Source organism: Rhinatrema bivittatum, chromosome 13, assembly GCF_901001135.1.
Source record: "Rhinatrema bivittatum chromosome 13, aRhiBiv1.1, whole genome shotgun sequence".
NCBI classification, from domain to species: Eukaryota; Metazoa; Chordata; class Amphibia; order Gymnophiona; family Rhinatrematidae; genus Rhinatrema; species Rhinatrema bivittatum.
This window is the reverse complement of record NC_042627.1, coordinates 54,375,509-54,519,687: the sequence shown is the minus strand read 5'-3', so window position 1 is coordinate 54,519,687 and position 144,179 is coordinate 54,375,509. Positions and strand designations below refer to the sequence as shown.

The 144,179-nt window shown below is 43.0% G+C and overlaps 1 protein-coding gene across 9 annotated transcripts; it reads left to right on the top strand.

Annotated features, from left to right (window-relative positions):
• Positions 1–58,105: 58,105 nt before the first annotated feature.
• On the top strand, positions 58,106–135,586 carry TNFAIP8L3 (TNF alpha induced protein 8 like 3). 9 transcript variants are annotated; one of them, XM_029574874.1, is made up of 5 exons: positions 59,047–59,178; positions 128,879–129,014; positions 129,098–129,200; positions 129,415–132,637; positions 132,978–135,586. In XM_029574874.1, exons 4-5 carry the CDS (start codon positions 132,436–132,438, stop codon positions 133,538–133,540), a joined length of 765 nt encoding a protein of 254 aa, XP_029430734.1. In that variant the 5' UTR covers positions 59,047–59,178; positions 128,879–129,014; positions 129,098–129,200; positions 129,415–132,435; the 3' UTR covers positions 133,541–135,586. The 9 variants fall into 9 exon arrangements, with proteins under 9 accessions (XP_029430736.1, XP_029430735.1, XP_029430738.1 ...); XM_029574873.1 differs by having other exon boundaries at positions 129,098–132,637; XM_029574876.1 differs by lacking the exons at positions 128,879–129,014; positions 129,098–129,200; positions 129,415–132,637 and adding an exon at positions 58,106–58,420 and having other exon boundaries at positions 59,010–59,178.
• The last annotated feature ends 8,593 nt before the right edge of the window (positions 135,587–144,179 follow it).

The following is a 144,179-nucleotide window of genomic DNA, read 5'->3' as shown; positions in this document are numbered from 1 at the left end:
TTAGTTAACCATGTTGGAGATTAGTTAACCATGGTATAGTTGGAGATTAGGGGTGGCTTGGAGGTTTTTAACTATTTTGTTGACTACCCCACCATGGTTTTTAACAAAATAGTTAAAAACTAAAGATGTTTTTAACTATTTTGTTGACTACCCCACCATGGATTTTGCTTCATGTTTACAAGCCTGAGGAAAGTATATGATCATCTTAAGCGGAAATTGGAATTTTGGTTTCATGTTTGAAGAAAGTATGTGATCACGTTTAAAGTGTTTTTAAATTTTTGGACACTATTTTCCTTTTTTTTACTAATATATAGAGGGGTGAGATGACTGAATTTAACTGATTTGGTGTGAGTATTAGGCATATATAGATGCCAGAGGTCACATTTCTCAGAAATTATTATGATTACACCTACTATTAATTGTTTATATTTTTGTTGGATTACGAGTTATTTTATTTTTATTTCTGATCTGATTTTTTTTCTTTACTGTTTTGGTTAGAGGTAATGCATATTTTTGTGTCAATATTTTTATATTCTTCCTCTGAATTCCTGCTATCTCCAGCTGTACTCTTTAATCTCAATACTCTTTACTATCATGGCCCTCAATTGTATTCCAGAATCCACAGTTCTCATCTCCTTTTTCAGTCCATTTTGTTCTTGGATATATTTAGATTTAACGTCAAACACTATTTGCCATACACTCTCCCCTCTGTCCTTCTCTAAGATTTCACAGCTGTATTTTTTCTGTAGCTGTTTATCTATGTTTCCTAGATTACTTTGTAAAAAAACTTTGGCTAATACAAATAGAGTATTTCTCTTGAAGTTATTTAAGATCACCTTTTCCTTATTATAAGAATTTTTATGATCTCATGACCTTCTGCAGGTAGCCACAGCAACTGTGAGCAAGAAGAATGATTTATGCAAATTCTTGCATATAAGATAAATTTGTAGAAAACTTACAATAACCCAGTGATCAAGCCACTAGTAATTTTCTAAAGTCAGCTATAACATTTACCAAAATAAAAAAATTCAGATATTTAAACCAAAGTTTGTTTAAGGGAGCAAGTCTTGGTAGATTAACTACAGCAAGATTGGCCAACTCTGGTCCTTGAGGGATGCAGATAAAAGATGTATTTTAAAAAATAAGTAGATCTGTCCCTTCAAGTGGATTTCAGATGTTCATTTTTTCCAACAGGTAAATTATGGTTATGCAAGAAAGGGAAAGAGACTCTGATACTAATTTAATGTGTCTCAACTTACAGATATAGTTCTTACACTGGGCTATTTTTTACCCCATTAACATCCCTAAACCTCATGGTATCTACAATTGATAAGCCAACTGGCCACTAGACCAGTGGTGGGCAAACTATGGCCCACCTATCAATTGGTCACTCTCCATTATGTGCAGCCCATTGATGCTCCGACCTGCCTGCCCAACGTCATCATCAAAGGCCAAGTTATTGCCTTGGGAGGGTGGAACATCGGTGTGTTTTAATGCTGTGCTGGCGGGGTTCCCACCCCCGCCAGAGAGGAAAGAGCCCATTCATCAGCGCTGGTGGGAAGAGACTTAAAGTGATGCAGGTAGTGGCGCCCACCGGAGCTCAGGCCGGTGGAGCTGAAAGAGAAAAAAAGAGACGTGGAAGCAGCGCCCACTGGAATCCAGTCTGACGAGGCAAAAAAAAAAGAAGAGAGATGCGCCAGTGGTGCCCACCAGAGGAGACGAAGAGAGATCGGGTGGTGGGCTGCCGCCACTTCAACCCAGGCCAGCAGCACAGAAGAATGAACAGAGGCACAATTGTGTGTTTGGGAGCCTGCTTGTGTGTGTGTGTGTGTGTGTGTGTGTGCCTGTGAAAGAGAGAGAAAGATTGGGAGCCTGCTTGTGTGTGTGTGTGTGTATGTGTGTGTGTGCCTGTGAAAGAGAGAAAGATTGGGAGCCTGCTTGTGTGTGTGTGTGTGTGTGTGTGTGTGTGTGTGTGCCTGTGAAAGAGAGAAAGATTGGGAGCCTGCATGTGTGTGTGTGTGTGTGCCTGTGAAAGAGAGAGAAAGATTGGGAGCCTGCTTGTGTGTGTGTGTGTGTGTGTGTGTGTGTGCCTGTGAAAGAGAGAAAGATTGGGAGCCTGCTTGTGTGTGTGTGTGTGTGTGTGCCTGTGAAAGAGAGAAAGATTGGGAGCCTGCTTGTGTGTGTGTGTGTGTGTGTGCCTGTGAAAGAGAGAAAGATTGGGAACCTGCTTGTGTGGGTGTGTGTGTGCCTGTGAAAGAGAGAACGATTGGGAGCCTGCTTGTGTGTGTGTGTGTGTATGTGCCTGTGAAAGAGAGAAAGATTGGGAGCCTCTGTGTGTGTGTGTGTGTGTGTGTGTGTGTGTGTGTGCCTGTGAAAGAGAGAAAGATTGGGAGCGTGTGTGTGTGTGTGTGTGTGCCTGTGAAAGAGAGAGAAAGATTGGGAGCCTGCTTGTGTGTGTGTGTGTGCCTGTGAAAGAGAGAAAGATTGGGAACCTGCTTGTGTGTGTGTGTGTGTGTGTGTGTGTGTGCCTATGAAAGAGAGAGAAAGATTGGGAGCCTGCTTGTGTGTGTGCCTGTGAAAGAGAGAAAGATTGGGAGCCTCCGTGTGTGTGTGTGTGTGTGTGTGTGCCTGTGAAAGAGAGAAAGATTGGGAGCCTGCTTGTGTGTGTGTGTGTGTGTGCCTGTGAAAGAGAGAGAAAGATTGGGAGCCTGCTTGTGTGTGTGTGTGTGCCTGTGAAAGAGAGAAAGATTGGGAACCTGCTTGTGTGTGTGTGTGTGTGCCTGTGAAAGAGAGAAAGATTGGGAACCTGCTTGTGTGGGTGTGTGTGTGTGTGTGCCTGTGAAAGAGAGAAAGATTGGGAACCTGCTTGTGTGTGTGTGTGTGCCTGTCAAAGAGAGAAAGAGTGGGAGCCTGATTGTGTGTGTATGTGTGTGTCTGTGAAAAAGAGAAAGATTGGGAGCCTCTGTGTGTTTGTGTGTGTGTGTGCCTGTGAAAGAGAGAAAGATTGGGAGCCTCTGTGTGTGTGAGTGTGTGTGTGTGTGTGTGTGCCTGTGAAAGAGAGAGAAAGATTGGGAGCCTTCTTGTGTGTGTGTGTGTGTGTGCCTGTGAAAGAGAGAAAGATTGGGAACCTGCTTGTGTGTGTGTATGTGTGTGTGTGTATGAGTGTGTGTGCCTATGAAAGAGAGAAAGATTGGGAACCTGCTTGTGTGTGTGTGTGTGCCTGTCAAAGAGAGAAAGAGTGGGAGCCTGATTGTGTGTGTGTGTGTGTGTCTGTGAAAGAGAGAAAGATTGGGAGCCTCTGTGTGTGTGTGTGTGTGCCTGTGAAAGAGAGAAAGATTGGGAGCCTGTGTGTGTGTGTGTGTGTGTGTGTGCCTGTGAAAGAGAGAAAGATTGGGAGCCTGCTTGTGTGTGTGTGTGTGTGTGCCTGTGAAAGAGAGAAAGATTGGGAGCCTGCTTGTGTGTGTGTGTGTGTGTGTGCCTGTGAAAGAGAGAAAGATTGGGAGCCTGCTTGTGTGTGTGTGTGTGCCTGTGAAAGAGAGAAAGATTGGGAGCCTCTATGTGTGTGTGTGTGTGTGTGTGTGTGCCTGTGAAAGAGAGAGAAAGATTGGGAGCCTGCTTGTGTGTGTGTGTGTGTGTGCCTGTGAAAGAGAGAAAGATTGGGAGCCTGCGTGTGTGTGTGTGTGTGTGTGTGTGCCTGTGAAAGAGAGAGAAAGATTGGGAGCCTGCTTGTGTGTGTGTGTGTGTGTGTGCCTGTGAAAGAGAGAGAAAGATTGGGAGCCTGCTTGTGTGTGTGTGTGTGTGCCTGTGAAAGAGAGAAAGATTGGGAGCCTGCTTGTGTGTGTGTGTGTGTGTGTGCCTGTGAAAGAGAGAAAGATTGGGAGCCTCTGTGTGTGTGTGTGTGTGCCTGTGAAAGAGAGAAAGATTGGGAGCGTGTGTGTGTGTGTGTGTGTCTGTCTGTCTGTGAAAGAGAAAGATTGGGAGCGTGTGTGTGTGTGTCTGTCTGTCTGTCTGTCTGTCTGTGAAAGAGAGAGAGATTGGGAGCCTACTCCTAGACTCAGCCTCTGGTCATATGAACCCAGCACTGGGGCTGGGCTGCTACCACCTGCAGCTGTGTGGTTGTCTGCACTGGCTGCCACTGCTTGCTATCTCCTACAGCCTGCAGAATTGCCTGTGTCGCCTTCCCTTCCCTGCTACTGTCATCCTCGCAGCTCCATCTTTCTTCCAGCTAGTAAGAGTTGCACTGTGGGATACAGGAAGGGAGTGACTGAGGGGTGAGTGGGAATGAAGGGTGAGTGACTGAGAGGGAAGGCTAATGAAGATAGAGAAAAGTTTGAGTGGAAGTGAGGGGGTGAATGATAGAGGGAAGATAAGGGAATTGAGGGTGAGTGATAAAGGGAAGGAAAGAGGGTGAGGGGGTTGAGTGACTGAGAGGAAAGGAGGGTGAATGACTGAATGTGAGGGAGAGGGAAGGGAAAAGGGAGTGAGAAGAAGAGAGGGTAGAAGGGTGAATGAGTGTATGTGTGTGAATGAACATGTCTTTATATGCGAGAGAAAGGAGGACATTTGTGTGTTCCCTCCTCCGCTTCCCCCTACTAATCCAAGCCTACAATCTCAGGGGGACTGGAAATGAAAGCTTTCCAGGCATGGAGAGGGGGACATTTTTTTTTAGCCTTATTAGTTTTAATTATTGGATGTTTGATATGTCTTGCTGTTTTAAAATATTTGATTGATTTTGGGGAAATGTTTCAAGTTTAAAGATTTGTCTTATTCTTCTTAATTATTAGATGTTGTTCTATTTGTTATCTGTTTTGAAATATGCTTTTCATTAGTATGGCGTCCTCACTGTTATGTTTCATTTATATTTCTTGAGTTTGTTTTATGATGAATGGTGGTATTTCTGTTTTTGATTTTTTGCACTGCATATGAGTCTGGCTTTCGGTGCTTTCCAGTCCGGTGTTTTGTTTGCACATTACTATTTATACTTATGGCCTGCATTTGTGACTGAGGTTAGGTGGTCTGTTAGCTGGGAAAATGCCTTTTACCTGTTGGGGTGAAGGTTTTTCTGATGTTGGTAGAGCCTGGGGATCCATGATTGAAGGGGCTCCTTAGGTGCTCAAAATGATGATGGCGCTTAAGCCTTTTGGATACTGAAATGCCGGCAGCAAGTGGTGGAGATTTGATTGCTGTGTGAAGGACCTGCTACACCCCGCCCGTCCCCACCCTCCGGCCCTCATCACTCGATAACTTGTAATGGTGGCCCCAGCATATAAACATTTTGCTCACCCTTGCACGAGACTGTGATTGTTGATTGAGGATTACAAAACAACAAACCATCTACAATTTTAGTTTAAAAAAAGAATATTTATTTGCATACATTGACTCTAACAAGCTAATTTGCATGGTTTTGGAGACCTTTGTGAGGATCTCAATGACTGGAGTTGCCCATCTCTGAAGTAAAGTTAAATTAGATGCTGTATTTTTAGGGATTCATCTTTTGGGATGCTGCTAACAAATATGTATCCCATTTGCATCTATTCAGAATCACACTTTTAATTATAATGCTGTGCCGTAATGCTATGAATTTTAATGTTATACCTAGCACAGTGTCTATGTCATCAAAGACATTTCTAAACATTTTGACAAAACATAATATATTCATTCCTTGCAAGCAGGTAATTAGGCAAAGTCAACTATATCCGGATGATAGAAAAGAAACAGAGGAAGGGTTCTAGATAGATTCTAGAAATGCACTTCACCAACGTGTTTTTCAAGACATTTTTAACATGGCTTTTTCTGCTACACGTATAGGACAGTAAAAGCAACTATCTTGGCTCCTTTTTGAGCGAACCTGACAGTAAAGTAAAATTTAATGCTTCAAATACCCTGTACCCAAAAGTAAAGTAACTTATTCAAATAACAAAATATCAAAAAGATCCATTTTATATACCAAAGAGATTAGCACAGAGAAAAGGGGTTACAAAATCTGAATCCACTGCGCAGCCTGTAATTGCCAAAAAATGCAGAAGTGCTGAACGATTTAATCATAATCTTTTCAGAGTTTTTTTATCACGCTGAAAAGAACATATTTAGAAACTGCAGATGAGGCATTTTATATTATGTGCTTGCTCATTTGTTGTTCTCAGAGAAAGAACAGTAGCTGGTGCACTGTGTGCTGAGGAATATATTTACCGTGCTAAAAACACAAAAAATTAATCTCAATATCATGATCAAGCAATAATATATTCCCAGCCATTATTCACACTAGCTTACAGAAGAAAGTGGCTCAGTAAGGTGATAAATGCACAGGGCTCTTTCAACAGAAGGCAGACTCAGGAGCAAGGGGTCATGAGGGTGAAAGGGGGTAGACGCAGGAATAATCTGCGGACGTATTTTCTTCACAGAAAGGGTGGTGGACGCTTGGAAGCACCTCTTTGTGGAAGCGGCAGAGTCAAAAAAATGTAAGAAAGCAGGCGACAAGCCCAGAGGATTTCCGAGGCAGGGGAAAGGATAGTAAGTCTGAGAATGAAACGAGGATGGGCCGACTGGATAAGCCTTACGGTCTTTATCTGCTGCCAGGTCCTATGTTTCTCGGTTTGTTTCAGTAAAAGCAGACCCAGACAGCTCTAATTCTCTATACATTGCATTTATAAGTGAGATAATTTAAAATGTTGAGGGGGGGGGAGGGCAGGAAAAAAAAAAAGCAATGAAGAAACCTAGGGCTTCCAGCTGCTTCCATTTTTTTTCCAGTCCGGTCTGATCCACTCCTGGTTTCACCCACATTGTGTGCACGGGCTTATTATACAGTAGTGTTTTTCTTAGGGAAATCAGAACAACGAGCCTGTGCACAGAATGGGGGTGAGACCAGGGCTGGATGAAAAGGAAGACGGTGAGCTACGCTAATAAACAAGTGCACCATCACCCACCTGCACCTGCAAACTCTTATCTTTGTTACAAGCCCTGACCATCTAACGTTCAGCTCCCTTGTACAGTACTGAGCAGCTTGCTCTGGCCGTTCGCGACCCAGGAAAACTAGGATGCACTCTCTTGCTCCCACCTGCTTGCCACCCAGAAGTTTGGAAGATTATTTTGTTCTCTGGACTGGGCCCCTTTTCTCATGAACCTGGAACAGCAGGTTCTGCATACTTTGGATGCCAATGTACTAAAGTGCAGTCAAGAAACAAGAGGACATTACAGCACATGAAAACCATTCGGCCACTTCAGTCTGCCTCTCCTCATCTCCTGCTCCCATTTATAGTCCCTTCATCCCCCTCGGAGATCTTCTGATACTGCCCTCTTCCCTACCACCTCCTCAGGCAGGTGTGTTCTAGGCATCCACCATCCATTCTGTAAAGAAATATTTCCTTAGACCTACTCCAGAGTTTGCCCCCTTTCACTCTCAGTTCCATGACCCCCCTCATTCCAGATCTTCCTTTCCATTGAAAATGATTTGCCTCCTGGTCAGTATTTTAATGTCTCTATCATAATTGGATAAGTTCTTGGAGGAGAAGTCCATTAATGGCTATTAATCAAGTTTACTTAGAGAATAGGCACTGCTATTAATTGCATCAGTAGCATGGGATCTTCTTCGTGTTTGGGTAATTGCCAGGTTCTAGTGGCCTGGTTTGGCCTCTGTTGGAGACAGGATGCTGGGCTTGATGGACCCTTGGTCTGACCCAGCATGGCAATTTCTTATGTTCTTATGTTTCTTCCAGGATATGCATGTTTAGATCTTTAAGTCTTTCCCCTTATGCATTATGATAAAGACTCTTGGTCATTTAAGTAGCTTGCCCTCTGGAGAGAATCTGCTCAGTTTATATCCTATTGAAGGTGCAATCTCCAGAATATTACACAGTACTTCAAATGAGGTCTCACCAGGGACCTATACAAAGCCAATACCACTTTCTTTTTCCTGCTGGTTACTCTTCTCCCTATGCACCCAAGCATCCCTCTGGCTTTTGCATTACATTATCTGCCTATTTAGCCACCTTAAGTTCATCAGATATGATCACTCTCAGATCCTGCTCTTGTTTTGTGCACTAAAGAACTCCCCCCCCCTCCATACTGTACTGTATTTGCAACCCAAATGCATAACCCTGAACTTATTAGTATTAAATCTTAGCTGCCAGATCTGTATCATAAGAACATAAGAACTGCTATACTGGATCAGACAAAACATTAATCAAGCCCAGCATTCTGTTTCCATTGGCCAATCCAGGTCACAAGTACCTGGCAGGATCCCAAATAGTAGATAGAACCCATGCTACTAACACCCAGTGATAAGTAGTGTCTTTCCCCAAGTCTACCTGATTAATAACAGTTTATAGACTTTTCTTCCCAGAACCTGTCCAACCCTTTTTAAAATCCATCTAAGCTAACTGCATTTACCATATCCTCATGCAATGAGTTCCAGAGCATAGTTGTGCATTGAATGAAAACATATTTTATCTGATTTGTTTTAAATGTGCTACATACTAACTTCATGGAATGTCCCCAAGTCTTTGTATTTTTTAGAGTACACAACCAATTCACATTTATCCTTTCTTCTCCACTCATGATTTTATAGACCTCTATCATATTCCTTCTCAGCCATCTCTTCTCCAAGCTGAAAAACGCTAACTGATTTAGCCTTTCCTCATAGAAGAACTATTCCATCCCATTTATCATTTTGGTCGCCCTTCTCTGTATCTTTTCCAGTTCAACTATATCTTTTTTGAGCTGTGGTAACCAGATTGGAACATAATACCAGCCCTGGATTTGTCAATAGGCACCCATTATGTTTGTGCCTAGGGTGGCAAACATTTAGGGGCACAGATCTCTGCTCAGTGTGATCAAAATAGTGATGGAAAGGTCTAACCAAATACAATGACTTCAAACAATAACCCACTTCCTCAATCACAATACTCTTATGACGCTACTGTGGATTTAGACCATCATACTAGGCATCATTGTGTGGTGTAAACAGCCAATATCACCCTGCCTTATATATAATCATTGGTCAGTCCATAATTTTAACTTCATATTTTTTCTTTTTTATGCTTCTCACCCATGGTAATAAAACTTTGCTGGCAATCAATGAACTATTTTCTTCTTAAAATTGGCGTTATAGACACATCGCAATGTAATATATAACACTTATCTCTTTCCACATGCTTTCTTCTTTTTGTGTTACTTCCACTGCTGTAAACCAACTATGATCATTCTGCCCAAATTCTCATCAGCATTATGAACATTCACACAATGCTCTGTAATGCCCCACACCGTACTGTGTTTCGGACTCCGACATGTCCTTCATCAAGGGCTACTCATCTGCGTTCTTTAAGCGGCATGGTGAACACGCTGAGAAATGCCATGCCGCTTAAACAACGCAGATGAGTAGCCCTTGATGGGCCATTAATATGGGCTAATTAACACACGTTAACAGCTCCTCGTCTCTGCTTCATCAAGAAGTTATATTTACTTTGCAAAATTTGAGATATGTGCTGCTGGTGAGAATATTGCCTGATTGTTTACTAACTAGCTGTGAAGAATACTCTCTGTGAAAATAATGAACCCTGACATATGAGTATGAGGTATACATTACTGGCCTAGCACAAGTCTTCATCATAATTTCTTTCCTTATTAAAAGTCTTGCTAGAATCCTGGAGCCTTTAAGACTGGCACTGGAATGCTGGAAGTCCATCTGCTATTGTGCCTTGTATAGTTTACAAAACTAAAAATTGCTATCAGTCACTAATGAGTGCAACAACAAAAAATATTAAGTATGCTATAGTAATTAGGTATTACAAGTCATGTCAATGGCAGAATAAGAACGGTTGGCACTTGACCACATCTCCTGTCTCATTGCCTTCCTCTCATGAGGACTCCAGTTGGCTTTCCTTTCTCGTTTGTGTCCTGGCTGCTGTGTGTTCCTTCTGTCTCTTCATGCACTTCTTTATCAGGATATTTAGTATTTTATACAATGCTTAATAGCACATTTTATTTGACATTTAAGAGATTATTATGTGTCATACACTGACCCTTGATTACAAGAGTGGGGGTTTTTTCTGCCATCATCACACAATCAGAGAAATGCTTTCGCAAACAGGACTCAATGTTACCATGTTCAGAAACTAGCTTTGACGGTGCGCAAGTTTCAAAGCTGCCTCTTAACTACTACATGCTGGAACAGGTTTTCTTCCAAGCACCAAGTGTCAGACTCCCAGGACTACTGGTTGTCTTGTGCGGTCACAAGACAGAAGTCTCCAGGTGAGGAAAGGTTCCAGCTATGCGGATTCTCTCAACTGTGACTGATGATGGAAGGCTCGCCCTGCTGGGGCAAAAACTACTCCTTGGGCAAAGGAACAGTAACTTTGAAACAGCCGTGCAGATGCACATGTATATACGTATGTCGTCTTGCGCCAAAGGACACGGCCATATTATAATATATGCACATATAAGTGTGCATGGTATAAAATAGGCTGTATGTGTGCACAATTTTATATGGACGTGCGCACATGCACGCAAATGCCACCTCTACCGTGTAAGTAGACATGCATGGCGACACAATTACCAGTTTCCCCAGTTAATTCCCAGTTAGCCCAAGTAAAGTATAGGACTTCCTAACCCCCCCTACTTAACTAGCCTCCCTTTTACCCTGTTAGTCCCTACCATTAAATCCTCACTGACTAGTCTATTTTTTTTTTTGCTCTTGGACTTACACGCCATCCATAGCAGAAGTGAAGTTACGCAGTAGTGGACCCCGGCTCACGCTTGTGAGTACGGAAATACTTTTGTGCAAATTTCTTTGAGAAATCTAGGCTCGCCCATGCCCCGTCCAGATCACGCCCACACCCTGCCCTTTTTTTGGAAAAAAAAAAAGATTTGTGTGCATACCAGGAGTTGTGCATATACTCATGAGCTTTTTAAAATCCTATATTGCTATACTTCGGTATATAAAAGACCAGAAAATAAAATAAATAAATAAATAAATAAAATCCACGTGGCGTGCTCCAACCCGGCTTCTGCACGTATCTCTCGGTTTTCGCCTGTGTAGGGCTTTTAAAATTCACCCCTAAGCCTGCAGGGCCTTCTCATTGGTTTGCACGTACAAGAAATATTTTTTTAGGGGGGTTGATAGGGGAAAGAAAATGAACGAATTCAGCTCAGCTTTCATTAAAGTTATATCATGTGCCCTGGTGAAAAGAGAACAGGGAATGCATATTAACCCGATAATTGATAAGTGACAGAAAGAACATAATTCAAAGAGCCTTATCTAACATATGCATTCCAGGATGGATGCTGAGCCAGCACAGTCTCTGCCCTTAATTACATATGCCCTCCCAGCCATTGTAGAACATACTGAGGAAAAAAATACCAGAGGCCTCAAAATGAATTAAGGCTCTGAAGAAAGAAGAAGAAGCTATGGTGAACTATGGCCTAGTTTTGCAAAGCAACATATGAACTATGGCCTAGTAACACACACATTAGCAGAATCCAGGTGAAACGTCAACAAGTGAAGTCACAGGATGAGCATAAGATAAGAAGATGACAGGTCTGAGAAAGGGTATCTGTGAAGATAACAGATCTGAAAAAGGGTATCTGTGAAGAAAGTTTGTGCATATGAAGTAAGATAAGATTAAACGGGAACAAAGAGTAGCTGCACTTAGCAGCAAGGTTAACTGAAATCTTGTGGTTTTGGAACAAATAGTAGTTATCAATTAGCTTACAGAAAATGTATATAAAAAGAGCTTGCAAAAAGAGAAAATTAAGCAAATGTTCCAGACCATAGATGTGCTATGTACATGTTGTAAGTATACCTTTGCTTCCTGCGTATACCATTGCTTATACTCAGTATAATAAATATATTATTGTGTGATTTAAGACTTAGTCAGAGTTGTCATTACAAACAATTGGTGGAGAATGCGGGCATTTGTCACATGTTTGCGGAAGCAACTCTGATTATTTCTTGGGAAGAGTAGAAGATTTACGTTCTCTTGGTTTGATTCGCTAGGGCTCAGATTGATCAGCTGCAGCCCAATCGGTAATTAAAAGCCAAGAGTCCTGTGTAAATCGTGGTGATAGTTTTGAGAAAAGGCGCCTGAGGTTTTAACGCTGCAGCAATTGTTGTTTTTCTTGTATTTACTGTGTGGGTTGATATTAGCGTGTATATATTTTGTGTTCTTATTTGTTTTGGTTACTATATACAGTTATATGTGCGTAGACTAAGTAAACGACAGTTTAAAATGGTTAAAACACACACCCAACCCCTAAAAGGGTCCCAGAAGGACAATTAGGAAAACCTAGCACGGTACGTACATTATATGTTAACAGTGATGATACATGTACGGCTGTCCAGCATGTAATTAATTTATTTCCATTTGAAAAAGACCTTATTAAGAAAACAAATGACAAATGGGGTAAATACTCTGCTAAAGATTCCTTTCTTTCCTGGCCCATGGAAGGATCTTTGAAACTTAGTCATTTATTGCCATTGTTAACATTCCTACAAGATAATAAAAAGAAAAATAGTCTAGAGAAACACCTGCATGTCTGGAATTTATTTTCAGTGACAGGTGACTTATATACAGCTGATAAAGAAATAAAAAAGAAAAATAAGGTTATAGATGAAATAGGATCAAAATCCCTAAATCCGCCCCCATATGTGACTACATGTCCTCTGCTGGAAGACAGTGATCACGAAATTTTAATGCCTATACCAGCAGGCTATGGTCCGTTGAAAGGTCCTGTACAAAAGCCTAAACCCTTATATCCGGACTTAGAACAAGCAGCTAAATTTGAACGGGAAGCTGCTGAGCTTTTCCCTGGAACAGATAACTTTAAAATTAAGGGATTAGTGCACCTGACACCTGCCGATGGCAAGGACTGTCAGCAATTACGGGTTAATGTGTTATCAGAAACCCCACAGAGTCGGTCAACAGAAACGGCTCAAGGGTCATCCTTGACACCAGAGATGATTAAAGAAAGGATTAAAACGAATGAGGAAGGTTCATATGGGGCTCCATGGTGGACCACTGTTAAGACAGGATTAAGCAATGCAAATATAAACACTCCTTGCCACCCGGAAGGGCCAGTAACTGAAGCACAGCTTTCAGAAATAAGGGAATTAATCAACAAATATTGTACGGAGTCAGAAGATTTGGAATTTATCCAAAAAGGTCTAGACATATGGTTAAAATGTATACAAGATTTAAACGCGCCACCTTCTAAGGGAGTAAGAAACAAGAAAGATAATGTGGAATTGAAAGAATTTCCTATCTTCCTAAGAGATAATGGGCAACAGCCACCCATTGCAGCTTATAAACCATATACACCAGTAGATATTAGTACGATTATACAAAAATTGCCTAGTATACATAAAGGAGCAAGGCTCTGGCTCGAGGCAATAGATACTAATACGGCCGGAACACATTTAGCCATAGGGGATTTTAAGGCGCTATGTGCAGCTTGCGGCATTAGTTTACCACAACTCTCAGCAGTAAGCGCACGTCCAAGACTTATAACCCATATTGCTGATGGACTCCCTTTTCAAGGACAGGATAGGATAGATTTGGTAAATGCTTTAAATGTCCTGTATCCTACCAGCATAGATTTTACGGCCATCACTGCAACCAAATGGGATGGCTTAACTGATTTTGCAATGCACTTGACAAAATGTATGGACATGTATAAGGCACAAACCGGGCAGGATGCTGATATACAGCCAAACATCCCTGTATTTTACATTTATTCTATGCTACTTTGCCTGCAAATATGCAGACTAATTTGAATAATGTTGTGGCACTTTCAACAAAAACATGGCCAGAGGTGAGAAACACTTTAATGCATTTCGCCTCAGTGCATTGCAAAATGATAAGAACTTCTAATAAGAGCAACAGAAAATGGCTAGCAAATTAATGACATTACAGATAGCGGACTTAGAAGAGAAAAAGAATATGAAAACACAAAGAAATCAGGATACAGTAAACCTACAAGGCAGTGATATACAGGATTGTTATGTGATACAGGGTCCTCCGCGTACCCCGTATGCAGGAATATATCAGGGAGCATATCCCTCCTATATCCCCCGAGGTCGAGGGATGAGAAGGGGAAGGGGAGGAAGAGGTTTTGCACAAGGGATAATGAATAGACCGTCCCCTGATAGAAGAGCTCATGTGCAGTGCTGGAATTGCCAGTCATTTGGACACTATGCAACTGAATGCAGGCGATCAGGAGTCCCTGATCACACACAACAAACATTACAGACACCGCCGCCGCTTAACCAAACATTGCAGACACCACCGTTATCTGCACCAGATCAGTTACAGGCTGGCCAACAGCCCTCACAATTCCCTGTGTGGGGCCAAGGTAATTATTGACAGACTTCGGGGAATGAAGGAATAATGCAGGGTGATACTGTGTTTTTACAGAATTCAGAGCCGTTTATTCAACTATTAGTAGGTCCTCAGCAGGTTCCAATGCAATTTTTGATTGATACAGGCGCTACATCATCTGTTATTTGTGTTAAACCAAGCGCTGTAAAAAGATCCATTGAAACAAACACCACTATTGGCTTTGATGGCAAGCCCAGTAAAAAACATTTAACTGAATTAACCCCAGTAGTAATTAACACTACACAAGGTAAAAGAGAAGCTTCAGTTAAATTCTTAATTGCTGAACATTGCCCTGTAAATTTACTAGGACGAGACTTACTTACTCAATTTGGATTAACTCTCACCTTTAAAATCCCAACATCTAAGAGCCTCCTTTCCTTACTCACTTCAATAGGAAGTGAGGAGGAGAATGAAATCCCAGATGAATGGAAATGGGATCAACTACCTTTAGATTTATGGAGCACAGAGGAAGCTCCTTATGGTAGAGCAAAAACAGCTCCAGCTTATCGAATTAAAACAGTACCATTTGAGCTGGGACCAAATGTGAGCCCTTATCCAGTAAAAGAAAAATTAATGGAACCTACTATGAAACATATTGCTAGATTGTTAAAACATGGTATTATTGAAGAATCACAGTCACCCTATAATACTCCTTTGTTCCCTGTGCCAAAAGGAGAAAATGATGTCAGAATTGTTCATGATTTACGTGCATTGAATGATATAGTGATTCCACAATATCCAGTTTGTGCTAATCCTCTGACATTATTACAAACACAGCCCATATATAAGTTCAACTCTGTCATTGATTTATCTAATGCATTCTTTGCAATTCCTCTACATACTGCTTCTCGTGATCTAACATCTTTTGTATTAGGCACAAAGGCTTATCGATGGGCACGGATGCCCCAAGGTTTTACAGATAGCCCGACTGTATTTTCAAAACAATTGAACAAGGATCTAGAGCAGTTCAGAAGTATTTTACCTAAATCAGTATCTTTATTTACATATGTTGATGACATATTGCTTTCTGCTGAAACTAAAATAGAATGTTGTGAATGGACATTTAAATTATTACAAAGGCTTGGTGAGGCAGGATATAAATGTAATCAACAGAAATGTGTATTAGCTAAGACTCAAGTAAATTTTCTAGGTCAAATAATATCCTCAGCTACTAAACACATAACAAAGGACCTATTGTTAGAACTACAGAAACAGGAGTTTCCCCAGAATTTAAAGCAATTACGAGGTTTATTGGGAACTTTTAATTACTGTCGACAATGGATACCAAGTTATTCAGCGCGCATTTCTCCTCTACTGAGGCATTTACAGGTACCGGCTGGTACTGGGTCTTATGCGCAAATAAAATTGACTGAAGATGACGAAATGGTAATACAAGATGTATTACAGACTTTACTACAGGCTGAACCCTTAGGTACTGTAGACCCTAGGCTGAAAGTGCATATATGGGTCCGAGACATGGGAAACACATGGGCTGCTTTTGTAAATCAAGAAGATACACCGAAACAAGCAGTGGCATTTCTATCTGGATCCTATAGTCCAGTGGAAATGGCTCTACCTGAAATTCCAAAGTTATTAACTGCTATTGTCGCCGCTATTGGTAAATGGCGAGCTATGATGCCATATAGCTCGTTAATTTTACACTGTGCTCATTCAATACATCATTTGCTAACGACTAGTCAGGCTGCATTGACAGCAACCAGATTTGGTAAATATCAAACAATATTGACTGGCCAAGATATAGTAACAGCACCTCTCACGAAAGCTCAGAATAAGTTACTAGATTGTTTTTTTCCTAGTAATGTACAGAGACAAATTGAAAGAAAAGACATCCCGGACCTTTTACTGACCCAGTTTGATCCCCTTGACAAGGGACTAATATGGTTTACAGATGGGGCACAGAAAGACCAGCAAGCAGCGTTTGCAGCATTAAGTGTTACACCCAGTTTAGATATTATTACCAAAATACAGTATCAAACAGGGAAAGGTGTAACAGCACAAGAAGCTGAACTCCTTGCTGTAATAGCAGCTTTGAAATCTTCAGGAATAAGAGAGCACTGCACGATCTATACTGATAGTTCATATGTAGTTAGTTCTCTACAATACCATTTATTGAAATGGAAAAGAAGGGGAATGATTACTGCCACGGGTCAGCCCTTACAACATATCAACAACTGGAAACAAATACTGAATTTATTATCGAAAAGGGAAGGGGTTGGTTCTAAAACTGCTATAGTATGGACGCCAGCACATACTGGACATATGAGCTTTGAGGCACAAGGAAATGACCTAGCAGATAAAGCTGCTACAGAAGTGCTTACTGTGAAACTAATGACTATGCAAACACGGTTTAGCTCAGAATTAATGCATACTCCATATCCCATGCCACTTGACATACTCCATGAACAACCTAGTGGTGAGGAATTACAGAAATGGGTGACAATTGGATGTTATAAAAAAGGGAAAGAATGGCTCCACCCTAATGGAAAAAAATGTTTGACAACATCAGAAGTGTTGCGATACTTCTTGGCATGGCATGCAACCATGCATCTGTCTGCCACTGCACTATTAGCAGGCATACAAAGTAACCATTGGAACCAGAATCTTTATGCTCTAGCTGTACAGATAATTCATAACTGTTTAGTCTGTTCTACTCATATAGCTCGTCGAGGCCCAGCTGTGAGTCCTGGGAACTTGCCTATCCCCCAGGGACCAGGTTTGGAATGGCACATTGATTACACTGATATGATTGAAGCAGTTAAAGGAAAACGGTATGTATTGGTATGGGTGGATAGCTTTTCACATTGGATAGAAGCTTTCCCATGTACAAAAGAAACAGCTCATGTAGTTATTGATACCTTTTTACATAGAATTTTACCAGCCCATGGATGTCCGATCAAAATTGTATCTGATAATGGGACACACTTTAATAATCAAATTATGAATGAATTACAAGAGATCTGTAATATTATCCATCGACGTGTGTCAGTCTATAAGCCAACCTCGAATGGTTTGGTAGAACGATATAACGGAATATTGAAAACCAAATTGAGGGTATTACTAGCAGCATTAAATAAAAACAAAACAAACAAATTATATACCTGGTTGGATGTATTACCATTGGCCTTAATGAATATACGGAATACGCCAGGTACAATCCATGAGATTACTCCATTTCAATTACAGACAGGACGGATTATGAATCCGGTGAGAATAAGACAAACTGATACTCAAGTAGAGTATTGGAAAAAAGTTCAGCCCCTAGTAGCCATGGCAGCAGATCTAATACAGACTGAATCGAAAAAGGTTCCTAAACAATCTTTTTGCGCTTCCTTTTCAGTAGGTGATCAAGTACTACGAAAGAATTACACCCACAAGACTTGGAAGGATCCGATATACGTTGGACCTTTCACTATCACAGACCTCAGCCATACTGCTGCTAAACTATCTGAACATTCCACTTGGGTACATTTGTCGGATATACGGACATTTAATCCGATACTATAATTGGACTGTTGCATTATCTTTTCTCTCTGAAATAGACTGACGACTGAAGGAAAAGAAAATGTTATGTTTACTAACCTGTTTATATGTACTAACGTATACATGGCCACTTGTTATTTCTTTCCCTCTCCAACAGGCCCCTGTTTCAGGTTTAACAAATTTGTGGGTACAGACAATACAAGAATTAGTAAAGACTCTTCCAGCAGATGTTGCTGATTGTATCGTCTGTACTCCACATCAAAAAGCCCATTCACATGTCCCAGCCATTTCCTTTCCAGTTCCATTACACCATATTTTAGGATTTAAAGATAATGGACCACACAATATGACCATAGATCCATTAGCAGGACAAACATGGACACAATATTTGGGTAATGCCAAACCTCCCCCACTTACAGCCGATTTACCAAAAAATGGTTTTCTTTGCCTTAGTAATGTTACTTCCCCGAACCCTATTCCTTGCAACTATACTTACTCCACATACAATACAACATGGATTATTCGTAAGGGAACCATCTTACCCAGCACCCCTTTCACTGACATTGTAATAAGCTGTAATTGCACATTTTCACAAATTACTGCATCTCCTCCACCAGGTTGCCTCCCATGTATAGCAAATCTGTCCAAGATTGTACATGTAGCCACCGACACCCAATATATACGCACTTTCAATTCCACATACACTGTCTGTCCACGTCTGTGTGACCTCTTCAACATAGCAGACAATAACTGTTCATCTGAAAATGACTTATCTTTGGTTCCTTGTAGTGTATTAGGAAAATATAAATCTCCTTTTGTTTATGGCCCTTATGACAATAGCAATGATACCGTAATACAAAACTTTGCAAATCTTTATGTTGGACATTATTGGTTGTGTGATGGAATAGTTTTCCTCAAACTCCCTACATACTATGAATTTTGTGTGTTAGTTACATTTAACTATTTTTCTCGAATTATTCCATTAAATCACCCTATGCATACCCGCTCCCAAAGGAGTGTTCCCTCAGCTGTCCCTGAAGATCAAGCAATCCAACTCTCATTGGATTATATTAACTCCACCTACCCTTTAACTAAAACTAGATTAGACGCATTAAGCTATACCTCATGGTTACCATTTGCCCAACCTGCAGTTGCAGCTGAATTGGGAATGGCCATTCGGCGACTACAATCTGTTCTCCATGTAGTCACGCATGAATTAGAAATCGCCCTTAAAGCCCTTCAAGACACGGTAGATGAATTAACTACGGTTTCTACATATAATCGACACGGTCTGGACTATATATTGGCTGCCCAAGGCGGATTGTGTACGGTACTTAATAGCTCTGAATGTTGTACAGTAGTGGTTAATCGCTCTCATATAGTTTACAACGCAATGCAAAAGATACAAGAACTGGCTAGACTTCAAGTTAGCGATTTTGAGGGAGGAATCTCAGTAACTTGGTGGGATTCCATAACCTCCTGGTTTTCTAACTTATCTAGTCATTTGAAGGGGATAGTAGGGGTTTTTCTTGGATTACTAGTTTTAGGTATAATGTTATGTTTTTGTATTCCATGTATTTGTTCAGTATTACAATATTGTCGACCAAAGATGCCAACACCAAAACCAGTAACCAATATGATAGCGTATAGCAATATAAACTTGAGAACTACTAGAATGGTCCAAACCACAATCAGTACAGATGATAGCTGGGAAACGGAAAGTGAGAGCAGTTAAAAAAGGGAGGTCCTAGGGAGGTGTCCACAGATACAAAGAAGAAAACCCTAGTCTCTATGCTGTTCCCCTGTGTGAAGAATGAAGATACCTAATGTGAGCCAGAGTCAATCTGGCTCAAGGGAGGATTGTAGAACATACTGAGGAAAAAAATACCAGAGGCCTCAAAATGAATTAAGGCTCTGAAGAAAGAAGAAGAAGCTATGGTGAACTATGGCCTAGTTTTGCAAAGCAACATATGAACTATGGCCTAGTAACACACACATTAGCAGAATCCAGGTGAAACGTCAACAAGTGAAGTCACAGGATGAGCATAAGATAAGAAGATGACAGGTCTGAGAAAGGGTATCTGTGAAGATAACAGATCTGAAAAAGGGTATCTGTGAAGAAAGTTTGTGCATATGAAGTAAGATAAGATTAAACGGGAACAAAGAGTAGCTGCACTTAGCAGCAAGGTTAACTGAAATCTTGTGGTTTTGGAACAAATAGTAGTTATCAATTAGCTTACAGAAAATGTATATAAAAAGAGCTTGCAAAAAGAAAAAATTAAGCAAATGTTCCAGACCATAGATGTGCTATGTACATGTTGTAAGTATACCTTTGCTTCCTGCGTATACCATTGCTTATACTCAGTATAATAAATATATTATTGTGTGATTTAAGACTTAGTCAGAGTTGTCATTACAAACACCATTCATTGGAGAATTCCTTCTTCCCATCATTATTCTGAATTTTAGAGCTAAGCTGGCTAGATGCAAGGAGGCTGATATTCCAAAACGGCCAAATTGAACTTTAGGACCCTAAGTTAGATGCCTAAGGGGGTCATTCTCTAAAGGGATCGCACGCGATACCTAAATCGGAGTGGGTTCTGGGTGGCGTCGGCACTGGAAGGGGAGGAGTCGGGGCGGCACCGGGGCCGACGCCGCGAAGACATCACTGATGGCGAAAGGTAAGGACCCTTATCGCCGCCAGTTTTGCATCGAATAACTATTTTATTTATTTATTTAGAGATTTTTTTTATATACTGCGGCATGTTACAAACATCACCTCGGTTTTTTATGGTGTAGTTATTCAGTATGAAAGCCGGCAGCTAGCGCACCACAGTGGTGCGATGGCTGCCGGCTTTCACAGGCCCGCTCCCCGCCCCCCGGTACAGTGAGATTCACAACTCTGCGAGAATAGTGAATCCAAGCCTAAGTTAGGTGTGTATTTGAACTTAGGAACCTACATTGCCCTTGTGATCTATTATGTATTGGAAAGAGCAAACACCTGTTGAAGACCCGGATGATCGAACATCGATCCAATATTAAGAACTCCTGAGTTGATGAACCACATTGCATTTCCTGTGAACACCGGTTTGAGGACCTATCCTTCTGTGCGATTGACCACATACCTGAACACTGGCATGGTGGTGATTGCGAACTACAGCTGTTAAAATCTGAACAACGTTGGATCTACAGACCTGGCACTGTCTCAACGCAAATCTTGACTGTTTTTTTAGGATGAAGAATCTCTAGTAATACTGTTGTGTTTTCCTATTGATTTTGATTATACCAGCTGATACATAATTTGCATTTTAGTGACATCATCATGTGACATCATACCTTTGGGCATTTAATGAGAAGTTTCTTGTCAGCCTCGTTTCCTCTTCCCGATGAAGAAGACAGTCGAGACGCTGTGACCAGCGGTAGCCTCCGGTGTTTAAGATAAGTGATTTTTCCTTTTTTCTATTAAATGCACTTTTGTCTGATGTTTTTAGGCAAGGACTCTTGTTATAGCAATTTCATATGCCCCTGAGGAAGCGTCTATTGCGATACACCGGCCGTGTAGGGCTGCGGTTATCATCTTACAAAGAGACTGCTGGCTATACTTCTCTTATGGATTAGAGTTGATTTTTATGAAAAGACTAAAAAATGTACGATAAAAAATATTTTTGAGATAATAAAAGTTTTTCCTTTTGAAAGTGATGGTGAATGATTAGAAGACCGGTTGGGTTCTTTTTTAGAAATCACAAAGTCAGGCTTGCTGACACTGTCACTTAGGCTATTTTATATATATATATATTTTTTTTGGTTTCCCTCATTGTTTCCGGTAATAGAAATCTCCCATTATTATAGTGCTACCTATATCTTCTCCTTCCAGCCTTTCTCCTTGTCCTTCCTTTCCTTACCTTCTCTTCCCTCCTTCAGATCTGCTTCTATTCCTCCGCACAAACTCCTGGCATTTCTTCCTAGCAGCAATGCAGGGTCAAGGCTTCTCCTGCCGTTCCTCCCCAGCTCTTTACCCCCTTGACTTTTTCTCCCCTTCCCCTTCTGTTCTTTCCTTCACTCTCATTCTTTCCCCTTGTGCTCTCTCTTTCTCTCTATCACCTTCTCTCTCTGCCCTCTCTCTCTCTCTCCACTGCAGGAATTGCTATACAAAATATAGAAAAATCTTGCCAGCAGAATAGCACAGGTGGCCATGGGGGGGGGGGGGGGGTGCGGGGTGGAGGGCATCAGTGGCATTGCTGGGGAAGCAAAGGATAGCAAGTACCTTCCTCAAAAAATGTATCTTGCCTTCCCCCTTTCCATTCCATAATCACCTCCTGAGATCTCAGGACCATATAGGTTAGAACAAGGGGTCGTCTGCGGTTCACATAGGCCAGAAGGAGGAGGAAGAAGCAGCAGCAGGAGAATTGGTCCATGCACCACAGGAAGGAGGGGAAGCACCAGTGGCAGCTGAATTTTTCCAGGGTCAGCCTTAGCATCAGAGGTGGGAGAATTAGTGGCAGGTGGGACTGGGCCTGTTGCAGAAAGGGGTATGGTCTCTCCTGGGAAGGTGGAAGAGTGCTGGGGTCCATCTTGGGGAGAGGCGGATGGGAAGGGGGAGAGTGCTGGGGTCTATCCTGCCAAACCCGTGTCCACTCCTCAAGCTTTTTAGATCACATCTCATTCTGTCTACTGCTCCAAGTGCATTCACTGAAGTTCAGTAAAAAGGCTAACTTACCTTTCTAACCCCTCCACAATATTGCTTACAAAGATGATAACCAGCCCCAGGACCCATGCCTGAGGCCCTGAGGCTCTCCACCAATCATCCTTCTCCCCTCAGAGTAAATTCCATTTACTTCTACCATTGGTTGTCTATCCCTTAACCAGTTTCTAATACAACCTTGGGGCCAAGCCCCAGTCTGCTCAGTTTATTTATGATCCTCCTGTGCAGCACGGTATCAAAAGTGTTGCTAAAATCCAAGTTCGCCATATCCCTTGTTGTGTTCCGCAGCCGTGGAATGCCACGACCGCGGCCCCCTACCTTGCCCGCGATGGCGACCCGCCGCAGCAGCTCCTAGAAAAACCCCGAAATCGGTGCCCGTCGCTCCGGCATGGGTCCCCGGGCTGGCTGCCGGGTGGGAAGCCGTCCCCGCTCCTCCCTCGCGGTGGCCGGCAGCCTTTTCTCCGTGGAGGAAATCCAAGATGGCCGCCGCCATCTTTAGGCACAAGGCCGCGCCTCCTCCCTAGATTTAAAGAGGCCAGGCCCCTTAACTACTTACAGCTGTTCCTAATGAGCCAGAGTAGAGGAGGTATAAAGGGAGGCTTCCTCTGCTCATTCCTTGACTTGGCAACGTTCCTCGTAGTCAGGTCTGCTTGCTTCGGGAGTTCTTGTACTTTGGATCCTTGTTCCTGTTTCGTCTTGGTGTTCCTGGTTCCTGACTTCGGATTGGCTAACGGTGATTCCTGGTGTGTGACTTCGGACTGGCTAGCGGTGATTCCTGGTGTGTGACTTCGGACTGGCAAGCGGTGATTCCTGGTGTGTGACTTCAGACTGACAAGCGGCAATCCCTTGGTATAAGACCTCGGACTGGTAAGCGACGACCCTCTGGCATTTGACCTCAGACTTCTTCTGGACCATCGTCTCCAAGGGCCCACCTAAGTCCCAGTGGCCCGGGTCCCTACGGGCTCCTCCTGGGGGTACCACAGACTTCCAGTGGTGAAGACTCCATTCCTCTCCTTGACGTCACAGCTCTTCATCTGCTTCCACAGTCGCCTCAGTCTCCAGTGCCGAGGGTCAGCTGGTCGCATCTTCTGTCCTGCCTCACCACCTGATGGGAGAACCTACAGATCTTCCTCCTAAGGTATACCATCCTCCCGTCGGCCCAAGGGTTCACAAGCCTGAGCATAACATCCCTGAGCTAATTCTCTGGTCATCCAATCAAAGAAATTGGTCAGATGTATGCGACACAATCTCCCTTTGGTAAAACCATGCTGCCTTGGATCCTACATCTCTCTGGATTCAAGATTCTTCACTATTCTTTCCTTTAATTTAGTTCCCATTAATTTATCCACCACTGAGGTAAGGCTTGTCAAAATTTCCCAGTTATTTTCTATTTCCACTCTTATGAAGAAGCACAACATCTGCCATTCTTCAAAGATCGATTGAACAAATCCTTCAGTGGAAAAGCCCGAATCTCTCATCTCCCTTAATATCTTGGGATGTATCCCATCTGGCCCCATAGCTTTGTCTAATTTTAGTTTTGGTAGTTCCATGCAAATATTTTGTTCTATAAATTGGGAAAAAAAACTACACCACGATCGGAAGTACCCTGGTCCTTCACCAATCCCTTCATCAGTGAACACTGAAGAAAAGTATTTGTTGAGTACGTCTGCTTTTTCCTGGTCATCTTCCACACATTCCTCCTTTTCTCCTCTTAGTTTTATAATCCCACTTTTGCATTTCTTTCTTTCGCTGGCATACCTGAAGAAAGTTTTGTAACCTTTCTCTGTAATCTTACTTATTGTTTTTCCACTTGCACTTTTGTCATCCTATCTTCCCTGCTTTTCTCAGCTGTTCCAGATATTCTTTTCTGTCCTCTGCCTGTTGAGATCCCTCGTATGTTTTTAAATGATCATTTTATGGTCTTAAGTTTTCAGTCTCCTCTTTTGAAAATCTTACTGGTCTTCTATTCCTCTTACTTTTATGTATTTTCCTAATATAAAGATTTGAATTTCTTTACTATATTTTTCCTTTCTTTCACAAGGCAGGAATGTCCCCAGTGACTCCTACGCCACCAGAGGTAATCTTAGAAATGGTACCAGCAGACCAAGGCCAGAGCCGTCGTAAGTTTATTTGGTACAAAATGGCACCGATCAGGCCCAGACCCAGGCTGGCACCATTTTGTATGGAAGGAATTAATAATGGTCTGTTGGTGCCATTTCTAAGCCTAGCGCCGGTGAGGCAGGAGCCACTGGGGATCACTAAAATAGGATTTGTTTGACAGTGGCTGGTCTGGAAGTACATTGCAAATCCAAATAGGAAAAGTCTTTCCCTATTACTCACTCCTAGAAGTAAGGACATAAGAAGATAAGAGATGCTGTAGTGACTCAGAGCAAAGGTCCATCAAGCCCAGCATCTGACAGTGGCCAATCCAGGTGGCCAGTACCTGGCAGGATCCCAAAGAACAGACCCAAACCTTCTTACTCATAACCAGGGGCAAGCAGTGGCTTCCCCAAGTTGGACTTGGGTGGAGACACCCAATCTGGCTACTAATTTTTTGTGGATGAACCTGGCCTTCAGAAATGTATCCAGAAACATCAGAAATACTACAGGCCTTGACCTTATTTTCTGGCAGCAAACTGCATTGTTTAACTGTGCGTTGATTGGAAAAAAAAAACATTCTGAAGTTTCCTTTAAATCTGCTACTTGTTAGTTTCGGGGGGGGGGGGGGGGTGCAATATTCAGCAGCTGAGGGGCTTGGCTTGTTAGCCAGATAAACTCATCCAGCAAAATAACAAGGAACAGTATATTCAGCAGTGCAGTCATGCCACTGAATACACCCAGCTATCTGAAAATTAGCCGGATATGTTTATCTGGATAACTTTAGCACAGGTCAGCGGCACGATCAGAGTTCGGCTCCCTCTGTTCCTCCCCGGAACGCCCCTGACTTATACGTCTCTAAATATGCCAGTTTTGCCATTTAGACAGATAATTTTCCACTTATCCATCTAAATGGCTTTTGAATATTGACTTCATGGAGTTTTCCCTAGTCCTAGTACTATTTGAAAGAGCAAATATTAATAATTGTTTCTGAGTAACCTGTTCGACAACACTCATAATTTTATTAACTTCTATCATATTGCATCAGTCAGACACATTTCGTTATTTCCCATCTGGCAGAAACTATAATAAAAGGGTTTTAGGGAAAAAGCGTAGGAAAAGGTGATAAAAAAAGAAATAATGAATTTAGGATATTCTGCCAATAGACTTTCTAGCTATATACAAGCTTAAACCATTGTCATATGATGCATATGATCCTGCTACCCTGGTTTCAAAATTGATATGAAAAATGTCCTGACAAATGTATTTTGTTATAACAAAAAAATTAGAATCTATTGTCATCCATACTTAACATGCTGAAGAACAGAGCACCTGAAATTGCTTTGACAATGATGAAAACATATTTTACTGATCCTCACGTCCCTTCCCATTATTACAGCTAAAGTACAAAAGACCAGATGGCCGTTCACAATATTTAAAATTAGATTGGACTGCTTTATTCAAAATGAAATTGATTGCTGCTATTAAAAAAAAATTTTGCATGAAAAACGTTCCCAGAGTGTCACACACACTGTATCGCATCGTTCATATACAACATTAGCAGCATGCAATCATCTTCCACTGTCGCATCTGTAGCCATCCGGTGCTGCGCTGCGGTGCCAGAGGAATAACTGTACATCCAAGAATGCTTGCTTGCATTTCTTTGTTTGTTTGGGGGTTTTTTGCCAATATGAACGTAACAGCATAAAAAAGCTCCATGTTGAGGCAGACCAATGGTCCATCGAGCCCAGCATCCTATCTCCGACAGTGGCCAGTCTGGGTCACTGGGAAGTAGAGATGTGAATCGTGTGATCGATCGTCTTAACGATCGATTTCGGCTGGGGGGGGGGGAGGGAATCGGATCGTCGCGGTTTTTTTGGTTTTGTAAATATCGTGTAAATCGTAAATCGGGGGAGGGCGGGAAAACCGGCACACTAAAACATCCCTAAAACCCACCCCGACCCTTTAAAATAAATCCCCCACCCTCCCGAACCCCCCCAAAATGCCTTAGATTACCTGGGGTCCAGAGCGGGGGTCCCGGTGTGATCTTTTACTCTCGGGCCTGCGGTGCGTTGTAGAAATGGCGCCGGCGCTACCTTTGCCCTGTCATATGACAGGTCAAAGGTAGCGCCGGCGCCATTTTGTTTTTTGTCCCCCGACGTCAGGAGCGTAGGAGATCGCTCCCGGACCCCCGCTGGACCCCCAGGGGCTTTTGGCCAGCTTGGGGGGGCCTCCTGACCCCCACAAGACTTGCCAAAAGTCCAGCGGGGGTCCGGGAACGACCTCCTGCAGTCGAATCGTTTTGCCGTATGGCCGGCGCCATTTTGTACGGCAAAACGATTCGACTGCAGGAGGTCGTTCCCGGACCCCCGCTGGACTTTTGGCAAGTCTTGTGGGGGTCAGGAGCCCCCCCCCAAGCTGTCCAAAGGTCCCTGGGGGTCCAGCGGGGGTCCGGGAGCGATCTCCTACGCTCCTGATGTCGGGGGACAAAAAACAAAATGGCGCCGGCGCGCTACCTTTGACCTGTCATATGACAGGGCAAAGGTAGCGCCGGCGCCATTTCTACAATGCACCGTAGGCCCGAGAGTAAAAGATCACACCGGGACCCCCGCTCTGGACCCCAGGTAATTTAAGGCATTTTGGGGGGGGTTCGGGAGGGTGGGGGATTTATTTTAAAGGGTCGGGGTGGGTTTTAGGGTTGTTTTAGTGTGCCGGTTTTTCCGCCCTCCCCCTTCCCCTCCCCCTTCCCCCGATTTACGATTTTTTACGATAAATCAGGGGAATTCCTATTGTATCGCGCTTCTAATGATTTTTGACAATTTAAAATATATCGGACGATATTTTAAATCGTCAAAAAACGATTCACATCCCTACTGGGAAGAGCTCAGCAGATCCCCATTGCTTCCTCCCAGAAATATGAAGCGAAGGCTCCCAGATCTATCTGACCAGTCATTTTTGATGGACCTGTCCTCCTGAAACTTGCCCAGAGCTTGTTTAAACTCAGCTATGCTCCTAGCCTTGATTACATTCTCCAGCAACACAGTCCATAGCCCGGCTGTTCACTGCCTGAAAAAATACTCTCTTTAAATTTGCTTGATATTTGCTTGTTACTTTCATGCAATGTCCTCTATTCCTAGTATTGTTTAACAGAGGAAAAAATGTTTCTTATTAACTTGTTCTACACTATTCATGATTTTATAAACCTCTATTACATCCCCTCCAAGCTGAAAAGCCCTAACCTGCTAAGCCTTTTCTGGTACAGGAGCCATTCCATCCCATTTTATCATTTTTGATGCCGACGCTACACTTTTTCTAATACCGCCATATCTTTCCTGAGATGTGGTGACCAGAACAGTGCGCAGTACTCAAGATACAGAGATGCCATGATTCTATAAGAGGCAGTTTATAGTCTATGTTTTGTTTTCTATTCCTTCAGAGATTATTCCTAATCTTTTATTTGGCTGTTGAACACATTGAGCTGAGGATTTCAATGTGTCTTCCACGAGGAGTCCGAGATCATTTTACTGAGTGGAGGCTCCTATATCTGGAACTCAGCATTATGTACTCATGGTTGGAATTATTTTTCCCTACGTGCATCACTTTGCAATTATCCACATTAAATTCAATCTGTTATTGAGATGTCCAGTCTCCCGGGCTAGCAAGGTCCTCCTGCAATTCCGTACAAGCCACTTGTGGTTTAACAACTTTGGATAATTTTGTATCATCTGCAAATTTGATCACCTCACTTGTTGCTCCCTTTTCTAGATCATTTATTTAAATGTCAAGCAGCACAGGTCCCAGTACAGATCCCTGGGGCACTCCACTATTCACCTCTCACCACTGGGAAAACTAACCATTCAACACTCTGTTTCCTATCTTTTAACCAGTTACCAACTCACAGTATGACATTGCCTCCTATCCCATGACTTGTGAGGGCAGAGATAGGTAACTCTGGTCCTGGAGTACCATGGTCTGGTTTTCAGGATATCCACAATGAATATGCATGAGGTATATTTGCATGCCCTGCCTCCATATTCGAATGACTGTTGGTGTAGTCTTCATTTCAGAAACAAGGAATGCAAATATACCTCATGCATATTCATTGTGAATATCCAGACCTGTTGGTAATATTCATAGAAACATAGAAATGATGGCAGAAGAACACCAAATGACCCATCCAGTCTGCCCAGCAAGCTTTTACTCTTATTTTTCTCATACTTATCTGTTACTCTTGGCTCTTATTGGTAACTTTTTGGTTCTAATTTCCTTCCCCCTTGCCATTGATGCAGAGAGTAGTGCTGGAGCTGCATCAAAGTAAAGTATCCAGCTTAATTGGTTATAAGCAAGCTACTCCCACTCCTATTTGTAATAAGCAAGCTACTCCCACTCCTATTTGTTTACCCAGCCTGTGCAATTCAGTCCTTGTTGGTTGTTATCTGAATATAAATCCTCTTTTCTTCATCCCCCCCGCCATTGAAGCAGTGAGCTGCGCTGGATATGTATTCCAAGTGAAGTATCAGGCTTAATGGCTTAATTGGTTTGGGGTAGTAACCACCGCAACAAGCAAACTACTCCCCCGCTTATTTGTGAATACAAATCCTTTTTAACTGTGTGTAAGTTTAGGGGTAGATTTTCAGACGAGCGCGAACAGCCTACTTTTGTTTGCGCTCCAGGCGCAAACAAAAGTACGCTGGATTTTAGTAGATACGCGCGTAGTCGCGCGTATCTACTAAAATCCTGGATCGGCGCGCGCAAGGCTATCGATTTCGTATAGCCTGCGCGCGCCGAGCCGCGCAGCCTACCCCCGTTCCCTCCTAGGCCGCTCCGAAATCGGAGCGGCCTAGAAGGGAACTTTCCTTTGCCCTCCCCTCACCTTACCCTCCCTTCCCCTACCTAACCCACCCACCCGGCCCTGTCTACACCCCCCCCTTACCTTTGTCGGGGGATTTACGCCTCCCAGAGGGAGACGTAAATCCCCGCGCGCCAGCGGGCCTGCTGCGCGCCGGGCGCGACCTGGGGGCGGGTACGGAGGGCGCGGCCACGCCCCCGGGCCGTAGCCACGCCCCCGTACCCGCCCCCAAAACGCTGCCGACACGCCCCCGGAACGCCGCGACGACCGGGCCCGCCCCCCGACACGCCCCCGACACGCCCCCCTCCGAGAACCCCGGGACTTACGCGAGTCCCGGGGCTCTGCGCGCGCCGGGAGGCCTATGTAAAATAGGCTTCCCGGCGCGCAGGGCCCTACTCGCCTAAATCCGCCCGGTTTTGGGCGGATTTAGGCGAGCAGGGCTCTGAAAATCTACCCCTTATTGAATAAGGGTATTAATCACCAGGTTGTAGCCATCATTCCCACAAGCCACCCCCATGCCTCTTCTCCTCATTCACATCCTCTAGATTTTATGGATCCACAATGTTTATCCCATGCCCCTTTGAAATCCTTCACAGTTTTGGTGTTCACCACTTCCTCCGGAAGGGCGTTCCAGGCGTCCACCACCCTCTCTGTGAAGAAATACTTCCAGGACTGAAGTAGCCAACCCCTGTTGTAGCATCGCACATGTTAGCCATACATACATAAATAATACTAATTTTCAATGCAGACTTATGTGTGTAAATCCACAGAAAATTATCCTGCCAAACCACCCTGCACACAGGTACACCTACAATTTAGTGCATGGAAATTTGGGATAAAAATTTGCGCACACACACACGCACACATTTAAATTTTCAACTCCTCCCCAGCTCTGCTCCTAGGAACTCGTGAACAGGACATATGCATGCAAGCTAGCTCACATTGGGGAGGCATTTGATTTAAAAAAAGCCCATTTTCTGCAGGTAAAACACCTATATCTGCAGAAATGTTTTGAAAGTTCCTCTCCCTGTTTCTGGAATGAATCCAAGTATTTAGTAACCAGCTTGAACTTCTCCACAAACTGAGTGATTGCATCGTGAGGATACGATGCACAGGAACTACGGCAAACTCTAGATTAAGCACAGTTTAGCATAAAAGCTTTCCACATGAAGCTAGGCTGCTGTGAAACACAGGAAAATATTTCTTCATGGAAAGGCTGGTGGATGCAGAAAGAGGCCTCCGAAGGGAAGTGATTGAGCCAATGAAAGTAACCGAATTCAAGAGAGCATGGCACAGAGGATTTTTATTGACAAACAAGTGAAAGGAAAGCAGAAATGTACAGAATTCTCTGGCATAGCACCAAGAATGATATTGAGCAGACTAGAGGGTGTCTTATGGGGCTTACCTTATGTAATATTCTGTGTTCCTGTTTCTCCTTTTCTATTTTATAGTATTGTAAGCGGTGCCAGTTTTAGATCATGATGGACGTGTGATATATATTTCCAGGCTTGTTAACAAATATCTACAATGCGCATTATACAACAAGGCATACTGTTTAGTATTAATTATTATGGGGTCCTACAGAAACCAATCTCTCAGCACTGTGTTAGTATGTTGCAAGCCAACTAATAGGAGTAAATCCTACTTCTCCAGGGCTGGTGATTCGCATTTTGATGTCCAGTTCAAAAACATACAAGATGTCCCCTCCTCTTTCCCATTACCCCACTCTCGCCTCCCAGGGTCCAGTTTCTCATCTGCAAGCTGAAGGCACTGCAAAGGCTTTGATGCTCTATGAACAATAGGGGGTACATTTTAAAACATAGCGCGCGCGTACTTTTGTTCGCGCACCAGGCGCGAACAAAAGTACGCCGGATTTTATAAGATACACACATAGCCACGCGTATCTTATAAAATCCGGGGTCGGCGCACGCAAGGGGGTGCACATTTGTGCAACTTGCGCGGGCCGAGCCCTGCGTGCGCTGCCCGTTCCCGCCGAGGCCGCTCCGAAATCGGAACGGCCTCGGAGGGAACTTTCCTTCCGCTTCCCCCCACCTTCCCCCACCTTCCCCTCCCTAACCCACCCCCCCGGCCCTATCTAAAAACCTCCCCCACCTTTGTCGCAGAAGTTACGCCTGCTCGAAGCAGGCGTAACATTGCGTGTGCCAGGCCAGCTGCCCGGCGCCATGTTCCGGTCCAGGGGCTAGTCTGGAGGCCGCGGCCACGCCCCCGGAACGCCCCAGGCCGAAACCACGCCCGCGGCACCATCCCCGGATGACGTGCCAATCGCATCACGCCCCCCGACACGCCCACCACAAGAAAGCCACGTGACTTATGCGCGCCGGAAGCCTATGCAATATAGGCTTCCGGCGCGAGCAGGGCCGTTTTAGAAGGGTTACGCGTAACCCTTTTAAAATCCGGCCCTAGGTGTCCCTCTCTGTTCCATTCCTGGGACTGGAGGGATACAGACCCAATCTCTTTTTGGAACCACAGAATACAAGACCCTAGGATGCCTCCTATGGCTATCATCAAGTACATACTCCAGTCCATATATCCCTCCTGCCCTGGCAGCACCGATGCAGTTCCCAGCCATCCCATTTTCTATTCCTTGTGGGCCTTCTCAATTCTTTCCTGGCACCAGTACTCTCCCTGTCTCTCTCTCCTTCTGCCCCATGGTACATCCCTCCCTTGGGGTCCAGTCATCGTCTGCCACAGACCAGGAGCTTCTGCAGCCACCCTTGAGGTTCTTCTCACTGTGTTCTGCGTGTGTGTGTGCCCAAGATGAGGTATCCTTCTAGTGCAACCCTCTCTCACCTCTCAACTGAGGCTCAGCAGGTAGAGGGGGAGGGGGGGAAGAAAAACCAACATCACCTTTAACAGCAACCTCTTCACTTTTACAAGGGTTCTTCAAGATGGAATTTTGGATGCAAATGCCTTCACTTTTGTGTGCTTGCTGTTTCTGAGCATTCGGTAACAATAAAAAGGTAAAGGAATTGCAAAAGATGAGTTTTTACTGAGACGATCAGATAATAAAAAGTAATCTTCACATTAGAATAAACATGCATGGATTAATGCATAATAATATAATGCTAGCAATGGATTACTTTAACTTGCAATCCTATAATGCTACTGAGCTCACTTCTGTGGTTCAGTAGCTAAATACCGACTCAATTTAGTTTGGTGTGTATGTACACAAGCTTGGCTAATGCAGTCCTACTGTCTCCACCTGGAATTACTTTCTGGGAGGCTGAAACGTCAAACAGCAGGGGGGGTGGGGGGCAGCTTGCTTGCTTCTCAGAAACGCCAGGAGACCCTTTTTTCAAACAAATAATAATATTACAGTCCCTACACAGTCTTTGATTCACAACTTGATTAGCTCTGGGCAAGACTTCTACTGCAGTCCATTGCTTGTCTGCTATGCAACAACTGTAAGTCGCTCTTGCAAGTACAGGTTTAACTATTTTACATTGCAATGGAACACATTATGCATTGCATCCCATAATTTTCTTACATAGAGCAATGCAAGGTAATATCAATAAAGAATTGATCAAGTTTCAAACTATATTTTAGAAACAGATTCATGTTACTTCAATGAAAACGCAGCAATGAAAAGTAATGCGTTACCTATGCCCTTATGTCACTGGTGAAGCAACTTTTAATCTACAGTACAGCATGTAGATGAGCAGCTCATCTTTTTCTCAAGCAAATAATATTAGGGAACCTCCTCAGTCTTTTCATTCTGAAGTCGATAAATTGTGGGAAGGGCTTCCACTACAGTCCTCTGCTTGTCTTATTTGCAGGCGGGCAAGAGACATTTTGTGGAAGTCTTAATGAATTTTTGTCTTTCTTCCCACGACTTTTTTTTTATTTTATTGTTTTTCACTATTTGCTTTGTAATCAATTGCTGTTTCATGACGTATTATTGCTGTCATTAAATATTTTTGATTATATATATTACTTGTAATCCGCTGAGATTTGTGGATCAGCGGAATATACATTGTTTAAATAAATAAATATCTGCAGTGTTGCCTTTTCAGATAACGATGTTGCTGTTTGAGTTCTTGGAGTTAGTGCCATTTTGGCATAGCAGATATGCTATATGGATTGTTGATGACATTTTTGCAGGGTTTTGTGTTATTCCACATAGTGCCTAGTAATGAAGGGAGTTTGTGTCACTGCTACTTAGATGGCAATAGAATTTGAATTTTTGTTCTGTGGTGAACAGTAAGAGGAAACATCCTCCTTCAGCCCAGTCAGTCATTTTGGAGGTTACCTTCATCCAATGCATCATGAATTACTTTGAATTTATAAATTTGGCATTTTTTTTTTGTGCAGTCTACCATGTATATCCATAAAGAGACATCACTGCACATTGTAAATAAGTTACCTCTGTAAATATTTTTTACGCCGCTATCCTTTCTCCTTCCTCCCCCAGTTCTACAACCTTGTTTTATTGTAACTTTTGCTTCCTCCGCACTTGTTAAAAGAACAGTTTTTACACCCCCTGTTATCTGTAAACCGGCATGATATGATCTTATCATGAATGCCGGTATAGAAAAACCTTAAATAAATAAAATAAAAATAAATGTATTTTTCTCCAGGCATTCTGAATGCTTTGGGTTCATTCCTTTATATCATTTAATTTTAGAAGGAATTTTTTGGTTCATGTTTATTTATTAAAAAGAATTTGTTAGAGGAGTCTGTGTAAAGCGATTAGTGGGATATTATTTTAATTATTAATTTCTAATATGTTAAGAATGCATTCTAATGTTTTATTAAGTTATTTTATTTTCAATTATGTCTCTGTGGGGTTGTGTTTTTGTGAATTATGTATTTATATTTAATTCTTGTTTAACTTGCTTAGAATCTTATTTATTTATTTATTTATTATTTTTATTATACCGAGTTTCATGATAAGAATCACATCAACCCGGTTTACAATTAACATGTGTGTGGAGGCAGGGAGTAACATAGTGATAAACATTTCCCAATTCAACATTAAATATAGTGTGAAACTTAAAAAATATTAAAACAATAATTAGGACGTGAGAAAGTTACAAAAAACAGGGAATAATAACTAGGACCAGAAAGGGGGAGGGAATTAAAAAAGAGAATATTTACATTTCAGCCAACTGTATAATAAGCCAACTGTATAATAAGCCAACTTATGTAATAGGTGTGTAATATTTTTTAAATAAATATGTAAATAAAAATCATATATGATACATTTATCAGACACTGTGACAGGGATCTGTACTTGGACAGGTGCTTTTTAATATATTTAGAGATGATCTGGAAAGGGGTACAAGTGGATGAAACAAAATTATGCAGAGTAGTTAAATCTCTAGCAGATTGGATAAATTGCAGGAGGACCTTGTTAGACTGGAAGATTGGGTTTCCAAATGGCAGATGAAATTTAATGTGGGCAAGTGCAAGGTGTTGCATATAGGGAAAAATAACTGACTTGGATTGGCCACTGTTGGAAACAGGATGCTAGGCTTGATGGACCCTTGGTCTGACCAGTACGGCAATTCTTATGTTCTTATGTAAGATTTCAGAAACATTTCTTATTAATTTATCTATAAATATATGTATGAAGCAAAGTTTAACTTTGAAAAGTATGATTTCCAGTTCTGTGTTTTTACAGGATTGTTCTGAAAGGGAGTGGGGGGGGGGGGGGGTCATATCAAAATCTCAGCAGGGTGGGAGCTAAGTCCTGAAAGTTAACTGGGGGGTTGCAAGACTGAAGATTCGCCCAGGGTGTTTAATACCCTTGCAAGACCCTTAATACTATGCATTTGCCAGATCGCAGAGGATAAAAGGGAGAAGATTCTTCACACCACACTTAACATGGGCCTACCTGGGCCAGAAGAAGGCAGAGGCATGCTTGCATCAGCCCCAGTAGTAATTTTCTAAAAAAAAAAAAAAAAAGGTTTCCAGGTAGAGTCCTCGGGTAGCCTCTGTTTTCCACTTTTTCCCCTTTGGGGAAAGTATAAAAAGGTTCCTGCCATGGCAGAAGGTCACTAGAAATTGGCCCACATAGGCCAGAAAAAGGCCCGCCAAAATGAGGAGGCAGTTTGTAGCTGCCCTCCTATCAACCAGCACGTAGGAGGAAGGTTGCAGCAGCGGGGAGGGAGCAGAGTGCAGGGAGTCAGCGAGGCACGAGAGAGTGGTGGTCATTTGTGGCCTAGAGGTAAAAGCAATGGCTGAGAGTTAGGGCCCAAATTCCACTTCTCCCACTCGTGCTTCTTGTGCCCTTGAGCAAATCGCTTAACCCTCCATTGCCTCAGGTACGAACTTGGGCCCTGAATTTTCCCTTAGATGCAGAATGGGGAAAAAAAACCCCTTACTAAATTGTGGCCTTAGATCGTAAGCCCTCTAGGGCAGGGAACTACTGACAGTGCCTGAATGTGACTCTCCTTGGATTTGAGAAGGAAAGTAATTACATCTAGAATTAAAAAATGGAAGAAGTAAAAAGAGGGGATCACGCGCAAATATTTGCCCAGGGCCCCTTAAGTAGCTAAAGCAGCCCTGCTGCTAGATTTTTAACTAAAGGCTGTAGCTTTGCATAAGCATGGTAAAATTAAAATATACGATTACAGTCCAATGATTTATTTAACTGGGAAAATAATAAGATCAGGACTGCCAAGTCTCGCTCGTCTGTGAGAAGACATCTGCAATTTAAATCCATTTTCTAGCATTAAAACTCCCACAGATGAGCTGATACTGCCGAGATGAGCACAATGACTGAAGCGTATTCCTTTCATCTGTGCATCCTTTCACTTCAGCATCCAAAACCAATGCAGCACAGGAAAAAAACAGCTTTATCCACCCAATGGCACTAAGTGCTATCCATCCCATATGACTTCTCACAGCATTCCTATAACTTTTGCTTACTGTTCAAACTCTTCTCTGCCAGCAACTGCTGAAAGTGTACGAGACCTAGAAATCAGAGCGTGAGGAGGAACCAGCGGTGGTGGCGGCAGCAGCCAGTGGCCTTGTAACTGGAGTCCAGGGGGACAAGGCACTTGTCTTGCTGGCACTATCGGGGAGCTTCTACCTCCCTTGAAAGGATGGGCTGAAGAGATAACTGGGCATTTGTGCAGAAAAAAAACCTGTAGACTTGCCAGGGATTGCTTCCAGAGAGAGGACTCTGTAGGTTTTTGATGTAAACTTCAGCCAGGGATTATTGTCAGAGAGATTACCATTAATGTTGTGGACTCTCAGAGAGAGAGAGAGAGAGAGAATTCTTGAGTGGTGTAGAGAGCAGCCAATGTGATCACACCTGTGATGATAACTTTGGTACAGAGACTTTGCTCAGAACCTGTCTGGAACTGTGGGTACAGTGGGACATTTCCTTGTGATAGCCAGAAAGTCTAGTTATTTAATTTTAACTTTTTATTTATATTCTGCCTTTCGCGGCTGATCGGCCACTTCAGATCAGATTACATTCAGACACTGTAGGTAATTCCCTGCCCCAAAGGGCTTACAATCTTACGAGTAAATTTTCAAAGGGGTTGAGTGCTAAAAGCGGATTGTATGTACATACATTCAACATATGCAGAGATAAGCAATTTTCAAAATAGGCCGAGTATGCAAGTTTGCGTGGGAAAATATGAACAAAGTGTAGAGAACCTTATGAGTTCCTACTAAGAGGAATGTCCCCTTGTCATAGGAGAAATAGGAGTAGTATTATTGTGGGAAACTGAAATGGTGGAGTACACATAAAATCCAGTGCCACCATTTTAGGGTGTGGATTTTGAGTTAGCCCTTTCAGGAGGCAGGATGTCACTATGCCTTGTGCTTCTAGGGATGAAGCCAGGGTTCGGACTAGGGAAAGGGTGCCTTTTATCCTCTGTGAATAAAGTCCCATTTTGCCCTTTTGCTTTTGGATGAAGGAAGTTTTATCCATCCTTCCTTCTTCCCTTTTTTTTTGGGTTGCAGGTTTTGAACCTATTTTTCTTTTATCATCTGCCTGAGTTTCCTAGGATCCAGGAACTCAGGGAGGAACATCAGAAGGAGTTTGGAGTTTCTCACAGAGAGATCCAGTGGACTGTTAGAAGCCCTGCAGGGGAATGAATCTCCATTCAATCCTGGGGAAGAAGGAGATGTATGGAATACAGAGGAAACAGTGGCACCCGTCCGTTCTTAACGATGACCTTATCATCAGGATACTGAAGAAAGGAGTATAGAGCTACCCACTAGGTACCATCAAGGGAAGTAAGGAGCAAGAACTTTGTGCTGAACAGCTGGACTAAAGGTACGAAACAGTATAGGACTTTAATGCAATCTGAATTGGGAGATATCATTCTATCCACTCTTCTGGGAGGAAGCTTTATAACTACCCCAGGATCAGGAATATGAAAATCAATTTACGTCAATCACCAAATAAATTAATTGGAAGCTTAAAGTCACAGATTTTTTAAAAGAACTAAAGCTGTAAATTGACTGTAAAGATTAATAACTTGTAACTGAATATTTTCATCAACTTTTCATCTTTAATCAGTAAAAGTTAAGTTGAAACTAAATCAGCTTCCAGCATGGTTATTACTGTTGCATATAAGAGACTTTAATACAGAATTAATTAAATGTGAACAATGCTCGGGGTTTCCAGAGATGCTCGAGTTGGCCCGGTGATGAAGGGCTTTCCAGCTGGAAGCTGAGACCCTTGTGCTGGTTAAGCTGGCCCCTGCCCGGCAGGAGAACTGGTGAAAGCAGAGAGAAGGTGAGGACTGGGCCTGCAGTTACGTCAGCCACCTGATAACTCCAGGTTGGCCATCATTACCATGGGCATATCTGAGAACTTTTCAGTTGCGGTTACCCTGAGAGTGCTGTTGATTAACATAGGGTGCGGGGGAAGGAACGGAATAATATGTACCAGCTTTCTCTCTTCCACCGCCCCCCCCCCAACTCTCCACCAACTAAACCACACTTTATTTTCTCCCACCCATCACCATCACCTGTTCCCCCCACTTCCCCTTTGCTTCTCCCTGACCTCAGCACTCTCTTTGCTCCCTCCCCCTATAAGTCTCAGCTCCATGACTTATGCATCCTCCATTTATAGGAGGGATGGAGGCAATGGTTTGTGATTCTAACTTTAGGAACATCTTCTATAGGTGGTAGCAAGGACATACATAGGTTTCCTCAGAAACTTAGGCTTCTGCACAGCTGCCCTTTACAACATAGTGCCTAATTAGTGATAATGGCTCTGAGGTAGCCCCAGTGGCTGGGTAGTATGTAATAGAATGTGCCTTGGATTCCAATCCATCACAAGGCAAAAGATCCTTGTTGAAAGGGTGGCATAGAGATTCCCTGGTTTTGATATTTCGAGTAGGTTCTTCTATAGTTAGCCTGTACATGCAGTTAAAATAGTGCTTCATGACAGGCCATGACCAAGGGGGTTGTACTGTGTCCACCTTACCACTGGATGGATGCCTATGACCTCTAGAAGAAAGAAGCTTTATGTGCATGTGGAATACTTTCAGCTCTTGGCTGAGACAGGGCATTGATGAGTGACAGCGTATAGTGGAGCCTGTGATGGAAGCAGCAAATGGACAGACTACATTGTCATTTCCCTGGTGGGCATTTAGAGAACTCCTCCTCCTGCCTGACACACAGCTACCGCAACCAGTCCCTTTCCAGGCAGCGCAGCTCACAGGCCTTCTTCTTTCTTTTTTTTTTAAACTTTATGTTTAAACACGGCACTATATATATGACAGGTTCATCGCATGACAAAATGCATCTGACTGCCCTAGCCACAATCCCCCATGCCGATCTTATGCGGAATCAAACACTTGTGGCCTCCCCCCACCATGTCTAAATATGGAGAGCCCACATCTTGGTGTATGTCCATCTGGTTCAGGGCCTTTGTCTTGAGTTCCTCATTCTGTACAGAGGAGACGTAGAAATAAAATGCTTTCATTTAAACGTCGTGGGTTTTGTGGCCTTCTCAATGGCAGGTTTCCATTTATTTAAATTTCACTCATGTCGAATCAGGCAGAGACAATATCAATGAACAACAATAGACTCTACCAAAGTAAACCGACAGACTGTGTGATGCTCAGGATGACCATCGTAATAGGCACTCATGGTTTAAGAACATTCAATTGCCTTTTGTATAATCATTGTTCCATGCTCGTGTTAAATATTATTAATTTGTTTCATTTTTTTTTTTATTTTTAATGCAAATAAAATACTCATCTTCTAGGCTAGAGTTTATAATCCAAAACCCCAACACGGGTCTGTGGTTTCGAGGTAAGATCTGCATCAGGGGAACCAGCAGTTAAATAAAGCCACATATCACAGTCCATTCAATTTTTAAAATAGACATCTTTTAGATATCTTCCACTTGCATATATCCTAAGGAAATGGTCTAAAATGCTTTCCAGAGAATGTATGAATGTCCTGAAATAGCCTCTGCTGAAGTACCTTTGTCAAGTACTATTATTGTGTCAAAGCTGAATTAGCCCCTATACTAAAACTTGTCATCGTTGAAGATAAGCTGAAGTAGTTGAAACTGAAATACCCTTTTCAAGTGCTATCATTATTTTGAAGCTAAATTAGCTTTCCTAAAAGAATTCTGCTGCTATTGAAGAAAATGGAAGAAAGGTTTAAGTGAAGTTGAGCACTATGAAACTCATTGTTGATGTGAAGTGCATCATGTGTTGAATCACTGCTAGAAAACAAATCAGACCGGTTGGAAATACCTGTGATGGAAGAGTCTCTTTGATTTGGGTATCCTAAAGTGGAGCGCCACACAGGGACTACTAATCAGAGTAATTCCCCGGTCTGAAGCAACCACCCGTGGTCCAGTTCAAGAGCTAGAGACCTAAAAGAAACAAACTGAACTGCTCTGGCCCTTCTTCCCCACCTTCCCCGGACAACAGCCTACAAAAGGAATTAAGAGAGGAGTCTGGGAGAGGAGGAGAGAAAAGTAATGAACAGGAAGAAAGAGTGAAAGTGGAGAGGTCCAGAGATAAAATGTGGTAGGAGAGAAGTAGGGAGGGAGGGTAGGAGATAGGAGATGCATAAGAAGCAGAGATATTGGGGATGTGGAGCTAGAAGAATATGACAGAAGATGAAGATCACAAGATGCTTCTAGTGTGCCTATTTCCCCTTCCTGTTGCACTACAATAGACTTTACTTGAACTGTTTTTTCCTTCATTTCCCCACAACTAAGGATGCGTCCTTGCCTCTCGCCTCTGATCCTGCGCTGTGTTGTCATTTGGGCTTTTAATGCCATCATATTCATATTCTAAGTGCCTTCTGGGCATGAATAAGACCAAAGCTTGCAGGTGCCAATTCATATTAATGGCAAAAAAAAAAAGCTGATTTGTTTAAAGATGCAGATACTTGTGATTTTCTTTTTTAATTTTTTATTTCTAGATACTTATGTTTTTCTAACACTGGGGTCCCCTACAATTGGTGTTTGTTATTTATATTCTGCTTTTTGGCACTTCAAAGTGGATTACATTCAGGTACTACAGGTGATTCAGTGTCCCCAGAGACCTTATAATCTAAGGTTCTGTCTGAAGCAATGGAGGGTGAAGTGACCTACCCAAGATCACAAGGAATGGTAGTAGGATCTGAACCCTGGTTTGCAGCCCACTGCTCTAACCACTAGGCTACTCCTCACATTCATGAAGGAGATGCTGGTAGCCGGGGAGTGTGAACAGAAGCATCAGTGGAGATGTAGCAAAGGAAAGAGTGGCCATATCAGAGAGTAGCACAAGCAAGAGCAGTACCCTTTTAGCTATCACTTCCTCCCCTATCTCAATACATCAAAGCCACATTACCTACAAAGAACCATATCTCCTGACACAGGCCATAGCTAGAGCAGCTGGCAAGAGTGATCCTCGGTTCACCCCAGCAAAGGAGACCCTAGTATGAATTTCTGTGACACACTATCTCACACAGCCCATCAAGGGCATAGTCACAGATGCGCTGGCATATAGGGCACACAAGTCAGCAGTCTGGCCAAACCTAGCCAAGGTGGCTCAGCACTATCTTCCCTACTCACCAACCAGTGTTCATAGTGAACATGTCTTCTCAGTGACAGGGAACACTGTGAGCCCTCATTTCTCAAGGCTAGCACCAGAGTGGATGGAAAAGCTGATCTTTTTGAAAATTAATCTGCCTTTGCTTGGGTTTCCAAGCTGCCATGCTCCAGGTGTACCACCCTAAGGGACTTGTTATTACCACATGCCTACCTGCCATGCCCCATATAGAAAGAATGATTTTTAAAAGATGCTGTTTCCAAAATCACCATCTTATAATGTGATTACAATGTTCATTTATGATAATATACTGGCATTATTTTAATCATTTTGGGCAATCCTCATTTTTATATACCAACATTTTGGGCAATCCTCATTTTTATATACCAACATTTGATCTCACACCGGTTTACATTCAGGTACTGTAGGTATTTCTCTATCCCCAGAGGGCTTACAATCTAAGTTTGTACCTGAGGCAATGGAGAGTAAAGTGACTTGCCCAAGGTCACAAGGAGTGACAGCAGGACTTGAACGCTGGTCTCCTGATTCATAGTCCACTGCTCTAACCACTAGACTATTCCTCCTCCCTCGAATGTTGCTTACTCAAATCAATCTTTTGTCATCTATGACTATGAAATTGTATTTATAATTTAGTATTTGTACTTACACTTTTTTTCAGTTTGTAATTACATTTTACTTTATAAAATGTAAAATTGACTTTGTAGTTTGCAAAGTGTTCATAATTTAATTTGAAAAAATAAAACAAGTGAGATATATGGAGATACCAATAGAAACAATTTGAAGACTGGGTTATGTTTAGGGTTACCAACTGGCTCCAGATTTTCAGGACAGGTTGATCCAGTCCTGGTTTTACCCCATTGTATGCTGGGATTTATTCTGATTTCCCTATTGCAATCCTTAAGAAAAGTAAGTCTATAAGTGCCTGCATGCAGGGGAGTAAAACCAGGATTGGATCAACCTGTCCTAAAGATCTGGAGCTAGTTGGCAACCCTAGTTATGTTTATTTGGCCCTGTGTGCCACAGAAACAATTGGAGAGTATAATGTGTGGAGAGTGTATTGTAGTTAATGTGATTTTCCCCTCTGGGAAGTCCTACAGAGTGCAAAAGAGCAGGGAAGGTTCCAGCTAGTATAAAATCTGTTGGTCGAGAGGGGGTTCTGAATCTCTTGACAGATAGACTAGTTCTGCCCTAGAGGCTGGGTTTTGAAAAGGAAATATAACCCTGCCCAGAGTCACTATGTGAAGAGAAAGCAGCAGCTGGAACCTTCTCCAGGGGTTTCAAGGGAAAAAGAGGAGAGAGCTTGGCAGAAATACTCCAACAGTGTCTCAGGGAGCCTGTGTAAAGCTTCTGAAAATTGTATTTAAGAGTTAAAAGTACTGGAAAGGAAAGGAACTGTGAAGGGACCAGCTGGGATCAGAAAAGAAAACCCTCTGCCCGGTTGGATGCTGGAAACAGGGTTGAAAGTCTCCCGGTTCCTCCTGCAATGAGAGAAAGTGAGTAATTTGCAGCCATCCGAGATCTAAAGTGAGTACATTGAGACTTGTTGGGATTGAGAAGTGAATTTAAACAGTATGGCCTAGTACAGGCTGAAGAGTGGTGTATATGGACTGTAACATAAGTTGTGAGGAAATCTGGGAGGCTGAGAGAAACGACTTACTGGATTTGCTGTGAAGCTGAAAGCTGTCCTCTTTTCTGCAGTAACTGAAGATACTTGAGCAAACTATCCTTTCTTTTTGGAGCACAGTTTTGGATGTGGACGGTGGAGTTTTGAAGTGCACGTGTGTGTGTGCGTCCTGCACCCAGTTTGGCCGTGCAGTTCAGCTGCCTCCAGCCCATGACCCAACTAAAGTTTGTTTCCTCATTTTGGGAGAGTTTCCCCCAAGCAAAGAAGGTGATCCCCAACGGACAGGGGAGTTACATTTAGAATGTAAGGGATTATACTTGTGCAATATATATTGAATTGTACATTTTTATCACAATAACTAGATAGAGAAGCAAAACAAATCCAAAAATCCATGTCATAATTTGAATTTGCACCACATGCATCAACATGAATCTTGCAGAAGCCGGTAAACCAGTTGTTTTACGTGAAGGATGATATTTTCAACATGGAGGGGGTCTTGGAAGATAGTAACAGAAGTGAAGAACCTTTCTTGAAAACAATTGCATAGTTTAGGTATCCAGTATATCTGTAGTTTCCTAGCAACCTAATTTCATCTGGTCTCTTAGGTTACATATACAGTAGCATAGTTTTACTCCTACACACAGTTTCAAGTCACAGCACCCAAAAGCATTTCAGAGAGGTGACTCCCAAATCAGACATCTGCACAGGAAGGCTGGGTGAAGCATGGTTCAGTGCCACATGGCACCTCCAGCTGGACAACAATATTTTTAACTCTGAATCCCAGCTAATAACTTAACTCCCTTAGGTCTTTATGGTCAGAGGGAAAGGCAAACAGTAAATCCTTAAAACTGGATGGAAAGGCTGAACAGAAGCTGCATGAGAGAAACCAAGCTTTGGTTTTACAGTTATTTTATTATACTGGTTGAAATTCAAAATCTGTTTGAAGCTCAAATGGAATGTGTTAAATAAGGGTCAGAATGTATTTCAAAAGTGATTCACTATGTCAATAAAAGCTTCCCCAGGAGTTACAGTTGTTTTCTAGCAATGTAAAATTAAAACAAGTTCTACCCTCGATTTGATGAAATTGTTATGCTTTCTATGTGGGTTGTTTAACTTTTGGGCACATTTCAAACCTAAAAATATTTGGTTACCTGTCAAACATTCAGAAGTCGCTATTCAGTGCTTCTTAGCCGGATAAGTATGAACTTATCCAGTTAAGTGGCAACGGCTGAATATCCAGTCCCATTCAGTGGCCACCTCTTGGCTTAAGTAGTTAGCTGGAAAAGAGATGAGCAAGAACTGGGCGTTTCAGGGAGGAGTTACTTAGCTGCTTAACTTAGCTGGATAAGTGCCAATATTCGGACTTATCCAGTTAAGTTAACCAGATTAAGTTAAACCTTCTCAATAGCAAATCTACAGTTAGCCGACTTATCCAGCTAATTATTGAATTTTTCGGGGATATTCAGCAGCATAGCTGGATAACACTTACAAATGTTGATCTTTCTCAGAGTTTTACACGGGCAGAGAGTCTGAATTAGCCAGTCTGGCTGAGCAAGTTGGGGTTTCTAGAGGCATTAAACTCTTCTCTCAGTCAATAATCAGTCAAATATTTAGAAGCACATTAGGGAAAAATTCTACATAGTGAAACATTCAATATGTTCACAGCTTCATATCCCCAGTGCAGAAAATTCTGTTCAGCCGGCAACAAATCAGAGATTTAGACAATCAAAAAAGGAACTCTGTAAATTTACCTGAAATTTGTCCTGAAAAACGAATGGAAAAATTATATTCTTTCAATAATAAAACCAGCACAATTAAAGCATAATTTATAAAAACAATAGCTTTATATGAAACAGTGGGATTAGCCCATCTGTGAACTGGGCCTGGATGCACGACGAAGCTAGCGTAGCACACTCAGGACCAGGGAGCAAGAAAAGATGGCGACTGCTGCTACTATGGCAACCCCTGTCAGCCAACAGAGGTCACCAAGCTTTCTAGCCCTCACGCTCAAGTCTACAGCCCCCCGAGAAGGGGCAAGAAAGGAAGGAGAAAATGCAGAAAAGCATATCGACTGCTCCTCCCCCTCTCCATGGACAGCACATGATAACACGTCGAAAGAAAAATAAACGGTTAAAGCCCGAATTTGCGTTATTATACAAACAATGTTTATAATTATTTTGTACCAATCGCATTTTCTTGGTAGTAACTCTGGGAAAAAAAATGTCTTGCCTGAACCCTTGAGCACGCAGCTTGTGGAATCCTGCAGGTGACAATGTGATGGAGTGCGAATCAGCGAAAGCAGGAATCAAACCCCGCTTTACCCTCCATCGCCTCGGATACAGACTTAGGTGGCTCATTCACTAAGCATTTTTCCCGTAGACACAGAATGGGAGAAAACCTTCAGGGGGCAGATATTCAAAGCCGGCCGTGTAAGTAAGTTAAGGGCCTGATTCTCTAAGGCTTTTCTCTCGTTCTGTGTCTATGGGAAAAATGCTTAGTGAATCAGGCCCTTAGCCATTAGAACTTTTATCCGGCTAAATTACGATGTATATTCAGCCACACGGCAAAGCCGCTGAATATACACATAAATATACACACTTAGCTGGATACGTCTACCTGGCTAAGTTTAGACCTGCTCTATGATGTGTCTAAACTTACACGGATACTTATCCGGCTACTTCTGAATGTCAGTAGTTAGCTGTAGAAGTTATTCAGCTAACTTGGTCCGCCCCGATCCACCCTGAACACCTTACTTTTTGTGCATGTAAATTTTAGCTGCATAAAGGGCTTAGGGCCTGATTCAATAAGGCTCTTTTCCCATTCTGTGTCTATGGGAAAAGTGCTTAGTGAATGAGGCCTTTATACGGCTAAGCGGCAGCCGCGGATGATTGGCACATATCTAGCATTCGCAGCTTAGCCGCATACATCCCACTTATCTGGCTAAATACCGCTGAATGTCCCTGGGAATAGGGAAATACCAACAGTACCTGAATGAAAGTGATGAAAGACAGAATATAAATAAATAAGGCTGTGCTGGGCCAAAAAAACTAATAAAGGCAAAAAAAAAAAAAAAGAAGAATTTCTAACCAGGTGTTTTTAAGCAAACAACACGCTCATGTTGCTTCTGCTAAGAACATTGGGGCCGATGTAATAAACCTTGCACTCAAATTAAAGTTAAACTTTAGCATAGGTTTTATTTATTTGTTTTGATGCAACTTCTTCTCCTTCTTTTTCCCCATTTCTTCCTTTCTATCTGTTCATTGTAAACCGATGTGATGTACATACGAACGTCGGTATACAAAAGCTTTAAATAGATAAATAAATTTAGAGTGCGCATTCAAAACAGGAGTGCCTGTGGAATGTAGGAAACTAATGGGATGCAAATCAAACCGGAGTTTAAAAAGCGTGCTAAATGATAAAAGTGCGATAAAATGTGAGTTACCCCGAAGCATCCACTCTAGTGCATGAAAGTGCCTTAAAGCGAGAGTAAGGAGTTAAGAGCTTGAAGTTTGAATATATACAGAGCGATGCCGGTAACTGAGTGTTAGAACACTGCGCTTTATTTCAGAGCACAGTTTTAATGCTCATTTTAACGCACAGGCCAAACGCACATTTTAACTTGGGAAGTGGAGGGAGGCATCACTGACAGGCCATTATCTGGGTAACTGACGGCAGCCACCACTTAGCCGAATAAATACTTATTTATCCTGCTATCTGGCAGCGGGGAGCTGGCTAGGACACTTACATCTAGCTGAGCAAAGTGTAAACTCCCTGAGGTGTGCATCTATAGTTAAACCATATGCCAAAGTCAGGACGCACAGCGCCTGTGAACTGTTAAGCTGTAGGTGCCCGCCTCGAAAGCTTACGCTGAAAATTAAATTCCTGGTGGAGTATACTCGCATTTGTGGTGACCCAAGTTATTCTATTGCTGTGCCCAGTCTGGTAGAAGCAGTTAGTTACTACCACACTGGGCACAGCAATAGTATAACATTGCCATCAAAAAGGTGAGTTAAGTGTTATTCCTGCTCTGACCCAGGAGTTAAATTTCTAGCATTAAGAAAATGGGCTTTAAGCTATCTGCCCTTTAACGCACCGCCTAGCATTGCGGGGGAATAGCTAATGCCTTCCTTTACATGGGATTTTTATGCACCTGTGCTAATATTAGTGCTGGTTTTTACTCTTCTTCTAGCACACATTTTTAGGAGTTAAATATCAGAGTTATCCAAATTAACTTACTCCAGAAAAAGTATGCTAAAACAGGAGTATAAACCTGCACTAATGTTAGCATGCCTTATTACGTTCGTCCCATTGTGACTGGTAAGAATTTAAACTAACAACTGCAGCTATAATTGGTTTTAGTAAAGAAATAGGCCATTAATTTTTTTCTCTTGAAACAGGTAGTCTAATGAACCTCAGCCTGCCACTGCTGGAGAGGTCGCTGAGTAATTAGGATAGCCAAGAGAAAGAAATATGTTACTGCTAAGAATGCCAGAATAAATAATATAAGCTGAATAAAATTTAAATAACAAGGTTGATGAGGTTTTAAATACAAAAGTCATTAACTTTCTGAGCTCTCTTTTCAATGTTTGCAATAAATTGATCAATGAATCAGTTTATTTCTCACCTGCCTTTCTGTTACAATCCTCACAGCGAGATAGCAACAATAATAAAATAATAAAAATGCATTACATTCATTATTTAACTAATAAAACAGACAAACCAAATTAAAATGAAAAAGCTTAAGTAGATCACAATGAAAATCACAAAATAAAAGCAAAAAATGTATTAGAAATAATACAGATAACTAACAAAACAATGTGTCGGCGTGGGTATTTATCTTCAGGCGATATTAGATGTATAAACTCAAAAAGGATAACTATCTCCCCTGATCTTTACCAAAAAAAATTTGTTAATGTCCATTAAAGTATATTCACTTATTTATGATGACCTTTCGTACGATGATGCCAGATATGAAGGTCATCATAAATAAGTGAATATACTTTAATGGACATTTAAAAAATGTTTGGTAAAGATCAGGGGAGATAGTTATCCTTTTTGAGTTTAGAAATAATGCATACATACTGAATGGAAAAGAAACAAACAAAATCTTTTGAAAATAGGTCCTCCTGTGTTTAGAATTCTCCAAATAAACTGGGAGATGCTGCGATAGTGCTCTAACACGCACTAAACAGCACTATCGAGGAGATAGTGCATGATATATGAAATATTTTACATATTGCCACCCTGGCACCCTCCCCTATTACAATGACCTTCTTTGCATGTGATTTGCATGCATGAATAATGAATAATGCAAATGCATGCAAAGCAGGCAATTTGATGCGAATATTTTATCGTGGCCAACCGAGAAGATGCTCAGCCGCAATAAAATAACACCAATTTGAAACAAGGTAAATGTGAGGTGCGGGACCCAGAACCCTAACGTGGGTCCCAAGGCTTCCACCTCACATTGAAAGAGCCAGCCGAAATAAAGTCCCACAGCAAAATGGGGAAGTTCAGCGGACATTTTACTTCTGGGGAGTCGGGGCCACCTTAGGTGGCGGCCCTGGGTTGAGCCGGGGATCAGCACTTACCCCTGCTCATCTTCCCCATTTTGCTGTGTAACTTTATGTTTTTTGGTCAGTGGCCCTTTAAGATGATGACGGTCCCTTGAGGTTGTGGCCGCCATCGTGTTAAAGGGCCACTTGCTGTGTTCTTTTGACTCACGTGTTTTGGCCATGAGACAAAAGAATGCACCACATAGCCGCAATGTTTTTTGGAGGGAGAGGCTCCATTATTGCGGCGACCACCCCCTCCCCCACAATAATGGGTCCCCTCCCGCGAAAATACATCATGGCTTAGTGGCTCTATGCCAAAATTTCTATGTATGTTTGTTCTATTTCTTAATTTTGCATACATTTATTACTTGACATTTGTGATCGGGGCAGCTCTCTGACCACTCCATGAGACTTCTCGGACTGGTTGGAGATGGGCCTATGAACTCTTGAGGCCGATGCTGGAAGGAGAAGGTCCAATCTGTGAACAGACAGCTGACAGGTGATCCAATCTGTGAACAGTCAGCTGACAGGTGATCAGGCCAGATGGAGCGAAATCCAAAGTACAAGCAGGAGTCGAGACAGGCGGCAGGCATGGTGAGGACCGGTAGCAGGCTGAGATCAAGTCAGGCAAGGCAAGAATCCAGGATTCAGGGCGCACAGGAATAGGACATGTTGCTCAGGTGTCACCCAACAGACTAATAAAGTTTATATGCCTGAGCAGTGATACCATCATCAGGGCGAGCCATAGGAAGTCCAGGGTGCTGGGCCTATAAAACCAGGAAATGAAGAGAGACTAAGCCAAGCAGGAAGCAGACAAGGCGCCAATGCCAGAGACTATGCTAGAATGCTGTCATGTGCCAGAAGTCAACGCTGGAGATATGTTACAACATTTTTCTGTGCAACAATTTGAGTGTATCGTAACTCTTGTCAGAACTCTAGCCATTGAATTATTTGGATAAATTTCCTAACATTGGCAGCTTGCACTTCCGTGTCCGTCCCCCTCCCCCTCCCCCTCCCCCTTTTCTCTCAGGAAACACTCAACATATTACACAGACTCCGTTTTGGTGAAAACAAGGCCGCAGCATTTATTAACCTCATTAACATAAATTAACATATTTATATTTCCGGCACCCGAGCCGTCGGTGCGTTCACCCATCCTATAATCCGGGCGTCAAAAAACAGGCGTCCGCCGTGTTAAGCCAGTCCGCCACCATCTTTTTGGCTCCCCGCCGTGCCATAGCCACGGGGCCATTCCTCCAGGCTGCCCACGCCCAACACACGCACTTTTCCTTTCCCGAGGAATTCCGGTCCGTCCCGACCTTGTCCTCGAAGTCTCCATCCACCTCCTGGCTCGGGTACCCCCACCACCAGCCTGGGACAGTGCCCAACTTGTCCCAGGCCCCCCCCATTGCTGCGGCCCACACAAACCTCACACCAACACCCGCTCTAACGCTTCCTAAATGGAGTTATTAAAATGTCGGATAGGTGTATCTGATCTGCCCGATATAAGCCTGAGCACGGCTCGTCTGCCCATTCGTGCCTAATTTGATGAATGCCGTTTTGCTGAGCCCATAACCCGACCTGTCTATTAATTTTCTTTCTGCCCCTGCCCCATAACTTGCTGCCCTGCCATTTTATCCTCGGTATGATGTCCGACCAAATGAGGGTAGTTCCCGGTGTCATCTCTTTAATTGTAGCTAAATCCCTCTTTATCATTGCAATTAGCTGTTTGGCTGTATGCGCCCCCAGATCGTTGCCCCCTAGGTGAATGACTATCGCGTCTGGTTGTCGCAACACGCTCAATTTGTGCCGCAGATCTGCCAACAGTTGTTCCCACTTCATTCCTGACCTTCCCATCCATTTCAGGCTGACACCACTCGGAACCAGGCCCAAGTGTATGCCGTACGTTCTCTCCTGCGCCCGCTTGGCTGCCCATCTCACGAAGGAATGTCCTACTAGCCATGCTACCTTCCTTTGGCTCCATGCATCTGCGGGTGAAATTGACAGAGTTAGTTCACTGATTGTGCGGAATCTGGCCTCACATATCTCCTAGCCACCGCGGATTGCCAACGACCAATCTGCCGGATGGTTTCCATTGGCAGCCCCGCTTGCGCTGCGCTAGTCGCTACCCCGATTCGGAACAAATGTGTTCCATATTCCTTTGGATCCAGGCCTATGTTTTCCAATACCGCGCGTAACACCGTTGCAAACTGATACTTGGTCAGCGGCACTCCATCTCTATGGACCAGCAAATGGTCCCCACCCTTAGGCCTTGCGCGCAAATAATTCTTTATGTTCCTTACCGGGCAGGTTACCTGTGACCCCGCCTTTACCAGTTGTATGTCCACCCCTTTTGCCTTCTGATCCGTCTTAGATTTGTGTATCCGGAGTTTGATAAACCGGTCGTGCACCTGCACGTTGCTATATAGTAAGCCGTTATTGCCCACATCTTTCTTGGATGGTGCCACCAACTCGCTAACCCTTAGGGCGGCAAAGAATGCTGTACAGAAAGCCGCCCTAAACAATGCTGCCTCGAATGGTTCCGTACATACTTGCTGAACCGCATACCACATTTTTACCAACACTTCATGCGTTATCAGCCTTCTTTTATCTCCTTGCCATGTCACCTCCCTCGCCCAACCTGCTAATAGCTTCTTCACTATGAAAAAACTGAGCGGGTCCCCTAAGCCCTGTGCCTTCGTAAAGAAGGCGAAACCCGCCACGTGGTTTATTGTGGCTCCTCTGGACAAACCTGACTCCTTTGCCCATGATATAAATCTGTTTTGCCTTCACTACCCCTACTGTGCCGCCTTGCCCTTGAAGAAACTCTTGCACCCTAGCGTAACCCCTGCAGTAAGCTCTCCAAGTCGCTGGGGCCACTGACGCCCTCAACAATCCCTGCTCGACCTTGCTCCAATTTTCCATAAGTGGTCCGGTATTGGGACTCCCTCTGCCTCTGCCTCCAGCACCTGTTGGCGAAAAAGATCCCACTTGGGTACGTGCTTCGCCCTTAATGTCATATTCAAACGCAAACTTTGCAACACCACTTCCCTAAGCAAATCTGCCACACGCGCGCAGCGGGCGGCCTGCCTGTTCAATACCGTCACTACTGCCATGTTGTCGCACCAGAAAATTATACGTTTGTTGTGCAACTTGTGCGCCCACACCGTGATTGCTACCAGTATGGGGAAAAGTTCCAGGAAAGTTATGTTTTTTACTAAACCCCCATCCCTCCATCCCTGCGGCCATGGGGCCGCGCACCAGGCGCCCTGCCAATATGCCCCGAAACCCCATCCTCCTGACGCGTCCGTGAATTTACCCAAGTCCTGGTTTGAAACAGGCTCTTCCTGCCACATTGATATGGCATTAAAACTGCCCAAAAATCAAAGCCACATTAAAACTTCGGCCCTTATTGGTTGCGTTATTCTAATGTGGTGGTGCGGGCGCCTTAATCCCTTTGTCGCGTCTGCCAACCGTGTCAGAAAAGCCCTCCCCATAGGTATTACTCGAGACGCAAAATTTAGACTTCCGATTATTGATTGCATCATGGTCAGTGTGACCTTCCTTGATGCCAATGTCTGTCGTAGCATGTTCCGTAGCTTGCGCACTTTCTCTATTGATAATGTTGATGTCATGGCCTGCGTATCTATTTCTATGCCCAAGAATGACAAGGTGGTTGCTGGACCTTCCGTTTTCTCCTGCGCCAACGGGACCCCGAAATCTTGGGCCATCTCCTGAAATGTTGTGAGTATTTGCGCACAAGTGTTCCTATTGGCCGGTCCCACGAACAAAAAGTCGTCCAAGTAATGGACCACATTGCTGTTCCCTGCCCTTTTTTGGAGTGCCCAATGCAGGAATGTGCTAAACATTTCAAAATATGCGCAAGATACTGAACACCCCATCGGCATACATTTGTCAAAATAATATCTACCATTAAAGTGGAAACCTAGGAGCGGGAAGCTATCGGGATGAATGGGCAGCAGCCTGAATGCGGATTTTATGTCCTCCTTGGCCATTAACGCCCCTTGCCCGCATTGCCTTACCAAAGCAATGGCTGCGTCGAAAGATGCGTATTGCACCTTACAGGCGTCCTCTGGCAGGTGATCGTTAACGGAATCGCCCGGAGGGTATGACAGGTTCTGGATTAACCTAAATTCCCCTTGTTCCTTCTTCTTAGGCACTACTGCCAAGGGTGAGAAAATCATCTCCCGGAAAGGCGGGTCCACAAATGGACCCGCCATTCGGCCCATCTCGATTTCTTTCATGACCTTCCGCTGCACGATATCCGCATATCTCCCTGCCGAAGCGGCATTTCCTAAGCTTGCGCTCCTGATGTGTCCCTGAAAAGGTATCTTGAAGCCGTAACGAAAACCCTCCCTAAGCCTGGCAGCATCCTCCCGCTTAGGGTACGCTACTAGCCATTCTTCCATATTTGTCAATTCCACCGGCGAAAACGCCTTACCGAAAACCTTATTGTTTTCCTCCTCCGCTGACATTCCCCGCCGGCCATTGACCCTTCCTGGTGCATTTGCTCGCCGGGTGTGGTGCAGCGCAGAGGGAACATATGTGTTTAAATATGCATTCATGAAAAGTGCATCCCGCCTTGTTGAATCTCCAACACACCTTGCTATTTCCGCTTTCCCCCCAGGAATTACTCCCCGGTGTTGCCATCCCATTGCCTGTCTTTCCGCTTGCGGGCGCTCCTCCTATATCGAGGACCTTACTGGCCATCTGCCGCAACCATAGGCCTACGTCCTGTGTTCCCCATGACATGTTCCTGTTGTCCTCCATTTTGTCCCTAAACTGCTCGTCGTAGTTTAGCCAACACCAACCTTGATGCTCCTTGTAGGCCTCAAGTATTGTGTCTGCGTAACTAAGCATGGGTGCATATTGGGACGGGTCCTCCCTTCCTATAACGCTAATCATTCTTAAATAGGCTCTCGCCCAATTAATAATATTCTTAGCCACTTTCACTTCTCCCCCTTTTTTCTCGTCCTTTTTTCCCCTCTTCTTTCTCTCAGATGCACCGTTCCTGCCCTCTAAAATAGAGAATATATCTATATACTCCCTTTTCCTTATTTTGCTTCGCAGCGACCTCGGGACACTTTCCCATAAGTCAGCTAACGGAGGTAGCACCATTGCTGCTGTCGTGCCCGTGGACACCTGCTTAACCCTCGCTGCGGACCGTTCCTCCGCTTCACTCTCATCGGAGTCCTCCTCTGGCGAACCAGTAGAGGATTTGCTCTCCGACCTCGTGCTCTTATTACCCTTTCCTTTCGTTGCTCCATCCATGTCCGGCTCTCCGCCGCCTGCTCTAGCGGCTGCATCTGGCTCCGCCGTTGATTTAGATGTCTCCGGTGCCCGCATCTCGCTGTCTTCGTCTGAGCTTTCGACACCTTCCGCGGTGTCCCTTGCTCTCGCCGCTTTGTCCCTGCCATTGTCCTTCCCCGCGATCCGTTTTCCGGGTTGCTGCCCTTTCTTGGTTGTCCTCCCTCGCCTTTGGAGGGGCCCTGCTGGTTTTTTCGCTCCGGTGTCACTGTCCTGTGGGGCCATCGTTCCCCCAACTGCCGGGCCATACCATGGCAGTGGCACCTGCCACCATGGGGGATACATGTGCTGCTGCCATTGCGTCGCGCCGTATTGGTTTCCGCTCTGCCCGCCTTGTGCCGATGAATCCGAGAGTGGGCCTGATGCTCCGATCCCTGGCATGGCCCCTGCGCTCATCGCTGGCCACATGGGCCAACCCCACTGTGGTAAGCCGCCTCGCCCCATCTCCCACTGCGATGTGGGTCCTTGGTGGTGGCTGGTTTGTCCTGTCGGGGTTGCCCTTGGCTGCTGCCGCCTGCCTCCATTCTTCTTTTCTTGTGCCTTCTGCGCTTTCACCGTGGATCCTGCTCCCTTCCGACTCTTGTCCTGTTGTCTCGGGTTCTTCCTGGCTCCCCCTCTGCCCTTCCCTTCACCAAGGGCAGAGTCCGCCTGCGTGTCACGTGGCTCCGTGCCCCTCCGCTGCCTTGCTCCCCCCCGTGCTCCTGCTGCTCCTCTGCCCGGCATGCTCGCAATCCAGTAACACAGTGAGAAGTTCAGTTTTCTTTATTATTATTAAAATTCTTTTTACTCACTATTTGAAGTTCCAAAGGGGGGGGGGGGGAGCGCTGGCAGAGTCCTTGTGCTGCTGCTGAATCAAGTCTCCGGTCCTTGTGCTGGCTGCCAGAGGTCCCTCTCGGCTCCCAGGTCCCTCTCCGCCTTCCGAAGACTGGCTCCCGCTGCTGTGGGCTGGCAGCTCCTCCACTCTCCTTCCCTGTCTCCCACATGGCCGCCGAGCCGAGCCTCCTGCTCCCTTTGTAAACTTGCACAAACGCTGGCTCCTGTTGTCTGGAATCTCCGGCTGCTCCCCTGCCCCCTCTCCAAGTGGCCTCCGAGTTGCTGTAGCACACGCAGGGGTAGTGTTCACCGACAGCCGCCATGGGTCTCAGGATCTCCCGCGGGCATCCGGCAAGCCCGCCCAAAATTCCCCTTCCTCTCGCCGCCGTGTTTTTTTTTTTTTTGCTTCTACGGATTGGCCGCGTACCGGGTCCGCGATCCGGCGATCTGAAGGCCCGGCGGTGCGAGGAGAATAAGAAGCGAAGATTGAGAGTGCTGGCCAGGTAAAAAGGCCGGGCCCAGCGCTCGCTGCCGCTTTAAAGGCCTCAGCCTCGCGATATCCGCGAGGCTGACGTCACCGCGTGATGACGCGGTGGCCTCGCCGTGCCGCGCACGTCATCTCGCCCCCCGGCCCCGGACAGCCTTCTCTGCTGCTGCGCGCCGATCCGGGACGTAAGTGGGACCGGGGAAAGAAGGGGGGCCCCTCCCCTCGGCAAGTGCCATGTTAAGGGGGGGGCCCTCCCCACATGCCGCAATTCGGCCCCGTCTTTTCTTTTTCAAATTCTTTTTGTGATTCCTGGAGAGGAAATGATGTGCAATTGTTTAACATTTGCAAAAAGCAGGACAAGGTACTGCCATTCTTCATAGTACAATGTTCTATCACTCAGCTGGAAGTGAACATTAGCTATTTTATGGTGTGATGCACCCTTAGGCCAATTTTTTTTTTAAAGTGTATTGTAATTAGGAGCATGGGTCTTCCTCCAGGTGCAGCAACACCAGTTCCCCTACAATGTTGTGTCCACATCCACCTGACATGTCAAATAACTCAACTTAAAAAGCCATTTCTTTTCTGAAAGGTTTATAACTCTGTATGTCCTCAGGTTGGCATTTCAACTTGCTTCTTTAAATCACAGTCACCTCATACTTTACTGTTCAGGTCTTAGATTTTTCAGTGTTTTATTGGTGCTGTATAATAAGGTTTCCTTTGTCTTTTCTTGTTTTTATGTTTTAGAATAGTAGTTCAAAGCCTGTTGCTGTTAAATTGTAAAGTTGTAAAGCCTGTTGCTGTTAAATGTTTTACTGTTTTTTAAACTGTTACATGTAAAGCCTGTTGCTAATTTATTGTTTCACTGTAAACCGAGGTGATGTATGTCTATACGTACCGTGGTATAAAAGAATCTATAAATAAATAAATAAATAAATAAAATAGTTCATGTTTTAAGAAGCGTCATTCTGCCTTCAGCATGCGTTTTGGGAATGTGGTTTAAATAAGTGTGTTTTTTAAATTCTTATCTGGTTTAATTACAATAAATGCATTATGCTTCTCTATATGATTGTGTCTGAGCTTAGCACCTTGTAGCAGTATTTCAGGAAGTTGTATATGGGTGACATGTTTAAGACTGCGGGGATGCGGTGTCCCACAGTTAGGTGCGAGCACACTCTGCGGCATGCTGGAATCTGCACTTTACTCCCCAGGTACAGTGGCCTGCGATATAGAGCCTGCAAACGTGCCTCTACTTCTCCGCGTCATGAGTAGCATAAAGGTCTCATTGGAGTCATTTGCTCGAACCACGCGAAAATATCCAAGTGGCCCCAGGAAACTGTTTTATCCTCCGCCCTATGTGTTCTGAGTTTGATATCATAATCCAAGCAGGCCCAGCCTCCATATTGACAGTGAACTTTCTCCTGATACTAATGAGGTATGGGCCCCGGTCTGGACACCGCTCGCTAGCACTGTGGAGGATGCGAAAGGCTGCTGTCCAAGTTTGGATATTTCTAAATATTTTTGGCTTTTTGATCATCGACCTGATCCTTACCTTTTGATGTGCTGGGTTGATAGTTGCACTCTGGTTGTATATTCTTCTCCTCATCAGACTTTTTTTTTCTATCCTGCAGGGGACACCACCTGCCAAAGATGTTGCCACACATATGGGATCAGTGATTCTAAGCAGTTTTGGGTTTTTTTTAGGCTCTCCCCACTGGATACTGGGGACCTTACGTTCTCTGCCTCATCTGCTGTGGTGCCCTAATCTACTTTGTCACCCCCCCCCCCCCCCTTTTCGGCTTGGATTTTTTCTTTTTTAGTGCCTTAACTGCCTCCATGAATCTTAGAAAAGAATCCTTGCCATCGCTATCAGAAGAGGACTGGCCGCAGAAAGTATCGGCCCAGCCTGCGGGTGGACCCCCATCTGGGTGGCTGCACGCTCTGGGGGTCTGATGACAATGGGATTGAAGAGCAATCAGCGTCACATTCCTGTGCAGAAAGGTAACGTCGGCAGACCCATGCAGTACCTTTTTCCAATGCCTGTCTGTGGGTGTCAGCCGGCAGCTCCCCCAGGTCATTGTTTTTACTGGTTCTGCAGCCAGGGGACTTTTTTTGGAATCTTTTCTGGGCACTCTATTTTTGGCTGCCTTTCCATATACTCTTCTGCCAGTTGGCTGGGGAGGCGTGGCTCTTTGGGGTTTGAAGGTTCTTGTTACCCCTCCCTGTTGTGGCCCTCCTGTTTCTGTTGTACGGGTTCTCCCCAGGATTCAGAGCAGTGTTCGGCGGTTTAACTTGGCATGGAGCATTATTGTGGGTCAAAAGTTTTCTTCTCCTTTTTGTCGATTTATCTGAACAAATATGTATATGCATTATTAACATATACACACACAGGAAGGGGATGGAGAAGCAGCCTGGAAAGGTGGTGGCTTTTTCTGTTTTTTATTAACTATCTGGCCTCTGCAGCAGCATAAGAAGCTGTGAATATTGTCAAAGTTAGCCTGGTTGCCGCAGCCGGCTGCTGAAGCCGGGGAAAGCTAAAGGAATCCCATTATTTATGTATGACTTTATTTGGTCCTACCAGGGCCACACTGCTGAGGCAAGCAGGCTCTTTTTTTTTCTGATTGTTTGTTTGTTTATTCTTGAGACCACGTGGGGTCAGGAAAGCTCAGGCGGCGGAGTAGAAAACCCCGGCTGAGTTGAGCTGCAGAGGCAGCTGCTGCTGAAAAGAATAGGAGCCCGCTCTTACCCCCCCCCCCCCCCCACCCGATGATGTCCCACGAGCCTGCAGCAGATACAGAAATGCTGCCAAGTTAGGGATCTTGCCTCGAGATTGGGGCGACGTTTTCGACCCTAACGCGACAGGGAGCTTATTCCGGAGAATCTGGAGGCTTTCCAGCCCGTCTCCAGTTTCCACCGGGCTCTAGCAGAGTCCCGCCCCTTAGGGCTTCCTGATGACGCTCTCCATTGCCGGCGACCAATCGCAGGCGGGGGAAGGAGAACGGGAAGGCAGCCGGAGTCGCGGGAAGGGAGGGGGACGTTTCTCTGCCCTCCGTCTTATTGAAGCTTCTGCGTGAGGGGGGCCAGGTGAGCTCGGAGACCAGAGACGGGCGGCGGACCGACCCTGCACGGAGCCAGTGAGTGTGCAGGAGAGCGGGGAGGAGGGAGGGAGGTGGCTGGCGCGGGCTGACAGCAAGTGCAAGAACTTTTATGTGAAGATGCCGTAGCAGCCTTTTAGCTAGCCCGGGGGTGGGAAGGAGCCCGCAGCAGCATAACAGGTATTTGTACCAGAGAAAGCAGGAGTGACCGAGCCTGTGTGTGTGTGTGGGGTGGAGGGAGTCTTCCCCCCCCCCCCCCGGTCAATTTACACCAATCTTTGGGCAATCAGAATTCAAAATTTCCTAGCCTATACTGGTGGTGCCGCTGCCGCCGCAAAGCAACATGATTCTGGCTACTTTGTGCCCATTCTGACGTGAATTCATGGTGAATTCTTTACCTAAGAGTTGGCAGCGCTGCCGGTACAGCTCTTGTAGCTGAAGGACCATGCCAGAGGCAGGGACGGGACGAAGGAAACCCCCGGCGGCTCTGTGAGTCCGGCAGAGAGCAGCCCGGGGACGGCGAGGCTGGCTGAATCGGGAGCTGGGGGCTGAAGGGATGTGCCCTTTTTGTTTTGCAGGACGGAGCTGGACCTCCTCTGCGAGCAGCCGGCACGAGACCAGCTGCAGCGGGGCAGCCGCGCGCCCTTCTCTTGCCCAGCACGTGCCCCAGCGGACTGTCCTCCTCCTCCCCACCCACAGCCATGGACTCGGACTCCGGAGAGCTGAGTGAGGGAGAGCCCTTGCCAGGTAATAAAGAAAGACAAGGGGGAGAAGGGAGGGGAACAGGAAAAGAAACTTTCCATGGGACTCCGAGGAGAAAGGGAGCTTTTCTCTGCCAGTTGTCTCAGCTTTCTGCACATTCAGCTCCTTTATGGGAGGGGTTGTTTGGTTTGTTTTTTTTTTTGGGGGGGGGGGGGGGGCTGTTGGTAGTCTGAATAAGTGAGCTGATTTGAAACTATCAAATCAGCTACAAAAAATAATCCTAATTGAAGGTAAAACAGAGCGCAGGTCATTTGAGTTAGCAATTTTAGCATGTGATGAGTGTTTTTCTTTTAGAAGAAGTGGCCATGTGTGAGATGTGGTGATCTCTCCCCCATAGTCAAAATATTTTAGTAGGTGGAGGACCCTTACAGCTATTACTATTAACAGGTTTGGATTATTGTAACTTTTTATTCTGGTCTGACTCAGCACTTAATCCACGCCAACTCGCACAAAATGCTGCTGCTTGTTTATTCTCTAGTACCAAAGTTCATGATCATATTTCTCCAGTGCTTTACAGTCTGCATTGGTTACCAATTAAATGGCACATTCAATACAAAATTTTAGTCATTTTATACATAATCTCATTTATAATAATAAAAGCTGCTGCATTTATATATCCCGTCACGTAATCTCAATCCCAAAATCAGTTACTCCTTCAGGTGCCTTCCCCTAGACTAGCAGTCACTGGAGAGTGTTCATTTTCAACTGCAGGTCCCATTGCATGGAACACCATCCCTCTTCCCCCTAAGGCTACTCTCCGATCCCAAAGAATTTAAAAAAGCATTGAAATTTTATCTTTTTAGACAAACTTTTAGAAATATGTGCGAATCCCAACCTTAAACTGACACTTATTTTGTTGTTCGTTCTATATGATGTATCTTTTTACTTTAATACATTAAAAGGGTCAAATAGTTTTATATTTTTATGCTTTTTAATCTTGTTTTATTCTTTGGTTATTTATGAATGTACTCTTGTAAACCGCCCTGAACTTTTGGAGGGTGTGATCTATAAATACTCATTTTTTAATTTATTTAAATGTATGTACCATGGCAAACATGAAAAGGCTTTCTAGATGTAGACTATGCGTATTATTTGCTCATCGATACAGTATGAGAAAAACCCATGACAGGAGGACATAAGCCATGTCTTATGCTATGCTTTTAAAGTAGTACATAGAATAGAGAGAGAATTAACTTTCTTGCTAGGATATGTATTTATAATGAGATCAAATAAAACCTGTGTTATGGAACAGTCTCCATGGGAATGCTAAAACAGGACCTTGCAACCAAGTAGTGCATGGCTAAATGCATTTCCCATATTTAAATCATGGTGTGTGTATGCTCCTAGCATTTCAGGATCTTTTTTATCAGATCTTGAAAATATTGTACAATCTGAAAAGAAAATCTTGATGTCTGTTAGGGTCTAAAAGGTACTGTAAACTTTCCCCCAAGACGAGCTAGCTTCTGAGTGATAAATAGTAAGACCTGACTAAACCCCTCTGTAGACCTCCATACTAGAGGCACTGGTTGATGTTCTCTGATGGTAGGAACATCTCTACAGTAATTAACTCTTCAGTCTAACACTAGGTTTACCTGCCTTATCTTTGTGTTTTGAGAAGTTAAGTCTTCCCAGCAAGGACGGTTTGTGCATGTGTTTGGATAAGGAAGCAAGGGAGAGACCATTACACGCATCTGCTATAGATTCTGATCTAATTAGAAAGATATCAATGAAGGCTTAAGAAGTGCCTTAAATATTTATTTCCTTTTACAATAGGCTCCTGCTTTTTACTAGCTGAGGGCAGGATTAAACCAGTCTGTCTCGTGTTTGGCTTTTTTCTTTATTGTATTTGAAAATCTCATGCCTATGCACAGGTTTGCTTTCCTATGCAGAAAAAAAATACTCCAGTTACATGAGTAGAGAATACAGTTAGTGCTGATAAATGCCATTTTGATTCACGTAAAAATATCCTATCACGAAAGGATGCTGGTGTTTTGCCTACACATGTATTGAAGGATAAATTAATGTACTGGCCGTGTTAGTCTGTTTGAATGTGCCAAAATAAGTTAATCAAAAACAATTATATAAGGTGAATCCAATAAAAAGGTATCTTTTTATTGTTTTTGTGTGTTAACCTTTTATTTCTCTACATTTATCTAAGAAAGGTCTGTTTGATTTCTGCCCTCAAAGTATGGTATGAATGGAGAATGTGTGGTCTGCCAGGGATAATCAGAAGCCTGGAACTCATTTTCCTGTGTTCGTTTACAGCACTGTGATGTGCTCTTCACTGAAATAAGCATCAAGCGGTATTGAGTGCACTGGAGTGCAGTGACAGTATAATGACAAAGCTGTACGACTAGTTTGGGTGGACACCAAAACAAGGTCAATTGGCCTGGCTGAATACTACTCCTGTGCCCTGGCTAAAAGCATAAGCTGGCATCCACAGCACCGGATTGAGGGAAGGCTTGCCTGGGTGGGGAGGGACATTAGGAAAACAGCACGTGTAGATTTTCTGCAAAAAACAATCAATGTTTGCCCACCCGTGAAGCGGGTGCAAAGCCTGTGCGTACCTGTTGATCCGTCGACCTTTGTAAGCGGTTTTCAGAGGGAAGCTACCTGCAGAATTTCCTTTTGAGTATTAGCCGCAAGGTCTGCGGTTCAAAAGTAACTACGGACTTTGCTGCAAAGCAAGCTATTCAGAATCGTCCTCCTGAATGGGTTGTCAGATGGGTTTCATTTATTACTATGCTTTTAGTTCAATGCATCGAAAGGGTTTTGGTTTTTTTTTTTTTTTCTGTTGATATCTTTGGGAAAATTAATATACAATTACATACTAGGAGTGCTGTATATATGAGACTTTCCAAGGATGCAGCTTCCTAAAAAGTGCGCCAGTAGCCCTGCTGCTCAGTTCACATTTGGAGAAATCTATGAATTCCAAAAAGGTCTGTGGATTTTAGAGACCTCTTGGTTTTTATATACTTTTGTGACCTCTCCAGAAAAATATCCAACATGCAGAATGATGATGATGAAGTTCTGAGACGTAATTTGAAAGGACTTAGGAAAGTCACATTAGGCTGGTGAGCCTGAGGACCCTGCCCCTTCTGACATGCAGCTGTATGGTGACTGTTTTCAGAGCTATCAGTGGTAGGATAAGGGGGAGGAAGGCTTCGGCAGACGGCAGGACACACAATTACAAGTCCTCACCTCAGAACAATGGAGACAATATTTGTTTTGATATTTATTTAGTTATGATTTTTATATACAGACATTCATTTCAAAAAGAGATATCACATCGGTTTACTTTACAGTAAGGTACAATAGGTAATTCACTATCCCCTAAAAGGGTTTACAATCTAAAATTTTTGTACCTGAGGCTAAGAGATTACAAAAATATCTCTCTCTATCTCTCTCTCTGTCTTTGTGTGTCTCTCTCTCTGCTTAGGGTGGCAATCTGCAGGGGGGAAGCAAAAACACCCTTGCAGACCTCTGCCTCCTGCCACAGGATGCTGCTACCTCTACTCGTGCCCTCCCCCCCCCCCCCCCTCACGTTTCCTCTGACTAAAAAGCATTGGGCCAGATGTGGGCCTTGCTGTTATCAAAACATAATGCTGTTCCCCCTTCTACCCCAAAAGTGCAGAGATTGTGAACCAACACAGCCCCTTCACAGCAGCACTACCTCTTTCTGCTCCTTCCCCAGGTTCTATTTCATCATGAGTACTGTAAACACAGGCCGGCACCATATGCAAGCATATAGGATGGTGTCTGGATAATGTTACAGATAGGTGTGCAGGGTATCTTCAGGAAGAAGAGGAAAAACCACTGGGGAGGAAAGAGAATAAAATGGTTAAAAAAAAATTAAATGAAAAGCAAAAAAAGAAATAATGAGAACTTATCCAAACACAATAAAATGTGAAAAGCTATTTTATTTTTGAAAAGAAAATGTGTAATAACTGAAAGATTTTCACTAAACATTTTTTTTGGGGTGTGTATAACTGCATGTAATTGTAGGCAGATGTGCCTCAGTCACTCCAGCCACAGAATCTCAAAATCAGTGCCACGCATTTTTTCAGATCTTGGCTACAGAATCTACCAATATGCTACTGCTGGGAAGCGTGGGCTGTGGCTCTGACGGAGCTTTTTGCAAGCTGATCTCGTCACTAGGACTGCGTGGGAGCAGACTCCCGATCCCTTGTAGCTGGTTGCACCTGGCACAGAGGTGCTGCACGTGGGACTAGGGAGGGGGCGCGGCTGCCTGTCACTATTGTGGCAGCTCTTGCCAGTCAGTGAACGACACTGAATTTCATAAAGCCGCCCGGGAGGCACAGCAAAGAAGGGGCATTGAAAAGTGGCTTTTGCATGTGTAACTTCAGCCCACTATTGACATTTGGGGAAGTTATGGTCATTTTTGGGTGATTTGTGTTTAGAGGTAAAGAAGTTGCTTTGTTGCAGTTAAGATTTCTTATTTTTCTAGAAGCTTGATAAAACTTTGTAATTGTCCAAATCGCTCTTATAAGCAGTAATGGGAGCTGTGTGGCTGCAGTGGAGCAGGACTTCTGCCAGCCTGGAGCAAATAAATATATTAATGTCTGGGGGCTCTGGGAAGCAAACATAAGGCATTTTTGTATTTGGATGTTTTTGGATACGTGTATATGTACATTGGAGAGCATTAATCAAGGGACTATAGTGGCAAATCCTCCCACCAACTACAATCCCTTTTTTTTTTTTTTTTAAGATATATCCAAATATCTGTATTTGTTATAAATATCTTATGAATATCTTCACTTATGACAGTTGCTGTTTAGGAAGCCCCTAATTTTACCTGCGATTTGGCCTCTGGAGGTCAAAATGAATGTAGCTGAATTGAGTCCTTTGTAGTTGATTTTGAAGGAAAGTTAATCACTTGTGTAATACTTTACAAAAATTCAATGTATTTAGCCCATTAACACTCTTTCTGGACAAATATGGCATTCTACAATGCAAAAGCTTGTGTTTGTGCCCCAGTGAAGTTTTTCATTGCCTACATTTCCTAAATCTGTTTCCATGGAAGGGATTCTGGTGGCTTGTGTCGAGAAGAATCCTCCTGTTGCGACCGTCGCTGCCTGACGTCTCTACTACGCCCACCTTACCTCTTTGGCGACTCCCTCTTTCCCTGTTGGAAGTTTGGCTGCCGCGGCGTCATCATGCCGTTCTCCTCCGGCGTCCCTGGACCGGCCGGACGCCGCAGTCCGCCATGTTTCCCAGCAGCCTAAGGGCACGCGCGCGCGGCGCAGCCCCAACTCAAGTACCAGCAGTGGCACGAACCTCAGGGGCATCCCCCTGAGGTGACGTCATCCTCACCGGATATTTAAGGTCTCTGAAATCGCTAACTAATCGAGTTAGCAAGGACTAGGTTACGTAAGGGTTTCCTTGCTACTCTGCCTCCTCGGACTTACCAGGGGTACCCGCTCCTCAGGGGCCTCCTTTTCTCTTTTGCCTTTCAGGTCGCAGTCTGGAACCGGTACTCGCTCCTCGAGGGCCCACGTTCTCTGACCTGCTTCTGAATACCACTTCTGCCACACAGTCATCGCTGCCTACAACACCAGTGAGTTACCATCTTTCTCTCAGAGCTTTCCCTGAACCAGGTACTCGCTCCACGAGGACCTCCTTCATTCCAGCTCCTGGGCTGCTTCTAAGAGACTATTGTGTGAGTGTTACCATCAAGGTTCTGTTCCTGAACGTTGCATACCCTGCCTACTCCCTATATTCAGTTTCTCTACAGCTCAGTTATCCAGGATCGCTGTTCCCGTATCTGAGGGTCTACAGCCCAGCCCGGTGCTTCCAGCTCACTACTGCCACCTCTGGTGGTTTCATATACTGTCTAATAAAAGAACATGTGTGTCTGTCTCCATACTCTGAGCCTGACTGGTGGTCCCTCTCGGGATCTTCCCCTGGGGGCATGGTCATCTGCCACCGGCCCAAGGATCCACTCACAACTACCTCAAACACAAACACCTCCATAACTCTGTACTTTTTACCAAGATACAGTTTCTAAATTGCAAAGTCAAGATATTTTATTTGAAGACGGTACTATCTGGTTACACAGTGGCGAGAGTAAAATCTCCACCCGTACCCTGCTGTTGGCTGATTCTGCTCTTATTAACGATAACCTCATGTCACAAAACAAAATTGAGATACTAAATATTTCCAGGAGAAGAAATCAACATTTTATGCCTTTTCCAAGGTCTGCTCTTATTTCTCCAGTTGAAATAGGAAACACAGGAGCCAGCTTTTCAAAATGACTAGGGACATTAAACTCAATACAAATTACCCCTTGGAAACTGTGAAAGAGTTTGCTCGATACTAGCGTTGCTCAAGCACCCACAGACTGGGCACCTATGTCAGGAAATACATCACAGAAATGTTAAAATTTCCTCCTGATGCAATACCACCCACTTCTACGGTATATGACTTGACTTCTTTCAAGCAGATGAGGTGGAAGAAGCCCAGGAAAGGTTGATTTTATTGGGCAGTTTAGATGTCTCTTCTGTCCAGAAACAAACTTGAAGGAGCTACTGATTTTTGTCCCAGAACGGAAGAAGAGTTGGACATTTGAGGTTATATTCTCTTTTATTACCAGAATAAGCGCAAGGGTTTTCTGAATCTTCATTGGAAAGTTCTCATTGAAGACAGATGTTTTTCTAAAATTTCTGCAAAGTGAATTGTCCAATATCAAGGCCTACATTTTATTTTCTTCAATCCAGTAGAATTGGAGAGGCTTCTAAAGGATTGAGTTGTGAGGTCTGCTATGACATCTTCCATGTGAATTGTTTCTTGTAGGGTACACTATTTTTGTCTGTATTATGAAGTTCTACTTGGTGCCTTGATGGAGACAGTTATCTGTTTCTCTTATTCACATTTTTAAATCTTGACTCCTCACCCTGTTTATTGACTGGAGTTGCTAGGTGTCGTCGTCGATTTTTTTTCCCTGATCTTTTTAGTGATTATGCAACAAATCCTTGCAAATTCATTTTGTTTGGCAATAAAAACGTTAAACTATATAAATAAAATAATAAATTTGATACACTGACATCTTCATTTGTAGTGCAAGGTTATCTAGCCAACTGTCAGATGTATTCTTTTACATCCTTGCATCTGTTAATTTAGAAAAATGTATCCAATGGCGGCAGCAGTACAACGAACTAGAAAGTGAAGGTAGCAGTATAGGAAACATTATCACCTCACTTTTCTATAGTGAATGAAAAAATATCAATATCATTAATGAAAGGAAAAACTGTGGTATTATGTGACAGCCGGAGAAGGACTAGCTGCAGGAAAATGTATATCAGAAGCATTAAAGGCATGTGACTTCATCAAACAGTGGTTTAAAAAAAGTGCGAGGTGCCAAATTTATGACCAGCTGGATTTGCTAGTGGAGAGCTAAGGATATTCGGAGGACTTGAAGTAGTGCTAGGGTTTTGATGTTTTTCTTTGTTCCTCTGCCTTTTTAAACTTTTGGGCTCTGTAATTGTGATCCAAATGAATAAACACTGTGGTCTTATAGATCTGCCAGCATTGTAACTACATTCTCAATATAGGCCAGTGGTAGTCACTTCCAGACCATAAGAGCAGCAAACGGGGTTAGCTTTTCAGGATATCCCTACTGTAATGTAATGTCCAGTTTACTCACACCTCTTTGTGGGCAAACCCATGCTCAACGTGTTATGGGCCTAATAACGTAAACATAATATAAATCATAAATACAAGATTTATGATTTATATCACGTTCAGAAAAAAATTAAAAACTTGGCTGTTCGCCCAAGCCTACCCCTAAAAAAAAAAAAAAAAAAAAAAAAAAAAAGCCTCTGGGTCACCCACACAGTCTCTTACCTCACAGATGCGTCCATTACCGCAACTCAAAGGAACTGTTGCCCAACCAATTGCACTATCTTATAATTTGCTTAACTTCATATTCTTTATGTAAATTTGTAAATATGCTTAATTTTGCACATATACTAGATAAAATCGTACATAATTCTTATCCTGTAAGCACCCCCTCCTCCTTTTGCCCTTTCCTCCAGTTAGAATTTGTTTAACTTAACTTTTAAAATTTGTTAGAATTTGTTTAACCTATTTTCTCTCTAACAGCCTAGTTCTACATTCCCTGTTATAATGTAACTTTTGTTGTTGTTTGCTCTGTTAACTGGTCCCCCTTGTTTACTGTAAACCAGTACGATAAGACCTGGTCTTGAGCATCGGTATATGAAAAGAATTTAAATAAATAAATAAGATCATAAAGAGTACAATAAAAATCTCTCCACAGCCCAACCCACTAGGGAGCAGAGAACAAACTAGAACAATGAATCACTTCCTCCCAACCCATAATAATCATCATAAGAATACAAAAACAATATATATTCCTACTGCAGTCTGACTTTCCCCCCATTCTCGCTAGGGAGCTGGAACGTGCTGCATTATGGACCAAACAACATCAATAACGTACACATCACCAAACCAAACAATAATAAAATTGCATTCCCATCCAGACCCATGAAAATAAACTGAACAGTCTTTTCCACAAGACTAACATGAACCAGGTCAAACTCTCACGCCTACACATTAAAATAAACTTATCCCCCCTCTCTAAACACTCCTGAATAGCCAATAGACTAAGAGAAAATAGAAGCATAAAAACAGTAAGGTTAAACAAACCCTTCTGCTACAATCCTTAATGAATATGCATGAGATGCATTTGCATAGATAGAAGATTTGCTTGCACACTACTCATGCATATTGTTAGGGATATCCTGAAAACCCAGCCAGTTTGTAGTACTCAAGATCCATCAGTTACTCCTGCTTTAGGCAGGTAGAAGTTAGCCATGTTTGCTGTCATAGTCTATGCTCTCCTTCTTGATCTGCCAAATCAGGATCATCCTGTTTATGGCTTCTGTAACAAACTGTGTCAGAGAAGGGAGAAGGAAGGCAAGGGAAAATGCGAGCAATGAAGAAAACAATTTTTTCGTTGAACTACATGTATAAGGGAAAAGACAGGAAAATGTACCCAATTTTATTTGGAACTATTTATTAACTAAAGTACTGTTACATTCTTGATGACAGAAAATAAATATATATTGCATGTATAAATGCTCTGTACAATTACATGTCTGATTCTTTCAGTTAATTACCATGCTTGCAATCAAGGTTACACAATTGCTGCTAAGTTGTTTAGTAGAACTTGTGGTAGTTTTGGAAGGATGAGGATGGGCTGGGCTGGAAAGTTTAGGATCCTTCCACCGAAAAAGGGGAGCTACATTTCCACGGGTATTGAATATGTTGTGTTGTGGTTTCAAGCCAGAATTTGCATACTGATGCAATGGACATTTTTGAAGTGGAAGACTTAAGACACTTTCCAGTTTCTTGCAGTAATCAGGATATAGTAATAACACCTAAATCAGATCTGTGATTTTTTTTTTTTTAAATTTAGAAACTTTTAGCTTAAACATGTTCTCAGAAATATCAGGGGGCCACTATTTAAAGATAGCCTTCTGTGTAAGTTAGCCAGATAAGACTATCCGTTAACTTACAATGTATATTCAGCAGCACAGCAATGCTGCTGAATATACCCCAATAAGTACTAAGTTAACTGGATAAGTCTGAATGTTGCTATTTATCCGGCTAACAGGGTCATTCATCAAATTGTGATAGGGCCGTATGGCATGATAATAGGCTCTAACACGTATTATAATCAAGTGATATCGCCTTGATAGTACACACCATTTGGCTGCCGTGGTTTTTTTCCCTGCTGCATTAAATGTCCAGGAGCCTCAGGTCACGCATTAACCAGGGAGGTATTGTTTTATCGCAGCATGTATCCATTTAAAGAAGGTCATTACTAGGCAATTTGATACAAATATTTTATCGCAGCTGACCGAGAAGGTGATCAGCTGCGATAAAATATCACCTCCCTGGTTAGCGTTAGATGTGCGGTGGGAGGCCTGGGATGCTAATGGGGGTCCCGAGGCTCCTGCCACACATTTAATGCGGCAGGGGGGAAAAAACGGTGGTCAATCAGTGTGGGGGTCATTGCTGACTGCCATTTCAACCCGGGGCCCGTCGGTCAAGGCAGCCAGGACTCCCCTAAAATAAAAAATAAAGTAGAAAGTATGTGTGGTGGTGACCCTCCCAGTCACATGGCTGGGGCAAGGTGAGGTCAGCGCCATTTTGAAAAACGGCACTGACCAGAACTGGTGCAAGGGTGCACCTTTCCCTGACGTGGGACGGATAATAAAGAAAGGGGGGCTTGGGAGGCAGGGGGACTTCTCCATTGAAGGGGGAGGGGTGCTCCTCCATCGTGGAGGCTAGGGGGAAGGGGGGAAACTTCTCCACTGGGGGGGGCAGGGGGAGGGGGCTGCCGCCACACATGCGCAGACGCACGCACACTTTCTACTGTATTCTTATTTTGGAGGAAACAGGTTGAAACAGGAGTCAGCAATTATTTTTATTTATTTATTTAAATGTATTTATAGACCGTACCCTCCAAAGTTCTGGGCGGCATTACAGGAGTACATTCTTAAATAACCAAAGAATAAAACAAGATTAAAAAACACAAAAATAAATATAAAACTATTTGACCCTTTTAAATTATTAAAGTAAAAGATACATCACCTCTGCTTAAGTTTCCCGTTTGGCCCCAGGCAATTTTTTGGGCAGCCAGTGGCTCTTTAAGACGATGGCAGTCCCATGAGATTGGGGCCGCCGTTGTGTTAAAAGAACGCGGTGAGTGGCCTTTTGTATTGCAGTGTTTGGCCACGACACAAAAGAACGCGCCGTCAAACTGTGATTTGTTTTCTGGGCAGGGGCCCTGCTATTGTGGCGACACCCCTCCCTCCCCGATTTGATGATTCTAGACCCAAGTTAGCCACATAAGCAGCACTGCCCAGTTATGCCCACTGCCTGCCTGCTGAGTATGTAGCTAACTTCTTATCTGGCTTAAGTTGTGTTTGAATATGGACCTCATCTAATAAGCAGATCTAGAAAGAAATGTGTGCACCCTCTGACGACTTGAGTGAAACAAAAAGGATATTAACAGGAGAGGAACACTTGCGTCCATCCAGTCTGCCTGGCAACTTCTGTGGAGTAAACATAAGGCAGAGTGCTCTGTCTAGATTTCAGAAGGATTAAGAGTAAAATATCAGTTTATTTACCATAAACAAGTGTTTTTCCGTCCAGAAATTGACGGTGTTTGCTAAGTTTTGTATTGTGATCAGGAGCACGTGGTTAGATTTGTGGCGCTGTGAAAGCCTTGCCAGCCTGCTGGATGTTTTTAAAGCTTTGTTACAGGCAGTCTGATTCATGCTGAGAAAGGGGGCTCAGGCAGTTTCCACTTTTGATCTGGTTTAAGTGATCGAGAGCTAACCGTAGCCCGTATGAGGGTTCACAGGCATAAGGAAGACCATATTCAGAGGAGTTTGTTTGTCCGGATGTCTTTTATTTGAGTTAGGCAGACAAACCCTCAAGCTTAAATATCTGGCCCCTGTAAGCAAATAAATGTTATCCAATAAATTATTAACCCCATAAAATCTATCCAGATAAATTTGGAGGCATTCCAGGGTGGCGTTAACTTTTCCGGGTAACTTAACCAGCTAACTACGATATTGAGAATCCAGCCATGCCTCAGAGAAAGTATAACGTTATCTGGATACGAGTACCAGGATAACTTTAATCTTACCGGATATATTGAAACACATTCGGTTAAATGACAGAATAAAGGTAAAAAAAAATCATTGTAGACCTGGAAGCCCAAATCCCCACTCTGCTAAAGAACAAAATTAAGGTGGGCCATAGCACCTGAACCCCAGCTCCCCTCCCTCTAAGACCCACAAAAGATGACAAGATGTGGGTCTATTGGCCTAAGGAGCCACCCTCCCCCCTCCAACTCATAACATCAGCCTCAACCATTCTGCCTCATCCTGCACTCTTCCCCCCCCCCCCCCCCCCCAAGCCTTCAGGCCAATGAGAGCACAGGATGATCATAGGCTCTTAGTGGCATCTAGCGTTGCTGTCAGATAATACTGTGAGAGTATAATGTTTGACAGCCGTGCGTGTGGGAGGGAGAGGGTTGGCATGAGGGCAGGGCCCAGAGGTCACTTTTATTTGTAGAATACGGTGGGGAGGAGGCAGGGAGGCTTCTTGGACCGATAGGCCCGCAACTTTCTTGTCATCTTCTGGGGTACTCAAGGGGAAAGAGTCGGGGTTCAGGCCCACATTAGTATTAGGTTTTCTAGCTGGATGGGGGGGTGGGAGGATCAGCCTTGTTTTCAGTACATCCAATTAAGGTTAAAGTTATTCAGTCACACATATCTGGATAACATTAAACCTATCCGGGTTTATTCAAACATGGCTGGTTAGGTTTGAAAGTTATCTGGATAATGTGACCCACCTAATTCTAGGTGAGTGTTTTCAGCAGGACATTTATCCCGCCAGATAAGTTGTCCATTTGCCACTAATCTAAAGATTACACTCAAATAACATTAGGCTATGTGTGGGGGTGAAGACGCATCCCTAATCTCCTCTCCCCTTCCCTGGCTTGCATGGGAAAAGGATCAGAGCTGATGAGAAATATTCTCTGTTCGCTATCCCTGGGCATCAGAAGCGACACTGCACTTCTCTCCCATTCCCAGTGTTCTTTGCCTCTGGGTTTAGATTAACCACTGCCCACAGGCTGTAAACCTCAAATCAATATTAGCATAACTCGGTACATAGTGCTGTATGTGAACAATCCACAGTGGCAGTATTAAAAGGTAATATTTGTTTGCTGGCACTATGTTAATATCTATTAAAAACATAAACCAAGTATGCACCATCGGTAGCAGCAGGAAGTCTATGCTCGCCAGCAAATTTCAGCTGAAAATATATGAACAGCATCACATTCTTTCTTCTTCACTTAACCTTTAAAATGCAGGTCTAACACTAAGGCCTCCATTTTCCTCTAGGTTGCTTAGTCTCACTTATTTAAAAAAACAAACAAACAAAAAAAAATATATATATTTGCACGTGTGCTTGGAATCATCAGGTCGCCCAGACCTCCCACCCAAAAACTGCAGGTACAAGACAAGAACAAGTTCACTTCGGTGACTTAATTACCAGACAAGTTCGGTAATGAATGCACACACCCCACTTACAAAATATTAAAGTACGCAGTTCTGTCCGAACCCCACCCTGGAGGACCTGTAAACCACGTGTGAAACTGCTAGTATACATGTACTTCAGATTCTTGCAAAATACTTTCGCATGTAACTTCTGATTTTATGCACTTAAAACAAATTGAAAAGTTACCCCTAAATGCATTGTTTTATATTTTTTATTATTATTATTTTTTAACAGCACTTCCCTTTGCAAAGCCTTCCTCGTGTACTGTAGGATGATTTTCTAACTTAGTAGAACATTGCTGTACCACACCTGGACATAATTTCCATTGACAACCTACTTCAACAAAAACACCAAAGCTGTTAAAAAATAATAATAATAATAAAAAATATAAAACAATGCTTTTAGGGGTAACTTTTCAATATGTTTTAAGTGCATAAAATCAGAAGTTACAAGCGAAAGTATTTTGCAAGAATCTGAAGTACATGTATACTAGTAGTTTCACACGTGGTTTACAGGTCCTCCAGGGTGGGGTTCGGACAGTCCTGCGTACGTTAATATTTTGTAAGTGGGGTGTGTGCATTCATTACCAAACTTGTCTGGTAATGAAGTCACCGAAGTGAACTTGTTCTTGTCTTGTACCTGCAGTTTTTGGGTGGGAGGTCTGGGCGACCTGATGATTCCAAGCACACGTGCAAGTAAGCATTTCCATAAGCAGAGTGTGGAGAAAGGTCCTTTTTATACAGCAATCTTGGATCAGCTTCCAATTTGTTTTTTGGGTCCATAAGCAGAGTGTGTGCATTCTTTATAAAGTACATGCCTCCATGTATAACTCCAGGGTTATTAATACACGTGTACAGTACATGCGTCTGCTTTTACAAAATGGGTAGAGAAAGTGTGCATTAAAAATATACGCATGCATTGAAACACATGCTCTTGCTTTGGAGGAAGAAATACCCAGTATTTTACAAACTAGGCAGCTCCCAGCACACAGTTTATAAAATGCTGCTGTACCTCTAGATGCACTGCCTTGCACATGTATTTGCTGACTCATGCTTATTTATTTATTTATTTATTTATTTAAATGATTTTATATACCGACAGCCGTTTGCACATCGTGTCGGTTTACAAGTAACTTACAACTTCCTCGTGTACTGATGATTGTAAATTACCCTCTTACAGTACCCACTGAGGTTCCTTTCTTCTTTCACCTCAAGAAGGAAAGCGACCACCCACCACAAGATAAAGAAGCTGTTGTGTCTCTGTTAGGACTTACTTTGAATTAGAATAAAATAGGCAACATATTTTTATTAAAACTTTTGGCAGCATGACCTCATGCATTGGAACATCTCTTATCCATTCAGCCCTAACCAAGGGCTTATGCCTTTAGGTCGTACATGCAAAACAGGAGATATGAAAGCAAGGTGGTGTAAAAACAGTAACCAAGTTCCATTTCCACGTCATCTGAGGCCATCTCTTGGGTGAGCTTTGTCCTTTTTTTTTTTTTTCTGGTTTGTTTTCTATTGCATCGGTCTCCTAACCTTTTTTTCATGGATTCAGAGTGCCTCACCTCTGTAGTCCCAAAAGGAAGGATCTAGAGATCTGTTACAAAGCTGGATCTCCATCAGGGGTTGCAAGTAGATTTTAATTCTTACTGGTACTATATTGACTCCGACCCTCACAAAAAAGTGTTCCATGACCTTTGTAGCTTCCATCCCGTTCTGGTCCTGGATATGAGGGCATATGGAGAGAGCCAAGGACCGGCAACCTCCTGGGATTCCCACACTGAGGGGGGGGGGGGGAGTTCATTCTTTTCAAGGTTCTTAGGGTTTGTTCATTTAGGGGCTCTTCCTGCTCACCACTTCCACGCTAGCTTTATTATTCAATTATTCAATATTAGGTGCTACAACCCAAGAAAGAGATCTAGGCGTCATAGTGGATAACACATTGAAATCATCGGTACAGTGTGCTGCGGCAGTCAAAAAAGCAAACAGAATGTTGGGAATTATTAGAAAGGGAATGGTTAATAGAACGGAAAATGTCATAATGCCTCTGTATCGCTCCATGGTGAGACCGCACCTTGAATACTGTGTACAATTCTGGTCGCCGCATCTCAAAAAAGATATAATTGCGATGGAGAAGGTACAGAGAAGGGCTACCAAAATGATAAGGGGAATGGAACAACTCCCCTATGAGGAAAGACTAAAGAGGTTAGGACTTTTCAGCTTGGAGAAGAGACGACTGAGGGGGATGTGATAGAGGTGTTTAAAATCATGAGAGGTCTAGAACGGGTAGATGTGAATCGGTTATTTACTCTTTCGGATAGTAGAACGACTATGGGGCACTCCATGAAGTTAGCATGGGGCACATTTAAAACTAATCGGAGAAAGTTCTTTTTTACTCAACGCACAATTAAACTCTGGAATTTGTTGCCAGAGAATGTGGTTCGTGCAGTTAGTATAGCTGTGTTTAAAAAAGGATTGGATAAGTTCTTGGAGGAGAAGTCCATTACCTGCTATTAAGTTCACTTAGAGAATAGCCACTGCCATTAGCAATGGTTACATGGAATAGACTTAGTTTTTGGGTTCTTGCCAGGTTCTTATGGCCTGGATTGGCCACTGTTGGAAACAGGATGCTGGGCTTGATGGACCCTTGGTCTGACCCAGTATGGCATTTTCTTATGTTCTTATGTTCTTAACTAAAAATCTTTACTGACTGATGGCAAGGAAATGAAAACAAAGTCCAAACAAGACAGAATTCTAAGTAGTGCTCACACACAGGTCTATCCTGTAAAGTGCGGCCGCGTTTACCCTGCTCCTAAGCCGCGTTCTACTCACTTTCCGGCCGCATTATCCCTTCCTGCGATCCCGAATCCCCTTTAACCTACTCCTACCGCGTCCTAAAATCACCGGCCAACCCCTTCCGCACGCGGCATGTATATTGCATGCAAACGAGCGAATTAGCTATTCCCTAGCATCCCGTAACCCGCGCCACGACTATCGCTATCTTTCCCTGCAGTTTTGTCGCGCGTTTAACCTGCTAACTTACCGCCTACCCTTACCCCTGCGGTAGAGGCAGGGGTAAGGGTAGGCGGCAAGCTTTCCCCCAGCCCCCGCTCACCTGCCCCGGCCGCGATCTCTCTGCTGGTCTCTGGGGCAGCCCCAGTCCTCTCCCCTCCTCCCGAAGCAAAAAAAAAAAAAAAAAGCGAAAAAAAACGTTGCAGCCCCCTCCAATGTCCGGAGGGGGCTGCAAAAAGTAAGTCGCTTCGTACTGCCAGCCCCTTCTTCCCTCCTCCCGGAGCAAGGCTGCTTTTCGCGCCCTGCTTCGGAAGGAGGGAAGAAGAGACACTGACAGTGTGAAGCGGCGAAGCAACTTACTTTTTGCAGCCCCCATCGGACCTCTCCTGCCTCCCGCTGCGCGACTTACTTTTTTTTGCAGCCATCAGCAGGAAAGGATCGTGCCTCCCGGCGAAGATAGACGCCTGCACGGGGGAAGCGGCCCCTGTGCGTGCGATTGGCCGCTCTAGACGTGATGTCACATGCCGTGACGCCAAACGTCATGACGTCACGTCTTGAGCAGCCAATTGCACGCACAGGGGCCGCTTTCCCCCGTGCAGGCGTCCATCTTTGCCGGGAGGCAGGGGAGCCACGATCCGTTCCTGCTGATGGCTGCAAAAAAAAGGTAAGTCGCGCAGCGGGAGGCAGGAGAGGTCCGATGGGGGCTGCAAAAAGTAAGTTGCTTCGCCGCTTCACACTGTCAGTGTCTCTTCTTCCCTCCTCCCGAAGCAGGGCGCGAAAAGCAGCCTTGCTCCGGGAGGAGGGAAGAAGAGACACTGACAGTGTGAAGCGGCGAAGCAACTTACTTTTTGGAGGCAGGAGAGGTCGCCCGATGTCCGGAGGGGGCTGCAAAAAGTAAGTCGCTTCGTACTGCCAGTCCCTTCTCCCCTCCTCCCGGAGCAAGGCTGCTTTTCGCACCCTGCTTCGGGAGGAGGGAAGGGGGTCTGGCAGTCCCGACTTCCTGGTATCTGTCATTTCAAATGTCATTTCAAATGACAGATACCAGGAAGCGAAAAAACCAAAAGCAAAAAGTAAGTCGCTTCGCCGCTTCCCTCCTCCCGGAGCAAGGCTGCTTTTCGCGCCCTGCTCCGGGAGGAGGGAAGAGTGAAGCGGCGAAGCGACTTACTTTTTTCTGTTGGTTTTTTCGCTTCCTGGTATCTGTCATTTCAAATGACATTTGAAATGACAGATACCAGCGTGGCGTGAAGCGTTAGGCCTGCGCACCCAGGATACTGTATAGGCGCTCTATCCAGTAAAATGGGTTGCGCGGGCCTAAGGCTTCACGGGCCCTTCTTAGACGCGGTTTACTTTTGCATGAAATTATAGTTCAGGATCGAGCGGTAGGTGAGCTGCACTGTGCGTGCGGCAACCGCGGGTGCCGCAGGTACTAACGCAGCTCTTCCTACCGCTCGGTACTGGATAGACCTGACAGTAATTCAATCCAAAAAGTCACCAAATATAAACAGTTTCTCTTCACCTCATCACACTTCTCCCCCAAAACAGGTCAGCCTTTCTGGATGGGCACCCCTTCCACCATGGGCCCTCTCAGTACTCATTTGGTAGCTGTCATCTTTTCTTCAAGGTCCTTTCTTCTTTCTCCCTCTCTCTTCTTTGGTGTCTCCGGATGATTTTAGCTGAATCAGTCTGCTGAACTTCCCAGGCAGGCTCTTCTCCTTCCTCCGACACCTCCTAGTGCACTTGTCCCCGCTCCTCCGTGGACTTTCTTCTTCAACCTCTCTCCTGGAATCCGCTCCCTCAAACTTCTCTGCACCAAACACCAACAGGACTCCAGATCTTAGAATCCTCTCCTTACTGCCCCCTTATTCATGCAGGAGCAGGGGTTTCACACTCGTATCACCCCTCCCAGTGGTGAGTGGTGCTCCTCCTTACCACACTGACACTGTGACATCACAGGCAGACAAAGTCTAATGAGACCTCTGTCACACTGAGAGCGCTCGGATCAGCCGAAGCCACATCCTGACGCTCGGATCAGCCGAAGCCACATCCTGAATGTCTGTAAGGGGCAGAGACATTTTTCCTAGAGGCAGAAAATGGGCTCCCCCCTACACTTTTTAACATAAAAACGTCAGGGTCTCAGTGGCTGGCCAACTATAGTACCAGCTACATCAACTGATAATTATTCAAATAGCTAATTCAATTAGTCAATTTAATAAAGTAATTCTCAAATTTATAACAACTTTCCTGACCAAAGATATTTTCTTAGTGATTTGTAGTGGGCCTAATCTTGTCGCTTTGCTTGCTCTTGTCCTGCAATAGTTTCACTTCTGCCCAATAAGTCAATTGGCACATAGGAGGCCAGATGCCAGGGCAAAAGCCTTGTTAATGTTGGTAGCTATTTACAGGGCCAGTGGAAGGGTATTAGACGCCTTAGGCAAATATTCCCCATACCACATTTGGCTGTGTGTGTACACGCATGCGTCTGTGCACGTATATGTGTGTGTGTGTGTGTGGGTGCGTCACAGTCTCTCTCTTCTCTAACCCTTCCTCATCCCTCTGCCAGACAGCCCATGTTCATATTGCTGACTTCAGGCAGATGGGGAAGGAGATGGCATTTCTTTATGAACATTTGGTGTTGCCTTTACCAAACTGGTCTCAAGGCGGATTACAATCAAATGTTTAAATTACTATTTACCCTCTCCTGATTCTCACCCCAGCGGTGAACTCCTTCCTTACTTCTCAAACTTTTACCCCCTTTCATAGCGCTCAGGCATTCACCTCCTTATCACCAGAGGTCAGATTAGGAAGAGAAGTAGCTCTTCCAGGATACTCAGAACAGGAGGAGAGGGAAAATGATAGGAATGTGCATTCACTTTTACATTTTTACACGCATACATTTTTTACACACTTAAAATCATATTACATCCTGAATATCAATTTTATGTACATATGTGAATATGTGCATGTATAAATAGCAAAACAAAACCATTTTAAATACAAGGGAGAAATAAAAAACCAAGAAAACCAAAATGAAACAAATGCAATTTTTCTTATGCACAGCCCTAGAAAATGCAGGGAAAGGGCTGGACTAAGGAGCAGAGTAGCTGCTAGTTCTGCTCTGTCTACTCTAGTCACACCCCCTCCCGTTGCCTGCATGCTGACTGTGAGGGGAGGGGCTAGAGCAGCAAGCAAAACTGCTGTGCTCTTCTTTAGAAGATTCTGGGCAGTGGCCAGTAGCACAGGGACACTAGCCCGGTAGATAATGCCCCTGTTTCTTAACTGCTGCGAGTGTACCTTGCCAGCTTAGCTCTCCATCCTTCCGGTATGGTGTACCAGTACTAAATGTCTTAGAAGTACTGCATACCTAACTGTGTCAGCTTACTTGCAGCACTGGTTTCCATAAGACATAATATGGACCTGTGTAGTAAAATATGTTTATAATGCACACATTAGTAAACATGCATGTCAGATGTAGGGCTGGTGCGTCCCAATAGGCAAACTAGGTGGTCGTCTAGGGCACCTGCCATTAGGGGGCAGCAGCCATATGGGGCCATGAGCAGAGCCCATCCCAGTCACAGCCAAGAGGAGTAGAGCGTCGGCGGGCCACGAGTGGAACCTATCCTGCTCATGGCCGAGAGGAGTAGACACTCGCTGGGCTGCGAGCAGCGTGTGTGTGTGTGTGTGTGTGTGTGGGGGGGGATTGTGTGTAGGAGAGAGCAATGGTAGTGATCGAGGGAGGGAGCCTATGTAATGGTGCGTGTGTGAATGAGACAAGGAACTTAAGTGTGTGTAAGAGAAGGGTTCTGATTGAGTGAGTGAGGTTTGGGGCCTGGATCGGGGGGGGATGAGGCGCGGGTGCAAGGCTTGAAGGTTCGTCTAGGGCGCCCAATACCCTTGAACCAGCCCTGGCGAGGTGCCATAAAAATATAATCCAAAAAGAGGATGGCAAACTGGCAGGAGGCAGTTATGCCGCTCTTCTCCTTCTGTTGGCCCACCTCCCAGGAAGTGGTTTGGCTTTGGGAGAGATGGCCTCTGAGGGCGGGACCATGTGGAGGAAAATCAGGACCCATGATCCAGCTCTCTTGCTGGTACCAATCTCTTTTTGCCATGTGCGAGCCATCCCAAAATCACAGGGCTGGCTAGCGTGGGGATTTACACTTAACACGAATGTGCAGAGCACGGTTGCTCTGAAAATGGAAATTTTAGCATGGTGTTCTTCGTATCATTAACTAAGGACATGTTCAATTTGGCTATGTGGGTCCTGAAATGTGATTTCTATTGAATCGTCTTCTGCTTTTCATTCCATTGTTTTGTGACTGCTGCCATTATTCGTTTGTGCAATCTGGCTCATTGAGGTCTCATGCTGTGTTCCATTTTTAGTTCTGTGGAGTCTACAGCAATCAGATCTTCATTCTTCCACCTGTTTTTTTTTGTTATTTCTTTCCCTTTATTAATTCATCATTTTTTGTTTTAGATGTTTGGACATTCTACTTCAGAGAAATGGAAGCTGTAATTAAGGCTAAGATGCATGGTGTGCAGCTTTGAATAAAGTTTCACAACTAAGCAAAATAGGGGAAAAACATTTTGGACTTATTCCAAGAGAAACTGAGCAGCAGCATAAGCTACATCTTTTTTTTTTTTTTCTTTTGTACTTGCTAAAAATGAATGTTACATTGGAATGTAAGAAATAGCCAACACATATGGAGTATTATGGATTACTATATTTTTATTTATTTGTTTTTATATACCGACATTCAAACATAGGTATCACATCGGTTTACATGATAACTTGTGTGATAGTGTGACAACAGGTCATATTATCTTTACATTGTAAAATTATACCTTGTAAGAAAAACTGCCTTAACATACTGCTTTAACATTATAACTATATAATTTTAACAGTATAACCTTAGGTGACAAACACGACTTGATTAACAATTATGACTGCCAACATTATTGTAATTTGAAACTGCTTCTATGTATTGCTTTAATCTTAATATTGTGTTCTGTTGTACCTGTATAACATTGAAAATTGAATGAGAAATGCGACTTAATTAACATTGTGACTGCTAGTGTTATTGAGTCAGAGGACCTGTGGTTTGGGAGTTATGAGTTTTCTAGTGGGTTATGTGCTGGGTTGGAGAGCGGTTGTTTGGGATGTGTCCCAGTGGCGAGGGTTAATTGTTGGTGGGGTAGGCTTTTCGGAAGAGCCAGGTTTTTAGTGCTTTCTTGAAATTCTGGGCTGAGGGTTCTGTCCGGAGTTTTGCTGGTAGTTTGTTCCAAAGTGCGGGGCCTGCAATTGATATTGCGCGTTGTCGTGTTGAGGTGAGGTGGGCCTGTTTGATAGAGGAAATGGTAAGTAGTCCAGTGTTTTTAGAGCGCAAGTTTCTTTGAGAGGTATATGGATGAAGGATGTCCTTCAGCCAGTGTGTCTTTTTGTTGTTGATGGATTTGTGCATGAGGGTGAGGGTTTTATATTGAATTGTGTGGATTATGGGGAGCCAGTGGAGGTCTTCTAGTATAGGGGTGATGTGTGTGGAGCGCTTGCTGTTTGTGAGGGATCTGGCTGTCGCATTTTGCAGTAGCTGGAGGGGTTTGAGAGTGGAGGCTGGGAGTTCGAGGAGAATGGAGTTACAATAGTCAAGTTTAGGATGAGGGCCTGGAGTATTGATCGGTAGTCTTGAGTGAGAAGAAGGGGTTTGATTTTTTTGAGGACTTGTAGCTTGAAGTAGCCCTCTTTTAATATTGTATTGATGAAGGTTTTCAGATTGAGCTCAGAGTCTAGTGTAATGCCTAGATCTCTTACAGTTGCGACGATCTGGCTTTTGTTTTGTGTGGATGAATGGTCTTGGATGTTCCATGTAGGGGGGTTGTTCGAGATGTGTAAGATTTCTGTTTTTGTGTGGTTAAGGGTGAGAGATATTTGTGATAGGAGTTTTTGTATTTGAGCTAAGATGGAGTTCCATTGTATGAGGGTGTTCTGTAAGTCTTCTTTTGTAGGGAGGAGGATCTGGACGTCATCGGCATATACAAAATTCTGTAGGCTCAAGTTGGTGAAGAGTTTGCATAGTTGGAGCATGTAAATGTTGAAGAGGGTGGAGGAAAGTGATGATCCTTGAGGGACTCTGTGTGAAAGGGGGAACTGTTTTGATTCTTTGTTGTTGAAGGTGACTATGTATGTTCTGTTTGTTAGGTAGGAGCTAAACCATTTGATTGTTGTGCTGTTTAGTCCAATCTCACTTAGTCTGGTTAGGAGAATGTTGTGATGGTTGGTGTTGAATGCGGAAGATATGTCTAGTAGTATAAGAAGGTAGGATTGGCCAGTGCCTAGACCTCTGAGTGCTGAGTTGGCAAGAGTCAGTAGGAGTGTCTCCATACTGAGGGTTTTTCTGAATCTGTGTTGTGATGGGTAAAGTATTTTTTGTGATTCCAAATGATCAGAGAGTTGATGGTTAACAGTTTTTTCGAGGATTTTTGCAATGAAAGAGAGGTTTGATATGGCTTTGAAGTTAGTAGGATCATTGGTATCAAGGTGAGGTTTTTTTATTATTGGTTTGATGATGGCACATTTCAGGGCAACGGGGAAGTTTCCTTGCTCTAGTGATATGTTGATAATGTCTGCTATGGGTTTGGCTATGATATCTGGGATTAGTTTCAAGGTTGTGATAGGTATCGGGTCAAGATGTGGCTGGGTTTATTTTTTGTATGATGGTTTTTATCTCGGTGGAGGCTGTGGGTTCAAAGGTGGTCCAGGTGGGGACTGTCGTGAGCTGGGAAGTCTGGATATTCTTGGTGGTTTGGGGGTGTGCATTATGAGTTTGGAGATTTTGTCCAGGAAGAACTGTGCTAGTTTGTCACAGGTTATGGAGGCATTCTCTTTGGAGGGTGGGATTTGAATTGGTTGGGTAAGCTTTGTGATGAAGTTGAAGAGGGCTCTTGGGTTGTATTGGTGATCGTGGATTTTCTTTGCATAGTAGTCTCATTTGGCCTGGTTTATGTCGGTTTTGTAGATGTGAAGTATTGTTCTGTATTTGTTTAGGTGGGTTGGGTTAGGATCTTTTCTCCATTTTTTTTCTGCTTGTCTGAGTATACGTTTGATGTTTTTCAGCTCATGTTTGTACCATGGTGCTTTAAGGGAGCTCCCAGTTTTGATTTCTTTGGTGATGATAGGACATTTTGATTTTGCGATTTCAGCATTGATGGTGAGCCATGAGTTGGTGACTGTATTTGCGGTATTGAGGGCATCTGTGATGTCTTCACTGGGGCATGGTTTGGGGAATTTGAATTTTTGTTATAGTTGGTTTCTGTGTGGTTGATTTTGAGTTGGAGTGTGGTATGGATCAGTTTGTGGTCAGACCATGGGATGCTGGTTGTTGTGAGTGGGTTGTTGGTTCGTAATGTTTTTTTAAAGATGAGGTCAAGTGTGTAGCCAGATTTCTGCGTTGGTGTGTTTACTATTTGTTGAATCCGATGGCTGACAAGGTTTCGAGCAGGAGTTTGCATGTGGGTGACTGTGGGGTGGAGTCTATGTGGCGGTTGAAGTCTCCTAGGATGATTGCTTATGTGCTCATGTTGATGTGTGATGGGATGATTTCAATGAGGGAGGATATGTAGAGGTCCAGGCATTTGGGTGGGGCATATACCATCATAATTTGCAGGTTTTTTGCTTTGAAGAGTCCAATTTCCAGAGGTGGAGGATGTTTGATAGGGTGTTGAGTGAATTTGAATTTCTTTGAGGCTAGAAAGAGTAGCCCCCCCCTCCTTTTCTTTTAGGTCTTGGTAGTGAGAAGATATATGCTGAGTGGGGTAGCTGGTTGATTAGTGGTGTGTCCGATTTCTTGAGCCAGGATTCTGTGATACAGTTGTCTACTAGGAGATCATGTAGAATAGGAATTTTTTTGGAGACTGATTGTGCGTTTATCAGGTGAGTGATAGGAGGGATAGTGTTGCCATGGGAGTATTTGGGATTGTGGGGTTGGTTATGATGCGTCTTATACGTTGGTGTGTATGCAGATTGTTGTTGCAGTGTTTGTGGTGTGTGTGTGTGTGTGTGTGAGGGAGTGAATGGGTGTGAGATGTTAGGGTTGTGTAGTGAGTATCCATGTTGTTTGTGGAAGGGCCTTATTTGGGGGGCAGAGGGTGTGTCTTGAGTGGTGTGCCCCGTTGTTGCTTTTCTTAGGTCTGGGGCTCCTTAGTTGCCAGGGAAGGGCGATTGTCCATTTATCGCTTGGGTTGCGCAGTCTTCGAGGTGGGTAGTGGGCGAGACCTACCACCAATCGCCTCGTGGGTGGAGTGTGCCGCTGGACCCTTGACCCCGGGGGTCCGTGCCGGTAGCACAGGGCTGGGAGGGCACGGAGAAGGGATGTTGTTTGAGGTCTTTGCGGAGCGACACTAAGGGGCGCAACAAGGGGCAGGCTCCTTGGGCACGCGACGCCGGCGTCTGGCGTGATCCCTTTAAAGGGCTCGGCAAGGTCGCGTTCTGCGTCGGTGGGCGGGGTTTACCGCCGTTTGGGTGCGCCAGTGTTTGGCCATCCGGTAGGTCCCTGGGGTGGTCCGCACTCGGAACGGGGAGATTGGCGGGGTGCTGTGAGAGCCCTATATGATAAAGAATCATTCAGGTTGTTACCTGAAGAATAGACAGGTCTCGTACTCAAATTGGAAAGAATAATAGGTAAGAATTTTTTTATTTTCAAATATGTTTTATATAAAACAACACTACTATCAAGCTTTGTTAGACGATTCAGCTGTCAGTTTAAACAGTGTTGTTAAAGTATGAGTGCCTCCTATTTGCAATGAAAAGACATTTAGGATGAATTAGGCAATTTCAACAAAATTGTCTAATTCTAATGGTGTACTACCATCTACCTGGCCAAGCTGAATAAAAAGACTGTGAAATATTAGTAGAAATTAGAAAGGCCAATAGATTTGGCAACACAGTGATAATGAGAGATTTTAGTTACCCCAGTATTGATTGGGTCAGTGTCCTATGGGGACATACCAGAGAGGTTAAGTTTCTAGATGCCATAAATGGCTGCTTCATGGAGCAGCTGGCCCTAGAACCAATGAGAAGGGGGAACTACTTTAGATCTATCCCTCAGTGGAACACACAACCTGGTGCGAGAGGTTACTGAGATGGGGGCTGCTCAGCAATAGCAATCATAATGCAATCAAATTTGATATGATCATTGGAAGGAGGACATTAAGTAAAATTACTGCAGTAGCATATAACTTTAAAAAGGAAAACTATGATGGAATGAGGAAATTAGTTATAGAAAAAAACTAAAAGGAGAGGTTGCAAAGGTTAAACGTTTGCAGGTGGTGTGGATATTTTTAATAAAATACCATCTTGGAAGTCCAGAAAAATTATATCCCATGCATGTAACAGATAGAAGGAAGAGCAAATGACTACCAGCATGGTTTAATGGTGAGGTGAAAGAGGCAATTAAAGCCACAAAGGCATCTTTCAAAAACCGGAAAGCAGACTCAAATAAAGAAAATAGGCAAGAGCATAAGTACTGGCAAGTTAGATGTAAAACAATAGTAAGGCAGACCAAGAGAATTTGAGAAGAAACTTTCCATAGAGGCAAAAGCTAATAAAAATGTTTCAAATACATTTGAAGCAAAAAGCCTATGAGGAAGTCAGTTGGTCCATTAGATGAATTTAGATGTGAAAGGGATGCTCAGGAAAGACAAATTGCAGAAAAACTGAAGGAATTCTTGGCCTAGCTCTTTACTGTAGAGGATTTTGAGAAAATACTCATAATATGAACCAGGCCAACAGAAGAGGAATGTATTCATCAAAATGAACAAAACTTTCCACACGCACTTCTATAGAAAATGACTTGATATATGGACTATCATAAAGTAATGCTAGTGACAGTCACTGTGGACACAGCCTCCAGGACTCATCAACTAAGGCCACATTACAAAACTAGCCAGTTTATAATCGTAGGTCCCAATAGATCTTTACCAATGTGAATTGCTTAAAAGTATTTATTTACAATTTAACTTGCAAATGAAAACATTACTTCCCTTTGTTATGCATAAATGTCATTCAAAGGATCCAGGACCGTACTGAAGATCTGAATTCAAAATAAAAAGTTTAAAGTCTATCCCGACGTGATCGCGTCTTGTGGTCTATACCATTGTATCAGGGGAACATCTCCATATTGTAAATCCAAACAATCCTTGTATCACCTCAATGAGGGTTATTTAGATTTACGGTATGGAGGTGTTCCCCCAATGCGGTGACATGACCCCTGGAGGCGGTCTCCACAGTGGCTTTCTCTGGTCCGTATAACAAGTAATTTTCTGTAAAAGTATGTGTGGCATGTGTTCTTTGTTCATTTTGGGAAAATACTCGTGCCAGAAACCTTTTTTTTTTTTTTGCAGGTGATGATTCTGAGCAATTAAAACAAACCTCTGATGACGATGGAGGATTTAATAAATAAAATTGATAAAGGAAAGTCCTCAAAGATCTCAAGCATGAAATTGCAAACTCGTTACTAATTCTCTGCAGCCTGACATTTAAAATTAGCCACAATGTATGAAGACTGGAGGGTGGCCAACGTGACAGCAGGTTTTAAAAATAGCTCCGGGGTAACCCAGGAAACAATAGACTGGCGAGCCTGATGTCAGTGCTGTGCAAAATGGTAGACTATATATTCTTAAAAACAGAATTACTGGCCATATATAGATAGTCCTGGCTTAATGGGGAAGAGTCAACCTGATTTTAGTAAAGGAAAGTCTTGGCTTACATCTCGATTAGATTTTTTTGAAGGTATAAATAAAAGTGAGCTGGTTGATATTGAGTATTTAGATTTTTAGAAGGCATTTGACAAAATCCCCCATGAGAGAAATTAAAAGGTTACAGGTTAGGAGGCATTTAACCTATTGTGGACTGGTAATGGGTTAAAAGACAGAAAACAGAGGGTAGGACTAAATGGTCAGTTTTCCAAATGGAATACCTCTGGGATCTGTACTGTTTACCGTATACAGAAATGATTTGAGAAAGGAATGAGTAAAGTGACCAAATTTGCAGATGAGAGGAATTTATTCAAAGTCGTTAAAACAGCATTGGATTGAAAAGAATTGCAGAAGGACCTTGAAAAAGTAGAAGATTGGGCATTTGAATGGCAGATAACATTTAATACAGAAAAATGCAAAGTGATGTAATAGGGAAAAATAATCCTAACTTCAGATGCACAGTACTGGGTTCCATTTTAGGAGTCGTCATCCAGAAACAGGAGCTTGGAATCCTTAACATAGTAAAGACGGCAGAAAAAGACCAAATCGTTCGTCCAGTCTCCCCAGCGAATTTCTTATGGTAGTAACTGCCGCTCCGTGAAAGTTACCACATATTTCTGTTAAGGCTAGAACTGCCATTCCATGCGAGGTACCCCCCCACCCCCAAGTTTTATGTTAAGGTTAGTAATACTACTAGTAACATTTTTATATGGTGAGCAGCCTTGATAATTCAGACAATGCTGCTTGAATGTTCTTTGCTTTTGGGCTTGGCCATAGAAGCAGTCCTGCACTTTCCCCTAAAGTCTGCATATCAGTACCCCGGACTATAAAAGTCCATGTTAGCTATCTTCTGAATCCAATTCCTCTCTTACCCCCCCCCCCCCCCCCTCCGTTGGAGAGTGATATTGCAATTGTGTCTAAATCATGAAAGCTATTTGGTTAAGGGGTAATACCTGCCTCTCCATGCAGGTTACCCCCATGCACCATTTTCTTCATTTCCATGCTCTAGCCTTCAGAGGTCCACAACTTATTTATCCCATTACTTTTTGAATCTATTTAGTTTTTGTCCTCACCACCTCTTCTGGAAAGGCATTTCATGTATCCACCACCCTGTTCATGAAGAAGAAATTCTTGATGATGGTTCTGAGTCATCCCCCTGGAATTTTGTTTCGTGACCCCCTACTTTTCCAACGGAAAAGTCTGAAGTTCATGCATTATTAAAACCTTTCAAGTATCTGAAGATCTGTAACATATCTCCCATGCACCTCCTCTCCTCCAGGGTAAACATATTTAGATCCTTCAGCCTCTCCTGCTAAGTCTTCCAATATAGACCCCAAACTATTTTGTTCAACCTTCTCAGTCCTGTCTCCATCCTTTTTGAGGTACGGCCTCCAGAACTGAACACAGTACTCCAGGTGAGGCCTTACCAAGGACCTGTACAAGGGCATCATCACCTCCTTTTTCTTACTGGTTAGTCCTCTCTCTCAATGCAGCCCAGCATTCTTCTGGCTTTAGCCTTTGCCTTGTCACATTGCTTCACCACCTTGATATCACCAGACATTATCACCCCAAGGTCCCTCTCCCAGTCCATGCAGTTTAGTCTTTCACCCCCATCACATACAACTCTTCCAGATTACCACACCCCATATGCATGACTCTAATACATTGGAATCCTTAGCTTGGTTTGTGGTGGTAATGAAAAAAGCAAACAATGTTGGGAATGATATTACATTTTCAATTTTTATGCCACAAAGGACCCAGAGTGGCTTACAACTTGTGTGCAGTTCTGGTCACCCTGTCTGAAAAAAAGACATGAAAAGGTATAGAGGGGCAGCAAAAACGATAAAGGAGATGGAACAGCACCCCCGGCTACACTGACTAGGGCTCTCCAGTTTGGAAAAGAGACTGCCTAGAGAAGATACGATAGAAGTTTGTGAAATCATTAGTAGGGTAGAAATGGTAAATAATGGATGGTCATTTACCCTTTCAAAAAACAATAAAAGTAGGGGACACGCCATGAAACAAACATCCAGCAGATTGCAAACAAATTATAAAAAATACTTTTTCACTCTGTACACAATCAAGTTCTGGAATCTGTTGCCAGAGGAGGTGATGAATGTGATTAGCAGAGTGGGGTATAAAAGAGGTTTGGACAAGTTCCTGGAGCAAAAGTCCATAAAACATTATTAGCCAGGTAAACTATGGAAAGCTACTGCTGTGCCTGGGAGTGAGTACCGAAAAACTAGATCTGCTTTTTGAGATCTGCCGGGTACTTGTGTGCTAGACTAGCCACTGTCAGAGACAGGATGTTGGGCTTGATGGATCGATGGTCTGAGCCATATAACATAAGAATTGCCATTCTGGGTCTCTAACAGTGACCAGTCCAGGGCCCAATTTGGCATTTTTTATATTCTTGAGTCCCATTTTAGGGCCCCATTTGCCCCTCCGCAGCACTCACCATAATAGAGGATTTAGCTTAGTTCCCAGTGCACAGAGCAGAATGGTGGGAGAGGACAAACTTTCTCTCATACTCGCTCTCTCACCTGCCCTACCTGACCCAGCCTTCGTCCCCCTCCCAGGCTGACCTCGGCACTCTCTCCCTCCCTTGCCCCCCCCCCCCTTCTACTTTAGATACTGTGGCCTGTCTCAACTATAAAGAAGCTGCAGAACCGGTAATAACCGCCAGGTGTCAGCAGCCATTAAAATAATTGTTAGGACACACACAAATCAACAAACATACAAACATAGAAATATTGCAACCCGATTTTATATACATTAGATTGTTTATGGTGTGCTAAAAAACATGTTTGGTTTTACTTAATCCACTTCTGATTATACATGTATGTTCAAAAAACAGAAGACTAAAAAGCTATTGCAGGAAAATTAGCTTCTCAATTAACTGTAATTACAATTACAACTTCTGAAACTGCAAATAGATACAGATTTCTTTCCATTCTGCTTCAGATTGACTGCGGTTACATAATGCCTGTTTGCTGTAAAAAGTCCTCTAATTATATCTACAGAACTATTTTTTCAACATTTTCATCAGTTTTGTTTTTCTCTTTAAGGATTTTTATATATGTTCAGTTTATTATAAAGTTGGCATATTTTTAATTATTTTAAATAAGCAATTTGAAAGCAATGCTCACTTAGATCTTCTACTTAATCGGCACACGATGAATATGCATGAAGTATGTTAGCATACAATCGAGAGAGTGCATGCAAAGAGCTCTCATGCATATTCATTGTGGAAATCATGAAAACCCGACTGGCCCACAAGTTCTAGAATTGAGAGCCTCTGACATACTGGGTTTATTCAGCTTATTGAAACCTTGTTTTCCCTAACTAGTCTGGGTTTCAAGCTAGCCACTATGAATAAGCATGAGACAGAGTAGCATACACTGAGACTCTAATGTATGCAAACCTATCATGTATAATTCATTATGGGCATCCTGAAAACCAGAATGCTTGGGTGTGCTTCCAGCACTGGCTTAGGAAATGCTGGACTAAGACGTGTTTGGGATTTTTTTAAAATTTAAATTCCTTTCGGATTCTCTCTTAATACGTTTTGTGCATAATTCTGTCTTTACCCACACTGCACATACGTTTTCCTTTGAAAATTATCCCTCTAAGACCCCCCTGCACACATTTACACTTACTAATGTATGTGCATAGTCCAGGGACGGCCAACGCCAGTCTTAAAGAGCCATAAACAGGCCTGGTTTTTAGGATACCCATATGGAAATATCTGTCATGGATATTCCTTACAATGGAGGTCGTACATGTAAATCTATCTCATGCATATTCATTTCAGGATATCCTGAAAACAAGGCTTGTTTGTGGCTCTTGAAGGCCATCCCCGATATTTTTTTTTTTTCCAGGAAAATTGACATGCACCCTTTTGACAATGGAAATACATATGCAATGATTCCAAACCCCACCCTAACTGTGCCCACAGGAACGCCTCTTGGCAGTGCAGGTGAAAGTCCACACATAAGAGGCCCTTCGAGTGGACTTTAGTCCACATAGCAGGTAAGCAGTTTCAGCGGGTAAAGACGAAAAAGAACTGTGCAACGTATTAGCAGATGTAAATGTGTGCAGGGTGATTTTCAAAGGGAAAGCATGCAAATACATTCTTTTAGAAAACTAGTGCAAAGTCTGTGGGCAGTTACAAAATTAAACTCAAAGTTGTAAAAACACGAATGCAGTTAGAAATAGGATGCGGAAATGCAAAAGCCCTAAAAACTCAATTCACAATGAACAGTAGTTTGTTACTTAGAATTCCTGGATATTTAAATGCATGTAAATTATCTACCGAAGGGACTGCTCACTGTATGGCACTGTATGGCATTGAATGATTAAAAGACCACAAGTACTTTGAGAAATTGATATCCTGAAAACAAATTCTTCTTTTTTTTGCGGCCTCTCTCATAGACTCACTGTAAGGATCTCTGCCTGACCACATAAGGAAATAAAAACTTAAGAAAAATAATGCAGAAGGTGCTGCTTGGAGGACTATTATGTAATTCTTCTCTCTCTCTTTCTCTCTCTCTCTCTCTCTCTCCCATGCAATAAATGTCTCGCACCTTGTGGAAATTACCTATGCAATGTGGGAACAGGGAAATTAGCCTAACCACGCCCCCTTTTTATCACCGGTGCTAGTTCCACTATATTTATAGCATTTTGATAAATCTAGGCCTCAGTTGGCTAAAAACAAAGGATTAAATTGCTAGTTTAGATGTGATTTACTAAGCTTTTTTTCCCCACAGACACTGAAATGGGAAAGAGAGCCTTTAGGGGTGCCCTTATAATCTGCTGTGCTGGAAGTCTGGTTTTATATGGAATGTTGTAAAGTCACCTGTAAGTAGGTTGGTCCCTTGGTATAATATTCACATAGAGAGAGACGTTTCTATTATTAATGCCAGAATTGCATGATACAAATTTAATCTCATATTAGAAGGCTTCTAAAACATCATGGCCCTTATTATTGCAGATGCCATAATACGTCAGTTATGACAAGATAATTACACGAATCGATAGCTGAAAGCTGTACTGAGGAAGCAGCAGTTCAACATTTCACATTTACTCTTTGGCACTACTGCTTTACTTGGCCCTTTATAATGAGGAAGCAGCCTTAAATTGAGTTAGGTATTTGGGAGAAGAATGATCCGGGTTGATAAATCTGAAAACCACTGTAACTCGAGTACATATGATATCATTTGCCGCCTTGGTACAAAGTCTGATGAGAGGAAGGTCCTGTCATGTAGCATCAGTTATCCCCTGGTGAGCCCATACTCCAAACAATGATCGGAGGCACTGGCCCCTCCATTCTAGCAAACGCCACCAGCCTTCAGCCTACTTCCCAGTCAAACTGTTCAAAGGCTTGACCAGCAGAAAAAGGAAAATTTAGAATAAAAATAACATTCGCCAGTGCAAATTATAAGTGCAGAGCTTCCCAGGACCTGTCCTAGTGATCCCACAGCCAGTCGGGTTTTCAGGATTTCCACAACAAATATGCATAGGATAAATTTGCATATACTGAGCCTCCTGCTTATGCAAACTTATCCTATGCATGTTTGTTGTGGATATCCTGAAAGCTGGATTGGTTGTGGAGTCACTAGGACAGATTCAGAAAGAAGCCCTGCATGCTACAATCACACAGAAAATTAAGGTTGACAAGAAAGCAATAGTGGATATCAACATTTTGCTGCAAAAAAAAAATGTAAGGTCCTTTTTCTCACGAGGAAAGCATATTTTGACAACTGATGCAATGTTTCTCTGCGTATTCCTTCATGTCTGTTACTAAATACTGCTCTCAAGACTGGCAGTGAGCCACCACCATTTAGGATTTGTTACTTTCTCAGTTTTACCCTTTCAGGATCCAGAATATAACTAATATCCATGTGCAGAGTGGCTGTCACTACAACCTGGAAAGGGGTCAGAGAGCACATAGCAGTGTATGAATCAGCAAGTGAAAAGGACCAGAGGAACACACATGGAGTCCCACCTGTAAACATAGCTGTACTTGTTTAGATTCTCAGGCTGAACGTCTCCATGCCTAGATACGTGTGTGGGAGGGAGTTGTTAAGTATTAGAAGTGAATTTTGTGTGGGCTTTGAGTCAGGTTAGGGTTGTGTAAATATATATTCTGCCTTTGATTTCTTCCATCTGTGTGGGAGTATTTGAAGTCTCGTGGGGGGTTGTTTGGGGAGAAGGTTTTTGCTGCTTTGTAATTACCCATTTTGGGGCTTTATATTGTAATGATTTGCTAATATTTTACATTTTGATTGCATTTTTGTATTTTGTTGAACTGTTGGAAGAACATGGGGTATAAATGGAAAGGTATCTAGGAGTATGCCTGTAGGGTTTCCAGCGAGAAGCACTTGACTAGGGGAAGGCGTAAAGGTAATGGATTATCGGTTTGGATGCCGAAATGGTGGAAATCTACTTTTGGAATGTGGAAACATACTGCTGTGGATTAGAAGGTATGATTTATAAATACCCTGGCTGGAGCAGGCTACCCAGCTTTCCCCTAAATCATTTTTTTTTTTTATACTCTGGAGCAATACTGACACTGGTAAATTATCTGTGCTTAGCTTGTTTCCCATTGTGAAATTGTTTCCATAATACAAAATTAGACCGTGATATACTGGGATTGCACAGAGCAATGGAGCAGATTTGAGCTTGAATGTACAGTATTGTTGTTTTTCCTTTCATTCGCTCTCCTTTTAAAGAGCACCGTAGTCGGATTGATTTTTTTTTTCTTTTCATTTCATCAGCGTGACTGAGAAGGCAGCATCCGGGATTCACTGGATTTTTAACCTCTTTAAGGTCTATGGTATGCATTACTTATATGAAAAAGAATGAAGTCTCTCTTGTTTTCCGGATTTCTTTGCTAGCAATTCTCATATCTTAGACACTATCAAATAACATTACGTATAATATTGTCCCTTCAGCTGCTTGCTGCCTGAATTAGAAAAAAATACACATGCAATCATTTAACATATCTGTAGTTTTAGTAAGAATTGCAAATGTTATTATATAAGCATAGAATATGACGCAAGGGCCATAGGGTCCATAAGGCCCATTTAGTCTGTACAATTTAATCCCTGTTACAATACCGTAGACCACAGTTAATCCTTGGTATCCCCTTCACAACTCGGGATACTCGGTGCTTACCTTCATACTCTTTATTCTTTTGCTGTTTCTGCCTTCACCCGTCTCCACTGAGTGGTTGTTCCAGATGTTTACTACCTTTTCTGTGAAGAAAAGCTTTCTGTTGTTCCTGGCTCCTTGGCACTCATATCATGACCTTTTGCTCTAGATCTTTTTTTTTTTTTTTTTTCCAGCTAAAAAAAAAAAAAAAGTTGGCTTCCTGCTCATTATGTTTATCTTTGAGGTATTTGACTAACTCCATCATATTCTCCCCTCCTTCTCTCCTCTAGGGTTCTGTATTCAGGTCCTCAAGTCTCATCTCATTGGGCTTTGAGTGCAGACACTGAATTTGGTGGTCCTGTTTGGATCACCTCTGCTCTGCCTAATTCTTTTCAGACCTACATTCTCCAGAATTTGGTGTAACTTTATAGAAATAAGCTAAACAAACCCTTACCTCATATCAGGGCTTTATAATAATGAAATAATCGAATTCAGGACAAAGAAATACACATCAGATGCGCTCTCATCATATTCCTGAAATTATTCTTTATTTCAGATGCTTAGACTTGGCCTTGATGTAAATAAATGTGATTATACATTACAAATATGAGTACAAAAATCCCCATAATAAACTATTAGAGGAATTCATTCTGGTAATGCAAAATCAGAAGGATTCCAGAGAGAGTAATCAGATTTAAGTACAGCAATAAAGAAAAACGTGATCAAAAAGCTCAAGGTATGTATAAAACATAGGGTGCACTGACTCTGCTACAAAAACACTTGAGACAGGCCTATAAGAATCTTGCACTGAGTATCTGCAAGTCTGGGGAACACACACACATGTCATCTCTAGTGGTTCCTTAATGAACCTCCAGAAGCAGCCCAGACTTTATTCTAATTCGTGGTTGCAAATCTGGATGTAAATGCTGCATGTTTTCCATTTTTAAGAAGCAGTACACTCTCTTACCATTCATTCACACTGGGAGGTATGGTATCTTTTTTCCATTACAGGCAGAAAAACATAAAAAGTAGATCATTTTTGGTCCTAAGTCAGGGCTTCCCAAGCCTGTCCCGGGGACCCTACAGCCAGTCTGATTTTCAGGATATCCAAAATGAATATGCATGAGATAAATTTTATATTTTCCAGGTCATCAATAAGAACATAAGAACATAAGAAAATGCCATACTGGGTCAGACCAAGGGTCCATCAAGCCCAGCATCCTGTTTCCAACAGTGGCCAATCCAGGCCATAAGAACCTGGCAAGTACCCAAAAACTAAGTCTATTCCATGTTACCATTGCTAATGTCAGTGGCTATTCTCTAAGGGGCGGATTTTCAGAGCCCTGCTCGCGTAAATCCGCCCAAAACCGGGCGGATTTACGCGAGCAGGGCCCTGCGCGCCGGGAAGCCTATTTTACATAGGCCTCCCGGCGCGCGCAGAGCCCGGGACTCGCGTAAGTCCCGGGGTTCTCGGAGGGGGGCGTGTCGGGGGCGGGCCCGGTCGTCGCGGCGTTCCGGGGGCGTGTCGGCAGCGTTTTGGGGGCGGGTACGGGGGCGTGGCTACGGCCCGGGGGCGTGGCCGCGCCCTCCGTACCCGCCCCCAGGTCGCGGCCCGGCGCACAGCAGGCCCGCTGGCGCGCGGGGATTTACGTCTCCCTCCGGGAGGCGTAAATCCCCCGACAAAGGTAAGGGGGGGGTGTAGACAGGGCCGGGTGGGTGGGTTAGGTAGGGGAAGGGAGGGTAAGGTGAGGGGAGGGCAAAGGAAAGTTCCCTCCGAGGCCGCTCCGATTTCGGAGCGGCCTTGGAGGGAACAGGGGGAGGCAGCGCGGCTCGGCGCGCGCAGGCTATACAAAATCGATAGCCTTGCCCGCGCCGATCCAGGATTTTAGTGGATACGCGCGGCTCCGCGCGTATCTACTAAAATCCAGCATACTTTTGCTTGAGTCTGATGCGCAAGCAAAAGTAGGCTGATCGCGCTTCTTTTAAAATCTACCCCTAAGTGAACTTAATAGCATGTAATGGACTTCTCCTCCAAGAACTTATCCAATCCTTTTTTAAACACAGCTATACTAACTGCACTGACCACATCCTCTGGTAACAAATTCCAGAGTTTAATTGTGCATGCAAATTTATGCATGCACAATTAAATTTGCATGCATGCAAATTTATCTCATGTATATTCATTTTGGATATCCTGAAAATCAGACTGGATCAGGGTCAGTTCTGTCATGAGGCAGGGTGAGGCAGCAACAAAATTTTGAGGAGGAAGAAAGAGGCCCCAAAATACTTCTGCCATGGCCGCTTCACCTTGCCTTCAGGTCAACACCAGCAGCACAACTTCAATAAACTGCCCACAGGGATCTCACCCCCCCATGGGCAAAAGAATCCTCAGGCTGTTAGCATGGCTTCTCTGAAGCACCCATGGGGGGTTCCCAACCCCACAGGCAGAAGAAAGTATCCAAAACAGTACTGCTTAAATGATTCAACCCCCATGGCACATCTTCAGTGGCGTAGACTACCCCTCCCAAAGCGCATCTTAGAGTGACGCAGCCCTTTCCTCTCACAGCGCATCTTTGGCCCAGTGGCAAAAAAAGAAATTTGATGGTTCCCCACCCCCAGCTCAACTTCAGTGATGCAGCCCACCCCTCCCGTAGCGCATATTAAGAGTGACATGGACCCCTTCCCTTGCAGCCATCTTCAGTGCCGTGGCGCGTGGCAAAACATGAACCTAGTCTGCCCAGCTTGAATGACACCACCCCAGCGGCACAGCTTCATTGACGCACCCCTTCTGCGGCCTTGCATGTGTATATGAGAGCCTGTGTGTGTCAGGGAGTGAAAAGAGTGCCTGTGTGTGTGAGGAAGAAAGAGCCACTGAGCATGAGAGTGCCTGTGTGTATGTGTGTGAAGGAGAATGAGCTACTGAGTGTGAGAGTTGTCTGCATGTGAGGGAGAAGGAACCACTGAGCATGTGAGAGTGCTTGTGTGAGAGAGAATGAGTGTAAGACAGCACCTATGTGCGTGAGGGAGAGAGCGGGCCACTGAGGATGAGTGCCTGTGTGTGTTTGTGTGAGGGAGAGAGAGGATAAAGTTTGTGCACACTCCTCATCCCCTTCCACCTCCCCCCCCTAATCCAGGAGAATCTCAGGGTGGCTGGAAATTAAAAGTTCCCAGGTATGGAAAGTGGAAGATTTTTTTCATCCCTATTAGTTTTACATAATTGGATATTGTTTGATGTGTCTGCTGTTTTGAAATATTTTATTGGTGTTTGGTAAATTAAAAAAAATTTTTTTGTATGCACTTTTTATTATTGGATAAGAACATAAGACATGCCATACTGGGTCAGACCAAGCGTGCATCAAGCCCAGCATCCTGTGTCCAACAGTGGCCAATCCAAGTTGCAAGTACCCAAACATTGATTAATAGTAGTTTATGGACTTCTCCTCTAGGAACTTATCCAAACCTTTTTTAAACCCACTTACACTAACTGCTGTAACCACATCCGCTGGCAATGAATTCCAGAACTTAATTATGCATTGAGTGAAAAAGGATTTTCAACAAAATTTTACTATTCATCAGCTGATTTGACATTTATTCTTTTTATTAATATGGTTGATGTTTTATATTTCTTGATTGTATTTGATGTTTAACAAGGAATAGTGATGTATTTTTTCCTTTGTTGCATTGCATACAGGTTCTGGCTTGTGGTTTCCAGTTCACTTTTTGTCTGCCTGTTTCTATTTATACTTTTTATAGTCAGTTGATTCTACTTCGCAAGGGTCTCTGTGTTCTGCATGTGTGACCATGGCGAGGTATTCTGCTAGTGTGTAGTTTCTGTGTAGATCTATAGCAGCCTGCTTGTTCTGTTTTTCTAATAGATGTATTGGTATTGTAAGACCTGGGGTAATATTTGCAGTGTTGCCTTTTCATAGGGTTGTTTCTGTTTGATTTTTGGCATTTAGTGCTGTTTTGGTATGGGAGGTTTATAATATCGTAATTGTTTTCTCATTGCTGTTTGAGAGCTTAGCCAATATCCAACACGATTTCCAGTAGGCCTAATACCATATGGGTTCCAAGTGTATTTTTTGCAGGGTTTTCTGCGGTGCACATAAATATAATATACATATTATTATAAGTGATATTTTTATCTCAGAAGAGTGTACTTTGAATTCCCTTTTTCATGTAAAATCTCTCCTTTTTTTGGGTTGGGGAAGGGGTTAATATAACTGTTTAAAATAAATGCATAATGTTAAATTGTGTGTGTATTGGGGGGGGGGGGGGGGGAGAGATGTGGTGGTGCATGGTTATACGGTTCACCTAGGGCTCCTAATACCCTTGCGTCTGCCCTGAGAGCGCGGCAGTTGGTAGGGTTCCTGGGAGTGTAGTAGGTTTACCAGCTCCCTAGAAATGTTATCACTGGCACTTTATCTGTCACTCCTCTGGAAACCCTGAACCCTGCTTTCTCCCCTTCCCCAGCATTCCAGATCACCGAAAGGGCAGACTCCGTGGGGGGGACGACACGACACGACACCCCTTCCCCTGGCCCGCTCAGTAATCTGATGTATGCTGCACCTTGAGGGGAGTTGGCGCCGTCTCATCCCTCGCCTCGGGCAGTAGATTGTCTTCAGCCATCCCTGTATGACATCACCAAGACCAGCTTGGGAAGCCCTGCCCTAGAGGAGCCCATCGGAGTCCTCAGCTACTCTGACCAAGCATTACATAATTATAATTACATTTATATTGCTCCACTTCCTTAAAACAGCTTTCACCGTAGAAATAGTGACTAACCTTTAGTTTAGCTTTTAATTAGTCAGCTATCCCCTGGTTAACAGCGTTTTAGCCATCTTATTGGTTTTTTTCCATTGAAATGTTAATGACTTCATTTGATATCGGGCATTTAAAATGCAAAAAGCTGTTTTAGTGGAAATATATACCAATACTACTGACCTATTGTACAGTTCAATAAGTGTTTCTTTCCTCTGTTATAAGGTCCTCTTGACATTTATAGGAACTCTGCCCTTTAATTATCTTTTCTTTAAAAATTAAACACATGAACTGAGCCATCAAATAGATCCAGTTTTGAGTAGGTTTAAACGTCCTTTTAATTAGGATAAATGGATAAAAATGTTGTTCTGGCATGGTAGCTTAGCAGCAGTGCTGTGCTGTAAACCCAGGCTGGCCAGGGCTTAGGGAGAGAGAGCATTCACAGCCTCTGGAGAGGGTGAGCCTGGATCCAGAGAGATCTGCAGGCTCCCAGGTAAGGACCATAACTGCAGTGGCTGAGGTAGGGAAAGTTTTTAAAACCATATTGGGGAAATACCACATGAGGGCTTATGGCGCCATTGCCCCAGAGACTGAGCTGAAAGCCCAGCTGAGTAGGTGGAAACTGCTGGGCCAAAAATACATGCAACGCGCTCTGGCTTCACGCTATACAGAATGGGGAATATTCCAGTGCTGAGAGGTTCCTGGGAAGCTGTGTGTCACCTAGAAGTGACGAGATGGTCCATCCTCTAAAGGGTGGGGGCAACAAAGGTGGTCCATAAAGGATGACTCCAGGAGGCACAGAGGGGAGGCAAAGGGAGTTCTTGGGGTGAATAAATGCACCTCTTGGAGGGAGTATGGGGAGTGATGCAGCATAGGGTCCACACTCTGCCTTGGATTTTCAGTTCATTTGCAGGAGAATGGGACCCTCTTGAAAGGGCAGAGAGCCAACCCAGGAAGATCCAAACCTGAGGGAAAAGGAAGAGATTTGTCCAGGTCCATCCTGCCATCCGATTGAGTAACGTTGGAAACCTAAGAAGGCTTCTCTAACATTCTTGGTGAGGTCTGAAGATTAAAAGCTCTTTATGAGATTGAGGAAGCCCAGTGCAATTTGGAAAGTAACTTAAGCAACATAAGAATTGTGTCTGCAGATGCAATGTTCTTAACCTAAAGAACTGCCTGCCTGGATTTTTTGTTCTGGGCTTTTGAGTAAAGCTGTTTTTTCCTTTTGGATCTGGCCTGCTGTATTTTGTCAAGTGTGATCCTATCCGGGCCCCACAAGTGTGATGTCCCCTTTCTTAGAATGTATCCCCAACCCTGCAACGAGTAGGTCAGTGCTCAGCAGGGCTGGAAAGTGACACTCCCCCCCCCCCCCTCAAAGGGGGCTTACATGCAATAAAAAAAAAGTTTATAAAGTGTACATATTTTGTAAAACAATCTTTTACAAATGCTGCTGTTCTGAAGTTATTGATGAGTTGCTAAATAGTGTGGAAGAGCTTGGAGAGGCTTCTTTTTCTCAGGGGAATTAGAGGCTGGAGCAAGGTTGACCGCATGCTATCATTTAGCAGCACCTTTTAGTAGGCGCTAAATTTACTGAGGCCTAAATTAGCAATCCTTAGTGAATTGGGCAGAGGTGGGTAAACGACAGTCTGCGGACCACATCTGGCCCACCAGAGGTTTTTGTCCATCCTGCAGGAGGTGAGTCTGGCTGTGGTGCATGGCAGTGAAAACAGGTCACTTCTGGCTAGACATGGCATCCTTGAACCAGAAGTGATGTCGCTGCTGACCCACCAGACCTTGGGGTGACTCCTTCCACCAGACTTGGCACCATCAGTCCCCCTTTGCTGCCCCCATTGTGGCCCTGGGCCTGAAAACGTTTGCCCACCGCTGGAACAGAGTGAGTGATCACAGCTAAAGAGCTCATTATCACTTGCATATTTTGCATGCATGTGCTTGCCCGGTATAGCATGACTTTTCACTTATGCTAAATCAATCGTGATTGCAGCCCTTAGTGGTTTGGCCTCGGTGTTGGGGAGGAATCCTATACAAGCAAGTTAAAGAAGGGTATGCTTGTAGCATAATACAACCCCATCCAGCTGCACTTATAGGTCTGGGTCTCTCTCTTTCGCTCCCCCCCCCTGTCAAGGCACGCTGCACTAGTGAAACAAAAAATCTCAACACGTTTGCTAATGCTATATCTTAAAGCATTTCCAGATCTGGTAACCAACAAAATAGTTTGCTTTTCAGCATATTTTTTTTCTAAAACTGACTTAACAATTATCTGCAATGCCAGTGACTCACAATTTCTGTCTTTGTGAAAAGATTACCAGTATGCTGCTGCAGGGACAGCTCACTGTATGGGCACATAAACTCAATGACTCAACCTCTTCAGTGGTACAGGCTTGGGGCTTTTTTTTTTTGCTTTTTTTTTTAAAGAGCTCTCTTCCTTTTTGTAGCCTCTCCAATACACTGTCACTGCAAAGATCTCAGAGTGACTAAACAAGGAAGAATAAAAGAACTACCAATTTTAATTTTTGCAAAAAAGATTTTCCAGCCCTATCATTTACCTGCTGTTGGAAACTGTGGAACAAACCACAGATGTATTCCAGATGATCATATGCGAAAACAGGAATTAAGTTAACTTAATACAAATGAATTAATATGTTAGCTGTAAGAAGTGTTCTCTTCCATCCCTTAGTCTGTGCAGGGTGCGAGGGCGGGGGTAAAAGCTTCCCCGTAGAAGATTTCCAAACACAAAAACCCATTAATTACGCTTCAATTAGGATAAGAACCGGAAACTGTCGAACAAGAGAAATTTGGAGGTAATTATTTCAGATGACCTCAAGGTAGCCAATCAATGTAATAAAACAACTGGAAAAGCTAACGGCATTCTCAGATGCATAAGCAGAGGTATTATCAGCAAAAAAAAAAGTAATATTACCTCTGTACAGGTCACTTGTTAGGCTCCACCTTGAGAACTGTGTTCAGTTATGAGGGCCTGACCTTTGTAAGGAGGTTGAGAGGAAGAAGGGCTGCTAAAACGATACAGGGCCTGCAACACAAACCCCGCAAAGTAAGGCTTAAGACGATTAAAAAGTGTTCACTGGAGGGAAAATAGGAGAAGGGGACATGAGACAACATTTTTTACATTTTTTAAAGGCTTTAATAAAGTGCAGGAAGATGAAATTCAAGGACAAGGGGTCATGATATGAAGTTTCAGGGAGGAAAGGACAAAAGAAATATGAGAAAATACATTTTTGCTGAGGTTGGATGCCTGAAATAGCAACCAGCCAAGAGAGTAGCAACTAAAACTATGACGCAGTTTAAACATGCTCGGGAAAGAGACAGAGCTCACTGGTAATATGGGGGGGGGGGGATGGGGGGATTTAGAGGAAGAAATGAAAGAGGGGGCTTGAGTGTTTGCTCAAGCAAATGATATTTGGTTGGCCAAAGAAAGGGAAAAAAGGTAAGCCATGCTGGATGCCCTAAGTATGGGCCCCAAAGTGACTGGGAGGAGACAAAGAGTGGTAGTAAACTGACTTCACTCCGAGGAAAGAGGGGTTACTACTGGTGTGCATCAGGGATCGGTCTGGTTCTCATCAATATTTTTGACCATGATGCTGAGGAAGGGCTATTTGGAAAAGTGTGCCTCTGCGGGTGATACCAAAATCTGCAATAAAATAGACACCCTGGAAGGTGTGGAAAACGTGAGGAGAGGGATCTAGTGAAGCTTGAGGAATGGTCTAGATTTTGGCAGCTAAAATGCCTATGCTTTAAAAATTGCAGGGTTATGCATTTGGGGTTTCAAAAACCTAAGGCAGTGGTACAGAAGAGGGGTAAAGATAATTGTTTTGTTCACAAAACAACCCCCAGGTTCTGCTCTTATCAAACCTGATGCTCTAAAGGTGATCAAACAGACAAGGTGATGGCAAAAGCCTGAAGGATTTTTGGTGCATAGGCAGAATGGGATTTCACTGCCCCTGCTTGGGTCCATGGGGAGTGGAATAGTCAGCAAGGAAAAGGAAGTGATAATGTCTCTGGTGAGACCTTATTTTGAGAAGCCCTCAAAAGGATATCTACTGAATAGAGTTGGTCCAGAAGGAAGCTATTAAAATGGTCAATGGTCTTCATAATTCATCTGGAGACAGACTTAAAAATCTAAATATGTATACCCTGGAGAAAAGGAAGGAAAGGGGAAATATGATCGAGATATTTCAATACCTCCAGGGAACAAATACAAGGGGGGAAGAGGCTTTTTCAACAGAAAGGAGACTCGGGAACAAGGGGTCATGGGATGAGAGTGAAACAAGGAAGAATCAAAAGTAACCTAAGGAAATATTTCTTTACAGAGAAAGCAGTGAATGCATGGAACAGCCTCTCTGAGGAGGTGGTAGAGACTAGGACCATATCAGAATTCAGGATAGGGTCCACTGCAACTTCACTGAACCTCTCTTCAGCCGGGATAGGATCTGTTGCGACCCCCTTCAGCATCTCTTCAGCTGTGGCAGGATGGCTTCCACTGCAGCCATGCCAGGCCTCTCTTCAAACATCCTGCAGGCACTCCAGTAATCGCATATCTGCGACAAGGTGAGGCAACTGCCACACGAGTGTTTTGAATGGACATGTTTTGTCGTGCCCCAAAATTTTGCTGCCTGAGGTGGCCACCTCACCTTGACTAATGATAGAAGCACCTTTGGCTACTTGGATTTTTGCAGGGCTTGGGGGGGGGGGGGGGGGAAGGGGAAGATATGTGTTGGATTAAATGTAAAAACTTGAATATTCAACTCCTAGGAATGGGGGAGAATCTAACAGGGAAAAAAACCCCACAAAAAATTAATTGGATATAGAAGCGTTTCTTACAAGCAAGCTTCTGTGACAGGCAGCTGGGATATATTAGCAAAGTTGATCAGAAAAGGTGGGCAAACTGGATGAGCTATTTTTCCTTTTTTTTTTTTTCCTGCTGTTATCTACTATGTTACTATGCAAGAAACTAAAATAGCTCCAGAATTTCACAGCCTCAACACGCAATCCAGTTCTTCATTAGTCCATTCATCCCTTGAGATCAGACTCCAAAGATAGATTCAAACGAAAACAAATTTGCAAATCGGATATGGCATTTTCAAAAGTCATTTTATTTATGCTTATATAGTGTTTGAAAAGGACAGTCACCTAGAGACAAGTTATTGCTTGTGAGGTACAATAACAGATGGGTTAGGTGTGGTAGGAGGGCATTTTCCTTGGAAATCTTTTTGTAGTACAGTCCAAATTCATAGTACTATACCCAACCTAAACTCAGCAACAATTACCTATTATGTTTTTTGCCAGTATTAAAGCTTCTTTACTCTTCTCCGTAGTTACTGTGCCTTCCACAGAAGGGAGAATCCGCAAGATGCTTAAAGACCAGAACGATAACAGCAAATAATATCTGCTGCTGCTGTTTAATAATGCCTTTCATTCCAACATACATCAGTATTGTAACCACCACGATGGGCAATCTACTGACCCATTGTTTCAATCATTTCCCCCCCTATAATCTTCCACCACACCGATGCTGGTTGACTGCAATATTTATCCCATCATATTTTGCTGCCTGCTTTCTGGCACGGTTTCTAAAGAAGAGTGAGTCAAAAACCCAACGTAACCCAATTTCAATCATGCAATGTGAATGAAAGGAAACCTAGCAACTTCCACAATGCCAAGCGGATCTAGGAACACATGGCATTCTAAATCCGAGGCCTCTTGCCTAAGCACTGGGCCCCATCTCTTCCTTTGGACAGAATCAACAAATCTCTGTCAAAAAATTTGAAAAATTACCATTCTGTGGCAGGACAAATTAATATGAAAGTGCATTACAGCACCGCTGAATACTTTATTACTATTATTTAAACATAATGATTTTTTTATTCAAACAGTGAAATGTAAATATGTGCTGACTGTGGGAACACCTGTTTTGGGTTTTTTTTTGTTTGCACCTTAATTGTGTATCGTGTCTTCTCAGTGTGAGTAATTAGCCTTTGCTTCTGGCTTGTGAAAGAAAAATCTAAAAGCACTGGGGACTATTGGCAACTTATTTAAAACATGACACTTTCCATAAACCACCATGTGCCAATGATGTCTTCTTTCTGCTGTGACTTGATACAGATGTGTATATGTCTGTGTGCAATACAGTATTCTGGCTCGATACCACTATCACAGCTGTATTTCATGATATTGAATAAGGGCTGTGCTGCCATGGGAAGTAGGTCCTAGCAAGCAGCAAAGAAGAGTCCGGATGGCAAGCACAGGGATATTTTGACAGCATGGCCATGCTGCCGAATATCCCATGTGATTTAGCTGGATAACTTTTATACGGCTTAGCTTAACTGGCTATGTCTGAATATTGACCTCAGAGTTTTTACAATGTTCAGGATTGTATCAGCTTAGGTTCCTGTTAGTTCCCAATGAGAACTGGTGGGAAGAATGTGTTCCCTGAAGTCATCCGAGGATGCATTTTTGTGAATTGGATCCCTGCCTTTTCCCCGTGAGGTGGATGGTTTGTGAATAAGAAATCCGTGGTCAGGTTTCCTGATGTGCAAATGTTCTTTTCCTTTCCATGCAGAGAAACTACGTAATATCATGAAATTTGGGTGCACATTGCATATTATTGTTGTGGTATGGTGCTGGACATTATTCAAGTCCAAGATATTAAGGAGTCTGCAGCTCTCTTATATTTCCTGACTATCTCATATTTCCGTGGCTAAAGGAAAATCTGTGTGTTTGATATTTTTTAGTATTCTGTTTTATTATTTTTCGTATGCAGGTGGCAACATTGTATCAAACCTTTTGGGCCTAGGAGTAAGTCTGTGCTGGCCATAGCACCATTGGGAAGGTACTGCCTAGTGTGCATATCTTAACACACATGCTCCTTTCTGTAGTATATTGTAATATGTATAGTGGGTGGAAAAATGGTTCTCTTGTGTGGTTCACCGTCTTGTTTTGAAGCAGCTGGGGGAGGATATAAGAGGTGTTGCCCTTCCTACAAGCAAGGGCCGTACTGAGTGGAATTGTGGGAGTTTTACTTGGTGTTCTCTTGCTGGGAGCCAGAGCAAAGAGCTGTGGCCTAGCTTGGGGTTCCAATTTTTGGCCTGTAGAAGAAAAAATCTTTTTGCAAGTGACAAGGGTTTTCTCAAGAACCTCTGACCACCTGAAGCCAATGGAAAGATAAAATAAAAAATGTTTATGGGATTCCAAGACGGCATGTCTGTAGTGGTTGCATACCTCGGAGTTCCCAAATCCTTTCCTGCATTAAAATGATTCAGAAGAGGAAGAGCAAGTTGGGTACTTACCCTGTATCTATCTTGAACTTGATAGGTCTGGGTTTGATAGACTCATTTCTGGTGCATGCATTTATTACATATGTATTTGAATTATATTCCACTTTCAGGATTGCATTCATGTACTGTAGATATTTCCCTGTCCCAGAGAGCTCACAATCCAAATTTTATACCTGAGATAATGGAGGGTGACGTGCCTAAGTTCACAAGATGCGGCAATGGGATTTGAACCCTTACTTCCCTGGTTCGCAGCCCACTGCTCCTCTAACCACTAGGCCACTGACTGCTTTGGGAGCTGGGCTGTTGAGAAGTTCAGGGGTGGGTGGGGAGAAGATGACTCCCAGGCCCCTCCAGGCCTGAATATTTCTTTCAGTAAAGCACCTCCAAGGATCCCACCTCTGCCAGAGCCACATGTGAGCAACTTACACTGTTGCTGAGAGATGATGTCGCCGAATCGCGAGTCTGGGGAAAGCTGAGTCAGCAGGAAGAACAGCGAGTGCTGGCAACTTCAACACCGAGGAACCTGATGGATTGAGCTGGCAGGAAAGAACTGTTGGAGACAGGCGCTAAGGCAGATTTTTGTGAAAGTCAGGTATCTTGTTTCCTTTTTAACTGTTTTGCGAGAATGCATGGGGGATTCCAATTTGGAAAGGCCTTCGGCCTTTACTTTGGGAAGCAGTATGGAAGGTGATAGTGGAGCCTGGCCAAGGCAGTGACTGTTCAGACACCTCTTGATGGAAAAGAATGTTGGATTGGAAAATCTAATCGGTGTTTCTGAGAACTTAAACAAGATATGGCGTCACAGGTGACTGGTGTTTAGAATAAAGTTAGGTGAGTTGAGCAAATTCAGTAAGTTTAATGGTCAAGGATAAGATTAATCTGTCTAATAAGATAGAGAATTTTGAAAAATTTTGTAAGGCAGAGGAATTTACATCTTGTTAATTTTCCACAACTTCCTATGATATCGCAAGTTGAAACTTTTTAAAAGATATTTAAGAGAAGTATTTAAAGTACCAGAACAATCACTTCCTCCTGTAGCAAGAGCCTTTTATCTCCCACTATTTAAGAAACAAAAAAGGTAACTTTGGCCCATTGCTCTCCCAACTCAGAAGATTGTCTGTATTTAACAGACTTCCTTGAATGTTCAGATAAAAACCTAACTAAATCAGGGGTGGCCATCTCCAGTCCTCAAGAGCCACAAACAGCCCAGGTTTTCAGGATATCCATAATGAATATGCATGAGATAATTTGCATACAATGGAGGCAGTGTGTGCAAATCTGTTTAATGCATGCATTGTGGATATCCTGAAAACCAGATCTATTTGTGGCTCTCGAGGACTGGAGTTGGCCACCCCTGGGCTAAACTTTCTACCTTGATATAGTGATGGTGTTGTATCAAGATAAAGCAAGGGTGGGCAACCGGTCCTTGAGAGCCATAAACGGGCCAAGTTTTCAGGATATCCACAATGAATATGCATGAGATAGATTTGCATACAATGAAGGCAGTGCATTATGAATCTATCTCATGCATATTCATTGTGGATATCCTGAAAACTTGGCCTGTTTATGACTCTCGAGGACCGGACATGGCCACCATAGGGATGGCGACTAGCTCTTGAAACTTTTTTTTTTTTTTAACCGTTGGGATGAATTTTTTTTTACAGTTTAAAATTAGTATATTTCTTGATGTGCTTCTACCTCGCAGGGTTTAAAAATTACCCTAATGATGTCTTAAAAACTAATGATTGTATGTCACGAATAATAATGCTTGTCCAATCTTACAGAACGTTACATGAATTGTAGAAATGGAATTGTCCTTTTTTTATTTTATTACAAAGATGCCATGTCCTCTTATTTCTCCATTCTGTAACGTTTGGCCAACTGAGGGGCTGTCCTGTGGCCGACTCCACTCACCCCTGAGACACTATCGACTCCTTCATGCGGCACGGACACCACTACTCCTGCGCCCATAGGTGTGAGCGCACGCACACGGCTGACCCAAGTAGGCCCCGCAGCGGGAATCCCTTTGCAGTGCCTCTGGATGATGTCAGGCCCGCCGGGCCATTTAAATGCTGGTGAAGGTACAGACGCTGCCTTAGCAACAGCTCCCCTGCCTCGCTATCTGTATGCTGGGCTGATTGCTACATTCCTCTATGTTCCAGTGTCATGCTGCTCCTGCCATGTTCCTGTGTTCCCTGTTCCTGCCTTGCCCCAGTTCATGTTTTCCGCCACCTCGTCCCAGTCCTTGCTCTGCTTCCTTGCTCCTGCCATCTCTTGTCTTCCGCTCTCTTTCTGACTGATCTCTGGTACCTTCATCTCTGCCCTGATTCTAACTCTGCCTAATCGCCTCCTGCCTTAATCGTTGCCCGGATTCTGACTCTGCCTGATTGCAGCCTGTTCTGATCTCTACCCGGATTCTGACTCTGTCTGATTTCTGCCTGTCCTGACGTCTGCTATCCTCCAACTCTTCCTGACCGCTCTCTTGCTGGACTTTTGCCTGCTGGCCTCAAAACCCAAAGGTTTCACCTGCGAGGGAAGAGCGTGGTAAAGCCCCAGCTCAAGTGTATCTGCCTGCTGTTGGTGTGGGCCCAGCTGGCTCACGTGCCAGGCTGCATCCACCACGCCACAGTCCAAGGACTCACACCCCGTGGCACATTCTTTCATTTTCCCTTCTCAGTAACTTCCTTTTTGCTTATTTATTAATTTTATCAAATGGCCATGACTGGGTCCACACAAGTTTAACACATTAGTTTTGTCTACCTTCATGGTAACTGATAAACTCTCTCTGTAGAAATCCTGCAGTGGATACAGTATTTTAGTGCCAGTCTGTTTCCAAACCATACACATGAAAAACTGGCACCAAATGTAACAAATGAAAAGTAATGCCAACAAATACATGTGGAAGGATTAACTAGTATTGTAGTTACCGAAAATCTGTATACTAATATGGAACGCTCTGTTAGGATACTTCTCATTGTGCTACAGATAAGGATCAGGTATCTTTAGAAAAAGTAAAAGCTATATTTTTTGCTGAAAACTTTTTTTTTTTTTTTTAAGTGACCCATGTTGCAGATGTTGACAGATGTTGCAGTAGTTGTTTTAAAAAATGGCCGCTGTACAGATGTAGTCAGGATCCTCTGTCATTTATCTCAGCACTGGTCTAGGAATTTTCTTCTCGGTCCCAGGAGAGTAGAGAGTGAACACTGATGTAGATATCCCCCTCCCCACATTCTGAGAGGAGTTGGCATAGGCCCAGAGTGTGGCGGTTATAGTCTGCGGGTTGCCCCAGAGATGAGCAGCCTAATCCCAGGAAAGTCAAATCCAGGCCAGTGACGATAAAATGACTTCTATTCAGATTGAATCCCCTGGTGCTGGTGGGAAGTGAGGCATGGGAACCAAGGATAGCCCTTGAAATGGACAAGGAACATAACATAAGATATGCGATAACTGGGTCAGACCAACGGTCCATCAAGCCCAGCATCCAATTTCCAGTGGTAGCTAATCCAGGTTACAATCACCTGGCAAAAACCCAAACATTAAATAGATCTCAAGCTACTATTGCTTATTAATTAATAGCAGTTTATGGATTTTTCATCTAGGAACTTATCCAAACCTTTTTTAAACCCAATTACACTAACTTCCCTAACCACATCCTCTGGCAATGAATTTCAGAGCTTAACTATGTGCTGAGTGAAAAAGAATTTTCTTTTGATTTGTTTTAATGAGCTACTTGCTAACTTCATGGAGTGCCCCCTAGTCCTTCTATTAGTTGAGAGATTAAATAGCCTATTTACATTAACCTGATCAAGTCCTTTCATGATTTTATAGACCGCTATCATATCCCCCCCTTAGTTTTCTCTTCTCCAAACTGAACAGCCCTAAGCTCTTTAGCCTATCCTCCTAGGGGAGCTGTTCCATGCCCCTTATCATTTTGGCTTGAAACAGGGTAAGGGGCAGGAACGTACCAGGAATCGGAGGTGTAGTGATGTGACTGGGGGGGGGGGCATGTAATTGGTTATTCACTAGTGAGGTCATTTAAACAAAATTAAGAACTCCAAAAAGTGCTCCCAAAGTTATATTTTTGGGACCCAAAGACAACCGGTTATCTGAGTTATCCAGATCTAGGTTATCTGGCTAACTTAGAAGGGTTAGTCACGGCAAGGTTTTGCTGCTGAATATAATTGGATACGTTCTGGTTAGCTGGACCAGGCGGCCGCCTACGGGTGCCAGAAGTGGACGGGGTGCTGTATCCTGACATGAGGGTAGCAGGTTTCAAATTGATAGCGGCTGGAGAGGCAGGCTTAGGGATGAGATCGCGTATGCACATGAAGGTCAGGTAGGATTTGGGCTGGGTCGTCCCGCAGCGATTACGTTGCCACCTAGGGTGGCTGGACACCCTGCCATCTGCCCCACAGCCAGATAAGATATAGATGCATAAATATGAACCTGCTGTTTAGCAGGTCTAACTTATTCAGTTAACTTAATTAGATAAGGCTGAATATAAGCACTTTGCCCCGCCTTGATCTACCCATTGCCTGCCTCCAAGATATCCAGCTATCTGCTTAGCCAGATAAATACTTATCCGACTAAGGCATTGGATTGGTCAGTGTGTTCATATAAAATACTTGTCCGGCTAAGCGGCAGCTGCTGAACATAACCGGATATTCAGTCCCTATTTATCTGGCTAAGTAGCATTAAATATCGACCTTTTGATTTTCTTTTGTTATTATTTATACTTAAACTTAAACTTAAAAGTTGCTTAATATAACGATGGTTCCTTGAAGAGGCACTTCTTCCAACTGAAATCTGGGAATTGCTGTATCTGTCTAAATTAGCCTATTTGTATATTTTGGAACTTTTATGAAAAAGATTCACACTGCTTGGTCTTGTTACCTACAAAGGTTGTAATGCTGAAGTGAGTGGACCATATAAACCAAATGAATATGGTTAACGTAACAAATATCGGGTAAATTACAATGAATACGATGAGGGGTTTGCAGACCCGTATATGTAGCTATTGTGCAGAAACTTGATGAGTATTTAAAAAAAAAAAAAAAAAAAAGAAAAGGTTGTTTGGAGATGACATTATAAAGACCGTGCATAGCAGCACGGCAGGCAAGAGAGGAGATTACTTCTGAGATTGTTTCTCAATACAGGAAGCAAGGCAAAATGAAGAGGGGGAGGCGGGGATTCATTTCTGGAAGAGAGGAGTAGACAGATAAAATGAAGGGGCTGGGAGAACCAGTCAAAGAACTAATGCAGAATGGGAGGGTGCGTAAAGGAATGTGTTTCTGAGGGTAGATGGGATTTGACAGAATACTTGTGGCAGAGGTGAGAATTTCTATTTTGAAGTCTGCCTCAGATTTTAGAGAGAGGCGGTTGATGGAGGAGTTGATGAGTCTGACAGAGAAGGCCTGCAGCACCTTCTGTACCATTTGGCGGTGGCGAGAGACGAAGGCAGATGAGAGTGTAGGGCACTGCTGGAATCATTGCCAAGAAATGACCCAAGTGCAAACTGGTTTGAGATCCTGGCACGGATTACCCAAAAACGGCAGAAAAGTCCCAAGAGAGAGGGGCTTTTTTGTGAGATTGTGTCCTGCAGGAGAACGCATTCTCTTTCGGTTTCAGCCGCCAGCCTGGTTCTGTGCATGTGCCCACCTGCTCCTGCCAGCTCCGGCAGAAATGCCCTGGAACAGTTAGGGATAGAAGAAAACTGGTGTATAATAGGAAGGGGCAAGAAAGCGTGAGTTTGGGGAGGCAGCAAGGTACCCGAAAGGGTATGCGGAAAACAGCATGCTAGAAAGGATTTGGGCGACAGAAGCATCCCAAAATAACTGTAGAAATGGTATACTGTGATTAGCGAAAGAGGTGTCTAATGCATTTTTTATTTTGGCTTTTTGTAAATGTCATATTTGAAAGCTTACTTTGTAATCATTTGACAAATGTCAGTGTGCACCCAAAATCAAAACCAGATTTTGCCTGTTTGGCAAAACCGTGATTAAAAACTAAAACACAAAATTTAGCGAGACATGTACCACAGGACTGGCCTATTTCTGGATGACTACTGCTCATTTGCTCTTAGTTCAGAAATATCCAGGAAGTTAAAATTTGTGAGTAAGATACAGTGCATATGAGAATCAAAAAAATTGCCCCTGAGTTAAGAAGAGAAAAAGCGCCTCACGGCATCAAGATGTACACAGATTTATGCACCCACTGGGATTCCTCTTGGCTTTGTTCTTGGTCGTTGTTTTGATGGTGATGTATAAAGGACATTAATTTGCTTGGACTTGTCCCTAAAGACAACTTGTATCATACGTCACTGGCCCTGACTTGTGACATATACAAGGATTAACAGTCCCTCCAGCACATTAAAACTTTCCATGTGTCCTGCTCAAACATAGTATTACACTGAGCAGTGTAACTCTATGCACTGTTAGAGAAATTGAACTAAGCCTGAATATAAAATTTATGAACCCCACGAGGCTGGAAGGGGGAGGGGGAGGTAGGCTCAAGAACAACATAAGGAAATATTTCTTTGCAGAAACAGTGGTGGATCTATGGAACAGTTTACCAGTAGGGATAAAGGAATTGCATACAATATCAAAACTACAAGAATATGAATATGCATGAGATATATTGGTATACAATGGAGGCAGTGCATGCAAATATACCTCATGCACTGCCTCCATTGTATACTAATATATCTCTTGCATATTCATCTGGGATGTTTATGGCACTCCAGGACCGGAGTTGCCTGACTTATAGTATGGACAAAATATTCATGAACAATGGGCATGTGCGAAAGAAAGTATGCAGCTACTTGACAGTGATGCTGGTTGAAAGCTGGTAAACAGCAAGACATCTGTAGGTTTTAGACCTGCCCTGCAAACTTGGGAGGGACAGTCCCTGTAAGAGAAGAAGAACCTGAGAATTCGACCCATTTTTTTAAAAATGTACTTTTGGACCTGTTTCCTTTCAGGGGGGAAATGGGATAGGGTACTGTTCCGCCCTGCTGCCAGCTGCTGGAGTGGGGATTGCTTTTACCCAAGAGAAGAGAAGCGGGAGGGGAAGAAATGTATTTCTTTTTCCATTTTTCTGGGAAGGAAATGTTCTGGGGTTTTTTTCCTTCAAAGCTGAGACCTGCCTGTTTTCTAGGAGCCAACTTCTTAGCCACCCAGGAGTGTGGGTGATCCACATGTTCTTAGCTAATAGAGATATTGGTTCAGAAAGCATTGAATTGAGAAAAGGCACTCTGGGCTTTTTGTGTTTTGCTTTGAAGATTCATGGGTTGATTTTTGTGAATTGGACTTTAGAGTTTATTTTTTGTGGCAATAAAAGCTTGTTTTGAGCACCATCTCAAGTTGTCCTGCCTGTTTTTATTTTTCCAAGGGACAGAGCCCTTAAGCTGAGTCATCGGACAGTGAGTACCAACTGTGAGTGAGTTATGATAAGACTGAGAATGGGCCCCCTGCCCCGGACGTGTATCCTCCTTCCTGCCAAAATGAACCCTGGCACCCCGGTGGCCTACTGTGACTTGTGGATTGTCGCAGACAGTGAGAAGGGAGATCTGAGACAGACAGTGGTCGTGGGGACTTTTGTGAGCCACTGCGTTCCAGGAGGTCCCCCAAAGAAGGGGAAAATGCTTAGCACATCTGATCCAGTGCCCTAATTAATAGTTATTTTTCCTGCATCTGTGCAAAAAAGGAATTTTTCACCCAGCATATTTTCAGCTTAAGTTAGACTGTTAAACTTGATTTAAAAATGAAATATTCCATTCACTGGGAGAGAATGTAAAATATCCAGTTTTAAATATTCCACAGAGGGCTGGCCGAACAGCTCAGAGGCAGCCTGCACACTGCCATACAGAATGAATCCAAAGTCATTTGACAAAGACCCTTAAGAGAAGCTCATCAGGAAATCAGAGTCATGGGATAGGAGGCAATGTCCTATTGTGGACTGGTAACTGGATAAAAGATAGGAAACAGATAGGACTGGATGGTCATTCTCGCAATAGAGAACGGTAAATAGTGAAGTGCCCCAGGGAATTGTCTGGGACCTGTGCTTTTTGATATATTTATAAATCATCTGGAAAAGAGTGATGAGTGAGGTTATCAAATTTACAGATGATACAACATTGTTCAAACTAGTTAAATCACAAGCTGATTGTGAGGAATTGCAAGAGGATCTTGCAAGAATAGGGGGTTGGGCATCTAAAAGGCAAATGAAATTTAATATGGCTTCGTGCAAAATGATACACATAGGGAGGAATATGAAATAGAATGTTAGATATTGAAAGGAAAGGAATGGAAAATAAAACAGAAGATGATATAATGCCTGTGTAGTGATCCACCTTGTGATTTGTATGCAGTTCTGGTTGCCCCATCTTAATAAAGCAGAACTTGAAAAGGTGCAGAGGTCATCAAAATGATAAAGGGGTTGGAATGGTGTCTCTATGATGAAAGACTAAATACGGTTTGGAGATCTTCAGCCTGGAGAAGTGATGGCCGAGAGGATTTTATGATGGAGGTCTGTAAAATCATGAGAGGGGTGGAACAGGTAAACGGTAGTATTAGGACTAGGGAAGATTCCATGCACCTAATGGGTAGCAGTTTTAAACAAATCTGAGAGAGTTGTTTTTTTTTTTTTTTCAGTTAGCGTACAATTTAACTGTGGAATTTGTTGCCAGAGGATGTGGTGAAGGCAGTTAGTGTAGCTGGGTTTGGACAGGTTTCTGGAGGGAAAAGTCCATAAACCACTATTAGTCGTGTAGATTCGGGGAAGCCACTGCTTATCCCTGGGTATGAACAAGGACTGGATCTATTCTTTGAGATCCTGCTGGGTACTTGTGACCTGGATTAGACACAGTCACAGACAGGATGCTGGGCGTGATGGACCTTTGCTCTAAACCGGTATGGCATTTTTTATGTTAAGGACAAGAATCGATCTTCATAGACCTAGCATAAAACACTACAGAGAGAAACAGAATGACAGCTTAATATTTGTTTTATTCTGAAAGATTTATGATTCATGCCCTCCTTCCCTTGATGACCTCAAAATCAGGGGACTTAGACGTAAACAAAGTTGGCATTTTGAAATTAGGATGATGAAACACAGGAATGCTCCATGGAGACATTGGTTTTCTCATCCAGTATCAAACATAGGCCCTTTCAGCTGCTGTCTCATCACCTCTGGCATCTCCCCCCACCTTCTTTTAGTGAAGTGTAATGATGCATGCATTTGCCTAAGAGGTAGATGAATCTGTGCTACTTAAACCCAGTGTAACTGCACGGGTTTCATCGCTGACTTGATGAAGAAAGGATAACACTCAAAAGCTCATCACAGCAGGGGTACAGCTGGAACAGAACTTTTTTGGGGGGGCTCAAAGTTAACATGGGAAGACCCTGTGCTAGCACCCCATCTTCCCCCCCCCCCCCCCCCCAAAACACACACACACACACACACTTCCCCTATCCTATGTTGGGCTACAAAAACCCTTTTATTTTTGGCAACACAGTGTCTTCACTCTCTTATCAGTTTTCCTTTCCTCCTTGCCCTGGCTGTGTCTCCCTCTAGCACTCTCTCTCTCTCTGTGGTTATGGCAGCTACTTTATGCAAGTGTTTAATCTCTCAGGATGCTGTAGAGCAACTATGTAAATAGGCTTCCAACTACCCAAGTAATTCCAGAAGTTTTAGGATGCTGAGAGGAGGGGGGGGATAATCGCCTGCCAAAAGTAAACAAAGACTTTAATGATCTCAAATCTTTAGAGGACTAGGCCAAGGGCAGTGTCTCCCTGTTCAGATTAGCCTTTTTAAAGGTGCAGGGGATCATGGAGTAGCAGTGATTCCAGTGCCTCCGGGCCCTCTAACTGCTGCTCCTTTAAGGGCTGACTCAGATGTGACATGATCCTGCTACTAAGGGATGAGCTAAATGTGAGGGGGCACAGACTCCTGAGGTCTGCGCCCCCCCCCCCCCCCCCCCATAGCTATGCCCTTGCATCACAGATGTATAAAGTTGGTCCAGTAAAAAGGTATTTCCTACAAACCTGTTCCATGTATCCAAGTGAATTAACATAGCAACCACAATTCTGTTGAAAGAAACACGGTATCTGTTTCTCTGCATATATGTCTGGGGTCTACAGAGTGAGGAATAGAGGATTACTATCAACTAGACATTTAAAAACAAGTACAAGTCAGCAATCATGATATATTTATAGCTATCAGAGAAGCTCTTTAGATTTACCATAGGTGTGACAAGTTTTGACAAAAAACAAACACATGATCTTGCCATAGGCAACTAGTAGACTTCTCTTTATTAGGGTAGAAACCTTACTTCACCCTCCCAACCATTTTCTGCAGTCCAACTAGTTTCCTACTACAGTTTTCACAATATAGATGGGCATATTCCAGATATGAGCAGTCAGTCTACAGGAGATGTCCCAGAAAGGAGACAGACTATCACCTGCATCCCTAAACTCAAGAGGCATCATGTCGTCTTCATTAAATTTAAGTTTAATAAATTTATATACAGCCATTCACAAAATACTATTAAAGTAGTGTACAATCAAAAACATAAAAACCCATGTCAGTAAGACCCCTCTACCCCAGCTCCCAAAACATTATTAATGTACATCCTACATCATAACAATGTATAAACTAAAACAGCAAAACACTACACTTAAAATAAATACATCAGAGATTACTCTGAATAATTAACCAAAGCTTTGCCCACAGTGAGCACACAGAACCTACCAGTGAGCGACATAATCTTTTATGTTTTGTTTTCTAGAACTAGAGAGAACCTTATAAACAGATAATGGAGGAAAAATGCTCTGAGTTCTCATTAGTCTTGCCAAGGACTGGAGCATTACATCAGTTTGTTAGTGAAAGATGGCTCAGATAGGCAGCTGCAGGATGAAAAAATATTGGCATACACTTTTTAAACACACTTGAAATTAAAAAATAAAAAAAAGAGGAAGATGGGCTTCCTGAAAGAATGTGTGTGAAAGGACCTAAAAATAAAGCTGGCAAGTGCCTGAACTTGGCAATCTGAACCGTGCCAAGATGAGGTCTGCTTGCTTTTAAGTTTTCTATCTTTATGGCCAAGAGAAAATGTAAATGAAATGCACTGTAAGAATCAATGGGGGCAACATTAGCAATCCAAATCAGTGATAAAGTCAAGCACAAAGGCCCTCTTTTTCTAGACATGGATATGCTCCATTAACCTTTTCTGTAAAATATCTCAAGTTGTGCTGCCTCACTTTAAATTGACTGCAGATCTGTGCTGCTGCTCGAAGTGGCAGGAAATGCGGTTTCCTGAATAAGGGTTGACAATAAAAGTGTATTATTGAGTGCTGTTAAAGCGGTCTTTCAGCTCCATTATAATTCTGAAAGGAACTCACTGAGGTTTTCTCTCTAGTCTTACACCCCGGACTGTGATCATCAACACGAGCAGTATCTCAGAACAGACAATCAAAATTCAGCTGTGTTGAAATGCCTGGTTCTAAGCGTATTTAGGCAGCTATTATAAGCGGGGCTGCCAGAATCGATGGTGGGCATAAAATCACCAGCAAATACAAAATGATGTCTTCCCACGTCAAAAAAGAACTGGGGGAACCTTAATTCCATGCAGTGGGCCCAGGTTCAGTTACCAACTCGGGTCCTCCACTTCCTGGGTAGCCAGGGCTGAGGGTCTTTCATGTAATATAACCCGTGGCTGTTTTCAATAAGGTTACCTCTAGATGATTCAGAGTTAACCACTCCAACTCCCACCCACCCATACCTTCCATTTTAAGTATTATAGACAAACCACTAATTAGGAGGTTGGACTACACAGGATAACTTGACATTGGTTGGCAGAGAAACGTAAGGAAATAATTTAGTTAAGTTTTTAGTCATTAGTGAAAGCAGAACACCTAAGTAAAGCTCAGGGGAGCTCACTGAGTAATATCATAGTAAATTCTTCAGGTAATTATTTTTAGTTGGTCTGATCTTTAGTAGCCAAGGCTTCAGGATTATTTGAAAACCAGATAAATACAAAAACACATTTTAGAAACTGAAAGGAGACTTTAGATAATAATTGTGTATAATGGTCTCTGTAAATGACCTTAGACAAGTATGAAGATTAGGCTATTCTTGTTTCCCATCAAGTGTGTAATTTACGGGTGTTATTTAATCCTGACCTGTTACATCAGCTTCAAATAAAGGCCATTAGTAAAGGTGCCTTTTATAAACTGTTTGCTGTGGAGGCTCAAACCCTCTCTATATCTTTCAAGGATTTCTGCTCAGTTCTGCAGGGTTGTAACTCACTTTATGTTGATTTACCAGCATCAGACCTGAAAAGCCTGCAGGTTGAGCATATTATTCCAGTATTACCTTTTACTCCACTGGTTACTTGTATTTTGAAGAATCAGGTTTAAAAAATTGTGACCTTGGGCCATCATGCTTTGAGTTAGGATACCTCTGTATGTGTCGGCTATTAGTAAAAAAATGCATAAAGCTGATGTGAAGTAAGTATGTGCTGTGAGGAAGCTCTGAGATGCTTTCAATCTTTTTTTCTTACCTTTGATACTTTTCCTAATGGTAAAATGGAAGGGCCAGCTGTGGGGTGTCCCCCGTTCCCCCCCCCCCCCCCCCCATGCTTCAGCTGACAATCTCGGAGCATTTCTTCTCTTCTTCTTCTTCGACACAGGGATTAGCCTCCATTGCCACTGTTGGCGAGGGAGTCTTGCAGCAGTCAGCAGCCAGCGCTGACATCTCACTGAGCCCCAACGTTAGAACTCCTCCCTCTCCCATGCTCTTGGTGACAGTGCTGCAGTCTGCTGGTGTGAGCCAGGATGGAAGCTGCCCCAATACTGGCAGGAAGGGGCCTTTGGCGTCTTCCAACAGAGCAGCTGAGTAAACCAGGGGAGTTGGTGCTGGATCCCTGCTGATGATGGTTGCGAGTGTGATGGAGGTCCCCGGAGAGGTAGGAAGGTCCCCCTCAGCTGGTGGAGCAGGGGCTTCTTTTTGGTGCCCATGCTTTTGGAAGATGAACCGGGGGCCTCTACAGTTGTTCCAGCTTTAGGCCTATCCACACCCAAACCTTCATAAAGATGGCGCCGATGGCCCTTTGCCCTTACCATATGACAGGGTATCCGTGCCATTGGCCGGCTCCTGTCACATTGTAGGAGCACTGGATGGCCGGCGGCCATCTTTAAAGATGGTGCCGGCCAGCCAGTGCTCCTACCATATGACAGGGGCCGGCCAATGGCACGGATACCCTGTCATATGGTAAGGGCAAAGGGCCATCGGCGCCATCTTTATGAGTGGCAGCCGACGGCCTGAGAACGGGAGATCACTCCCGGGACCACCACTAGACCACCAGGTATGTTTTGGGGGGATCGGGAGGGTGGGGGAAGCTAAGGGGTCGTTTTTAAAGGGTCGGGTGGGGGGGTTATTTTTTATCGGGCCATCGGCGCCATTTTTGAGTGGCAGCCAAAATGGCGCCGATGGACCGAGAGCAGGAGATCGGTCCCCGCGCCCCCACTGGACCACTAGGTACTCGTAAAAAGTTTTGGGGGGGTTCGGGAGGGTTGGGGAAGGTAAGGGATTCGTTTTATAGGGTCGGGGTGGGTTTAGGGGTTTTTTTGGTGTACCGGTTTTCCCCGCCCTCCCTCGATTTACGATTTTTCACGATAAATCGGGGGAATTTCTATTGTATCGCGACTCTTAACGATTTTTGACGATTTAAAATATATCTGACGATTGTTTTAAATCGATAAAAAAACGATTCACATCCCTAATTGCTTCCCATACTTCTCAATCTATCACACCAATAACCAATCTACCTTCTCACCAGTCAGTCCCAAATCGTAGACTAACTGATGTTCTCAGGTTTCTGGTAGCATCACAAAATCTTCCACACATAAATCCTACCATTCAAAATGGCAAGATTTACCACATGACACATACAAAAGAGTATTACCCTTTTTTCTTTTCCACACCACTCTTTCTCTTGCTCCCTCGGATTCTGCTCCTCAGACATCCTCCACATACGTACACCTCTGTTCCAATTGGTGTATCGTTTGGGAGTGGGGATACCCGATTTACGGTACATCCCTTCTGAGTCAGCTTACCATGGATTATCCACTGATCAAGCCACCTCTATTTTCACTAGTCACGGAATGGAACATATATTTCATGCTTATAAGTCTCATACGTTCTCCGTTCGAGCCTTTCCATTCCTCTCATTTCACAGTTCGGCATGGGAAATTCTTCCCTCATAAATGTCATTTCTGCCAGCAGTGTTAATGAGTTATACACTTCTAGTTACATACTCATCTGACCCTGCGTTCCTCCGTCACTGAGTGGTTTTCACGTGTTCAACTTTCTATCTTTCTTAAGGTACTCAGGATATACTCTGCCCATTTTTTCCAACACTTCTCTCTCACCAGAGCGAGAGGATTCTTTCCATTTCTTGGACAGAAAGGCTACGCTTGCATTCTACCTAGCTTGCCTACATTCCATAGGAATTCCACCTAACTCTTTCCTTCTGTGGCAAGAGCCAAGCTGCGAGTTCCAGTTGGCAAACAGACCTATTCCTCCTAATAAACGGTCTGTATCTCTTTTCCTACCAACAAGCAGGCATTTCACTACAACACTGTGTGTAACCACACTCTGTCTCAGCCTTAATAGCTTCCCTTCGGCCGCTGCTGCTTGTACACATATTATTAGGCTGCAACCTGGAGTTCTCTCCATACCTTCGCAGCCCATTCTTGCTTACATACGACTAGCCGGCATGCTCCATGTTTGGCCAGTCCGTCTACTCCTATTCCTTTCGGGTTAACTACCCAATGTCCTTCCACCAACCCTTTAAGGATTTCAGGATGCCCTCCGTTCCAAACTCCACCCACGTCATCGTGCCCTTCGTGTGTCTTGGGTGCATTTGGTGCACTCTCGGGCATCCTCAGCTCGGTACTCACCCATTTGTGAGGACTACTATCCTGCTTGTCCTGTGAGAAAGCAAATGTTGCCTATCTGTAACAGGTGTTCTCACAGGACAGCAGGCTGTTAGTCCTCACGAAACCCACCTGCCACCCCGCGGAGTTGGGTCTCAATAAGTTTTCACGTTTATTTTAGTTTCGCTTGCGCTTTTAGCTATAAGACGAGACTGAGGGAGACACCTGTGGCTCACAGGGATAATTGCAGGCTGATCATGCTCAGTGCACTCAGTGTGCCAGTGTCAGTCAAAGCTTTGTGGAAACTTTGACAGAAAAGTTTTCCGTACAGGGCTTCATCCTGTGATGTCACCCATTTGTGAGGACTAACATCCTGCTGTCCTGTGAGAACACCTGTTTACAGGTAAGCAACATTTGCTTTCTTTCCATAATGGAACAGTCCTTAAATTCCCTTACATCTGCTATGACTCTTTTCTCTGCACGAATGCAAGTTCAAGAGGCAGTATGTGCAGGATACGTGGAGCAATTTCATGTTCTAAAGCGTGATGAAGTTATCTACAGTACAAGATACTTTGGTGCAAGATCGGTTTACAGTGCATTGCAGAATAGAGAATTTGGAGAATTCTGTGAGATCTTCCAATCTCCATGTACTTAACTTTCCAGTTGTTTGTATGATCTCTCCCTCAGAGCATTTTAAGAACTATATGCAGGAAGTTTTGTGAATATCTCAATCAACTATGCCTTTAGTTCATAGAGCCATGGGGTCTCTATTCACAGATCCCGTGGTTCTGTGATTGGAGACAGTAGACATATGGCTTCTAATAAAAACGAGACTTCTATGGATATTTCAGCTATCTTAGCATCCAAAATAGTGGATGAAGAACATAGCGCCGCACTTATAGTCGCATTTGCTTCTTGTCATGACCGTGACCTGATCCTGATTTTGTATTTTCGTGCTAGGCATATTTCCTTTATGGAAGGTAAAATTAAAACTTCTCCAGATTTTTCCAGAGCTACTCAGAGGCAAAGAAAATCGTTTCTTAATATGCAGCCTTGTCGTCTTCTCAGTAACACTTGTCTTGTGGACTGTTTTTAGATCATCTATAATCCTGCAGGATATAGATAGGGACTTTCGGTTTTTGTCTCTTATTTTTCCTGGGAATTTATCAGGGATTATTATGACGAGAACAAAAACAGGAGGAAATCACTATTTTTCCAGGTAAATAGCAAAGTTTATTTTGGTAGACAGAAGCCAGGATAGTAAAACAATATTAAGCAGATTCTCCCACTCACTCAGCAGCATATCCCTCTCTATGCCCAGCCCATAGATTAGGATGTCTCTCCCTCTCTCCCTTCCATTGCTGCAGCCTTCAACTTAACTGGTGGGTGGCTCCAGGTTCCTCCTTTGCTAGCCTGCTTGCTGAGCTACTGCGCTCTATGGCAGTTCACTTCTGATTTTGTGTGGGGGTCAGGGAGCCTGCTGGGAATTGGTTTCGGTATTGGTGGGGGGGTGGCCACTTCAAACACTGCATCTGTGGCACCAGAGAACGTGGAATTTTGGCAGGTTGGAGAGAGGGAGGCAAGACTTGAAATGTCACATTGGTGAGAGCTTTCACAGATGGGACTTGAAACTCAGTTCAGCTTTGGCCTGCAGTGGCTGAAGACCTTGAAATGCTGCATCTGCAGCTCTAGAGCTGCTCTTTAGTTAGCCTAAAATTGAGGAGAAAATCTGTTTAAACTGAAAATGAAGGATCCTAGATACAGAACACGGGTAGTACAACATTTCAGCACAATCATGGTGTTTAATTGTAGAGATGTGATTCGGCCAAACCTTTTGGTTTGGCCTTTATCGGCCTGCCGCAGGAAATTTTGTTTCCGATTTTTTTTTTTTTTTTTTTTTTTTTTTTTTCCGGCTGTCCAGAACCAAAAAAAACCCCACCCCAACACTTCAGATTTAATTAATTACAATCCCCCACCCTCCCGATTTCACCCCCCCCCCCCCCAAAAAAAAACAAACCAACTTGCCTGGTGGTTCAGCGGGGGTCCCAGGAGCGATCTTCCCCTCTCGGGCCGTCGGCTACCACTAATCAAAATGGCGCCAGTGGCCCTTAGCCCCAGTCACATGGTAAGGGCAATCGGTGCCATTGGCCAACCTCTGTCACATGGTAGGAGCAATGGACAGCCGGTGCCATCTTAAAAAATGGTGTAGGCCATCCTTTGCCTTTATATCATATGGCCCTGGAAATCGGTGGCGGGGGCTGGAAAGGCAATTTTTTTTTTTTTAATTAAAATGAAAATACCCAAATATTTTCAGTTATTTTCATGCAAGGCCATTTTCAGTTCATTCCATTCAGAACAAATGTACCTCGCTAATAAAGGCACTGAGACACAGCAGAGAACGCAAGGGCGCCTTTAGACACAAAATACTGGTGGTCGTATTTAATAGTTTTAGTCCCCTCATCTAAACTTACCATAAACAAAGCCAATTCTGAGTTATAAAAGGGTTTGTTCCATTTAAAGATTTTGCTACCAGTTTCTGCTCAAGGGGTTTTCTCTGTTGCCAGTTTCTTACCCAGGGAGTTCACTTGGTGATATGGGCTCTTTTATTGTAAAATTTAAGGTACGTGGTGTAGCTCAGTGGCCATACTGTGTGTTACTAAGCATGAGGTCTTGGAGTGACCACTGATAACCCACCCCAGTCCGCCTGGGAGCAGTGCAAACACCTTGCCAACAGCCCTCAGGGAGAAAAATCAATGAGCTATCCTCCTTCCAGTTGATCCTATGGCTCGCTTGTGCAGGAGCTGTGGAAGTCTCCCTTTTTAATGGAGACGTTGTTATGCTGGAAGAGTGAGAAAAGACTTGAAACGGCTATAACTGGAAATCCTAGCGCCTGAGCCATGGATTCCCGTTTCTGAATCAGGGTGAGTGGGGCTTTATGGAAAGGTGAGTGGATGCTCGGAATGTGCGCCTGGAAAAGGTGACGAAGACAAAAAAAAATAAAAAATTGCTAAGGAAATGCAAAAAAGCATGGGATAAATACAGAGGGTCTCTAGTAGCAAGAGGCTAGAAATGAAGCACTGGAGTAATGTGCACAGACCAGCACTTACAACCCCTAAAGGATAGATGGGGGGGGGGGGGGGAGGGGAAGCGGGCATCGGTTCTATGTGGGAATATGAATGCACACCCACCAAAAGGGGTCCAGTCGCTATTGGGCGGACTGGATGTACCATTTTGATCTTTATCTGCCATACCATGTCATCATGGATGCAATATAAGCAATCATTATGACCTCAGAAAAACTCCAGGATTAAGAACAGTGAGGCGGGAGGTTGTTGGGGCATCAGTACAATTAAGTTAATCAGAATGCTGAAGAAAACCTGCAGAATCAAATAAAAGTGGCTCGGGATCAGTTTTCAAAAAGTTTAGGTGCCTAACTGAGGTGGTTAGAAGCCTAAGTCAGCCCCCATGAAAAGTGACTAAGGCTGAGCAAATAGATGCAGGCTCCTCAGTACCTGTTTGTAGGTGGCTATGTGGGCTATTACAAAAGAAATTGTGGGCATTTGTGAAGCAAATAAATAAACCGAATAGTGGTTTTCTTTTCCTACATTTTCAGCTTCTTATTTAATCTCCAATTTGTTAAACTTCTCTTATTACAATAACACATAATAAAAGATTCACCACAGAAACTGGGCAAAAAAAGCTCATTTTTTGTGGTGTACATCCAAGGCACTGTATAGCTATGATTGTTGATACTTTTTATATCACTCCGTATTGCATAATGATATAAGAGCCAATTGCTATAATTCATGCATTTAATAGCGGGCTTGCCTAATGCTTAATTTAATCTTCAGTCATCATTCCAGGCCTGTATTTTTCTTCTTAAATGACAGGTGATTCTTTTATTGAATTTAATTCAGATGCTGGACTATAATTCACTGCTTCTCTTTTATTGTATGTCCCAAGAAGCAGCTGCACTTGTTAAGACACCAATAAAATAAGAACATAAGATATGCTATACTAGATCAAACCAAGGGTCCATCAAGCCCAGCATCCTGTTTTTCAACAGTGGCCAATCCAAGTCACAAGTACCTGGCAAGCACCTAAACATTAAATATATCTCAAGCTACTATTCCTTATTGATTAATAGCAATTTATGGATTTTTTTCCTCTAGGAACTTATCCAAACCTTTTTTAAACCGAGATATACTAATTGCTGTACCCACATCCTCTGGCAATGAATTCCAGAGCTTAACTATGCGCTGAGTGAAAAAACTTTCTTCAATTTGTTTTAAATGAGCTACTTGCTAACTTCATGGGGTGCCCCCCCCCCCCCCCCCCCCCCCCGGTCCTTCTATTATCTGAGAGAGTAAATAACTGATTTACATTAACTTGTTCAAGTCGTTTCATGCAGTTAGTATAGCTGTGTTTAAAAAAGGATTGGATAAGTTCTTGGAGGAGAAGTCCATTACCTGCTATTAATTAAGTTGACTTAGAAAATAGCCACTGCTATTACTAGCAACGGTAACATGGAATAGACTTAGTTTTTGGGTACTTGTCAGATTCTTATGGCCTGGATTGGCCACCGTTGGAAACAGGATGCTGGGCTTGATGGACCCTTGGTCTGACCCAGTATGGCATGTTCTTTGTTCTTATGATTTTGTAGACTTCTATCATATCCCCCTTCAGTCGTCTCTTCTCTTAACTGAACAGCCCTAACTTCTTTAGCCTTTCCTCATAGGAGAGCCGTTCCATGCCCCATATCATTTTGGTCGCCCTTCTCTGCACTTTCTGGTTATTATAATTTGATAGGAATAAGCAATAAAGTGCATTTATACAGCAAGTGGAAATGCTTTTGCTCAGTCTGATGTATTTAAACATCTTGCTGTCATTGATGTCATGATAATGTAAACAGTGAATGGCAGTTAGAACACATTCGCTGGAAAATGTTCATAGTGCTTGTTTTTCCTTTTAAGGCTCTATATCAGGAGCCTGAACAGATAATCATTTAAAACAATTTATCTTTAGGGTTTTTCTCCTGAAATATGTATGCTCATATGCAATGTCTATGGAAGTCTCTACTGATTTATTATTGCCCAATTACAATTGATTCTCCATTTAATAAGAACATAAGAACATAAGAAATTGCCATGCTGGGACAGACCAAGGGTCCATCAAGCCCAGCATCCTGTTTCCAACAGAGGCAAAAAACCAGGCCATAAGAACCTGGCAATTACCCAAACACTAAGAAGAACCCATGCTACTGATGCAATTAATAGCAGTGGCTATTCCCTAAGTATAATTGATTAATAGCCATTAATGGACTTCTCCTCCAAGAACTTATCCAAACCTTTTTTGAACCCAGCTACACTAACTGCACTAACCACATCCTCTGGCAACAAATTCCAGAGCTTTATTGTGCGTTGAGTGAAAAAGAATTTTCTCCGATTAGTCTTAAATGTGTTACTTGCTAACTTCATGGAATGCCCCCTAGTCCTTCTATTATTCGAAAGTGTAAATAACCGAGTCACATCTACTCGTTCAAGACCTCTCATGATCTTAAAGACCTCTATCATATCCCCCCTCAGCCGTCTCTTCTCCAAGCTGAACAGCCCTAACCTCTTCAGCCTTTCCTCATAGGGGAGCTGTTCCATCCCCTTTATCATTTTGGTTGCCCTTCTCTGTACCTTCTCCATCGCAACTATATCTTTTTTGAGATGCGGCGACCAGAATTGTACACAGTATTCAAGGTGCGGTCTCACCATGGAGCGATACAGAGGCATTATGACATTTTCCGTTCTATTAACCATTCCCTTCCTAATAATTCCTAACATTCTATTTGCTTTTTTGACTGCTGCAGCACACTGAGCCGACGATTTTAAAGTATTATCCACTATGATGCCTAGATCTTTTTCCTGGGTGGTAGCTCCTAACATGGAACCTAACATCGTGTAACTACAGCAAGGGTTATTTTTCCCTATGTGCATCACCTTGCACTTGTCCACATTAAATTTCATCTGCCTTTGGATGCCCAATCTTCCAGTCTTGCAAGGTCCTCCTGTAATGTATCACAGTCTGCCTGTGATTTAACTACTCTGAATAATTTTGTATCATCTGCAAATTTGATAACCTCACTCGTATTCCTTTCCAGATCATTTATATATATATTGAAAAGCACCGGTCCCAATACAGATCCCTGAGGTACTCCACTGTTTACCCTTTTCCACTGAGAATATTGACCATTTAATCCTACTCTCTGTTTCCTGTCTTTTAACCTGTTTGTAATCCACGAAAGGACATCACCTCCTATCCCATGACTTTTTAGTTTTCGTAGAAGCCTCTCATGAGGGACTTTGTCAAACGCCTTCTGAAAATCCAAATACACTACATCTACCGGTTCACCTTTATCCACATGTTTATTAACCCCTTCAAAAAAATGAAGCAGATTTGTTAGGCAAGACTTCCCTTGGGTAAATCCATGTTGATTGTGTCCCATTAAATCATGTCTTTCTATATTCTCTACAATTTTGATCTTGAGAATAGTTTCCACTATTTTTCCCGGCACCGAAGTCAGGCTCACTGGTCTATAATTACCCGGATCGCCCCTGGAGCCTTTTTTAAATATTGGGGTTACATTGGCCACCCTCCAGTCTTCAGGTACAATGGATGATTTTAATGATAGGTTACAAATTTTAACTAATAGATCAGAAATTTCATTTTTGAGTTCCTTCAGAACCCTAGGATGCATACCATCTGGTCCAGGTGATTTGCTACTCTTTAGTTTCTCAATCTGGCCTACTACATCTTCCAGGTTCACAGTGATTTCGTTCAGTTCGTCTGAGTCATCACCCCTGAAAACCATCTCTGGAACTGGTATCTCCCCAACATCCTCATTAGTAAACACGGAGGCAAAGAATTCATTTAGTCTTTCTGCAATGGCCTTATCTTCCCTAGGAGCCCCTTTAACCCCTCTGTCATCTAATGGTCCAACCAACTCCCTCACAGGTTTCTTGCTTTGGATATATTTTAAAAAGTTTTTATTATGAGTTTTTGCCTCTATGGCCAACTTCATTTCAAATTCTCTCTTCGCCTGTCTTATCAATGTTTTACACTTACCTTGACAATGCTTATGTTTTATCCTATTTTCTTCAGATGGATCCTTCTTCCAATTTTTGAAGGATTTTTTTTGGCTAAAATAGCCTCTTTCACCTCACCTTTTAACCATGACGGTAATCGTTTTGCCTTCCTTCCACCTTTCTTAATGCGCGGAATACATATGGACTGCGCCTCTAGGATTGTATTTTTAAACAATGTCCAAGCCTGTTGAACACTTTTAACCTTTGCAGCTGCACCTTTCAGTTTTTTTCTAACTATTTTCCTCATTTTATCAAAGTTTCCCTTTTTAAAATTTAGTGTTAGAACTGCAGATTTACTTATTGTCCCCCTTCCAGTTATTAGTTTAAATTTGATCATGTTATGATCACTGTTGCCAAGTGGCCCCACCACCGTTACTTCTCTCACCAAATCTTGCGTTCCACTAAGAATTAAATCTAAAATAGCTCCCTCTCTTGTAGGTTCCTGAACCAATTGCTCCATGAAGCAGTCATTTATTACATCCAGGAACTTTATGTCTCTAGCAAGTCCTGATGTTACATTTACCCAGTCAATATTGGGGTAATTGAAATCTCCCATTATTATTGCACTGCCAAATTGGTTTGCTTCCCTGATTTCTCTTAGCATTTCATCATCTGTCTGACCATTTTGTCCAGGTGGACGGTAGTATACTCCTATCACTATACTCTTACCCAACACACATGGGATTTCTACCCATATAGATTCTACTGAGCATTTACTCTCCTGTATGATCTTTATCCTGTTGGACTCTATACCCTCCCGGACATAAAGTGCCACACCCCCACCAAGTTGATCCTCCCTATCATTGCGATATAATTTGTACCCTGATATAGCACTGTCCCATTGGTTATCCTCCTTCCACCAAGTCTCTGTGATGCCAATTATGTCAATCTCATCATTTGCTGGTTTGACCTGGGTCTAAATGTGTCCATGCCCCCAGTGGGGTTGGACGGCAAGGCATTAATCCTCCAAGATGTACTGCTTCTGAGTCTCAGCCAAAAAGGAATGATCCTCAACTCACGATTCATTTGATCTTAGCCAAAAAGGCTGAGAAGTGGTAAGCTGTAGCTGTCACTAAATACCATGCTGCAGAACCATGTACACTGTATCTTTCCTTTTCAGTTCTGCCACAGTGCTGCCCTTATGGCCAAATACAGGACTTCCATGTGTGTCTTGTTATTGCCTGATGGAAGCTACAGGGACCCAAGGGGTATAACAGTTGCTCCTCTTTCTCTAGCTGGTGCTACCAAATCAATATTAGGACCCACACAAGATATACCCCAGAAGGTCCTTCTGACCCTGGTAAGTACTTTTTCTGTTTTTAATACTTGATGTTAGATTGTGCAGAATGTTGGGTTCATATGTATAGATGGTGTGTCCTATCTGCCTGGGTCCATTGGTAGGCTAGCATTACAGGTTAAAGTGGAATACAATGTACATATCTTTCAAATGACTGAATTACTTTTTTATATGGTCTCCCTTATTTTTATTTTGATTATGAATCCTGGAGAAGCCAGGACCCTCTTTCTGGTTCAGAGGAGCAGCGGGGGCACCAGATGCTGGGCTCCAAATCACAGGCTATCCCAGTAATCTGCAGGAGGAGTCATCAAGAAGTACATACTACAAGGCAGAAAGCACTGGTATATCACGTGAGTTCATATTATTTTTTGTTGCATCAACTGACTTAGACACATCTGTCTGTACTAAATATGAATTTATGTGCTTTCTGTAGAAAACCCTGTGTGCTTGGTTTGCTCCTGTGTGAGACGCCAAGTTAGCACCTGGTCACATCTCTTCTCCATCGGTGTTCCATGCGTGTTGCAAGAATTATAGTGGTGGGTTTCAGTTGTTTTTCGTACATTTGCCATGTGCTACCGTGAGTTTCATTCTGCCACACATTTCCTTCCTTTCTTTAGTACATAGCCCAGTTTGATTGGTTATAATGTGGGCACTGAGAAATGGTATTTCAGGTTACTTTATATTGTTGTTTACTATGTTACTTTTTCATGCTTCAGTCATTCCCATTTGACAGCTTTCTCTTTTCTGCAGATGCAGTGCTTAACATGGCCCACATCACTTTTTAGGCAGGATTTAAGGGAGGTTTTACTTGTTTGGTACCATGTGGTGTTTCTCCTCTTTGTCAACCACACAAGACTTGCTGCTCCAGAGCAGCCACTGAACCGGCTACAAAGGCTGCCAAGTCCCCCTCTCATTGGCCGGAAGCACCAGAGGGGTACAGATTTGTTTTTTGATCTTGTTTGATAAATAAATTATATTGTTATATCTCAAGGCTGGGTATGAACTGCTTTGTGTTACGAGGTGCATGGACTGGATTTATAACTAAATTATGAGCGTGAGAGACTGCTGTTTATGAATGCACTGTGAAGTAGATTGAATGATATAATTGCAGGTAGCAGTGCTTCCTCAAGTTACGAATAATCAGTGTGGGATGAGTCATGTTTGTTCATGTGAGTGAGCAGTATAATAGTATTGTATGTATGTTTTGATTATGTCTAGAGCAAACTCAAGTCAATTCCAATACAATTGTAAAAGCATTCAGTGCTTAACCACACACCTCGTATCTGATTTTTCAATGACAAACACCTTGTTATATATTAACACAGTGCAGATATTTTCAATATAATCACTAGGTCTAAAAAGTGTTGGGGATTTTTTTTTAAGTTATAGTGTCCATAGGGATTATAGAGTGGAGCAGTTGGTGTGAATGCTCGGCCTTATGGTCTTTTTCTGCTGTCATATTTCTTTCTCTTTCATGATGTCCCTAGTCCCAGCACTACATGCAAGGGTAAATTACTTTTCCCTACATACTTGTTCCATACCACTCATGGTTTTATAAACTTCTATCATATCCCTCTTCTCCAAGCTGAAGCACCTTAACCTCTGTAGTCTTTCTACACGAGTGGCATTTTTTCATACCCTTTATTATTTTTGTTGCCTTTTTCTGTATGTTTTATAGTTCTGCTATTGGGACAGGGACAACCAGAACACAAGGTACTTGAGGTGTGATTGCATCATGGATTTATACAGAAAGCATTATGATATTCTGTATTCTATTCTCTATTCCGTTCTCAATAATTTCTAGCATTGTTTGCTTTTTTTGACTGCTGTTCCACACCAAGCTGAGGATTTCGGGAGTGTTGTCCACAATAACTCCAAGGACCTTTTTCTGTCTGCTGACTTTGAAGATGTAGCACAACATTTCACCCTGTGTGCATCACTGTGCGCTTGTTGACAAATCTCTTCTGGCATGTAGATGCCCAGTTCCTAACTCTCACAAAATCCTCCTGCAATTTATCATAGTCCACTTGTGTTTTCAACTTTTTGTCTGCAGATTTGATCTCATAACTTTTTAATTCCCTTTTCAGATGATTGATGAACAAGTTAAACAACACAATGCCAATATCGATCCTTCAGGCATACAAAGAGAATTTTAGCCAATATTTAAACATAGGGGAAGGCTGGAAAGAATGTTAGGGGCATTACCTATGTTAGAGTTAAAGAGGAGGATGCCTTTAAACTACTTTTCCTATACTTAAATATCAATATTGTTTCCAGAGGAAGCAATAGGATATGCATAACTGGCTGAATTAGTACTCTGCCCTAGATTTACTTCAGACTTGAGCAGTAGCTAATATATTTCATCGTGAAAGTTGGCAGAGGTGAGGGAAAGGTGGATGCATATTTGGGTGGAGCTTCTGTGGTGGCTGCTCCTGCATGCAGTGAACATCTTTCAAGCCATGAAGAATACTTTTTGTTTTTTTGTTTAGCTAAAATGCTTTTGAATATCTGCCTTAACTACAGTTGCTATTCAGGTCCTTTTCCAGATGCTAAAAAGAATTTGGATGACTCAAGCCTTTAGTTTATCCCACTAAAATAAAAGTTTAGCTCTAATTTCTAAGGCTATCTAGAATAACTGGTTTTGAATATGCGTTTCTGGCTTTCCTATTTGCAAGGACTTTCATTTTCAGTTGTCTGTTTTTGGGTTTTTTTTTCCTGGAAATTTCAATGTTATAACAAAAAAAAAATCAGTAAAAACATGACTTTGTTATAACAATCAGGAGAAAAAGCAGTGTAAAAGTCATTTTTCCTCTTATTTTTTTTTTATAACATTGAAATTTCTCAGACAAAAATCAAACAAAAGTTCCTATTTTGTATTGACTACCAATTTGATATTCATGTAAGATGCCTACCCACTAACTGTTTATTAAATTAACTGAGCAATCTGGTTACTTAATTTTATCTGATTACTTTATAAGGAAACCATCAGTCTACATTTAGGCTTTTCTTTTGTATGAATTATGTCTATCACACAAAGTACTACAAAGGTAGTATGAGCTGATCCTGGCATGGAGTAATTATGACTCCTAGTGACAAACTGTAAAACACTAGGGAATTTCTTAATCATTTTTATCTTTGTACAGAAGACACCTCTTCTGTGTTTCCCTAGTCCTACTGCTACAAGCTGCTATCTCTTCCTTCAATTTGAAAGCAAGGAACTAGCCTACAATTTTATTTTATTTTTTTTGGCAGTAGTGTCAAACTTCCAAGTAGTAACATGCATTCCAACTAAAAACATGCATACAAGTTATGAGTAATATTTTTCCTTTTAATTACGTTGTGAAGAACCGTACAATGTAAAATGATAGAGTTGGTTAGGATGTGAGGCTATTTTTAAGACCATGTCAACATATGGATTACAGAAATTCTGATTGATGAAGCAAAAGGGTAGGCGATCTAAGAAAGCTGTTTGGGCAATAATGCAGATTAGACACCAAAATAGTCCAAGTGTAAGCTTTATTTGAATGGAGACATGAATTCATACAAATGCCCGACTCAGGCAGAGTTTCACCCCGTTTGGGGCTGCCTCAGGGGCTGTGTGAAGTTGGTCTCTTTATATATATCAGAAAACTGTCTTAGGGTTAATGCACCAAATATCTTAATAGTCTGGTAATTTAAATGTTGTTATAGTGACGTGTAGTCTCCGTTCCGATACAGCAAGGACATTTTACAGAAATTCTGTCCACATGCCTTTCACTCATATCACAATTGATGTATAAGAATTTACAGTGTGATTATTACTATTTTGCTAGAATAATTCTAGATATCTTAGTTTCTTACATTTTGGGAATAACCACCTACTCTATATCTCTTAACACCACACCACTGTGTGTACCCTTAGGTGCGTCTGCTCGGCATCCTCACGAGGAACAGCAGCTTTCAAGAAACTCCTTGTCTAACTATCACTCTGGTGGTAAGTGGGTGCTAAGGTCAATGTCCAACCTGCTGCCTGATTGGACATTGACCTTAGCAAAGAAATATTGCAGATCACAATTTCATGGAAAAAAAATCCATTTCATTCATTTAAGTGTTTAGCTCCCAAGGATGCAAATTCAAATATCTGATCACAAAATCATTTTTTGTCATATGTCTACAAAGCTGACAGAAATGACTCAAATGAAAATGGAATTATTTGCTGAATCATTACCAACTCCACGATCATCTTCATCAATATGTGTTAATGGCTCTTTACTGCACAGGCTTTCCTAAATGAAAATGAAGCATATTTTCTCTTTTTTTTTTTTTTATCATAGGACCTGAAATGTTCAGTTCCAAGAGTCTTGCACTGCAAGCACAGAAAAAGGTCCTAAGCAAGATGGCCACCAAAGCCATGGCAAACATGATTATTGATGATACCAGCAGTGAAATCCTAGATGAGCTATATAAAGCAACAAAAGAATACACTAGAAACAAGAAGGAAGCTCACAAAATTATGAAGGACTTTGTCAAAGTTGCAGTCAAAATTGGGATTCTTTACAGAAATAGTCAGTTCAATAAAGAAGAGTTGGCAATTGTAGACAAGTTCAGAAAGAAGTTGAGTCAAACATCCATGACTGCTGTGAGCTTCTATGAGGTAGAATATACTTTTGATAAAAATGTTCTTGCTGGACTTCTGAATGAGTGTAAGGAATTACTGCATAACCTGGTGGAGCGACACTTGACGCCTAAATCTCATGGGCGCATCGACCATGTCTTCAGCCACTTTGCCAACATGGAATTCCTCACTGCCCTTTATAGCCTTGAGGGCGATTGTAGACCATACCTCAAAAGGATTTGTGAAGGACTTAACAAACTACTTGATGACAGAGTCCTTTAAAGACTTGTTATAATTTTGTTGATTGCATAACTTTGAGATGTACAGATCCTTGCAGCTGCACAAGTTATTTCTTCAGATGTACTTACTACCTTAATGATCTGAAATGTTCTGACATTATGTGGAAGAAATTGTGTATGCCTCATGAGGCCTTTGAACCAGTGTTATGAATACTATATACCCCTGGGGACTCCTGCATAATTTTAGTGCAGAATTTCTCTGCTCCACAAGATTTCAAAGCTCTCCTGCAGAATTTAGGCTGCTGCTTGGATAGATGGGAGCAAAAGCTACTAGATTCCTCGCACTTCTCTCCCACCCCCTCAAGCCTGTCCCCACCTAGCTCTGCAGCCCTCTTTCACTTTGCTTTAGCATTGGTAGCCACTCTCGTGTCTTTCCTGGAATAGATGATGCTTTCTGAGACCAGCATGAGAGTGGACACCATATGTTTCAAGGTCAAGGGGAGCCAGAAAGCAACAGCGGTTCCAGGGGCGGCAGAGCAGGTAGGAAAGGACTGTCTAGCGGGGGGGGGGGGAGCTGCCTCCATGGAGAGGAAGGGGCTGACTGGGGGAGAGGCAAACTGGTGGGAACAGCTGTGGATGCAGAGACAGTGACAGTGAAAGTGTAGGTGGTGGAGAAAAAGAGTGGGGGTAGGAATGAGCAGACTATTGCCTTATGGTTAGGGCTTCTGGTTTTTGTGGATTTTAATATGGTGATCTATAGCATCTGAGAGGAGCTCTGAGCTGCCAATAGCACTGACTTTTGCAACTGCTGGCACTTGTGGCAGTAACCAGTGCTGTCGCTGCAAGTGTTCACAGCTACCTGCAGCTCAGAACTTCTGGCGGGCTCCACAGCGATTGGCAAATTAAAATCCAGAAGCCCTAGTGATGCCTTATTACAGCACTTATATATCTCATACTGCTGCCAGCTGTGCGTGAACAGACGAGTGGGAGGAGGTGTGAAGTAAAGAACTGCATAATAAGTGTTGGGACTGCTGAGCCTGCACTTAGACTGAAGCGTAGTAGTGTGGAAAGTAGGAGCCTGTCCTCCTCAGGCTGGGATTCCAGGCCACTTTTGGATGTTTGGGAGTGGGGACAGGGGTGGACATTTGCTCCTTAACAAGTGGTGGGGAATCCTACCACTCTGATAGTTACAATTGTTCTAAATTTTAGAGCTGTGGGAGAAGGGACAACTGTGGCTCTGCTGCAATTTTTAGATTATTTCTGTGGAGAGGGGAATGGGAGGATGAATCTGCTGCTGGCCTGCATGGGTGGTTTTTTGTTTTGTTTTTTTTCCAATAAGCTGGTGAGTGGCAAAGTTACCTTGGTAACTGGGTTACTTTATCTGGGTAACTTTAGCAGAGAATATGCAGTGGGAAACTTGTCCCACAGAATATATTGGGTAATGTCACCCAGTTAACATGCTACTTGCTGGCCTCTAAATGTTTACCTTAAATATATGCACAGCACAATTAACAATACAGTGTAAAATTATTCCAGTCACGACAGCACAGGTCAAGAATACGCAAGTTTGTATGCATAAAACCACTGCCAGTATTGTATCCTATAATGAACGAAGCAGTAAAGAATCCTGCTCGATCTGTAAGTGGGACAGATCGTGCAGGACACTCTGAACTGGTAACAGGGCTGGTGCCTACCACACACGGTTTAAAAACACACAGCACACTCATTTTCAGTGATGACAATGTCAAGTTTTTGGAATCTACTAGAGAAATGTATTTGTGTATGAAGTGAAATATTTTTCAGGAAATGAACTGTGTATAAAATGACGTGTGTTCATGTTCACATTTGGAAGCATAGAAAACAGTCACATCTGTCCTTGTATTTCAGTGTTTCGTTACCTTTAAGAAGGGGAGGAGTTTCCCATGAAGAAAACACATGCTGCCTCTCTTGTATTTTTCAGCTTATTTATGATCCCTTTTATATTGATGGTTAGAATGACATAACATTCAGAAATTAATGGTCTTTGAGCTGGCCCATTTCTGGTGTACTATCATGCTATTGTGGATTAAATTACTTGTTGGTTAGTACATTTCAGTTTGACTGACCTTTTCATTTCTTTTTAATGCTAACGAATTTTAATTTTCAGGGCATTTAGTTAGCACTAGATTCTGTTGGGACAAAGTTAGAAATGCAAGTTTTTCAGTTGTGCTGTCACTGCCAATTGCTAGAGTAGATAATGCAATCTGCATTTTACACTGAGTAAGTCTCAAGGAAAAAAAAAAAAACTTTTGGGTGATAGGGTTGCAGGGCTGGTAGATGAGGAGTTAGTGAAGGAAGAGATGCCAGTTTCTGGTCTGCAGGAGCCAATAATAACAGGTCTACTTTTCAAGATCGATTGACTGTCAGACTGGGCTCTGTTCTAAGCAAAATGTAAGTGATCCTGTAGCTGGAAATATTCAGCCTGTTGCATAATGTCTGATACAAGGCAGAAGGGACCACTGTCATTCCATACATGCTCCCTGCCCCCAAGTCCTAAACACCTTTGCAACAATCTCATACACTGTCAGACTGCAGCATGCATACATTTGCTCCTGCCTGAGGCAGTAATCTACCTCGCACTCTGCAGTAGCTCCTCTCTCGCTTCCCCCTATGTCTGCACACCCATTTTATAAACACCTCCTCCTTTCATTGCTTTTCTGTTCCCCTTCCTCATTTTACCTATTTCATTTTCACCTCTTTCCAAAAGGATAAAAGCGGTACAATGTCCCACCTCTTTTTCACTTTGGCTTTGCACCTGCTTATACTATGTGACTCCCACTTTACTTTCTTCAGCTGCTTGCCCCTGGCATATGGTTTTCTTAGGCTATGGCACTATTCTTCCCTTCTCTCGTAGGTCTCATGTATGTATACATAGACACAGCTCAGGGATTCTGCAGAACTGAGGCACTCAAAGCAACCAGGCTGCATGCAAGATGGATTAGACTTCAATATCCATCTAAGAAAGAACTTCAAGCTTACTGGGCATGTTTTGTGTCTTCATTGCTGCTATTAAAGACAGCAATTTTAATTCTGGAAGGAGAAAGTACCAGACTTCATAAAGGGATCACAATAACCCTTAACGGGCTGCTTCTGTTAGTGGGTCATTAGGCCATTACGCTCACCAATACATAAGTCTGGTCCTCAAAGATCACAAACAGGTGTTCAGGGTATCCACAATGAGAATTGGTCAAGTGTAGCTGTATGCATTTGGTCTGAAAACAAGGTTAGTTTATCTTATCAAGAAAATTAAGCTAGAGTTTGTGGCTCTCAAAGACTGATATCCACAAAGACTAGCCACTAGGTCGATTGACATGCACTACTGAAGTTCTATGCAATAAAGAAGAGTTGGCAATTGTAAACAAGTTCAGGAAGAAGTTGAGTTAAACATCCATGACTGCTATGAGGGATGGTGTAATTGCAGCAGTATTTGGGTAGTGCTAAACTGTTTTCACTTTATAGCGATAGATCCACCAATGCCCCAGGCATATCTTATTTGAATCTATTCTACTACTGTGATAAGACAACCCAAAAGTTAAATAGCACCTTCATATGTCTAAAGACAATTTTTTTTTTTAACTGGATCTAATTTGGGTATGCTATGCCAGAGTTTGAAGACTGATGCAATCAAGACTGTTTTATTTTATTCTAAATTAGTTTTGGAAGTGTAGATTATGGGGTATAGTTCAATTAAACAAATGCAATTTTTTTTTTTTGAGAGAATGTAAAAAATATATTAAGGGTGTGAAGACTTACATGTATGAGTTAGGGTGAAGGATTTATTTTAACATTTATAAGTGGGATAGGTTGATAAACTCTTCAGCTACAAAAAAAGTTTAATACATCCTACAAATTTGATTACAAAAGATATTTATGAATAAAAACAGAAGGATTATGACACAGAATAACTTGTGCAGAAGACATATTTTAAGACTCATGCATAGCAGTTTGATCTGTTTCATATTTTATTTTGAAATTAACTAGACCCTGACAAAAAAAACAAACCATAAGGGCATACTAGTCATGCCTGGACAGGTATGTAACTTTATAGTAAAAAATGATGTGGCTTAAACTAAAATATTCTAGGAGTATTCCTTTAGCCCAATGGTCCCCACACCTGTTATTAACCCTTCAAAAACCTGTTGGGTTTTTAGGACACTATATAACAAAACCAGCCTCTGAAACAATCCCCAACTTACAAACTAAAGCCACACAAAAAGGGTAGGGGAAATATAAATATTAAAGTTGGTCAAAGTTTGTCTGGTACAGTACAACTACCAAAGGTAGAGAAAGCTCACCACCACTAAAACATATGCTACACCATTTTAATTGTATTTTTATGAGATAAGCTAAGTACTATTTTTCTACTTTATATTTTTCTTTTGCGTTTAAAATGTAAGTGCACTCATGGACAAGCAGGCTCATGTAATTATTTTAAATTTAACAATTTAGAATCAACAACGCACTATATCACTTACTTGCCCGCTCGCTACACTTCACCTGACACTGCTAGCATTTCAACAGCACCCTGTCTGCTTCAGGGGCTTGAGAGAGTTCTTATTCATGATTCGTTCAGGTAAACGCTGGTGTACTCACCGGCAAGGAAGAACTACTGTGCCGCAAATTCTGAATTGTTAAATTAAAATATTTACGTGATCCCGTTCGTCTACTTCAACTGAGAGAGAGAGTGTGAGGTTTTTATAAGTCAGCACACTTAAAGACATGGACATTAATTCACAACGCGAGTGCACTTTACCTTTTAAACGCAAAAGAAAAATAAAAAAGTAAAAAAAATGGTACTTAGCTCATGTCATTAAGATACAAATAAAATGGTATAGCACACTTTTAGTAGTGGTGGGTTTTTAGGACAGCCATACTAAATATACCTGAGATAAATCTGCATGCACTATGCTGCCAATGGGTGCTGATATATCTCTAGCACATTCATTATGAATATTCCCAAAATGTCACTGGCTGTGGATGGGATCATGAGTATAGGTTTGGGAACCACTCCTGTAATCAGACTAAACAAATCAACTATACAAAAATAAAGTGGGGATGTATGCCAATTAGATATTTAGCTAGATTTTTATATTCTACTTTTTGCACTTTTTTCAGTGCTTCAAAGTGGATTACATTCAGGTACTGTAGATATCTTAAAATGGCTGTAACATAAGCCCATGCATATACACAGCAGAAGAAAAAAAATAAATTTAAAATGGATGACTGAAGGCCTAGCTATAAGACATTTTAGGAATTTAATGGTACTTGGGTAGTCAGAGAGCAGAGGGATAACTGGGAGTGGGAAGAGTAACAGATGAAATGGAAGAGTAACAGATGAAATGAAAGAGTGTGGTGGTAACAGCAGGGTTGACAGATCAATGGACAGACATGGGGAGAGGAGCTGTGTAGGCTTAGGCAATAGGAATTTGCACGCTCATCTATCCAAAGTAGTAGAAAACTCAAGAGTTGCATTCCGAGCAGATTGATTAGGCCAGTTGGTCTTATCTGCCATCACTCAATATATAACTACATTGTTATTTCACCATAATGAAACTGACAAAACTAATTCATTTTCTAAGAGAGTTTGAGTGCACTTTTGAATACGTGAAATGCTAGTGTAGCTACATTTAAAGCATCACAAGGTAAAAAGAAATTCAACAAAACCTTTTCTTCCAAACATTTTAAAAAATGATGCAATGGCGCCTAAATTTGCTGAAAAGCTGTTGTGCAAATAAGTTGGGTTTTTTTGTTTTTGCACCATTTACTGCAAAAACAAAAAATGCTGTATTTTGCAAGATTTTGTGTCAAATTTTAGTTTGTTTTTAAGGTCTTCTTAATCTTGTCTTCCATTCTGCAATAACTTTTTGCATAATAGTTAACTGTGGGAAGCTGCTGTACATCTAAAAGATAGCTCACTAACTGGAGGTTCTGAACTAGTAAGAACTTGTTTTTGTATTTAAATGCATTTCCTTGCTAAGCAGTTTCCTTCAGCATATTTGGGCTTCCAGTTCAAAGGGAAACATTCTTTACGGGGATAAGAGTATCATGAAAAGCCTTCAGTTGTAATGATGTAGGTGTCCCCTCCCAACTTAGCACAGCCAGTGTAGTGACAGTGCTTGGGCAAAGGTCACACTTAACAGCCTCCTCTGGAACCTGGTAAGCATGGACCCCGAGAATGGCCACGAGGGGCCCAAGCAGCTCAGGCAGATAGAGCTGGGCCTCGAAATCAACCTTCTGTGTGGCAGTGGACAGCACTGGTCTGGTTCCATAGTAACATTTTTAGGAAGCTCCTCCTATGTAGGTAATCTTATCAATATTTATAAACTGATTTAAGAAAAAATTATAGTCCAGTGTTTTCCAGCCATCATGCCTTCAGATTTCAAATATGCCATAAAAAAAAGTCACCATGGCCTAAAGCTGAAATCTAGATCTGTACTCTGGTCTTAGAATTATAGGAACTACCTTCTGACAACATGTGTAATGATGCAGGGCTCTTCCTCACTACAGCATAATTCCCAGATCGTGGCAAATAATAAACAGAATGCAGAGAATAGATAGCTGGGACCTGCTTTACACAGTATACATATATCACCTCGTCATCCCAGGCTTTTAAGTCCTTCCAACATCTGTCTCATCTAGAGGCTGAGTGAGTTGGGGAGAGTGGGTACTGAACAATGGATGTGATTCAAGTACTGGGAATAGCAGCAGTGAAAAACTCTGGCAGCCATAGGCAGTAGGGATGCGCATTTGTTTAAAACAAAACTGCAAAACGTGATGAATAAGGCTAATTTGTTTCATTTGGTGGGTGCCGAAACAAAGTGGGTACCCCCCCCCCCCCCCCACCCATGAAGTGAATCTTATCCATTCGTTTTGTTTTAAACAAATGATTCAAGCCACAATCTAAGCCCTGAGCAAGACACTGGGGTCATGGCACAGGTTGATGCTGGGGCCTTGGCTGAGACCCTTAAAAATTAAACAAAAAAAAACAAACCAAACTTATCCAGTGGGTATCCAACGAAGGCCAGGTTTCAACACTGGCCTGGCCCGACACTGATGCTGGGGCCTTGGCAATATATGGCAATGTGTACGGGATTGCCATACATCACAATGGCACCATCCGCTGAGGTGGCTGCGTCCTTTAGCTTGCAAGTGCTGAAGAATGAAGAAAACAAAGGAGGTTCTGAGGCCTCCAGGTCATATCGAAGCCTCAGCCTTGAATAGGCTGAAGTTGCGGCAACCTTCTGCACCTCAGCCTACACAAGGCTGAAGCAGACTGATCCCCACTAGGTAAGTGGGGATCAGGGAGGATCCTGGTCCTGGCATTTTTTTGGGTGGGAGGCCCCACAAACCCTCATTTGTTGTTTTTTTTTTTTAGGATTTTTTTTTTCTCATGAATGAAAACAAATCAAGCAGTCCTAAAAACCAAAATTCCTGGGGAAAAAAGCCTCACAAACAAACTGAAAACAAATGTTTTTCTCCTGCAGATCCCTCATAGGCAGCATCCAGGCAGCTACCTACACACCAAATTCTCCTTTCTCCTGCACTTGTATATAGAAGCTAGTCTATTATACTGAGGTCATGTGTGTCTTCACTCTCCTCTATCCCTTTGCTTTAAATTTTGGAATGATAACTGGTGGAGGTTTTCAATGCTGCCCGGGCTGTTCTTTTGGCAACATGAGACATATCCATAGTGCCTGCTCCAGAGAGATTGGTGTACTGCACAATATTTTTGTTAATGTAGGCATGTAAATGTTGAGAAGACACCATTATAATACATGTTTCAACATGTATTCTTTCTTCTGAAATGTTAAAAATGTAGAAAGAGAAGCATTCACTGACTTGTCTATGAAACTATCAGAATGCACTTTCTTTGCAAAAGTGCAAAATAGAGCAAAGTTCAGCTAGCGCAGCAATTTCCTCATTAAACCTCATTTGCTCCAGGAAAAAAGTGCAGTTGCAATATACACTTTTTAAATTAGCATACCATTTAAACATAGCTTCTCTGCAAACATACTATGTGTTAGGTAAATGCCTCAAAAAAACCAAAAAACTGGTACAACTTCAATGGCTGAAGTAGATCTCTAATCTTGGTTCAAGTAGCATAGTATATGAGTATTTTAGCTAATGTAGGATGCTTTAATAAACATGCTAAAGAAATCTGTTCACATTCTCTCAGTACAAGCAGAGAATTTTAGGGACTGGTCTATTGTTAAAATTTATGGAATTTGAGTAAATGGCAAAAAATACTAAAAGGCAGTAGAGGGTGTCTGTTAGAATTTGCATTGAGAAGGTACTTGTAATAGAAAGTTTGGTTAAGAATAGTACTTAGAAGGGCCTACTACTTTTATCCAGCAGGAAAAGGACCAAATAGTTATTAATGTAGTGTATATGGACAGACCCATAATCTCTCTTTGCTTGGTGATTCTCAATAAAATCTTTAAATGTAACAAAAAATAAGCACAATGCATTTAGCCTGCATACAGCAAGTTTGCTCACCCATAAAAAGGGGTCTCCATCGACAGCAAGTTGAATGAGTCATAACACATGGGTGACATCATCGGAGACACAGACCCAGCTCTCAGAGTTTAGTAAAAAAGTCTTAATAAGCAGATGCAAGAGATCCCACTTGCACATGCTGCCTTATAAGCCCCTCAGTCTCTTCTAGAGCTTAAGGTTCAGCGAGACAGTCTATGCTCCAGGGAAGCAGGTGGGTATAAGGTATGGTTGATTCATCCTGCTGTCTACAGAGAACCCCATTTACAGGAAAGCAAACTTACATGCCTGCTTGTTGACAGAGAAAGTATCATCCAGAATGCACTACTGATCAGACAACCCAGACCTAGAGTGAACAGTATGCACTGTTTCTCAAAAGCTACTTTCTCTAGATTAGTGGTTCTCAACCCAGTCCCTTACGACACAGCTGGTCAGTCAGGATATGCACAACGAATATGGATGAGGTAGATCTGCATGCACTGCCATTGTATGCAAATCAATCTCAAGCATAGTCATTGTAGATACCCTGAAAACCTGACTGGCTAGGTGTGTCAAAGATTGGATTGCATGCACTGTACTAGGAATATAATCCTTGGCCACATGCCCAAGGTGGAACGAGTTCAATTGCCTTAGACAAGCTATTTCCAATTGCAGGTAAGCAGACAGAGGGGGTCGGAACTGAAGAATGCCTTGCATTGGACCGGTCATCTTCAATTCAGACCCCTCTCAACTGTGCTCAGCTGCAATTGGAAGTAGTCTTTCTTGGACTAGAAGGAGCCAAGAAAAGCACAACCGATAGCCTTATTCCATCATAATTTTCATGACCCACTTCTCCTTGGTGATGCAGGCCCACTCCAGAAGGAATGACTCCCTGGCCCCCCAGTGGAGGCAGACCTTAAGGACATCATAAACAGGCCCCAGCTTTGGCTGTAACTGCTGCTGGAACCCACCACTTCAGACAACTGCAACGTGGACTGATGCTTCCATCTCTTGCACCTTAGCCCTGAACAAGTTCTCCCCTGTACAAGGCATATCTGCCAGTCAGTCATGCACATCTTCATGAAGATCACTCGCTCACACCCACATGAAAGTTATGGCTCCTTTAGAAGCAACCACAGTTCTGGCCACAGTATCAAAAACTTCATATGCAGCACAGATAAAATGCTGCTCATGCTCCTCCATAGCTCAACAGAAGTGACGATGCCATCAAAGGCTTCAAGCTCTTGCACATATTCATGTGGATACTGTACCATATAAATCTGATAAGTCACAATCTGAGCACTAAGCATGGATCCCTGGAAGACTTCCTTCTCAAATGCATCCAACAATTTTGCATCCTTCCCAGGGAGCATGCTAGAGGGATCCCAGGTGCACTTCGCACACTGCAACACAGACTCCACCACCATAGAGTGGTGTGGTAACTGGACTACCTCAAAGTCTGGGGGACTGAGTTGCACCATTATGCAGGATAATTTCCTCCATCCTGGACAGGAAAGATTCAAACTTCTCTCTCTGGTCTTCAGGGCTAGCTCTTCACAAGCTCTGACACTGTGCTTCTACTGGCTGAGAGATCTTTTGCATTGGAGTTGGAGGAGAGACGTCCTCTTTGGAAACCCAGATTGGATTGTCTTCCCTAAGGTCCGCTGGTGCTGAGTGTTGTCTCGGAGCCGCAGTGATTGCAACTGTAGAAATTGCAAAGTGGATCAGAACTCACACCAATGCCTCTAGCTGGTGCCAGATCTTAACATCACTGGTAAAACCACCTTCTGTCCCAGATCTCTGTCTTCCATGGCTGAGAGGCTTGTGCTTGCACTCTGAAGCACTCTGCTCTGACAAGATCAAATTAGCTTCAGCATTTCTCACCAAGGGCGCTCACTGTGCTCTAGAGTGCACACGCCCTGCAGATGAGACAGATGGCACCATCAACTAGAATAAATGGCTTGGCAATACAAGAATTTTCTGTGCCAAGAAAGATGCAGGCACCTGCACCAAGGAGGCTACTTCCTGTCTTGGAGCCAAGGAATGGTTCACACCCTGGCAACCCCATGTGGACAGAGCTGGTTTCTGCAGCACTGAGGGAGATGGCCCTGGAAAGGATCCCTCATGCCACTTAAGATGGTAGCACTGAAAAGAGTTCTTATGTGCCTCAC

Excerpts from the sequence above, each read along its gene's own strand:
- TNFAIP8L3 (XM_029574874.1), top strand. The coding sequence starts at position 132,436 with ATGTATAAGAATTTACAGTGTGATTATTACTATTTTGCTAGAATAATT. Across the intron at positions 132,638-132,977 it reads GTCTAACTATCACTCTGGTG|GACCTGAAATGTTCAGTTCC; the intron begins GTAAGTGGGTGC and ends TTTTTATCATAG.